We start from the raw sequence: 129,237 nt of genomic DNA, 5'->3' as shown, positions 1-129,237 counted from the left end.
CTGCTGAGAGCTGGAGTCTAATCCACATGTGTCTAGCCTCCTGGTCACGTGCTACCTTCCAAGCTAATTCCGCCATTGTTTTTGGTCGACAGAAAACTCACCTCAGCTGTACAGTTCACCCAAGGAAGATGCGAGAGATCTTTAAAAGTCAGTTTTGCCATAACTCCTTCCTCAAATGCTGATGGTGTGTCTCCTTCCAGCGTGTTCCAACAGGTTTGACATGCCAGATAAGTATTTGCGCCGGCATCCCCAACAGCCAGGAATGGCCACTGGTCACACCCGCATCCTTGTGTGAAAGAGCTTAGTCCCAAGGGAGTTCATCTGAGACTGAATGCAAATGCTCGATTTCCACTGTTTGAGAGAGGTCTTGCAGTCTTCCCCATTGGAACTTGATATATCCTCAGTTGTATGCTAGTCTAATTGGCGTGAATAGTCATGGCGGCACATGCACCTAAGGCTTGATGCATGTGAATCCCCTTTTAACAGGAGGCTGGGGTGTCGACTTTGCCACTCCCTCCAGGTCGTGATCATCCATGTCTCAATCAAGTCCGTCTTCAAGTTGAAGTGGAACGAATCTGTCTGCTAGGTTTAACAATCTTTGCTATTCTTGCTACTTCAAGAAACTTCTCAATCTTTACAACTGCTGTTTTTGCCATTTCAAGAAGCTTTTGAGCATCTGCAATGACAGCTGATGGTGTATCCACCTTTGGAGCTGAGGAAAGTTTTCTAAATTGGTCATTAAAATTGTATATAGTTACTGCCCTCCCCCCCTCCCCCCCCCCCCCCCCTCTCTCCTCTTGAGTAATCCTTTTGTAGCGGCAACTGTGAGGGCAAAAGGACGAAAGGACTAGATGTACGAGAGATTAGAGCAAAACAACACAACATGGAATGGGTGATTGAGTGTATATATGATGGTGAGTGAAAATATGTACAAGAGGTCCTTTGATGAGAGGTGACTCTAAGTAGAAGACCGGTGTAGAAGCAATGATAATGTCAGAGCTAAAGCACGGTCGATGACGAAGGCTCGCGTCAATGTGAGGCAAAGGCACTCCAAGGTGGTCGGTGTTCAAGGCTCGTGTCGGTGGATGCAGAGGCACTCCGAGGTGGTAGTGGGCAACGGAAGGTGAAGTGATGCAGACTATGGTGACAAGGGTGCTGCTGTAACTGAAGGGTGATGAAGAGCAGAGAGGGCTACCGTCCCAAGTGGTGCAGGCTCTGGTGTGACGAGGATGCTGCAAAACCTGAGTGGTGGAGAGGAGCAGAGAGGGCTGCTGTCCCGAGTGGTGCAAGCTCTGGTGACAAGGGTACTGCGATACCTAAGTGGTGGAGAGGAGCAGAGAGGGCTGTCGTCCCGAGTGGTGTCAATGGTGAAGATAAGGAGAGAGGGTTGCTGTCCTAATGATGTGAGATGGTGGGCAGGAGAGGGCTGTTGTCCTGAGGTGAACTCTAGAAAAATGATGATGTACTTTAGCAGAGAGTGGGCTGCTGTCCCAAGGTAAACTACAGAAGAAAAACGATGATGTACTGTATTGTGGCTGAGAGTGGGCTGTTGTCCCAAGGTGTGAACTGAAGAGAAAACACTGATGTGCTCTATGTAGCAGAGAGGGTTGCTGTCCCATGATCTGATGTAAAACGCAGGTGTGCTCTATGTAGGAGAGAGGGCTGCTGTCCCATGAGCAGATGTAAAACGCTGGTGTGCTCTGTGTAGCAGAGAGGGCTGCTGTCCCATAAGCAGATGTAAAATGCTAGAGTGCTTTGTGTAGCAGAGAGGGCTGCTGTCCCATGAACTGATGTAAAATGCTGATGTGCTAGAGCTGATAGGCACATATGATGAAGCAGATGGAGTGTAGGCACCGGCAGCAGCAACAACAGCACGTATGGTACCTGTAGGGTCAATGAAGTGATGCGAATGCTGAATGATGAGAATATGCTATATATAGTGGGGGGGCTGTTGGTCGCCCCAGTAAAGGGGCAGTCGGCCAGCATCAAGACCTAAAAAACATGAATAAAAACTAATAAATCCAGACTAATCCCCTTTTTAGGGCTGGACAAAATGCCATTTTCACATAGCAACTAGGTGGCCAGGTCACTCGCCCGAAGGCAATACAATTATGGATGTAAATGGTCTGAATGCCGCAGGGGAGCTTGTGGGGATTTGAACTCGGGACCTCCCCATTCCTAGGCACAACCCTCACCACTAGGCTTCACACCGATTGGCAAAATTGTATATAGTCTTACATCGATCTGGGTCACAAAGCACAAAGCAAACTGTGAAAAAAAAAAACTTAGACAACAGACTGAACTCAACCTAAGGTGAATTGAGTGGAATGGTGGAGGGGAAAAATGTCTTTTCTTGTCATGTGCACACCCGTGCCATGGCCCAAACCTCAGCATGAACACCATAATCCTTGTTTAGGACAACATTTAAGGCTTAGCATGGGCAACTACAGAAGTGGTAGCAGGCCAACAGCAGTGTATGCACATATGGGCTGCGCATCAAGACCTGAGGACTTGGCTGACCAGCATATAACAAATTTCATATATTTTGTTTGTCCAAAACTAGTCTGACAGCTGTTCATATGGCCGACCTGCAGCCTATGAGCATATATAAGCATCAATGAATCATTTGCATTCATCATTCACCTTGTGAAGAAGTCAAGCAGAAGCATGTAGAAGGCCAGAGGTCACCCCTACGGGGTAGACCAAGGGCCTTCAAGATATACAAGCGTTCATGTCACCTTTTTGTACCATAATACAAGAAAACCTTGACACCGACTCTCTCTCTCTCTCTCTCTCTCTCTCTTCTCCTCTATCTTAATCATGTTCATTTAGCATGTTGTTCTTAATTAGGCTTAGGGTTGTGGATTTAGCAGTGAAGCTACCGCGCATGCAACATTAGTATTAGAGCATTAGGCTCAGCCACCAAGCACATTATCCGAAGAAGGTGTACAGATCCATCCAGAGAATGCAGGTAGGGTAGCAAACGGGGTGGTCTACAACATGCGAAGCTAGAGGAAAGCATTCTCTGGGAGTGTGTACACAGAACCAGTACATCATTAGCTCTCAGATCAGTTCCAAAGGCCTAGCAACAAGCATGATCAGTTCCGGTAGGTGACCCGCTGCTATGTTAAGGAAAAGGGATAGCAGGCATGGGGACAACAATGGAACAAATGCTCAATTCTTTAGCAAGACTTGGAAGTGGAGATCAAGAGTGGAAGGTGTTCAGATAAAGTGTCAAAGTGAGAGTCAAAGTGCTTGGATGGTCCCCGTATCACAGGATTTTGAGCTAGAGCAATAGCACTCTGAGAATCCGAGAAGATTGTAACCGGGGAAGTATCGGCACAGCACAAATGCTTCAGAATGTGATGAATCCAAAGTGCCTCGACAAAGGAGAGAAGGTAGGATTCAGGCCTAGAAGGCCCTAGGGTAGAATTTGGAGAAGGAACAACTGTAGAGAAATCTTTGGAAGCCATGTCTGCTGACAGATAATCCTCCTCTGATTCAGGTACTCCGCTGCTAACTTGCTAAGCACCACTACTGCAGTGCATAAGAGTGTGGAGAAGAAACAGCAACAAAGAAATCTCTGAGAGCCCTGTCCTCTGACAATAAACCTCCTCTGAATCAAGAGGGCTGTAAAAAAAACAGCAAATAGTCTCCTCTCAAGCTGTGCACAACAAGAGGAGGAAAGAAGAAAGGGAGGGAGGGAGGGTGCGAAAAGAGAAATAGAGAAAGCAAATCTCTCAAGAACCCTGTCCTCAGCACCTAGAAGAGAGCTTCAGTCTCCAACAACAAAACGCAACAGTCCTGGCTACAGATGCAGAAAACGCAGCTAATTGATGAAGCATCTGCTCCAATCAGAAAAATGCAGCACTCCTTACCTGTAGATCAGTGTTTGGCTCTGATACAATGAAAGAAAGAGCATCACAAGTTGTCGGCACAAACTGTAGAAGACTGGAAACAGTTGATTATTGCTGAAAATGAGCACGAGGGAAGCCCGTAGGTGCTTACAAGCATAAGAGACTGTTGCTACAGCCAATGACCTCCAGCAGATATGCAAGAATGAGATGAAAAGTGAGGGGGAATGGTGAGAACACTTATATATATATCCCTCTTGAGAGCTGGTCGGCCAGCTGTAGCAGGCCGACAACTAATATGTAGCATAAACATGCTATAAAATGCCTTTAAAAGTGGTAAAAAAATGCCTAAATAATATTTGCTAAATATGCCAATGCAGGGTCTCATAAAATGACCAGTACAAGCATGAAAAAAGGTGATGTAGACCCTTTGGAGATATATATTCCAACAGAATGTTCTAAGCTATAGATGCTTGAAGAGCTTCATGGCTATGAGACTGTGAGTAGCAACATGGAGAGAGAAGAGACAAGCTCGAGAGAGTGTACTACACGACTCAATGATGTGATTGTTATATTTCTTTAATGTAGTACATGCACCTTTATAGGTTGCAAAGGTTGCCCCAATGACATCATTGCTTATGTCATAACACACACAAATATCTAGATATTATTATAACCCCTTTAAGAGGTGGTTCACACAAACACTACCACACTCATAAGAGTGGGTTCACACATAGGTAAGACCTTGATTCCTAACAAGGGGCTAGAACTTGTCTTCTCCCCCTCACCTACTCTATGGGTGGCAATTTCTCCCTGTTGGTGTATCCCGTTGACTTTCACAACTACCTATCACCTCTGGTCTTGACTCTTCACTCTGGTCACATAGGGTAGGGCCAGGCTAGTAGCAATGGCAAGACCACTTTGATGGACCTTGTCACCCCAGCTATTTTTTAGATTACTCTCCAAGGCTAGGCATCCGGTCCAATTTTGAGAGCTTGGCTACAGCTTCATCATGTAGGCCCATTGGATGGCATAGGCTGTGGCCAGACAAAATCTCGCAGGTTTTCACCACCCTGATCCAAAGTGCTTAAAAGTGTTTCCACCTTCTCACAGAAACAGAGTGCACCCACATCATACCCTAGTTGATAAAGGGGCAAGGTCATCTAGTGATGATCTGCACACAGTTAGAGCAGGATGTGCCTCTGATAGGAATATTGAGTGCTTGGAGGCATATAACTTTCATATAGTGGTGCTCAAAGCTCTATTGCTACTCAATCACATGCTTAGCAAAACGCTAGCAAGCAAGGGCAGTGTGGGCAGCAAGTGCGAGCTCTAATCCGTGTTTTCTCCCCTAGGGAGAAATCCCAGGCTGGTCAGCGCACCTTTGTACTGATTGTAAATCTGAAGCAATAAAAGAAAACACAACATCCGTGGTGGGAGCGCATCGGGTTATCAGGACCCAATCTGGTGCACTGTGCAGTATCTCTAACTCTCTCCTTTTCTTGCACCAAAGTGATTAATTACTCTTGGCATTGCATATTGCAGCAAAATAAGGGATGGCATAAGCTTTTTCTTGTGCTTCAGAGGAGTTCCAACTCATTGGTAAAAGCTTTTTCTGATTGGTAAAGGTGGTAAGAATACTTCCACATATCTACACAAATATTCATTTAGTGCCCATCTATTTCTTTGCAACACATTAACATGTGTGAGCATCTTATCTTTTCCTTTATTATGTGTTTGTCCAATTTATTTTTCTCATTTTCTTTATTTATACATACCCACTAGTGGGGTTTGAGCACGTACTTGATTGTGGACTTGCAACTAAAGCTAGTGCTACAATGTAGAGCCTATTGCGGCTAAAATCAAAGCCTTCTCCTTGGTTCCTTGCATCTTGGGCTTCTAGAGTTAAAATGGTTGCCGAGACTTGAGCTCCAAGGATGAAGACTCACCATCTTGCCTGCGTTATTCTTTCCCTTCAGTTGCATCACCCTTCAAGTTGCCTGATTTCTAATCCTAAAATTCATTCCCTGGTTTCCTTTTGCTTGCTGAAGCGGTCCCTAGCTTGTGTGGAATGTCGCTTTGCCTGTGCACCTATCAGAGTTTTCTTCAATCTTTCTTTTTGATCCTTTAATCTTTGCCCGTTCATGTGTTTATTGCCTGTGTTGAGATCTTTGTCTTCTTGTTGAGCTGTGCCCGTTGAACATTCTCTTCCTCCTTCAGCTAATGCAGCCTAAGATGATTCGCTTGTTTGGCGAACTTGCATTTGGTCTTTAATCATTCCAACCTTTACCTTTGCAACCCACGCTTGGTACTGCCGATTGTGATGTAGCTTCTTTCCCAAAGTAGGAGTTCCATCACGCTTTACTGATGATGCAGACAATTGATGCACTTTCTCTACCATTTATTGGTTGCTCTTCCCTCGTGGTCTTGAATGGCATCTTTTGCAATCTCTCTTCCCTCGAGGAAGATTTGCTTTGACAGAATTCTTATGATCATCTTGAGACTAATGCTTTGGATTTTTCTTATTGCTTTGGATTTTCCTACCGTATCAACAAACCTTACAATAGGAATTCGAACATTGTAAGATCATCAAGTAGAGGATCATATTCCGGGATCATCATGGAGTTCAACGCAAGTCTAGCTGCTGGTTCCAAACTCCTAAGACTCTAAATAGTGCATGGCTGCACTATCCCACTGTGGCTAACACGTGAATCCATTAATCATATTGTCATCACTTGCTAAGGATTTTGAGTCGTCCTTAATTTTGACTTGGTATCTAATGCTCGATTCAAGCCACATTCAACACAAGTGTCCCTATTGCTAAATCCACCTAGATGGCTTGCGCTCTATTACGCAGCGGTACTTTGTTTTTATCGTAGTTGTGGCTAAAATGAAATTGTGTTTGTCATAGTGAATGCCCAAAGTTGAACCCCCAACACATCCTAAATGTCAAAATAATGAATGTTAAACACACAAATTGACTCAACACATTCTAAATGTCAAAATAATGAATGTTAAACACACAAATTGACTTTTAGGGTCAAGGGAGGTGAAACCTCAAATTAAGACTAAAGCTGTTGAACGTAGGAAGAACCATTGGACTTTGTGTTCATGCTTTTTGAATTTGAGTGGTATGTGCTGTTTTGCATTGTTAATAATATTACTTTAGACGCTTTTGATTACCATGATGGCATTTGCATATGAATATACTAAGCAAACTCTAGTCCCTTACTGCTAGCTAAATGAAGCATATCATCCAAGTCTATCGTACATAGTTTCAACTGGGCAATGCACAACACCCGTGCAAGTTAATGCAGGGCTCGACTATGGAGTGCTTGTATGCTGTACTTCCATAGTGGGTATATATGATCCATCTTTGCTCATCATGTTTTGATTGTATTTTTCTTATTTTTATTTTATTGCATCATAGTTTATTTTCGATCCAATCTTCGCCAAAGTAGTAAGACACGAGTAGTAGCTTTGGAGCAAAATCTGTAACAGATGATACTTGCTGATTCACATTAAACATCCCGCTTACAAATATGATTCGTAACTTCAGCTTCAAAGAATTATGAAACCTCTCATGTTGAACCCAAATATTGGAGTCCACAGATAAGAGTTGACACTTAGCTCAACTAGTCGGATTGCAAACCATGCAAAGTTTAGAGAAACCATTTAGCAAGCAACCAACGTGTCGATGCAGACTTACCAGAGTTTGAGGAGCCTGACACTCTCAACACGTGATCAAGCAAATACTAAGGTAAAGAGACCAATTCATATTATGACAGGAAAAAACAAATAAAGACACCCTCGAAAGAAAGAAATTGCTGCAGATACCTTGATTGCAAAATTCCATAATTGAATGGCTGGACAGATGGCTAACAAAAATTACAAATACCAACAGGTGCCCTCCCTGCACCTTGACAGTCCAAATATTGCCTCTTGGTTTGATATCAGCCATAATGATGCAAAGTTTTTCTTGATGAAACCCATCAGCAAGGTGAAAATTTAATGAGATTTTAGCCTCTTCCCCAACATAAGCTTGCTCTGCATCTTGCGGTCAACTGGCCAACCAATCCTGTGTCATAACCTGGTACGAAGTAAGGTGTTGAAAGACACTTCACCCATGGCATGAAATGATTCTTGCATGGCTGTCGTGTGATTTCAATGGGCTTGAATCATCCATCTTTGAATGTCACATGTAAAGGATCATAAATATGTGCCTATCTAAAATGCATCTTTGATTTTGCTTAAGGCATAAAGCTCTGAAATTATTATATATGCATATAATGTTTAAGGTGCATCAAATCATGCTTTATACAGGGTCAACCTCAATAATTTTGAGGCAGTAAACTCTTTAAATCAAAGCTGACAATTTAGCAATGCTAATCCTTCTACCTGCTTTCATGTCTCAACAAAATACAAGGGGAATGTTCAAGCCCTGAATGCTGCGGACTTCACAGGTGATTTCAATTACCTCACGAATTAATTAAAAAAACCATCTTTTAAACATCAAGGACTCTCATAATCTTATTACATTCAATTTTGTACCACACTAAAGAGAATGTTTATGACTACCATAATCCACCTTCACCTTCTCAATGAGAAAAAGGAGGACAATTACTCTAGCTATCGTACAACAATAGGACAGGCATAGGGCCTGGAAAATTCCTACTTCTTGTACAAGGGGAATCTTTTCAGATACCCGAAGAAGTCAAGATATATTGGCAAATGCGTAGACGTAGAGTAAGATAGGTCAATGCAAAAACTGAGCTGAGTCTGGAAAGTTCTCCAAAAACCCTTCTACCAATTCATGGGGCAGCCATGACTCACTCATCAGCCTTTTCCCATGGTTTTCAAGGAAAGAATATACTGATAACATCTGATCAGTAATCCCCAAAATACCTTCACAAAACAAGAAGAACAAGACACACACATCAAACTTGCAGCTCAACCGCAGTCAAAACAGTTAGAGCAGCAATGCTAAATGGGCGTGTAAAGAGGAACAGGCTTACCAATTTCAAGCTCATGTCCATCTTCTTCCTCTCCACCCTCAGCTTCATCTAGAGCCTCCTTCTCCAACTCTTGAGCTTTTTGTGCATACCTCTCTAGGAACTGGTCTTCAGTTTCTTCAAGCTTCTCATCATCTTCTGAGTCCTGCACATTTCCAGCCATCCTTTCAAAAACTTGACACTTAAAAGTTATATGAAGAAAATTTCAACAGTGCCGTCATACTTACATCATCTTCTTCATCTGTGTCATCACCATCTTCATCCTCCTCACTATCATCATTGCCTTCGTCATCTTTGCTTTCCTCTTCAGCATCTTGCAGCTCTTTGAGCTGTATAGACGCTGTCAGTAAAGACTTGAAACACTTGTGTTTGAGCTCACGCATTCTTTGATCATGAGTAAGACTTGTATTGCAGAGCTCTTCCAGCATCCTCAGCAAAGCAGCCACTGTGAAACATGCAGTAAAATGTGAGAAAATGAGCACAGTACAAGTCCTTACAATAAGATTGGAAAAAGCATGGAGATTTCAGTACCAGTGAGTTTGAATTCAGATTCCAAAGCTAGTCCTGAATCGTCTGCCGATTGTGGTAGGTCTGCCAGGGCTTCACCCCAAGTCAGTAATGGTGACCTAGTCTCACTGTTTTCAGACAGAGCTTTTGCAGCAGCATTTGGAGAGCAAACATAGCACATGGCAATCAGAAGCACTAAAGGTTTTGCCAGTGGAACTTTAGAGCTGCTAAGTTGCATGAGCCGCCGTGTGGCAGCTTGAGTAAAGCGGATAGCCAGCAAAGGTGTTATCTCCTCACTTTCAAATGAGATCCCACACACATGCAAAAGAGCATGACCCAGCCTACAAGCCCGCCATGTTGCAGCAGAATAAGCTATCTCTATTCCTGAGCTGATGAACATGGTCATGCCTTCCAGAATGGAGCGAGGTTGTACAGGCAAAGCTGGAGGAGGAGGAATGGCAGAAACCGCAAAATGTGGCAAAGGAAACCTTCCCTGAAAGGTTTTGAAGGATTATCAACAATTAAGACATTTAGTTCCAACACTAAGGCAATGAAACTATGAACAAAAGAAAAGAGAAGGCATAGTCAATCTAAATCACAGCACAGTGCTGCTTTACTTGTAAAGAGATTATCTCCTTTATAGCATCAAACACAGCAAGGTCCTCCTCCTCTTCCCAGGCACTCCAGTCGGCGATCAGATCTGACCAAGCATGCAGAAGCTCCTCGATTCTCCACTTCACAACCAAATCTGCTTCTGTGACATACTTGAGCATCACCACAAGCAGTACTGATGCATCATTTAAGCATGATGAAGGTGGAGATAGCTCAGCATCTGTCTCATCCTGCCAGCAGATAACTTGTAAAAATTAGCGCTTTTCCTCTTTGAAATGGTAGCAGATCTGTGTTGCTGAAAAACTGCTATCCATTAAGCTTGCTGCAGGTAATCACCTCGGGATGCATGAGCCACACTTGCTGCAAAAGCTCCGAAATTGTACTGGCTATGGCAATGCAACCATCTTTCCAATTGGGTATATCTATAACATCCCCATCTTCTTCAGGGCCAGCATTATCCCATGTCTGGGCCAGCGCTGCAATAGCAGAAAACCCTGACTCTACCACCTGGAAATTTTCAAGAAAGAAAACGAGGAAGAGAACCTCCTGAGGCCTGTATTGCTAGTTTTCTAGCAACCTTGTAAGGTAGCAAATTGAACCAACAAACCTGAGGCCAGGGTTCCGGTATAGATGGAATACGTTTGTAAAGCTCAGCTCTTATTGCTGATATAATGGCTGGTAGATGGGGCACAATGTCCTCTTCACCTGCATCTGCAGCAGTGGCCAGGACCTGTAGTGCAACACTGGCTTCATCATTGTCGTCTGACCTTGCCCCTGTTACAGCAGCTTGCAGTAAAGAAATCCATTCCGTGGGCTTGAACTCCTCCTGCAGCAAAGTCAGAATTCAGGTTTATGCGCGTACCAAAAGTCCTCAAATGAACAAGTAGCATCCACTCCTTTGACCTCCTTAGACTAGAGGTGGGAACTCATGGCCATGCACCATGCATCAAGGTCATTGAAGGCACAGCCCCATCAGATTCATCTGGACAGGCCTCATGCATACTAATCATGATCATTGGGGTGGCTCACAGGGCATGCAGGAGCGGCATGCAGCTTTTCTCTGCATCTGCAACCTTCTTTAGAGGCTTTTCCCGCCTCTTGCCTCCAAGAATGGCCAGCCATGGAGAGATCATCCCCCTCTTTTCATGCATTGTCTCCCCTCTATAGAGGATTGGTGTCTGCCCTAATGCAGATGTATATTTTTTTCTACCAATAAAAGGATCTTTCTCTTTTTATTTGTTGGTCAAGGAGGCACCGTGCACAGCGGGGGGGTGGGGGTGGGGGAGGGACAAGTGGCACCTGCAAAAGTGCAGAGAGAGCAGCTGCTGCAGAGGTCCGAACTGGCCTCCAGGTTAAGTCCCCTACATCCGGAGCCAGGAAAGCCTTAAGCAGTGAGTCATATATCTCCTTGTTCATCCCCTGAACATCACAATTCACCAACATAAGAGAAAATTTGATGTGTTAAAAATTATAAAGTGAGACATGAAGCAAGAATGTAATGGCATTATAAGGTGTGAAGTACCTCAGGCAAGTAAGACGCAAACTCTCCTAGCACCCAGTTTGCATTAGCAAGTAGAAATGGAGAAGGTGAGGCCATGGAATACAAAGACAACACACGGCTGTGAAGCAGCGTACGCAGGTGATCCGGTCTTTGTGCTTTTAGAAACTGCAAGAAAAGGACTCAGTCATGTATGGTAACTTTGAAAGAACAGGCACAGCATTAATTCTTAGAGTTGCTTCAACTGTGTGCAGATTTGTAAACTCCTGAAGCTCACCTGCTGAAGACTGCCATATGCCAAGAGAACTCCATAGTAGCTGCAGATGGGCACATTTTTATCAACATACAATCATCACTCATGTTTGTATCTGATCATGTTTTTATGCAAACATGGAATAAATATCAAACACAAGAATGCTCCTGATGGAGACTGGCCCCACCTCCCACTCCAAGGAGGATGGCAGCAGTTTGGCACCTCATCTGTCCTACCAAAGCCATGGTGGCCAGTCATGCACCCATGACAGTGGGCTACATCCACGGGTCTTGATTCCAGCAGGGAGATGATCTATAGTCTGGCCACATGGCATTTCTGGCCAGCCCACTGGCTTGAGATAGTAGAGGGATGTCTGCAACGCATCCAGCAAAGTCTATACCTTTCATCTGGACAGATCTCAACCATACCCTTCACCACCACTCGGAGGTATCAAAGGCAGCTTCAGTGCTACGTAGAAACAATGGGCAGTGTTTCTATGCATCTGGAGCCCCAGACCTTCCTTGGCTGGTGACAAGGATGGGATCACTAGGCATTACATGTCTCCACCCCTGGATATCCCTCAGACGAAACCGCCATATCTTTCTTGCCAGAATGTAAAGGATACTACTGCTGCTGCTGTAATTTTGACTGCTAAAAGTTCACTTAAAAATGAATTAAAATTGCTGAGGCCAATAATGAACATGGCTGGGTATAATCTTAGTGCCTATGGACCTGCAAAGCATTAAAGCTGAGAGACATTACTCACTTGATGACTGGCTCTGAAGTCGAAGAGCAACCGTCTGGCGGAAGAGGGAATCGGGATAGGAATGGTACTATTAGCAGCTCTCCAGCAGTCCCCTGAGCTTCTTTGTACTTCCCATTCCTCCCTGCTTTCTTCCTCTTTGTAGCAGACACATTTTTGGCCATTGCAGGTGTTGGAGGCCCCTATGTCATCATGCCCAGATTTAAGAGCCCCACACAGCAAGAAAACCTAAAACCCCACATTTAAGAAAGAAAGAACACACTAATAGAAACCTTTGATGTGGAGATCAGCCCCAAAAGATTGAGAGCGCTTCTCCTTGGAGTGTAAAGGTCATCCCTCCAGCCAGTTGTATTATCCTATCGACATCATTTTATTAATATTTTAGCTTTTAAGTGCCAACAGACAGTAACAAGTATTAGATTATAAACCATGAATAGTACAAACAAGGAAGTCAGCACAGAAGAAGTACCATGTCTGATGGAAGATTTTTTCTCAGGTACTCTTCTTGATCTTCTTTCCACTCAGTTATATCCTGCAACAAGCAGGAGAAATAAACAGCTTTTCACAAACGTGTAGATTGACAATATCAGCCCCTTCTCTGTCTTTTAACAATCCGCCAAAATGGAGCTATCGGTTTTACAGTCAAACCCTATAGCACTAGGGAGCAAGATCACAAGTACTGCAGGGTAAGAGGAGACCTTGGGGGTTCCAGGCATTAGAAAGGATACTTATCAACACTGCATTTCAACCACAACCTGAAGGATACCTTTTCTTTCAATATAAGGGCAGGAAAAATAGCCCCCTCCAATAAGGAAGAAAAATGTGAGGAAATGAGACGCCAACCCTGCAAAATATGTCACCAATTAGTGAAAAAGGCTTTCCAGTGTGCAGATCCGTGTTCACATATTATGTAGAAGGCAAGCTTAAATAAAACACAACGTACACATTTAAATAACACAACCCATATGAACATGGTGCATGGTTGAATGCTACGCATGATTTCTCAGAAGTGTATGCAATGCCATGGGTGTTCGATACTCTCCGTTAAGGACAGAATTAAAAAAGGGAGTTCAGAAAGGCTCCTTCCCTGACCGGATGGATGTACCACCAGAGCCAAAGATCCACCATCAAGCCTTTATTTGATAGTCACCGCTTATCCATGAAGACTCCATTCTCTTACCTGCAGGACTCTTACCATCAGAGGTTCTCCAACGTGTAGTCCCAGAAGTCAGAGCTTCAGTCTATGTTGTTAGGAACACAGACTGGAGATCTCAGCCAATTGTTCCTACTGCTTTAGGTTTTCTGATCAGGCCAGTCTTTCAAGAGAACAAGGTCCCTCTACCCACCCACCACCCCTCCCCCCCAAAACCAGGAGATAGGGCTACCTTTCCTCAGTGAAAGGGGGCAGAAGAGCACAGGTGTTCAAGGAGATAGGGCTACCCTTCCTCGGTGAAAGGGGGCATAATTGCACCGGCTAAGCATATACAATCTCAATAGTCCCAACAAGAGACTGGCAGACAAATGACCATAGACAGAAACACTAGTGCTTTTGGCACTCACTCCACAAAGACCCTGCACGTCAATTCCCATGCAAAATATGACAATGAACCTGCAAAGCTATTACGTATACACCTTAATCCAGTGCCACGTAGACATAATTATTCCTTGCCGTATATGGGCAGTTTGGAGCAGACTCTGCACCTCAATTCTCATGCAAAATATGCCAATGAACCTGCAAAGCTATTATGTGTACACCTTAATCCGGTGCCATGTAGACATAATTATTCCTTGCAACCGCCTAAAAGGTAAAGTTAGATGCCGTATATGGGCAGTTTGGAGCAGTTTCAACAGCCCTGTAGGTGCCCAAATGTGCCCAGGCCATGCACCAACAGTTTGGACAAGTACTGGTGGGCACAATACGAGCATTTTATGATATTTTTTACGACTTCTTGAGACTGAAAATGGCTGGCCAATCTGAATCCAACTTGCCATCAGATTCCTATATACAAGCAAGTCGAGAATCATTCGTGAGCATTCACAGACAAAGGATGCAGAGCCAAAACCAAGGGCATAAAGTCAAAACATCTTGACCGATAGAGCACAACTTCATCTCAGTGTTTTCCATTAACATACAAAGGAGAGCAATACGCATTAGTTTATGCATAGCATAAGTTCATACACATCATTCAAGGTGGAATCGTTGTAAATACTCATTTACACAATAATACACGTAGGAGTAGGTCAAGTAAAGAGTCTCTTTTCTTCTTTTCTCCACTTCTATGTATCATCATTGCACATAAGATTGGCATTGATCTTTGTTGCTAAGTGTTAATCTTCATTAATTAGCTTCCGCATAGTTAGCATGTTGCATTGGTATTATTAGAGCAACTAAGTTCTTCCTATGTGGCGTTTCGTGAACAAGGCTTTGCAAGAAGCGTATGCAACAAATTAGGGTTTGCATTCTTGCATTAGAAGCTAAATTAGGGTTTTCATTTTAGCATATGCAACCAATTTTAAGCATGTGCATTAGGGTTCCTTGCATAGGTCTTACATGTCGCATTTTGCATTCAGATTGCATCAAGTTTAGGTCTTAGTAGGCACTGGGCAGTTAACTCTCATGAAAGAAGGTCTCATCAAGGCTTGACCCATGAAACAATTGGTGCTTTGAGAGCAGTTTCTCAAGGAACAAATCCATTGGACACAAGAAGTTGTCAAGCAAGGATTCCATTGAAAGGAGATATCTTGGCAGGAGAGTCTTACAGAGTGTCAAACAAAGATCCAAGCATGAGGTTAAGTTGACAACCATAGAAACCAAGGACAAAGGCATGACGTGGAGAATTCACCAAACGTTGAAACTCAGCAGGAGGGAGTTTCCAAGGATATCAAAGACCTTCCAAGACCAAAAGTAGATCAAGAGATAGTTTCCCCAAGGAGTGTAGACTGGTCACTGGTGGAAGCTTCTCAAGGAGTGAAGATGTTGATGGCGAAAGAGTCAAAGAAAGTATTGGATTTCATCTCAGGTGACCAATGAATTCCAGAGGCAGTAATAACACCAACCAATTTATTAGGTATGTCTCTATAAATCCAGTACGGAGGAGGTTGAGACCAGTGTCCCAACTCATCATCAAGAGGTGGAACACAAGCTAGCCCATCACCCTTCTCAGCACCGTACACAAGATCCTGGCCAAAGACATCATTCTTTACTTCCAACCTTTCCTCCAAGGTATCATTCACACGAAGATCGATCCTCCTCACCCACCTCTGTGGATGGTAACATCCCTTGATGTATCCTTGGACTGATTAAAGCATAGTCACAGGGGACGGAGGGGACGGACCCTTGGAACGGGGGGACGCCGTCCCGGGAACACTGTGGGACGGGGACGGACAGGGACGGACGGACATCCCCAGCTGGGCGTCCCTCACAAGGGACGGCGTTCCGGGGACGGATCCAGGAGGGGACGGTTGTGGGGGACGGCTGCATGGGAACGCCACAGGTTACTGTTTGGGCAATGGTCACATTTTTTACCCTTTTTTGGCTGTTTGGGAGGGGTTTTTCATGGGCCTTTAGCCTTGGCCCATAGGCCTTGAGCCTTTGAGGCTTTGGGCCTTGGCCTCTCTCTTGCCTCCCTCCCTATAAGAAGACACACACACACACACACACTCCCTCTCACACTTCAAGCTTTAGCCTCACACACACACACACACTCTCTCTCTCCCTCAAGCGGCAAGCCTCGAGCCAAGGTCTCAAGTTTCAAGCTCTCACACAAGCAAGCTGTAGCCTCTCAAGACACACTCTCTCCCCCTCACACACACACTCTCTCAAGCTTCACACACACACACACACACACCCACCCTCACACTCAACTTCTCAAGTTCTCCCTCAACTTTCAAGGCTCAAGCCTCACTCCCTCTCTCTCTCTCTCTCAAGCTATCAAGTGACAAGGAGGCATCCATCATCCATGGCATCCTCCTTGTGGTAGTGGCTCTTCAAGTTCCAACTACCCGTAGAAGGACGATGGGATGGACATGGTGGGATGAGGTCAATCACACCCCATCCCCTCATGGAGGCGGTGCACAGCCATGGGCATGCAAGCTTTGCCCGTATAGGCAAGTGGGTGGTACTGACAAAGTAATTTTTAAGTGCCGTTCCGACCCCGGTCCCCGTTCCCTACATATGGCCGTCCCCCGTCCCGTTCCCGTCCCTGTCCCCCGTTACCGTCCCCCGTCCCTTGTGACTATGGATTAAAGACCTTCTCCCATTGGTCTTTTTGATAGGGCACACGGGCTTTCTTAGGATGCCAACAACAAGGATCTTTGGGGCCCCTTTTCTGCGAGAGTTGAACTGAAATTGCTTGCCACTATGGTAGATTCCCATTGTGAGAAGTATGGGCAGTACTGCTGGGCTATAGCCCAGCAAGCTTTTTGGGCCCCCATACAGCATGTCCGAGAAGTCATCTTTCATGGCCACTCTTGGCACCCCAATAGTGTAGTAGGCAGCCGGCCCCTTTTTGGTGACTCTGGATTCGGAGAACCAACACCTAGCCCAACAGAATTGCAACCCAACAGAGTCAAATTCACATCGGGTTGCATCCAGGCAGTCTTTTATGTATAGAGGTAATGCAAATGAGCTTGTATCTTCACTGACCCGCTTTTCTCCATGCCGCTGGCTGCCCTGGCCCGCCAGTGAGAGGTTTTTCCGCTTTGGCCCGGTTTTGGGTGAGCTAGAATGGAGGAGGATAAGAGATTGCAGATAATGATGTTTTCCCGCATGACCATCAGTGCCACGTAAGTTTATGCTTCCTGAGTTTGCCCCCTCAGCCCCCCAGCAGCCGCGCACAGGTCGTTGATGCTCTTTTCCAAACCATCCCTTACATATAACATGTATAAACACTGTATAGAGACCGTCTCCTCCTGCAGTTGGCACTTGAGTCTTCTAGGCAACTAGCACAGGAGGACATCATACATGTTACTATTTTCACATCACTAGCAAGTTCAATCCACAGTCTCCAAATTGATGGCCTCCCCCTGTTTGAGTACAGCTTACATGCACCTTCCGTAGATCTCTCTTGGCAGGAGATCAACCGCATCATCCGTCTACACCTAGCTCGCCTTCACACGTACCGCTAGAATGGAGGAGGATAAGAGATTGCAGATAATGATGTTTTCCCGCGTGACTAGGAATAAGCCATCAGTGCCACATAAGTTTATGCTTCCTGAGTTTGCCCCCTCACCCCCCCCCCTCCCAGCAGCCGCGCACAGGTCGTTGATGCTCTTTTCCAAACCATCCCTTACATATAACATGTATAAACACTGTATAGAGACCATCTCCTCCTGCAGTTGGCACTTGAGTCTTCTAGGCAACTAGCACAGGAGGACAACATACATGTTACTCTTTTCACATCACTAGCAAGTTCAATCCACAGTGTCTCCAAATTGATGGCCTCCCCCTGTTTGAGTACAGCTTACATGCACCTTCCGTAGATCTCTCTTGGCAGGAGATCAACCGCATCATCTGTCTACACCTAGCTCGCCTTCACACGTGCCGAACATGGCTACCTCCACGAAAGCTTCCCATGAAGTTTTACTTTTACATAGTATTTCTTGAAAGTTACAAAGGATGGTTTTATTGAGAAACCTGGCTATCTATACAGGTATGTGTCCCGTGCTATGAGGATTGCCGTTCGTTAGGTAAGGGTGTCTTCCCATCGTCCCCAGACAGAGATTGGGAGAGCAAAGGGCATACCACAAGAGGCGTGGCTATGCAGGCTATGCATGACCAGAGAGGTAGAGACTGAGGAGCACTACCTTTTTAGATGCCCTCTATACTATGAGATACAAGGGAGATTTCACTGTCTATTCAAGGAAGGGTATGACCCTCTCATGCGAGTGATGCGTTACAAGGATAAGATATGTTTGGACTTTTACCTTTCACATCTCTATCGTCACAAAGAGGCCTTATTGAGGCCACAAACAAGGGAGACAAGATCAACAATGTTGGAAACAATACACCAAATCATCCATGTGACATTGGGAATTAGGGCATATGGTTCATATGGTGACTTAACCTTAGGAGTTTTTGGTAGACTATGGTTTATGACATACATTAGAATATATGGGGCATATTCTAGGCACCTAGAGCAAGTGGGAGGAGATCTCCTTTGCACTCCAATCTAGGTTTTTAGGCGCTCTCTCCTAGATATAATTAGGGTTTTGCTTAGGGATTAATCACACCCTAATCCATTGTACTCCAGCCTATATAAGAGGCTCTCATCTAATGCAAGAAAACACAACCTCCATTATTCCATCTCTTGTGTCATTATGCTGCCCATTTAGTTAATGATGTGATTAGCATTAATCTTCATCTTATCTAGTTTGTCTTATGCAATTATCATGAGTATGATCATGGTGTCTCTCCATCCATCCTAATTTCTACATGGTATCAGAGCTAGGTTATCATCCTAATCTTACATTAGCTACTCCTAGTCACCTTCTTCCAAAGTAGGATTAGTCATCACTAATCTAGCCATGGCAACATTGTTGTGGAAATCACCTCCCCAGCCACTTGCTAGTGGAGGGTAGAATCCACTCCACACACTCAACCAAAGTCCACATTGCCTCTTCTGGTTTCTTCCCAACTCAGAGGCAAAGAGGCAGATGTCTTCAATGGCTGCAATGGAGCTCGCGACTACCAGCAAACTGCAGCGAAACCGACACCAAAAACTTTGGAAAAAAAGAGAAATTCGACATTCCCAAGCCGGCATTGCGTAAATCCTTTCACCCCTGGAGGTTTTTGATCATTGTGAATCGACTGGCGGGCTAAGATTTTAGAATCATCCACTCCAGGCCGCGGCCCGGCTCTGTGCACCCTCCAAAAGTCTCTTCTCTTAAGCAGAGATTAATCTCTGTTTATTATAGCTAATCCAAAGTTTTTATGGCTAAAACTCTCTTAATGCATTGCTAATGCATGTGGTTTAACCCCTTGGCCTCATGGTTTGTGAAAACACATCAATTTTATCCACCAATATTCTGCATATTGGTTGTCCCAAAACAGTGAATTTATTCACTAAATCCCAAATGATTGCCCTTGATTAACCTTATTAATCATGCCCTCATCACATGAATCCTCCAATGTAAAACATTCGAAGCCAAAGAAGAAAGGGAAGAAGTCAAAAACAACAAAACCCTTAGCAAAAAGGACATGGTACTATCATCTTGCAAGAGGTCAGGGATTTTCAAGGTTTTTGTCCTCCAATATGCATCTCTATGGTGATGGGGATCTTTAGTTTCTAGCCTCTTACATCTCAACTTTGTATAAAGGGTTTATACACTGTCTTTTGGTCTCTAGTGCCAAGAGGTAAGACCTACCCAATCATAATGACTAGTGCATATAAAGTAGATAAGTTTGAAGGGTATAGCTTTCATACATGGTAGACAACGATTAAATTTACTCTCTTGAGAAAAGAGCTATGGGATATAACAAATGGAAAAGAAAAAATGCCAAACACCACGGACAAGAAAACTCTATGGATTGGCAAGAATGAGAAGGCTTTGGCCATCATAGCCTTGGAACTAAGTGATACCTATATCCATCACATAGATGGAAAGGACTCATCCAATGAGACTTGGAATACCCTAGATTCTCTTTTTGGAGCACAGTCAAAGAACTCTAAAATCAACCTCCTAATCAAATTTTTCAAGCTGAAATTGAGTTCAGGGGAGTCACTCCCGACCCATCTGAACTACATGAAAAGTATATTCACATAGCTAGCTGGGATCAAGAAGACTATTGAAGAAGAAATAATCACAATTATCCTCCTCAACAGTTTACCTCAAGAGGAGTATGGTAACATAGTTACCACTCTCACTAACTTGCCCTCACCAAAGCTTCTGGATGTGGAAGCATCTCTCCTAGAAGAAGATGTAAAAATTAAGCAAAGGCAAGGTAATACAGATAGTGCTTTCTTCAACAAAGGCAGCTACAAGAAGAACAGGAGAGGATTTGGATCAAATCCAAAGAAAGAGTTTCCCAAGAAGTCATGCAACTTTTGTGGAAAACCAGGACACGAAAAAAAAGACTGTTTCTATAGAAACAAATCTCAGAAAACTCTACTTGCAGAAACAACTTGACCGCTCAAGCGAAGACATAAACGACAACAAAAAGAAAGGAGCCTCAATGGAGGCTAACTTCATCGAAGATGATTGGACTTTTTGGGCCATTTAGGATCTGCCCACTTGTGGTATCCTAAGCGAAATGTAAACATAACTAGTATCCTAGCATCTGTCATCAACTTCTAGCATTGTAAACCACCATGAGTAAGACCTACGGGCACTTAGATGGTCATCATAACTAGAGTTGTAAATAGTAACTAGATCTAGCATTGTCATCTTAGTAGCCATGGATATTTTGTTGAGGGAGGGTGTTGGAAACAATACACCAAATCATCCATGTGACATTGGGAATGAGGACATATGGTTCATATGATCACTTAATCTTAGGACTTTTTGGTAGACTATGGTTTACCACATACATTAGAATATTTGGAGCATATTCTAGGCACCTAGAGCAAGTGAGAGGTTGCACTCCAATCTAGGTTTTTGGGTGCTCTCTTCTAGATATAATTAGGGTTTTGCTTAGGGATTAATCACATCCTAATCCATTGTACTCCAGCCTATATAAGAGGCTCTCATCTAATGCAAGAAAACACAACCTCCATTATCCCATCTCTTGTGTCATTATGCTGTCCATTTAGTTAATGATGTGATTAGCATTAATCTTCATCTTATCTAGTTTGTCTTATGCAATTATCATGAGTATGATCATGGTGTCTCTCCATCCACCCTAATTTCTACAAACAAGACACCACTCTAACACCATTACAAATTTCTTTAGGCATCACTATGGTTAGAGTGGCGGATACCGAACAAAGGCAGAGAGACCATGCATGGAGTAGACACCCAAGATTGCCCATGGAACTCTGGATCCACTAGCACCTTGCAAACATGGAGTCATTAGAGATTGGGCACGGACCCTTTAGAGAGCCAAAAGCCCTCACGCCCCAAGATCCAGACCATCTACCCATCAGCTCCTAATCAGGAACTATCTCCGGCAGCATAGAGCAACACCACCCTAGCCAATGGACATAGACTCCATGTATACTGTTATACAGGTGGAAATACAAGTGGATGACGCATGATGAGCCTCATTCATTCATTGAACATGTGAGGCCCACGTAAGGAAGAAAGCATAGGTTCGTGCAAGGACTTGCAATATACCAAAAAGAATATCCATGCACCATCTGAATGGGTGGAGGTAGTGAAGAAACAAAAGCTACACCATTCCCAAAACGAAATCATGGTAGCCACATTTGAGGAGGACAAGCGTCAGCAATCAAACACCCTTCATGTGAGAGTTAGAGAACTCTTCGCAGAGGGTTCGACCAAGAAGGATGGGGTGAAATTCTGCAAGCACGTGGGGGAAGACCTTTCATTGATCCACGGAAATCCAGGAAAGACCAAACTAAGGAGAGACCTCTCCTTCTTAATGTCAAGAATGCTCAGTCAACACGAATCCCTCCTGTGCCATACTAGGTACCCAAATAAACGTCGGAGATGATCTCAAGTGGAACAATGCAAGATTGGGATGATGAAAGCCCTACCCAAGCCCGCCTCTGGTGAGAGGCTATGCCACCCTGGCACAGCTTGAGAGAGAGTTCTTCCAATCCCACTTACAGGAGCCAAGCACTAAGAGCTGGCTATTTGACACACTGACAAGGCCAGCTATGATGTATGCTGCCTCATTTCGGGGACCGATGTATCCAACCTTACTAATTAAAAGAATACTTGCACTTTTTTAATAAAGAAACAAACACAAACAAGGGAACACCAGAAATAAAATTGAATACAAGGACATAAAGGTGAAAAAAATTTGGAAAGTCAAAGTTCAATTGAGAAGAGTAACTACTAAAATAAAAAACTTAGCCAGTTGTAATTTAAATCAAGATGACTACTCTATAAAAAACTACTACTAAAATAAAAACTTAGCAAATTATAATTTAAATCAAGATCACTAGTCTATAAAAAGCGACTACTGATAATGTAAAATTTGTAGCCTCATAACCCAATTTGGGCCCCAACATATAATTCTAAATACAGTTAGGGGCACATGTTCTTTTGGTTAATATATCAAGGAGACCCTTCTGCCTCCAAAACCAGGGTCGTAATGTTTTGCCTTAAAAAGTACAAAGCAAGACAAAATATAAGTAGGCATACTCACAGGACCTGTTTCGAGGATGTTTGATATAGCATCGAAAGCTGAAGAGATTACTCGCTCCTGCATAGGATGCACATCCTGCAAAACAGTCCAAAGTTCAAATTGACATAATGCCTTTTATTTTATCAACTCTAACACACAACACCGATGCCAACGGGCCCGTAGCCTAGCAGTGAGGGCTTGTGACTCCCCTTGGTATTGTAGCCGCTTTGCAAACACAAGTTGTAATGCCTTCGGGCCAGACGAACAAGATGCCTTCGAGCAGGTACCACTCAAGGGGGGGAAAAATACACGAAACCGATACATTCAGTAAAAGGAAGAGTAAACAGTGAAACAAAGTCATACATGCATGCATGCATGTATGAGTGTATCTATGTATGCATGTACGCAAGTATGTATGTATGCATGCACGCATGCATGTGCATACGCAGCTTTGTATCTATGTACACACCATGATTTGTGCACACAGCACGTGATGTGTAATCATTCTTACACATTTGTACTTATTGAATAGGTCCCATAGACCATATCTTTCTCCAGAGAAGGGGGTTGAGATCTATCTATCTGTCCCACTTATCAGTCGTATCATTGCTTGGTTCATAGTGGTATAGTAAAAAAATCTCTCTATCCCACTTATCACACATATCATTGCTTATCTCATAATGGTGTGGAAGAAGGAGGTGTATGTTATTTGAAGTCTGCTGGTGAATTACCATTCCCTTCCACTACCCACTTTCAAGTGCATTGAGGAAAGCTTGTATCCTTCACACCCCTGCCAATGTGCATTTGCAGGGCACTTGGCGAACACACACAAATACAGAAGTCACTTCCATCATATAAATCCTTCCAAGCAAAGTATCAAGACCGCATCAGTGATGCATAGTCATGGGGGTCTCCAAGCCAAAACACCAGACACATTTTAGCTGTTTCCCTGTGACGGTTCCCCAAACTGCATCCAGCTTGGCACTAAGCACATACAGATCTTGTTAAACTAAAACCTATGTTACATCTATAATACACAGAGCGCTTGACGTAAAGGTTACCTTTGCAATGGCAGCCCTTGCGACTAAGTCCAGCAGCACACTTGACAAATTTGGTAGAACTCTGAGCATAAAGGCAACCTAAGATTGTCACTGCCCAAACAAACAATTACTCCATAACATGTATGATCCCTACAGCCCAGTATTACTCATGTACATACTTGTCTACATGTTTTCTGTGTCGGGTAACCAAGGTGCAGAAGATTTGTAGTGCTCTTTTCCATGTTTTCATCCTCGGGAGATGTCCCACTGCTTCCAGTTTATACTGCACCTGGACAGTTTCCAGCACTGTTAAGAAATCTTGACACCATTTCCCAAGATGAGGTTGTAAAGAGGATGGCATATGTGATCTGACCTGCAAAGCAGGAAATTTAGAAAAAGCTTAACAAGATGACTTTAGAAAGCTCAAGTCTTCACAATAACGACAAGGTAAAGCATGCAAATGAAGGTAAGAAGCTTGTATCTTTAAGAAAACATGGTTTTTAAATGGCAGTATATGCTTAGCAGATAAAATAACTGATAGGAACAGAAAATTTAGCTATCAATGGTAATTTTAGTGGCTTTTCTTGTCTCCCAAAAAGGGCTTCATGCAGAAGGTTAAGAATATTGGAATAACTAAAAGAAGAACAATTTACCCTTCTTCATACAATCTAGATCTAGAAGTCAAACTTCTCACTACAAATTCCTGTAAATTGTATACTTTTATTACATGTGATGCTTCAGAAGTTTCCTATTTTGAATTATATTGCATGTGTTGCTTGTACTGTGACCACCTGTCACCATTTGGTCCCTTCACCAGTCTTTCACACACTGGGCGGAACCAAGGTGTGAACGGGGATTTTCCATTGAAGAAAGCTAGAGCATTTTACTAGCATGGTTTCGCTTGAAAGATGGCCATATGACATGAGCAGCATGGGATTTTATTCATCAAAGTGACTTATAATATTTATAAGTTGGTGTGTTCACATATCATTAATGATGGGCTGGACATATTATTATTTTTGGGCTTGGACAGGTGGACAAAAGGAGGCACCTAGATGAAACTTGGGCATCAAGCCAAGAAAAGCATAAAGTTTATATTTTAGGGCCAAAACTTAGAGTACAAGCCAAAGAAGGCATAAAGTGGATATTTTGGGCTGGTTCACCACTTTCAGCAAGCACTTCAAAAATAGAGCTAGTCGACTCTATTAAAGCAGGTTTGGGCTGTTTTATCATCATGCGCATCCCTCCTGGAGTTTTTCTCGTCTCCTCTGCTGGCCGACTGCAGATTTTCTCTCTCTTCTCTCTTGCACTGGCCATACAACAACTCCTGGTGATGATCTCTTGCGCTGGCCATACAGCAGGCAGTTCTCTCTCTCTTCTCAAGAAGTTCCTATGGGGGGCCGGCCGTTCAAGCTGTGTTTCCATGCTCTGTCTGGTATTTGAAGTGTTGGTCTATTATTGTTCTGGGTCCCTCTACCTACCTATTTGTGACACCACCCTTGTTGCTGAAGTGCTAGTCGGCCAGCTACAAGAGTTGTCGGCTTGTTCAGGACAAACAATAATCATGAGATGTTTCCTTTAATACTGCGCTTACTTGATTGGCTTGCCCAAACCATGCTGATAATGATGTTGATGGTACTGAAGCTGATGATCATGCTGATGGTTCTGATGCTAATGCTAATGTTGATCATGCTACTGCTTATGACACTCATGATGGTCATGATGATGATGCTACAGTCAATTGATGTTAATGATGCTCTAAATGCTTACTTAATCAAGGATTCCAGTGTTCATGCTGAGGATTAGCCATGTCACGTCACATCCCCTCTTCCTAAATTTGATGACGGGCTGGGGACACTCTATCATCCTTCCTCCCTGGACTTCTAACGTTAAATTGCTAGTTCTGACTCTGACCTTGACTTTAATTTTTTTGTCTGAACACCTTCCACTTCTGATCTTCACTTCCAAGTCTTGCTAAAGAACTGAGAATCTGTTCCACTGTTGTCCCCATGCCTGCTAGCCCTTTCCCTTAACACAACGACAGGTCACTTGCCGAAACTGATCATGCCAATTGCTAGGTCTTTGAAACTAATCTGAGAGCTTAATGATGTACTTGTTCTGAGTACATACCCTCAATGAATGCTTTTCTCTAGCTTCGTTTGATGTAGACCCCTCCTTCTACTACCCTGTTGTTCTAATGGTTCTTCTAATGGATCCGTTCACCTCCTTGGGCCTTATGCTTAGTGGCTAAGCTTGAATGCTCTGATACCAATGTTGCATGCGAGGAAGCCTTGCTATACTGATTCACAGCCCTAAGCCTCATTAAGAACAGGATGCTGATTTAAACATGATTAAGATTGAGGAGAGAGAAGAAGAGAGAGATAGGTGTCATGGTTTTTCTGTATTTAATATGGTACAAAAAGGTGACATGATTGTCTGAACATGGTTAGGCCCTCGGTCAACCCCAGGGGTTGACCTCTGACATATCCTTTGGGGTGAAATGTGCAATCGGCCAAATCCACACCTCGTCCCAGGGGTTGACCTCTGAACATGGTTAGGCCCCAGGGGTTGACCTCTGACATATCCTTTGGGGTGAAATGTGCAATCGGCCAAATCCACACCTCGTCCCACCAACTGAGAGTGGGACTGCCAGATATGGGCCTAGGGCGGCCGCACCAGAGGACAGGATATGCCAGCTCTGTCACACAAAGCCCGAGAAAGAGGATCATTACATATGTCAATGCCTTGTATACTATGAGATTCGGCGGAGGTTCCACTGCCTCTTCCGAGCTAGGTTCGGACCACTTTCCAGGATCATGGACTTCCCGGATTAGAGATGCCTTGGACTTTTTCTTTTAGAGCTCCGTAGACACAGGGAGTCCTTAGTGAGATCCAAATCAGCTGTACTTGCTCGAGGACCAACACAGAGAGCTCTCACGGACTTCTTCCATACCAGCACTCTAAGGGCCGATCCACCCATCATACCCAGACCACAAGCTAGTGCAAGAGCTCAGCCGAGAGGTGTGACACTCGACAAAGCCGTTGAGTTATGCAAAGCTCGACTCCCCAGACCCCATGGCCCTCACCCACGGCCACGTCACCACAAGAGGATCCGGGCCATCATCTTCCATCATCGCAGGACCTTCTCGCGCCAGCTCAGTTTTACCACCTTGAGCACCACCATGTCATAGCGGCCCATGAGGGATGTATTAGGGTGACATGAGAGCTCTCTGCTCATGTACCTAGATTAGATTTTATAGTTCTAGATTTTTGTTATTTTTCTTTATTACTATTTTGTACCCAGGATGATGTACCTCATGGATATGATGTAACCTTTTCGTCTCATAGCCTTTTGAAGACGTTAATACAACTCTCTCTCTCTCTCTCTCTCTCTCTCTCTCTCTCTCTCTCTCTCTCTCTCTCCTCAATTTGGGGGCCCAACATACATCACAGATCTCAGAGAGGGATGGATGAGGGATGGAGGCAAATGGAGAGACCACTGATTATGATGATTGCCCGCATGATTCGGAGCAAATAATCAGTACCACATGAGATTGTTCACGCTGAGCTGGGTGCCACACCAGTAGTGACCGAGGCCCTAATCCAAGCAGTTACCTTTTTACAGCGGCTATGGGAGCCCAGATAGAGGCACTGCCACCCTTTCAGTACAGCCTTGATTGTCCATTTTTGGATCTCACCCGCTCAGAGCAAAACCGTGCGATCAGGACGGATATCATCAAAGTGGACACAGAGAGGACATGGACTAGCCCCCTTGAGCCCTTGGGCACGAAAATGGCTCATTACAAGAGCCATTTACTACACCTCTCACCAGATGATTTTATCACCCGCCCGGCGTACATGGATGTACACCTATCACATGGGATACGTTGTGCCATTGGACATTTCTGGACCTCATCACACCAGCTGCGGATTGACAGGGTGATATGTGCATCAGATCTCAGATGACCGCATTTGTCAACTATGCTACCAAGAGGCAGAGACAGAGGAGCACTACATTTGTGTACAATCTATTATGAGATCTGAGGGAGATATCACTGCCTCTTCCGAGAGGGTTTTGGGCTGTTATGCAGGGTCATGGAGTTCGAGGATCAAAGATGCCTGGGATTAGACACAGAGAGACCCTCTTGGCAAATAGGAGACCGAGCCATGATGTACCTGACAGATTTCTTCGGCACCAACACCAACACTAGCAACCCAACCCACACACCTCCTGAAACCTCCTCCATTGGGCCATCAGGGCACCGACCACGCTTCCAAGGAGTCACCACCACTGATAGAGCAATCATCTTATGTTGTGCTCATCGACCACGCCCACCAAGATCTCGACCACGGCATCCTCACCATCGCCAGATCAGAGCCATTATTGCTCGGCATCGGAGGCACCTACCTCGCTTCTACGACCTCTCCATTCTAGACAGTCCCATGGCAGAGATATTTGATCTAAGGAGAGGGCAACACTTCAACTGATCAGCATACATGGATCTACCTGATATACATTTTCTAGTATTTTCCAATATTTTCTACTCAGTATCATCTCGGACTCTTACAATTATGTTCTTATAACTGTAAGACAATCAGTTTAATCTTAGCTCGGATGGAGAGAGACATGTATCAGCTGTTTTTGATTCAGGATACTAGGGAGGCCTGGAGATTGCTTAGAGAGCACCCTCCGCCTCCGCCATTACCTCTCCAGATACATGGGGGGAGTATGCAGCCTCCCTCTACACAGTACCAGAGTAGCCACCACTACCGAACCCTCCAGAGCCTGTCCACCCACTTCTACCTTCTTCACAGCAGAGATGGTGAGGAGGGCCATCAACAAATTGCATACAGGGAGGGCACAAGATCATGAGGGCATTGTAGCCGAGCATTTCATACATGCTAGAGATATGATTGCAGACTTGCTAGCTCTCATGTTTAATAGAGCCATGTGTGAGGGGGTTTCCTGGGACTTGGAGTACTTCCACAATTGTGCTGGTACTCAAGTCTGGAGATCCGAGCCTGCCGACTAACTACCGCACCATTATGATTGGTCACTCACTGGCCAAGCTATATGCCTCTATTCTTGAGCAAGAGTTGAGCAGATGGGCAGAGAGACAAGGGGTCCGAGCTCAGGGACAGCAAGCCAGTTTCAGGAGGAGATTCTCTACTTTGGATCATATCTTTACCCTCAAGGCTATCATTGAGGAGGGCAAAGCACATGGGAGGAGGATCTACTCCGCAAGGCCTTTGACACAGTGCCCAGAGCTAGACTGATGCGCAGGCTGCAAGACTTGGGGGTTCCATGTGAGCTCATTTGGGGTATTATGGCACTTTATGAGACAGTAGTTGGGCAGGTGCGGACTTCAAAGGGTCTCTCCCAGCCAGTACACTCCACTATAGGGGTGAAACAGGGTTGCCCGCTCTCTCCGACTCTATTTGGGCTATACATTGATGAGATCTCTGATTATATTGGGACACGAGGGGACAGAGGAGCCCAGTTGGCTGACACTTGGATACCTCTGCTCTTATATGCTGATGATATTGTGCTTATAGCAGACTCACTAGAGGGTATGCAGAGGCACTTGGATACTTTACATGCTTATGCACAGGACAGTGGGCTCTCAGTTAACCTTGGTAAGACCAAGGTTATGGTGTTTAATACTACAGCGCAGTGGGTCTGGAGATCAGCGCCTATTTTCACATATGGGCAAGAGACAGTGGAGTATGTTGACTCATACACATATCTTGGAGTGGTGTTCACTGGGCCCACATTTTCCATGAGGGGGGCAGCAGAGGCCAGACTGACTAGAGGATATGCAGCACTAGCATGTCTAGGGAGAATGTGCTCACAAGTACAGTTTCAGGAGCCATGCACTAAGCTGTGGCTTTTTGACACGCTGGTCACATCGGCGATGCTATATGGAGTACAGATCTAGGGGCCTAGCCTAGATCGTCACAGTCGATCAAGACGCACATACGATGGATGGAGATTGATGGAGAGACCACTTGTGTCCATGATCTCTAGGATGATTCGGGCTAAGGCCTCCGTACCCCATGAGATTATCAGAGCCGAGATGGGAACACCACCGATCGTAGTCGAGGCTCTTGCCAGATCAGTGTCCTTCATTCATAGCACCTGGAAGCTTCCCCGACACCAGTATGCACGACTTGCTTTAGAGTCCTCTCATCAGCTAGCCATGGAGGGAGACGCTTCATGTTGGTATGTGCAGCTAGCCATGGAGGGAGACACTTCATGTTGGTATGTGCAGATAGCATCCTGGTTTGAGCTCCATGGGTTCAGTTTAGACAGACTTCCACCCTTCCAGTACTCTCTGGAGGCACCCTCTCTCACCTTGACACATTCTGAGATTAGTAGAGTCATCAGACAAGACCTCATTCAGTTGGACACTAGGAGGACATGGCTAGAGCCCTCACAGGAGTTGGGGACGAAGATGGCTCTCTATAGAGACCATCTTCTCCGCACCACCGAGGATGGCTTTATACTTAGACCAAGCTACATGGATACCCATCTGTCTCATGGATTGAGGTGCGCCATTGGGCAGATCCGCACCTCTTCACATCAGTTAGAGATAGAGACAGGCAAATTTAGAGGCATACCTCCAGGGGACAGGATTTGTCAGATTTGTTGGATAGAGCCAGAGACGGAGGAGCACTACATCTGTCGCTGCACAGCATATTATGAGATTCGAGGGCGCTACCATTGCCTTTTCAGAGAGGGATTTGGACCACTGGCTAGAGTCATGGACTATTGTGATTAGAGATGCTTGGGTTTTTATCTCCTGGAGATCCGCAGGCTCAGAGAGTCCATTATCAGGAGCAGACGCCCGACTAGCAGGGAGTCCACACACAGAGAGATTACTGACTTCTTTAGAGGGACTACCTGGGAGGACACACAGCCGGACTACCTGGGAGGACACACAGCCAACAGGCCAGCAACAAGCACCCCATGGGACTCTAGTTGAGAGAGCTATCCAATTGGGCATATCCAGACGCTCGAGGGTTCACGGATCCTCACATCGGAGACGAAGCCTACACCAAAGGATTCAGAGCATCATTGCGAGGCATCGGGCTCTTCCGACCAGGCATCTCACTATGGCAGATATCTAGGCCATCCGACAGAGACCCATGCTAGAGCTCCTAGGATGATTACCACTCCAGCCATATACTGTTGTACTCACTGTCACTTTTGTACTCCCCCATTTTCATGTATTCATGTATCCATGTATCATGTACCTCATTTTGACTAGTAGCATTAGCTTCCCACTCTCCCTAGTTGCTGCTTCCAGATGCTCCCTACTTATGTATTGTAGGGCTAGATACTTACCTTCAGTTCTTTCTTTTCTTTTCCAGACAGTGTATCAGATGTCACATGGTTGTAACTTTGGTCTCATAGGTCACTTTGGCCTTTTGAAGACATTAATATAACATTTCATCTCTCTCTCTCTCTCTCTCTCTCTCCCTCTCTCTCTCTCTCTCTCTCTCTCTCTCTCTCTCTCTCTCTCTCTCGCGCTTCGCTGTTCGCCGCCCGCTCCCTCTTCGCTATTCGCTGCCCGCTCCTGCTCCCTATTCGCTTCGCGCCTTTGTGTGTAGCCGCCTTCTCTGTTCGCTACTGTAATATGCGGAAGCTTCGGAGAAGGATCGGTACTTCAAAACTCAGAAAACAGCACTCTTTTCGCGACGGAATTAACGCACAAACTGTAAGACGATGTGCAGAAAATCGAGAGAGAAGGGGAAGATGGAGAAGGACACAGTATTGGGTCCCAATTACCCTCTGTAGGGCCCCCACCACGGATGGTGTATTTGCTTTATTAGAATGATGTAAATCTGAAACAAATACAAAGTACTTGACCTTTTCTTGGCTGGAAAACCTGCCCTTGACCTTCAGTCCTTCACCCCTTAGCTTTAGCAATGTTCTTGGCTGTCCTGGCCCTTGGTTGCTTGGAGCACTTGGTGAATTGTGAGATGGATGAAATGATTTATGACTTGGGTATTTATACCCCTCCCTTCATGCAGTCGGCTGGCTTCAGGACAGCCCACGACTGAGTATTTTAATAAAATACTCATACACTTAATAAAGTGTTTTCACACTTGTTTAATGGCTGTCCAGCCTGCGCACATGTTCTGGGCAGCACCCTGGCTGCTGGGCATGCTGCGCATGGGTGTGGGACTGCCCCCCCACACCTGGCCGCCTGCTGTTTAAGGTTTTAACCTCTGTCGGCTGCCTGTCCAGAAGCTCTGGAGCTGGCCGACAGCCCCTCCAGCCCTTGCCTTGGCTGGTGGGCAATATCTTGGGCCCTCCTGGCCCCTTGGGGGTGGTTCTATACCTCCCCCATGCCCATACTAAATATGCCAATGCAAAACCTTGCCCTGGGGTAGCCCTATGGGCTGGCCCCATCTCTACATGCAAACTACATGCCTACAGAGGCCTGGCATCCAGTTGCAAACCAGATACACAGCACATCTGACATCATTCCAGAGGGAGACTCATAGCGCGGACTGGCACTGCTTCTTGTGCAGGACATTGCACACCTGACCTTGGACTCATGTGCAGGACAATGCACACCTGACCTCGGACGACTGAGATGGATCCCTGGCTGACTCGTCCCGGACTGGGCTCACATGGGACCAGTTCACCATCCCAGGTCCTGCACCTACTGTACAGAATGTCTACGTGGCATCCAAGTGCGGGATGCACGTGACATCCCCTTCTGCTTAACTTGACGGAAGCTGCATAGCCTCCAAATAATCCGTCAATAAAGCCGGATAGTCTTCAAAAAATTCTTTGTCGAGCCATACCGCTTCATGAGTTCCTCGGTCCTGAAACTTCGTGAGAAACTGTCATAGTCTTCGGCCTGAGCCATGCTTGAAACGGTGCAGAAGGATCTGTTCTGGAACCATTACTTCTGCTTCATCAATGATGTCTGGTTCCGCTTCGTCTTTGACCTCTGAAGGGGGTGGACCTGCATATGGCTTCAACCAACTGACATGAAATACATCGTGCATAGTCCAACTCGGAGGTAGCTTTAACTGCATAGACACCTCATTAATCTTTTTCCGGATGGGGAATGGTCCGAAGCTCCTGAAAGACAACTTTGGGCATCGCTTGCCCACCTGCTTCAATCTTTGCTTCATAATCCGAAGATATACCCAATCTCCTTCCGAAAACTTCACGTCCCTTCGGTCGTTATTGGCCTGTCGAGTGTAGGCCTCTTGCGCTTTAGCCAATCTGTCTTTGACGGACTCTAGGATCTCCTGGTAAGACTCCGTCACTCTGTTCGCCTCCGGTACTGAAGACGAAGTCCTGGTTAACAACGACTGGAAAGGCCTTCCAAACGCTGCCTCATATGGAGTCCTGCCAATAGCTGAAGAAAAAGAGTCATTCAAAACAGCTTGAACTAAAGGCAAAAACGATTCCCACTTACCTTGCTGATCGTGGACATAACACTTCAGCACATCAAAGGCCAACTGGTTGTATATCTCTGTCTGGCCATCTGTCTGTGGGTGGAATGCACTGGAAAAATTCAACTTAGTACCAAAATTATCAAACAATGCCCTCCAAAAATGACTGGTAAACTTGGCATCTCGGTCTGACACTATGGTCCTAGGAATCCCACCAATCGGGTACCAATGCCGAATGAATAGCAGGGCAACATCCTCGGCGGTCACATTGGCCCTGCAAGGAATAAGCATCACAAATTTGCTGAACCTGTCAACAATAGTCAAACACTGTGTATTACGCTTACTCGGACTGGGAGGCAGATTTGTGACAAAGTCCATCGAAATGTCTTGGAAAGGACCCTCAGGAATTGGCAAAGGCTGTAACAACCCTATCTTCTTTCCACGAGGAGCTTTCACCTTTTGACAAATGTCACAGCGTTGTACATATGTAAACACATCACGCCTCATCTTTGGCCAATAGTATTGCCATTCTAATTTCTCCAGAGTCGAATTCATGCCCCTATGACCACCTGTAATGGCGTCATGGGCATCATGGAGAAGAGCTGCCCGGAATGATTTCATGACACACAGTCGGCCTTTGTAGTAAAGCCAACCATCGCGTATCAGAAAATGGCATGGTCCTGTGGCATCCAATGCCTGTTCCCACTGTGTACCGAATTCCTCGGAATCCGTGTACATGTGCTTCATGTCTTCTAGTCCTGTACCAACAAGGTCCAGTCTAGTGGTCTGAATCCCAGATACTTGTCCCTTCCTGCTCAAAGCATCGGCCACTAGATTGGCCTTTCCTGGAAGGTACTCAATCATGCCACCGAATTGCTGGAATATCTGACTCCAGCGGTGTTGTCGATCACTCCACTGTGCACTGGGCATCGTCTGAATCCAGCGCAATGCCTGATGGTCAGTGCGAACCTCGAAGTCACGGCCATACAGGAAATGTTTCCAATGTTTCAAGGCCTGTATAACTGCTAGGAGTTCACGATCGTAGACTGAGTAGTTCTTTTCGGCGGGCAGTAACTTACGAGACACGTAAGCTACCGGATGACCATTCTGTTGTAATACACCTCCAATTGCGATGTTACTCGCATCGGTGATCACCTGAAATGGTTCGTCCCACGAGGCAAGGGCTAAACAAGGCGCTTCAGACAAAGCCACCTTGAGGTTCTGGAATGCCTCCAACGCTCGTGGAGTCATTCGAATCTTTTGCCTCCTTGTTTTCACCCCCTTTAGCAGATCGGTGAGGTCTGCCGAGAGGTCAGAAAACTTGTCAATGTGGGTGGAATATGCCTGGCATATACCCACAAATGATCTAATATCATAAGCAGTCTGAGGTACTTCCCAGTTAACAATCTCGCCCACTTTAGCCGAATCAAGTCGAATGCCTTCGGCACTGATTATATATCCCAAGTAATGTACCTGGAACAGATAAAATTCTGACTTCTTTTCATTGACATAGAGCTCGTTGCTTTCCAGCAACTTAATGACTTTACGCATCATCATGCGGTTAAATGTAGCTGGGGCGTTCGTCAAACCAAATGGCATGACCACAAAGTCATAGTGGGCCCGTTCTGTACGGAAAGCTGTCTTGGGGATGTCCCCCTCAACAATCCGAACCTGGTGGTACCCACTCTTTAAATCCAATTTAGAGAACACCTTAGCTCCATTCAGCCTCTCGAGAATATAGTCAATTCGAGGCATCGGGAATCTGCTCTTGATAGTCAGCTTGTTGAGTGCACGATAATCGACACACAACCGAGAAGACCCATCTTTCTTCTTGACAAATAAGATCGGAGCTGCAAATGGCGACACGCTGGGGCGGATGAAGCCAGCTTGCAACAATTCTTGGAGTTGGCGGTCCAACTCCGATTCCATTGCCTTAGAAAGGCGATACGGAAACTTGCTCGGGGGTTCCGAGCCTGGGAGGAGGTCAATCTTGTGATCCTCCGGTCTGGACGGGGGAAGCTGGGGAGGGAGACTGTCCCGAAGAAAAATCTTCTGGAACTTTTCATGGAGAACCGAGTACTTCTCGGAAGCACTGGCCACCGTCTGGGCTGTCTGGACGTAAATCATCGCACACTGTGCGCCTTTCCTGACTGCTCGCTTAGCCTGCAAGTGGCTTATGAGCGGAAAGTTTGGAATACCTGGCTCACACTTAATGGTCACCGGGGTGTTTGACACATTCCGATCAATCTGGAACGTGTGCTTGTCCCACTTGACATCAGGAAGAAACTTGTGAAACCACTGGATACCCAAAATTATGTCTGCTCCTACAAGGGGGGCAACCATAAAGTCACGCACAAACTCTGTGCCCTGAATGACTAACTTAGCACCTAGAGCTTCATACTTGACGCTCGTTGTCATACCTGTGCTAAAACCCTCAACTTGTTTGTCCACCGGAGTTAGCTCGAAGCGGGCACGCCTAGCGGCCTCTTCCGTGATCACATCCTCCGTGCTGCCGCTGTCAAACAAGACAACGACTCTCTGGCCACCTATGTAGCCAAAGGACTTGAGCAATTCGTTGCGCTCATACTCCTGGTCATGGGCGCCCTTCTGCTTATCTTCGAGCTCCCGGCTAATAATTGCTCCAACTGAAGCACCGGGGGTGGAAGAACTAGGGGTAGCCACTGGGGTCTGTGTGGGAGCTGTGCTCACCACGGAAGCTGTGGAGGCGGCGGCGGCGGCCTTTGGAGGCTTCTTCGGACAATCCCGAGAAGTATGTCCTTTTGTGTGACAAAAGTAACATCTACCCTCCTTCCTGTACTGAGCAAGCTCCTCAGCACTCAACTTGCCACCTGTCTTGCCTGCCTCCGCTTTCTGGTCTGGAGTAAGCTTAGACGCATTGTTCCAGTTCTTGGAGCCAGAGGCTCCCGGGCTCTGTCCTGGGGAAGACCCCGTCTGGTTCTGGCTTTTGCCCCCCGAGGCGTTAGCCTTGGGAGAAGCCGACTGGGAAGTCTTGGGCTTGCCACCATTGTGTTTCATTTCTGCACTCTGCGCAAGCGAGAGTGCGTCCTCAGAGGTGGCTGGTCTAAACATACGCACCTCCCATTGGATGTGCGTGTCCAGGGCATACAAAAACTGCCCCTTCTTGTCCGCATCAGATAAGCCTAATTGTAGACACAAGGTCGAAATTCTATTGGCAAACTGAAGGACTGGTTGCGCATTCTGACGCGCACCCCTGAACTCGTCTTCGAGTCGCTCAAGGTAGTGGGGCGGTAAAAACCGCTGCTTAAGGTCACGGACGAACTCGTCCCACCCATAAGCTGCCATACCTGATCTGGTGTGGGCATGAGAGTCCACCAAGGAATGGCCTCACCTTCCAAATACCAACTGGCTAAGATCACTTTGTCAATATCTGATTTCCTAACTGCGGCAAAGTAAGCTTCAAATTGATGTAACCATGAATACAGAGTAGTGGGATCGAGTTTACCATTATACTTACTAAAGTTCATTTTCTCGGGAAAATGATTCGAGGGCGCCGCCGGTGTCAATCTGGCGTCCAAAGCTTGGAGGTAACGCTCGTGTTCCACTCGTCGCATGGCTTCGTCTTCTCGTTGTCGAATCTCCAATGCACGCATCTGCATCTCAAGCAAGGAGCTTGGCTGCAGCTGTGACCCCTCGAGAGGGTCCCTGTATCTGGTATCTGGGGTACGGAAGGAGAGGGAGGAGGAGATGGAAAACGCGACGCTGGAGAGCGAGAACGCTCCTCCAGAGCCAAAATCCGCGCCTTCTGCTCATCCAGCTTGGTTGTCTGGTCTGCGATTGCTCGCATCATCTGCTGGAACATGTCTTGTACACTCAAGCCGGGTGCCCTAGCTGGGCTGCCTGGTGCACTCTGGTCCCATGGTTCTGGTTCTCTCTCGTCGCCAAAGCTCGCCATAGCGGGAAAATGCAGTTCCTTTCCGGAACGCAATCTGACCATCCACTATCTGTGTGGGAGACTTCCGGAGGCTTCCGGAGGCTAAAAACCAACCGTCCTTCGAGGGACAGGAGTCACTCCGAAAGGGGTAGTCCACCGGTGTCTAAAAACCAACCACACGAGCGAAAAAAATTTCTGGTTTTCTTGCTGAATCTTTGTCCTTGAAGTGAGCTCTGATACCACTGTAATATGCGGAAGCTTCGGAGAAGGATCGGTACTTCAAAACTCAGAAAACAGCACTCTTTTCGCGACGGAATTAACGCACAAACTGTAAGACGATGTGCAGAAAATAGAGAGAGAAGGGGAAGATGGAGAAGGACACAGTATTGGGTCCCAATTACCCTCTGTAGGGCCCCCACCACGGATGGTGTATTTGCTTTATTAGAATGATGTAAATCTGAAACAAATACAAAGTACTTGACCTTTTCTTGGCTGGAAAACCTGCCCTTGACCTTCAGTCCTTCACCCCTTAGCTTTAGCAATGTTCTTGGCTGTCCTGGCCCTTGGTTGCTTGGAGCACTTGGTGAATTGTGAGATGGATGAAATGATTTATGACTTGGGTATTTATACCCCTCCCTTCATGCAGTCGGCTGGCTTCAGGACAGCCCACGACTGAGTATTTTAATAAAATACTCATACACTTAATAAAGTGTTTTCACACTTGTTTAATGGCTGTCCAGCATGCGCACATGTTCTGGGCAGCACCCTGGCTGCTGGGCATGCTGCGCATGGGTGTGGGACTGCCCCCCCACACCTGGCCGCCTGCTGTTTAAGGTTTTAACCTCTGTCGGCTGCCTGTCCAGAAGCTCTGGAGCTGGCCGACAGCCCCTCCAGCCCTTTCCTGGGCTGGTGGGCAATATCTTGGGCCCTCCTGGCCCCTTGGGGGTGGTTCTATACCTCCCCCATGCCCATACTAAATATGCCAATGCAAAACCTTGCCCTGGGGGCTGGCCCCATCTCTACATGCAAACTACATGCCTACAGAGGCCTGGCATCCAGTTGCAAACCAGATACACAGCACATCTGACATCATTCCAGAGGGAGACTCACAACGCGGACTGGCACTGCTTCTTGTGCAGGACATTGCACACCTGACCTTGGACTCATGTGCAGGACAATGCACACCTGACCTCGGACGACTGAGATGGATCCCTGGCTGACTCGTCCCGAACTGGGCTCACATGGGACCAGTTCACCATCCCAGGTCCTGCACCTACTGTACAGAATGTCTACGTGGCATCCAAGTGCGGGATGCACGTGACAGCTACTGCCGTCCACTAGCCCTTCCGCCTCGCTGCCCCGCTAGCGCTATGCTGGCCCGCCTGCCTGTCCGCTAGGCCCTGCGCCCCCCTTTCCCCACCCTTATGCTCCCTGTTCGCTTCGCGCCTCTGTGCGTAGCCGCCCTCTTTGTTCGCTACTGCCGCCTACTAGCCCTTCCGCCTCGCTGCCCCACTGGCGCTATGCTGGCCCGCCTGCCTAAAGTGCCCGGCCGGCCATAGTTTAAGTGAGTGTGAACACTTATGGCCATGTATATAAGTGAATTTCTCTCATAATACAACACACTCTCCCATTGTGCAATTGAGTCTTGCTCTTGCTAATCCTCTTGCTAATCTCCCTCTCTAATGCATGCTAGTGAGTGTGTGTGAGTGAAGTGAGGTGAGAGGAGGAACGAGGATCTGTAGTGCAACGCGGCGGTGTGACAACGCTCGTGGGAGACGCGGTGGAATTGCTTCTCAAAGAGTTGTAGAGCTTGGAGACCTCGAGGGTTACGAGCTCAACCATTGGAAAGATCCACACGACAATTGCAGTTCACCAGGTAATCTCTTTTTGGATGTGTTTCAAGGAAGATTAGGGTGAGCCTTAACAACATTGCAGGTCGGGACTTCAATCTTTATTTTCAGATTTTCATCATTCTAATAAAGCAAATGCACCATTCGTGGTGGAGGCCCTACAGAGGGTATTTGGGTAGCTCTCTCTCTCTCTCTCTCTCTCTCTCTCTCTCTCTCTCTCTATTTTCTGCACATCTACTTCAATTTTGTGCTTTATATTCATCGTGAAAGATTGCTGAATTCTCCACATTGAAGTTACTAATTCAACCACGAAGCTTCCGCGTGTTACAATAGGAGCCTTGGAATGGGCACTCTGCTTGGAATTGCCGGTCAGCGGGCCTCCTTTGGCCGGTGTGGCGAATACTTGGGATTGCTAGTGGCACTGCCTTAAGGATTGCCCCAAGGCACAACAAATTTGGTGGTGGATCTTGCACCACCTCACTTTAGCTCCAAGTACCTTCCGAACTATCACTTAAAGTGACCAACGCATGGGCTGCAAAGGAGACCGGCATTCCTCTATGAGGAGAGGGGCAAGGGCCTTGCACTTGAGCTCACTCATCTTCAAATCACCACCACTACCCTGCCACATCCCTTGTAGCACCTTAGACCCCCTAGATTGTAGGGTCCGTCCCAAGATCTGCACTAATCACAACTAGAAACACAGTAATACCAAACCAAGTCATGAGGTAGCAAGCTAGCTCACCTCCCAATCACGACCAATATCCACCGATCTCCCTCGAGCCAAGCTAGGGCTCCTGCACAATCCATAGGCCCATGTCTAACTCCGGCGTCCCATATCACCAAAGCTTTCCCACCAAAGGCCTTTGACATGCCAGCCTATGTACTCACCATGTGCACGGCATGAGCATGAATGCTCTCCTGGTCCAAGCCAAACCTTCAATGGTGCATCCACACAACTGTGTCTCATAATAACCAAGGACCTCACTTATACAGTGATAACTAAATAGCTAGCCTACTATAAACAACTACTAAGCATGTCTTATCAATCTAGGAAACCTAACCAAGTATCTCCTTGCTAATCCCTAGTCTCAAGGCCCCTAACCCCATTGGATTAGGTCCCTAATCCGTAGATTAGTGTCTAGGTACATGACAGTCCCACACATACCAACAATGGGATCTCATCAGCACCATCACAGCCTAACTCTTACAGCGTGCCCGTTGCAACCAAGCCATGGAGGGCACAATCGCCCCACCACCAGAGATCATTCGCTCAATTTGGATGGAGCTCATCTCAGGGGTCACCTAGAGCAACTGGCAAATGACTTGGAGCATAAGCAGAAGTGCCAGGCCGCCTTCCTATGCATATGAAGCCTGGGTCCCTTCCTCTCATGGGGGGATGCCAGCATAGTTTGGCATTACAAGCCCTATGTGCGGCTTCTCTCTGCCTCTTTCTCTCTCTCTCTCTCTCCCCCCCCCCCAAAAAAAAAACTCTTTTCAATACATTGTACACTTCACCTCTTAAGAGAGTTGTTGTCCACCAGCATGTAGATGTCCTTTTTCTACTAATTGAGGGATCTTTCCTTGGGGGGTAAAAACACCAGCTGGAGGACTGATTCCATTTAGGTGATTGTCCATCGTCTAACTAAACTCACCAGGCTTAACCCAACCAAGGCTAGGGTGGGCTTGACAAGTAACAGTCATTATGTTACCTATTTGTGCAGACTGCAGCAAACATTCACTTTTTATGGCAATGTTGTGATGTATGCATATGACTGCAAAGCATGTAGCCATGAATTTGGTCCATTTACTATTGTGTATTGATAACAACCTAAAGATTCATGGAGCCATGAATTTGGCCCATTTACTACTGTGTATTGATACCAACGTAAAGATCCATGGACCAATCAAATGGCACAACATTGAGCTGCAATCAGCCTGTGACTTTTTGCTAGAAAAAGAGATGTTGTACCTTGCTAGAGAGAGTCTTTGCACAGCTCTGAAAAGAAGCTACGCTTTATGCCAATCAGAAGCTTTCACCTAGGGTGTCAAGTGGGGCAAGTGGTTTACCTTAGAATCCATAACGATTCATAGGTAGCGAAAAACCTATAGACGAATTTAATTCGATTTTGTAGGTCATGCTCATAAGGGTTGATGCTACAAACCACAAACAATCTGAATGTGACAACCCTTTGATATGATGACTGGCCACTATGGTTGTCACCAAAAGTTGAAAAAAAACCATTTGCATTAACAGGTTCATAAGTTCATAGGTATCAAAAAACCAGACGAATTTAATTCAACTGTAGGCCATGCTCATAAGGGTTGATGCTACAAACAACAAACAATCTGAATGTGACAACCCTTTGATATGATGACTGGCCACTATGATTGTCACCAAAAGTTGAAAAAAAACATTTGCATTAACAGGTTGATAAGTTCATGGATTTATGTTCCGTTTAAACCTCTCCTCGAGCTAGAGAGTGTATCCAATGGACTCAGCTGTCATTCCACATGTATGTTAACTTTTTCCCTAAAAGTAATTTTGGCTGAAGCTCCATCGAGCTCTCTCCTTGCAACGTGCTTAAAAAGTGCCAAGTCAAACTTGTGGTCAGCCCAGAAATTTGCAAAAAAAAAAACGAAGAAGAATTTATCAACCACCCTAGCTCCAAGAGTGCTTCTCAGCAGCACGAAGACCTGTGTGGTGGTCTTTAACAGCAACTCTTGGCCCATTCAGAGCTCAACATCAGCCCATATTCATGGGATCAACATGTAGAAAGATTGTTGTGTTTGCAACAACCAAAGTGTGCAATCAAGCCACATGCTGGCCTAAATAGGGGGTTTACTAGCACATTCCAGCATGCAATCAGAGAGGTGCTAGCATGTTCTAGAGCCTTGAGCAGCTTAGCTACTCCAACTAGAGCATGAAACCTGAGGTCATGGAGAATTGCCACATGTCAACTAGTCCCATGCCGCACCACATCCATGCACTATTATCACAAGGATGAAAAGGTCTTTGAGCACATATACCCATGTTTCTTGCTTAACACACATAAAATGGTTTCCTCAGCCCACCACTGCTTTATCAACGTTCCGAAACATAATACACAAACGCTAGAAACTTCTACAATCCTTTCTACGAACAACCCGTTGACACTGCAATGCTGACTAATAATACGTCAAAAGTTTAATACAACCATAAATACAAAATCAAATTGTTGCTACACAAAACTCACTGCTAAATGAAAGCATTTGCAGGTGACCAGCAAAGCACCATCATTGGCAGAAGCACCAACTTCCTTTGACAATTTGGCCTGTCAACACACAAAAATTTGTGGATAAACTACTATGGATAAGCTAGCTTGATCAGGAACAAAGTAGCATAAGTTACATATGAGTGCAAGTCCAGCTCATGACTCATTTTTTTCTAAGAAAAGCTCCTTCTATTGAAAAAGACAAAAAGTGTGTGCTTGACGGCGATTACGTCTAGCTCACGGCTTCGAGCTTTACACACAAAATTATATTTAATTGTTGGGAGATCCTATTACAAGCAGACTAACCAAAATTATATTTAATTGTTGGGAGATCCTATTACAAGCAGACTAACCAAAATTTCCCAGCTTAACAAAAACAAAAGTTCAATCTTGATTCAATGAGATCATCAACTCCATCATGCATGGCATAGACTAAGTGCTACGACACCCCCATTCACGTCATGAGGGCCCAAGAGTAGCTACAGGTTCATGCATAAAGATATGTAACTGTAGGAAACAAATCTTCATGGATAAACCATTGAACTGAGTTTCTTTCACTTTTCCAGATGTGAAGGACAGACTCAGCCATGATGAAGGCCAGCTACTTCAATGAATTACATGAGACTTTTTATATCCATGGCCATCCAATCTATCCCTACCATTCAGGCACCTCAGTGTGCATTTGGAAAATGTTCATGCTCACAATCCAAGTTTTCAAATGCTTGAAAAGAAGTATGTTACGGAAAAGACCTGTAAAATAGAGCCTAGTCCAGAAACCACTGAAATTGGTCTACTTCAATCCAAAAAAGGCATATTCCAAACCTGCAAAATGGGTCAGTTTGTCTCCTATTGTAGTTGACAAAGGATGGTTATGATCAAGTTCTTGAGCTACTGCCCTCTTCCCAGAAATAAGCCCCTGCCTGTCTGGAAATGTCAAGACCAAGTGAAGGGCAATACAGTGGTCAAGATACCCAGCATCCTAATCACCAATTGTTGTTTACCTGCTTAAATGCTTTAATTTGGTGGCAAAGCGAGGAATGCTTGCCTGTTTGTCTTAAACACCAGCTTGTATTACTCGTAATACAAGATACCCTACCGAGTATTGTTTTGGGGGAGGGGGAGGAGGAGAAGGAAGGGAGGACTGAGTTCCCTTAAATCTGACACAGCTTTGAATTGAGCTCTAAGATGGACTAGGAGAGACTATCACTGAAACCCTTTATTAAGGTGGATGACTTATCCCACCTTTTCAGGTCTTGCCTGTTTCTGTCGAGATTTGGTAGCTTGGTCATGGCTCTCTAGACCATGAGCCAGATAAACTTAAACAATCCTGCTTACTGAATGCTTGCATATTGTAAATGGAAAAGAAGATAATTGTAGAGTAGCAACATATGTGATGCCAATGGGACACATTGTTTGAGAAAATCATATGCTTCACATTAACTGTGCAAAGAGCAACAAGAAAGAGATGTAGCACATAAACACTAGCAAAATACTACCTCTTCAACAAGCAAATGAAACAGATGGTGTAAAGGAACAAGCAGTTCTGCTGATAGCAATTCGAGCTGTTCTGGGACTGGTTCTCTTGCAAGTGTTGGATTCATGAAATACTACAGCAAAACATCAGAAGTATGCCTCCACTCAGTCTAGTAAAAGCAAATAACTTTATACAAGTGTTCCAAAGCATGTGAATCTTCACTGTGCAAGTGTGTGCGTGCGCATGCATGTGTTTGTGTGTAAGACATTTAAGAACAATCCAAACAAAGGCTTTCATGAATTACCCGAAAAGGCTTGATCATTGCTTGCACAGCAACAAGCACATTGAATGCCCTTATTTCTAAGGATCCTGTCCCATTCAACAAATTGCTTTTGTGAAGTGCTATCTTCATAGCAGGAACTAATTCTGGCCATGTGTTCCCACGAACAAAGTCATTGTCCATGACAAGACGGAACTGTAAACAAAAGACTATCATCAGCCTGATCTTCAATAGGTGTCAAAGTTCAGTAGCCAAGGCAAAGTCTAAATCATTGTACACAATTGATTGAGACAAGGCAATTAAAAAACAAATGTAGAAAGGCCAAGAAACTAAAGAGAAAGTTGTTGCAGTTACATGTAACATTCCAAGAGACAGCCTCATAGCAAGCAAAGGGATGGCACGCAAGTGGGCATAAAAGCTACTCAAGAATGCATATGTACATGCACATGACCACCCCAAAGACGCCAATGATCACTGCAACCTTTTAAAAAAGCTGTTGTTTCTGCTCAACCTTTGGGGTTTGTTGGGAATTCAAATGTTCTTAACTAGCCATATTAATTTGACTAACGGTGCTAGCATGCATGCATTAGTCTAAGGTTTGAATAACTAGGTCAACTGGCAAGATTGCCATGTTATTAGATAAGGGCTTAAGAAGAGTCCAAAAGAATATGCAGAGTCTTAGTTGGCAGAAGCGCAAGCCCTTTCACTTATTGAAAGGAGGTGAAACGAGGTGAGCAAGCTCTTTCTGAACATTATGATATGGCATTCTTCAAAGTCCCAAGTGAAAATTGGTTCAAATGTCTTTCTATGTGAAAACTGTGTCTAAATTTTTAGTCCTCTTCCATGTCTTTGTGCAAGCCTTCCTTTTATGACTTTGAACATCCTATGCATGGTCGAAGCTACTCCAACCATAGTTACAGGCAACGGCTGAAATGGCACCCCCGCATGGTGGAAACTGCATGTCCCCTTTGCTTGGGCCCCAAAACGCGTTTCCATTGGAGACGTGCTTCCAAGGGGGGATACAGCAAGGGAAACGGGGAAATTTTCCTCGGTAACAAGTGGCGTTTCCCTCCAAAAACCCCAAATTTCCTCACCAAACTCCTTTCCCCCAGTATTTAATCGTATACTCTCCTAATTTCTTGCATCTCCATGTGTTTCTTCTCTCCGTCTTCTTCTCCCTCCTCCCATTTTTGCATCTCCCTCGTGCATGTTACACCTACCTCCCATCTGAATCCAAAATGACTCCTATCATCTATGCCAACGAAACTATGCATGCTGCTCAAAAGGAGTCCGGCAACTCAAGCCTTATGATGCATAATGCATTTGAGATCCACGGGAATCATGGTGTTTCTAAAGTTCTCCAAAGCACACAATCTATGCCTCATGACTCTCTCTATCTAAGATCTCTTGCCTCCTAGCTAGGGCCACACTGTGATAAATATAACTGACACTCTCTATGGCAATTTGCCTAGAGTCAAGAGCATCACAAGCTCTCCAAACATCCATGACCTGCCTTGATAACTCTGCTGGTATGCATACTCGGGGAGGAGAGTTGTGGCTTCCTAGATCTTTAATGTCACATGCACCCATGCACAGAGCTGCTATGGGACACATTGGCTCATCGTCCATGCTACATTTGTAACACTTGTACATCCGTAAAACCTTTTAAGGATTTACTTGTCGTACGCCGCAACCCCTTTGTGAGTCCTAGTCTAGGGAAATGTCACGCATGAGCTACATAGGTCACATTTGAAGCCTTAGGTGTCGATATGAGTCACTTAACCCACTTGGATAACAAAGCATTTAGGTCACCTTAGGATAGATACATTGCAGAAGCATTAGGGATCATAGGCTTTGGCTAGCCTTGGGCAACCACCTTCTTATGGTTTGTCCTAAGGGCCACAAAAGGGACTAGCATAAGCCCATAGCCCAATTGGCACCTTATACAAGATCACCTACTACTACAAGTTGGTTTGCTACTCTGTTGTCGGCCTGTCTTAATCATGCCCACGACATGCTGAAAATAGCTTTTATGCAGGTGCCTTTTCACACGTGTGGTCTGTGGTCTTTGACTATTGGCCCTTCAGCCCATGCACAGATAATCTCCGTCTTTCATCCTTCAGCAGTGAAACAAAGCAGTTTTCCATGTGTGCTTGAGTCCTAGGACTTGTGTATCCATCTGTTCAGCATAGCACTTCATTGTGCTATAGTCCAAGGCAGCAAAAGAAATTATCTTCAGCATTCAGCCATCAGTCCTGCATCCCCCCAGCAGATCTGGGTGTGCACATTGGCTCCCGAAGTGGCTTCGAAGTTGTCTACAAATCGTTTGATGGTTCAACGGACGTTTGGTTTACCTCGACCTTGCGTCTGGCATTCCACAGTCAATCATTATCAAGTAAGTTTCTTGGTAAAGTCTTAATGGTAAAGAACTTCTCCAGAGTAATAAAGCAAATACTCCTTCTACTTCAAGAGGGGCCCCTTAAGTGGGTAGTTGTGGGTAGTTGGGACCAATCTGAGGTTGACTCTCCATCTCTACACCTCTTAACTCCTCTATACAAAGATTAAAGTGGATTGCTTAAATGAAATGAAATGATATGATATGATATGATATATTAACGTCTCTAAGAGGCCATAATGGCCTATGAGACCAAAACTAAGAGTACATCTGAAGTTGGTGTCTCATCAAAGAGAACAACTATATGAGACTAAAAAGTACAATAAACTGATTGTCCTACAGTTATAAGAACAGAACTGTAAGACTCCGAGATGATACTGAGTAGAAAATATTGGAAAATACTGAAAAATGTATATCAGGTACATCTGTGTATGCTGATCAGTTGAAGTGTTGCCCTCTCCTTAGATCAAGTATCTCCGCCATGGGGCTGTCTAGAATGGAGAGGTCGTAGAAGCAAGCTAGGCGCCTCCAATGCCGAGCAATAATGGCTCTGATCAGGCGATGGTGAGGATGCCGTGATCAGGATCCTGGTGGACATGGCCGACGAGCACGACATAAGATAACTGCTCTATTAGTGGTGACTCCCTGGGAGCATGGTTGGTTCCCTGATGGCCCAATGGAGGATCTCAGTACCTAGGTAGATGAGTGGCTGGCCCATCTCTCGAGGATCTACCCACTAGTGTGAAACTCAAGTATGCATGATCAGCTGCTATGCCAATGGGCCTACTGCAAATCGTGAAACCCCGCACATCAGGTATCAATGAAGGAGATCCCATCAAGTAGTCCATTGTGCTCGCTCCCCTTTAGAGTTCCAATGTGTGAGAGCATCTGATCCTTGCCATCTCGATAAGCCATTGTATATGACCAACCCATGTGCACTCCCTAGTGTGAGAAAATGCCTGCCATAATCTGTAATCTCCCCCTCATCTTGTGCTGATCTCTGCAACCCTACATCCCCTACCGTGATCTCCCGGTACATAGCCTCTTGAGTATCATACAGCTCTGTCTGCTCTATGCCTGTACATGCATTAAAGTCTCCCAATAGTAATATGTCTCCCATGCTAGCAAACCTCATGATATCATTATATAGTCCAAGTCACCAAACCTCATGATCAATATCTTCACCCTAGTTTCATCTCTGCCTACTCGCCATGCTCCGGTAATGGATACATCAGTGGCTCCAATTTTTGTTGCAAGAGCTTTTGCATCCTCTTGGGGATTTCCCTTATCTTCCCACCCAACTACACGTACATGTAAGGCACGTGCCCGTCTCTTGGCTTCCTCTTCCAATGTAGCATTCATCACCTCTACTTAAGAAAAGGTATAAAGAAGGCCTTACTATGTGTTACACGATCATACCGGTTGCATGCTACATCTGATGCACAAAATCACAAGACAATGGTTTTACTTTGAGGTGCCTCGAGCAATGAAGATAGTGCCACCTCTGTCAAGTGTCCAATCATCAACATAAAATCCTCCTCTAAGGTTAGGAGCATACACATTCAACACACCAATTTTCAATCCCACCTACATAAGCATAATCCATTGTCCTCTAGTAGGGATAGTAACTCCATGACCAATCAGCATATAAGGAATAAATACAGCTATCACAAGAGTACTTTTGACTCAATGTAAGCATCAAGCTTAAGCTCCAGCACGAGCAGAATATCCATGGGGCCATCCATAACTGCATGGTGAAGCTAGTTCTTGATGACTTGCTTTCAATGGCAAGGAAGGATGCCACCAAGGCCCTGCACATTCCTTGAGACAACTCTCATGATAAGAGGCAGAAAACATGGCGCAATTCAATTTGACACCTCATAGGTCTCACTGCCCCTATGAGGGGCGGAAAGTTCTCAAGTGTGATGGGAAGAGGAGCATACATCATCATCGTCAACATTGGTGTGCTTCGGGCGGGGCTATAAAGGCAAGTTCGCCCGAAGCCATCAATGGCACTAGTCCGGTCTACTAGTTATCTCCATCAGTTGTTTGAATAAAGAGCCATCTAGTCCTAGTAAGCATCACATGATCATCTGTACAACAAGGGTCACTGACGACTATCGTGACACATGGTACCTCTCAACAGTGACTGTCACAGCTGCCCCAGCCATGGAAGATGTCTCTAGAAGGCTAGGAACTTCTAGAACCTGTCCAAAAGCTCACCCTACGGAAAGGTTTTTATATTCACTTTTGACTTCCTACAAAATTCACTTCAATTTCACCAAATTGAGGTGAAATTGCAAAAAATATCCAAATCCAATTCTAGGGTTTTTGGTCGGGGGTTTTGCAACTTTGCTTCAATTTTGAAGAGAATTTTGGAGAGATATGAGATGGAAAATCCCTGAAATTAGAGAAAACTGAAGGGAAAAAAGAAAGGCTCAAACAGCTTGAGAAAAAGTTGGTGCAAACAAGTTGGAGCAAACGGGCTGGGCTGAAAGTAAATGCGCAAAATCTGGTTGCAAATCAAGAATGAAAATCAAGCGACAATAGCTGCAGGAGAAAAGCGAAACACTAGGCAGAATTTTTTGAAATTATGAACTCAATAAAATTTGGGCTATATTTTTTTGGAATGGCTTTATTGCTTTTTGCACCTTTCTAACCCTTGAAGCACACTTTCAGTCTCCATGGCAATCACAATAAACCCCCATATTTATGGCATCACAAGGCGGTAACATGGCCCATGGAGAAGGTCACAAGATAGTCACAACTCCTAATGCATTGTTCCTAAGCTGGAGAAAGAGAGGCTTACACCGAGATTGGTAGAAAAGAATTTCAGAGTCAACAATTCAACATTCCTTTCTTGAGTGAAAGTATGATGCAAAGCTCTACAAGATGGAGATTCGGTTTTCATAATAACGTGTTATTTATCTTGCAATGGGACAAGAACATGTGCAAGTGACTTCTTTTTAGACATGGACACTACATGGATTTATTTGCATGTTAATGTTTGGGTTTTGTGGACGTGCAAAAATCCCAAAAACATACAGTGGCTAATGGGATATTTTATTATATGCACTTATAATTTGATTTATGGGTTTAGCAAGGGGTACATAACAACTTCTAAGCCTATTTCATTATTAATGATTATGTTTTTCCTAACCTTTGTTTAGTAGATACATTATTGAGTGAGTTTTAATGTGGAAAAACAGACAGGAATGTCTATAAAGGCAAAAACGTGAAGAAGCCATCATCAGTCCTTGGTTTAGCACTATCTTGCCAGGTGAAACGCTGATTTTAACGCAGAGGGCAAACTGTAGATTGCTGCTGTATGGACAGAACCAGCCACATCTGTACCTCAAGTGTAAAACTAGCAGAAGGTACAGGCTGCTGCAGGACATCAACTGTGCCGCTTGCAGCAGGGGCTTCCATAACACTGGACAATACAGCTCAGGTGCTATACTGACAGCAGGATTGCAGACAGCTATACAAGAGGCATGGGACAGAGTTGGTCGCATTTGTGTTGCTTCCAGGCAGAGTTCTACCAACGCCTTGAAGATCTTTGCTAAGTGGTTGGGGCTATGAGGGAAGGCACCGCTCAGGCTCTAGAAAACAGCAAAATTACAAAGAGCTCTACAAAGTCTCTTGGGTTGCGAGTAGGAGACACCAGTTATAGCTGTGGGATGAGCAGTGTTACAAAGGTCCTAGCACAATACTTTTGCATGCACAGAAGCCTTGTTGTACTTGATCCAGCCCTAAGCCTACTGATTAGGAACATTAATGCAAGCACACTGAATAGACAGCAGAGACAAGAGAGAGATGAACTGTATTTTCAGTACACTGATAGTAGGGTACAAAAAGATGTCTTTATCTGTACAATTGTTGTGACCTTTGGCCTTCCAAAAGAGGACTGAATTATGACTTACTAGACTATCTATTGACTGACTTTGACCTGCCCTGCGTCTTATGCTGGCCTAGCCTTATATAGGCTCCAATTATTCCATGTAACCTGGCCAACTGCTGTTGGTGGCCAGTTCCACTTTGTCCACCACTGGTATAAAATGCTAAAAAAACCTGAATGCTCCCATGTCCACCGGCCTTGATGGTACCCATATCTGGGAACCTGCTGTTGGCCAGCTTGCTGAAGCTTGATACTGGTGGATTTGATGCTTCTCCCTGCCTCAACCTGCTAGTGCCCTAAATCTGCCCTAAAACTACTACCTAAATTAGGGATTAGATCTGAGGTTAGCCATGCCCATTGTTGTGCATGTGACATTCCCTCCTAGTAAACTTGATGATGGGTTGGAAACCTATCATCCTTCCTCCCTCGACTACCGACTCTATACTTTGACTAACTTTTGACACTTTGATTTCAAAATCCTATCATTCCTCTGATTCTGCTAGCAGTCATCTCATGTCTATATATTTACACCAGGGCCTCTGTTGTGGGTGTGCCCGCCCGATTTAGGTGTTTTCTCATTTTTCCCCACTCTCCATATTTTTCCCTATTTTTCCTCAGGTGTGGGAGGCTGTCTTGTGGCACTTGGCTCATCTAGATGGTGGCCGATTGATTCTGCTGCCCCCAAGAGGTCCTCTGTAGCTGGCCGACTGACAGAAGCTGGCCGACTGGAGGGCTGAGCAAGTCGTGAGCCTTATTCTGTTGTCATGTGCATGAAGATGCCATGGACATTCTCAGAGACTCTCCAGCAGAGGTAACCAGAAAAAGACCATTAGAGCTAGGGATTTGGAGCACAAGATACAGAAGTGGAAAATGTGGACTTGGAGCAAGGCCTAGAGGGCAGGAAGAGGATGTCCTATCAGTACGTTAGAAGAGAAGAAGGTTGTCGGCTGCTCACAGAGGTGGTCGGCTGAACCAGAGGACAGGGCGGCTGCAGGCGCATCATAACAAGGGAAGAGATCCAGTCGGGCAGCGCTGAAGAGCATTTAATGCATATTTGACTAGCCGACCAGCAGTCGGCCAGTATACCAAGTGTCCAAGAACCCTATAGATAGCAAAGTGTGCTCATAGTTTGATTCATTCATTCCTTTATGGGGTGGATCATTAGGGTCCAAGTAGGGACTAGACTTTTGGGTGTTTATCACCTTTTCTTCAAGGCAGCCTAGGGCTGTGGACTGAGTACCTTTTTGTACCATATTAATATAGTGAATTTCCAGCATATCTCTCTCTCTCTCTCTACTCTCTCTTCATGTCTGCGTTTTGCATCAGCATGTTCTCAATAGTGATTAGGGCTGAAAGAAGACCCCCAGAGCTTCCACGTGTTACATTGGTATCAGAGCATCAGGCTCAGCAAAGCCAAACACTGATTCGGTCCCATATGATGGTGTACAGGTCCAAGGTACAGGAAAGTACACAGATACGAAGCCCAAGGCAAAGAACATAGAATCGGGAAGAGCTCCCAAGAGGTTTGTTGGTGGTGTTCCACAGAGCTAGTGGGAATGGCAATCCTGTGAGCCAGATAAGTTATCGGGCAACGGTCCCAAGGGAGGATTATACTCCAAGGGGTGATGTGAGAGTGCCAAACTCATTTCTCAAGAATGAAGACCAAGACAGTGTTCAGAGTCAGGGCAAGAATGGATTGGGGACTGGAGGGAACAGATGCATGAATATTATTCAAAGTCAGAGTGGTTTTTGAGACCAGGCCGGGTTTTCAGTGACAGAGTTGGATGGATGACAAAGGGACTCCAGGAATAGAGTGGGATGATGACAGTCATCCAAGAACAGGTTGGAATCCCGTCATCAAGTTTAGCAGAGGGGGATGTCATGTGCATGAAGATGCCATGGACATTCTAAGAGACTCTCGAGCAGAGGTAACTAGAAAAAGACCATTAGAGCTAGGGATTTGGAGCACAAGATACAAAAGTGGACAATGTGGACTTGGAGCAAGGCCTGGAGGCCATGAAGAGGATGTCCTATCAGTGCGTTAGAAGAGAAGAAGGCTATCGGCTACTCACAGAGGTGGTCGGCTGAACCAGAGGACAGGGCGGCTGCAGGCGCATCATAACAAGGGAAGAGATCCAGTCGGGCAACGCTGAAGAGTATTTAATGCATATTTGACTGGCCGACCAGCAGTCAGCCAGTATACCAAGTGTCCAAGAACCCTATAAATAGCAAAGTGTGCTCATAGTTTGATTCATTCATTCCTTTATGGGGTGGATCATTAGGGTCCAAGTAGGGACTAGACTTTTGGGTGTTTATCACCTTTTCTTCAAGGCAGCCTAGGGCTGTGGACTGAGTACCTTTTTGTAACATACTAATATACTGAATTTCCAGCATCTCTCTCTCTCTCTACTCTCTTCATGTCTGCGTTTTGCATCAGCATGTTCTCAGTGGTGTTTAGGGCTGAAAGAAGACCCCAGAGCTTCCGCGTGTTACATCTGTTGTCAGCTATATTGTGTGCTGGCGTACTGGCTCATAGGGGCCATATAAAATGGCCCTTGGCCCGCCACAGTTTATATTTGATATTCGGGATTTTCTTGTGTATATAGCAGAGTTATACGCTTCTCTCTCTCTCTCTCTCTCTCTCTCTCTCTCTCTCTCTCTCTCATCCCCACTCCCACCATCATCAACATGACCCTTGAAGAGGAGCAAAGGAGGAAGACCCGGGCCTTACATGTACGAGTGTCCGGTCTAAAAGACCGTGATGATGGGAAAGGGGAAACCAAGGAGCTCTTCTCTATGATGGGCATTGAAGCCACGCACACAAAGGCATGGAGAGTGGGAAAGAAGAGAGAAGATAGTGGTGAATCTTCTAAGGAGAGAGCACTTATCATTCATTTCCCCTCCATGGAAGCAAAGAAGGACTTCTTGAAGAGACGTCCTACACTCAAGAAGACGGGAATATTTCTTGGAGATGACCTCACACTCTCGCAACTTGCCCACATGAAAGAAGTTATGCCCGAGATAAGGGCAGCCCGAGAGAAAGGGAAAGTGGCCTTCTATAGAGATGGTAGAGTGGTGATTATGGAGAGGCGCTCTTCATGACGGCGCGAGACCTATGGGACTACACTCAAAGTTGCTACTTGGAATTGTAATGGATCTCTACACCTTGATGTAGGGGCTTTTGAGGATAGTTTCACTGGGAGGGACATCATCTTCTACTGTGAGACGCATCAAGCTCCTGGACAGTCCATGCCACATGTTAGTGGATACCGATGGGAGACAGCTTGTGTCACCAGCCTGGACATTTCCCAGTCTGAAAGGGGTCTGGTGGACTCCAGGATGCCTTAATATTTGGAAAGTACAAGCTTTGGGAATGGGGGATTATCCTAGAATACAAAGGACCACACTCCTAAAATTTAGGAGAGTTGCTATTTTTGGCCCGACTCCGATGGAAATTCTGTTCACGTCATTACATCTGGAATTGAGCAGATACCAAGAGTTGGCAAAGTGCCTATGACAGAATGTCTACCAGTTGAGATATTTTTAGAGGTAAAGATTATGAAAGGACCCATCTCTTAGATTGGGACATGTGGCAAGAAAGTGGACCAAAGTGAGACGAGTGGCCTGACACTTGTTAGAAAAAGGATCAAAGTGAGACGAGTGGCCTCACACTTGTCACTTCAGCTATTGTGTGGCTCTCCACTTGTCATCGTAACCTTCTCTTGCCATTTTAGCTCATGGGAGGCCCAAATCTATAAATTGGAGCCCTCTCTCTTCATTCATGGAGGCTCTCTTGCTCCACACTAGCCTCTACCACCGTTACAGGTTGCGCTAATGATGGCTACTCTCTTTCTCTCTCACTTGAAGGCTGCCCATGAAGAATACCGGCTGTTGGGGACTGTTTTGGAGGCTTCCATCGCGAAGAAATACTGAAGGCAAGGGTATTCAATCATTTATTATGATTTCTAGCCATTGTATGTGTTGTACCAACATTTGTACTTGCTGTACCTGCTGTACCAGCCACCATACCGACTGTACCAACCACTGTACTTGCTGTACCAGCTTCTGTACTTGCTGTGCCTGCTGTACCAGCCACCGTACCTGCTGTACCAACCACTGTACCGGCTGTACCAGCCATTGTACTTGCTATACCGGCTGAATGGAGAGTTGTACTTGCTGTACCCTTTCTATTGCATGAAGACCCGTGGTTTTTGGGGAAGAATCAGTACCCACACGGAGGTATATGGATTATATTGTTGGCTCGGCATTTCTACAGCCTATGTTCCGGCTCAGTTGCCTTGTGTTGGGCTGTGTTATGGCATTTGTATATGGATAATCCGGCATCTCCCGTGGGGAGAGTAAGGCCCTCACAGCTTGTACATGATATTATTCTCCTTGGGTAATAAAATACTCCAAGGGGGGGGTTGGCCCATTCCGGCCTCTATGCGGTGTCACACGTGCAAGCTCCATTTTCAGCATTTGTGGATGTTTTGTCCAGCTTTATGTTTTATGCAAAGTGATGATGGATATGTGTTAAGGCTGTGGCCATGTTTAAATGTTTAAATGTTTTAATATGCATTGATGGTATCAACAAGTGTGTCAAAGGCCCTAGTCCCCCGGGCACCGCCGCTGCGAGTTACATTGGTATCAGAGCATAGGCTTTCTTGGAAGCGGAGGCTTCCTTCTATCAATAAGGAAGAGAAAAGATCTCAAGTGGGGACCACACTTACCATCATTGCTGTTAAGCATGGCCAGCCGCTTCATAGCTTATGAAGCAAGAGCATGAGCAGTAGACAGCTTGTTGATCTAAGGATTTATGAATTCACAGAATTTTATCATGGAAGTGTGAAGTTGGCTTTATGTGCACACGTTTCGCACTCTTTCCATATGGATATTGTGGATTATATTATCAAGCTTACAGGCAAGCTATATGGAGATATATCTCAGGATATCTTAAGGATATGGTGACGAGATATTTCTTTTGGCTTCATGACCAACCTGGCAAAGAAAAGCTAAGTATACTTTCAGTTTGCAAAGTTAGTGCTTTTGCTATGAAGTGTTTTTGATGTTCACTAACCCTTGTATAGCTATGCAAGGAGAAAGGTGTTGTTGTTTGCCTTGAAATGGTTTCAGGGAAACATTGTTTATGGCTCCCTTTAATGGGATGAATTCTTTTCATGGCTCCCTTTATTGGGATAGATTATATCTATGGAGATTTCTTTCTTGGACGAGATTTATATAGATATTGGGCTTCACAAGCAATTTCTATGGACGAATCTGTCCGAGTTTATAGAGAAGCAATCTTTGGATATCTCATGGATATGATGCTTTTATGGATAAAGTCCACCTCTACTCCAAGGTGTGTGGTTAGCACGGAGTATGTGGTAAGAGTTATGGTATACAAAGATTATGGTATACACGTCTATGGATTCCTGGACTTCTTTTCTAGGGATTTGGATCCATCCTCAGGTTTATGGATTATGTTTATGGCTCCCTTTTACTGGGATGGATTATTCTTTTTGGCTCCCTTTATTTGGGATGAATTGGACTTATGAAACTCATGATTCACATACCCTGTGTAGTGTTCTCTTGTCCTACGTGCTCTCTTGAAGATTGTTTCTACCATGTGAGGGTGGAACAATAGAGAGCAGATGGAAGGGAACATGGGCACTTCAAAGGGTAGTGTGGAGCACAACATACCCTGTGTAGTGTTCTCTTGTCCTACGTGCTCTCTTGAAGATTGTTTCTACCATGTGTGGGTGGAACAATAGAGAGCAGATGGAAGGGAACATGGGCACTTGAGAGGGTAGTGTGAGTTGGTAGCCGAAATGCCTACACACTATTGGTGGCCGAAATGCCTATAAACTATGTGTAGCAGAAATGCGTATGGAACACCAGGTTATCTATGCTTGCGAGTGATTGTTTTCAGGACTCCTTGTTTAGCCGCCCTGTGTAGTATTTCTCTTGTCCTAAGTGCTCTTCAAGATGTTGCTACCTTGCTTGGTAGAACATAGAGCCAATGGTAGAGAACATGGGCACTGAAGTCGGGCCGGGCGTCAAGGCAGCTCCTTGGTGATCTACATGGATTATGATATCTGGACTCATGGGACTGTTTTGTCTCGCCCATTTACTTGGGACATGGATTATGATATCTGGACTTATGGGACTGATTTGTCTCGCCCATTATTGGTATTATGGAGACTTATTTAGTCTCACCCATTTCTTTGGGACATGGATTCTTCAGTTATATTGGATTTTTGAGACTGTCTCGTCTCGCCCAATCGATGGGACATGATTATATCTTGAATATATGGCTTGAAGCTTAAAGTTGCGCACAACTTTTAAGAAGCTGGGGAGGATGTCACCAGCCTGGACATTTCCCAGTCTGAAAGGGGTCTGGTGGACTCCAAGATGCTTAAATATTTGGAAAGTACAAGCTTTGGGAATGGGGGATTATCCTAGAATACAAAGGACCGCACTCCTAAAATTTAGGAGAGTTGCTATTTTTGGCCCGACTCCGATGGAAATTCTGTTCGCGTCATTACATCTGGAATTGAGCAGATACCAAGAGTTGGCAAAGTGCCTATGACAGAATGTCTACCAGTTGGGATATTTTTAGAGGTAAAGATTATGAAAGGACCCATCTCTTAGATTGGGACATGTGGCAAGAAAGTGGACCAAAGTGAGACAAGTGGCCTGACACTTGTTAGAAAAAGGATCAAAGTGAGACAAGTGGCCTCACACTTGTCACTTCAGCTATTGTGTGGCTCTCCACTTGTCATCGTAACCTTCTCTTGCCATTTTAGCTCATGGGAGGCCCAAATCTATAAATTGGAGCCCTCTCTCTTCATTCATGGAGGCTCTCTTGCTCCACACTAGCCTCTACCACCGTTACAGGTTGCCCTAATGATGGCTACTCTCTTTCTCTCACTTGAAGGCTGCCCATGAAGAATACCGGCTGTTGGGGACTGTTTTGGAGGCTTCCATCGCGAAGAAATACTGAAGGCAAGGGTATTCAATCATTTATTATGATTTCTAGCCATTGTATGTGTTGTACCAGCATTTGTACTTGCTGTACCTGCTGTACCAGCCACCATACCGGCTGTACCAGCCACTGTACTTGCTGTACCAGCTTCTGTACTTGCTGTGCCTGCTGTACCAACCACCGTACCTGCTGTACCAGCCACTGTACCGGCTGTACCGGCTGAATGGAGAGTTGTACTTGCTGTACCCTTTCTATTGCATGAAGACCCGTGGTTTTTGGGGAAGAATCAGTACCCACACGGAGGTATATGGATTATATTGTTGGCTCGGCATTTCTACAGCCTATGTTCCGGCTCAGTTGCCTTGTGTTGGGCTGTGTTATGGCATTTGTATATGGATAATCCGGCATCTCCCGTGGGGAGAGTAAGGCCCTCAAAGCTTGTACATGATATAATTCTCCTTGGGTAATAAAATACTCCAAGGGGGGGGGTCGGCCCATTCCGGCCTCTATGCGGTGTCACACGTGCAAGCTCCATTTTCAGCATTTGTGGATGTTTTGTATAGCTTTATGTTTTATGCAAAGTGATGATGGATATGTGTTAAGGCTGTGGCCATGTTTAAATGTTTAAATGTTTTAATATGCATTGATGGTATCAACAAGTGTGTCAAAGGCCCTAGTCCCCCGGGCACCGCCGCTGCGAGTTACAGCTTGTAGACAGGAGACTCGTTCAGAGCATAGAGGACGGGGCTCAGGAGGAGTGGCAGTATTGTTTAGAGAGGAGCTGCAGCCACTGATACATATAGTCCGCAGAGACGAGCAAGCTAGGTACATGTGGATATGATACCTCAGAGGAGATGTTGAGGGAGCTTGATGTTAGGGATATGGGCCTATCTAGACTCTCACAGGATGAGAAGCATACTGTGTATGGGCGGTATTTGATAGACATGGGGACTGCACATGGATTGGCCATCCTGAATGGCCTACAGAGATTCCCGATAGCAGGCGGTTCCACTAGCTTTCCACATCGGCATGGTGCTAGTACAATGGACTATGTTATGGCTCAGCCCAGTCTCATTCCCTCTTTTCAAGATTTTATGGTAGGCACTAGGCCGGTTGGAGTAGCAGTGGATCATGCTATCTTGTCCTTCACTGTCACATTTCAGTTCAACACAGCTCCATTGGGATAGTTCTCCACACACACTCGTTATACCTTTACGAGAGAGACTGACACCGTGTACACGGATAAGATATACAGACGCTTATGTGCCGAGGAGCCGGGACGGCCATTAGATGAGCTCACTCAGATATTGATAGAGACGCTTCATGCTCTAGCATCAGAGGCATATCCCCATAGTCAGCCTACACGGAGACGATCTGGGAACATGCCCCAGAACAGTGGTATGATGAGGAGTGCAGAGAGATGAGGATCAGATTACAAAGAGAGATGCTCATGGGTGTTACCACTCACAGACAATCACAGATTACCTTCCGGCACCTAGTGCGACAAAAGAAGAGGGCTTATCTTGCTCAGTTAGAGAGGGATTTGTATCAGTTATTTATGAGTCAAGACTCAGGCGAGGCATGGAGACTATTCCATGAGCATTCACCATCACCAGCCACTACCTCCACAGAGATTTGGGGTGAGTATGCAGCATCCCTGTACACAGCACCAGGACAGCCGCCCCTGCCAGACCCATCGGAGCCATGCCCAAAGACATGTGCTTTCTTTATTGCTAAGATGGTAAGGAAAGCTATTGACAGGATGAGAACTAGGAGAGCATATGATCATGATGGTTTGGTAGCAGAGCACTTTATTCATGCCAGAGATATGCTTGCAGAGCTTATTGCTATGATGTTTAACCGAGCCATGTGTGAGGGTTTTCCTGAGACTTGGAATATGTCCACGATTGTGACTATCTTCAAGTCAGGGGATCCCATGCTTCCTGGGAATTATCGTACCATCATGATTGGTCACACATTGGCTAGATTATATGCATCTATTCTTGAGCAGGAGTTGAGTAGATGGGCAGAGAGAGAGAGGGCATACGTGCATCAGGGCAGGCAGGGTTCAGGAGAGGTTTCTCCACTCTTGACCATATCTTGACCCTCAGAGCTATTATTGAGGAGGGCAGATTATATGGGAGGAGGATTTATTGTTGCTTTGTGGATTTCCACAAAGCTTTTGACACACTACCGAGAGCTAGACTGATGCGCAAACTACAAGAGATGGGAGTGCCCACAGAGCTGATTTGGGGAATCATGGCTTTATACAGGACAGTTGTGGGGCAGGTACGTACTACTCAGGGTATAATTGATATGGTTCACTCCACTATTGGGGTGAAACAAGGATGCCCCCTTTCTCCCACCTTATTTGGGATGTATGTGGATGAGGTTTCGGACTATGTAGAGCGGGAGGGTGACAGAGGAGCACAGCTAGCAGGGACATGGATTCCGCTGTTATTGTATGCTGATGATATTGTATTGATCTCAAATTCTCCAGAGGGGATGCAACGTCATTTGGATGCATTGCACACGTTTGCACAGGACAGTGGATTGTCTATTAACCTTGGTAAAACCAAGGTGATGGTGTTTAACACCACAGCACAGTGGGTTAGGAGGTCAGTACCCACCTTTACATATGGTCAGGAGACAGTGGAGTATACATATGCATATATACTTACCTTGGTGTGGTTTTTAGTGGCCCACTATTTTCCTTGAGGAGAGCAACGAAAACCAGATTGACCAGAGCTTATGCTCCAAGACTTTCAAGGGCAAGCTAGAATAGCAATCAGTTCTCAAACATTTGAAACCTGTTCCTCATGGACGCATTTTCACAGTCACCATAGACTACCAAGCACTTAAGTGGCTCCCGACGATGCCAAGTGCCCAGTGGAGTAATCAACACACTAGACAAGGTCAGCACTTCCACCAGGTTAGGAGGAATGATCAAGTACATCCCTGGTCAAGCATAATCCAGAAGCAGATGTTCTTAGTAGAAAGACCAACATCCAAACCATTCAAGAGTCTACCATTCTCAACATCTCTGGAAAAGACTTAAAAAGCATAGAAAATCAGTATGTCGATTCCGCAAAGTTTGGTACTCATTGCTCAGCCCAGTTTGGCCCTCAATTTTGAGCCTGGCCATTATTCAGTTCACAAACAAGCAAGTAAGTTTAGACGAGATATCCACTTCAAGGAAGGGGATTGGGTCTATCTACGCATCATGAAACAAAGATTGAAACAAGTGGACAAACGTTGTCCCAAGCTTTCATTCCGTAATTTTGGCCCTTTTCCAATAGTTAAGAAGTTAAGTGATGTCTCCATGAAGTTAAAGTTGCCTACCGGTTAGACAATGCATGATGTTTTCCATGTTTCTTGGCTAAAACCATATGTTGATCTAGAAGTGTTTGATGTTTCAGATGAACAGCAACCAAACGTGTGGTAGACGAAGCAGAAGTCATCGAGCCCGAGCAGATCCTTCTTCATCGTTGGAAGCATGGTTCCGGTCAACGGATTCGTCAATTCTATACGAAATTCCAAGATCGAGGTACCTACGAAGCCGTATGGCTAGACGAGGAGTTCTTCCAAGAGTACTCCCAGTTGTTGGTGGACTACTTGGAAGCCATGAACCTGCCGCCAAGCTAAGCAAGAGGGAATGTCACATGCACTCTGCACTCGATGCATGGTGACAAGATGGCTCATCATCAACAGTGCAACATCTGTACATTATTAGAACCCAATAGGATGATATTTGTCGTATGCCATGACCCCATTGTATATCCTCAATCCAAGATAAGTCAGGCACGAGCTACGTAGGTCATTCCTCAGCCTTAGCAGGTCAGTCAGTCAGTCAAGTCCCTTAACCCACTTGGAGAGAATCATTCATGCATGTAGAGTCAGTAAAAGCCTTAGGGTTTGCATCAAAAAGCACTCTGCATTTTACATAACATGCATTCATATGCCTGTGCATCACTTAGAACATCACAGAAGCCTTAGGAAATCAACTAGGATTTATCTAGTATTTTTTCAATATTTTATAGTATTCTATTAGCATTTAATGCCATTTTTATAACATAAAGTTTAATAACTTTATGACCAGTCAACCAACTTTGACCAGCTCCCAACTAGTATAAATACGCAAGCATTGTGCTTAGTTCTCCATTCAGCCATCAGAATCCAGGCGCCTCATATCCTCAGCCCTAGGAGCATACCCGCCTATAGCCAGTAGTTCATCCATCCCTCTTAGCATCTGCGTTTGCTTCTCTAGCCCTTTGAGCATTTGCGTTTTTGCTTCAGTCATCCACAGTCTCAAGCGCAATAGTTCAGCAGTCCCAACGCAGTAGTCCAACAGTCCTAATGCAGCAATACAGTAGGACAGCCTTCAGGCGCAGCCGTACAGTCCTCCACAAGCCCTAATCAAGCATATCTGCATTTTTTGCACATCCCGCAACCGGCCTGTGCACAGTACCCCTACAAATCTGCGTTTCATTCCTACGGCAGTTCTCAGCCTTCTATGCATCATCCACACCTACCCCAACCATCTGGTGAAGGTAACACAACATTCATAAGCATTTTCAGCATATTTTCATAGCTTAGAACAATCCGCTACAGTCCCTTCTCAGCCTCAAGTGTGCAGCCCTTCCTCATACCCTTGGGAAAAGTGCATAGGCTCGAGATCAGTTCATTGTGGTGTTTCTACAGCCGTGTACAGTTCAGCCAGGCTTCCGATCCTCCGAGATCTTGCATTTGGCTTATCTACGGTCCACAGTCATTCTCTATAAAGTAATAAAGCAAATACTATCTCGGTAACGAGTTAAGGGACCCTTCAGTGGGTAATTTGGGACCCAATTTGGTGTACAGTTCTCATCTGTCTCTCTCATATCTCTCTAAAGTTTGAAGTATTAAAGTGGATTGCTAAACTCGTGAAACTCAAGATACAGAAGACGGTGTGAGCATTTGTGTGACAGGATCCTCCAATACGAAGACTTCCGCTGCCTATTACATTGAAGAGGATCACCTACCGATCTCGGTGGCGTCTTGGGTGTGGAAGGATTCAATCACCCTAGAGCGGGTCGATGCTTTCTCCTCCCAACGACTTAAAGAACCTCCTTGACATCGACCCTCGCATCGGCACGCACAAGATATGGTCATTACTTGCTATTCAAACCCTTGGCAAAAGTCCCACATGTTAGCAGTGATGCAAGCAAAATAGAATTTGAGCAAATGGATCATTTTTCAAGAGGACATAAAGAGGGTACAATACCATCACGGCTTGGCATGTTTGGCAAGTTCAGGAAGACTAGAAGGATTATCCCTAAACTGACAATTCGAGTTAGAAGCAAAGCTCTAATTTCACTCGGGGCCTCCCTCCTCGGTTTCTCCCGGATTTCTAGAAGAGGTTGTGGAACAGTTTTCGGTCACGGAAGTGGCAACTGGCACATCGGAGCTTGGCGATTGGCAGTTGGCTGGCCATAGGAGGTAGGCCAATAGTTTGTATTTTAAGGGGTTCGACTCCACATAAATTGTGCATTTAAAAGATCCTAGACATGGCATGCCTTGAGTGTCGGGAAAAGGATTCTCCACATTTTCGTTATGGATCGGGCCCTCTCGTGGGGCACAATTGCTTGGGCCACTGAGGCCAAGGCCATCATCATGGCATATGAGGAGGGTGGGGACTTGCCCTTCAGGTCTCTCACCTTCGTATTTTTGTAGTGCCAATCCTAGCTCCATCCTTGATCATTGGACTCCAGGTTCTAGCCAAAGATGGGAGATTTGTAGCAATATTGCTACGTGGCATATTTAGAGAGCTCGATGCAACGAGGCCACGGATATCATTCATACCCTCCGTAGACAGTGGGGGAGGCTTCATGGTGGCTAACCGCATGCGGAAGCGCCACGAGGATTCTACATCACCGTCCCTTTCTCACTAAGAGTGGTGGTGAGCCCACTTGGCACTATAGACCACTTGTGTGGTTGTTTCCCCCTCCCCTCGTATGAGATAGCCTTCTCCTCCTAGAGGAGCGAACCGGAGGAGGAGGAGCATCCTTCCCCTTGTGGAGCTGAGTTTGTACTTAGCCATCATGGCTGTTTTGCTTGGTAATTAATAGAAGAACCTCTTTCCCGGGAAAAAAAAATGTGAATCTCTAACTATGTCACATAGGGCAGACAGAAACAAATATGCTGACATGCTCAAAGTTAAGCAAGATCCAGATTTAAAACTCAGAGTGACACAGCATTACATGGTGGTCTTTGAGAAAATCTGAAAAGCCTACTCAGATGACCAGTTAAAGGAGTAAGGACAAACCGCTTCAGCCAAAGTCTTCAGCACCACAAAGTCTGCCTGTAAGAGTGCATCAACAAGCTGATTCCTAAAGGCAAGTCGTTCATTTGGAGACAAAAACTCCGGTTTGTGCCATTGAGTCTTTAGAAGATTTTTTAGATAAGTAGCAGCTGCGAGTCTTCTCCCTTCCTCCAAAGCTCCTAATAAGGTTAAAGTTCATGTATTAATGTAATCCACATCAAAATAGCATAAAGCCAACTTGTCAACCCTGTAAGCTAACCCTAACCGGATGCCAAGACTTTGACATTTTGCATTTAGTCAAGAAAAAGAAACTGTTCTTTAAGGATTTGTACCTGAAGAGAGGGCCAGGAGGATGAAGGGGAAGCCGGCGATGGACTGTGCAGACTCCAGAGATGCGGTTGCGGACCTGATGGCAGCCTCTTGGGAGCCTATGGTGGAGGCCAGCCATAGCTCTACCTGCTCTAGAGAAATCGACATGGTCTTCTGGTAAAGACAAATTTGCAAGCAGCAGCCAGGAAATGCAGGCGGAACAATCACCTGAAGCCGATTAGGGTAAACTTGCCCTCTGAAAGAACCTGCCCTCTGAAAGTTCACATCGATTGGCTACAACTGCAGAAATCGGAAAACGCAGGGGAGGTTACGCTTAACGCGGCAAACCTCGTGACAACTAAAACCTTGCGAAGAAAGAGAGGGAAAGCTCTCGCACAGGCTTTTCTGTTCCCGCCAAACTTACACTGCTGCATCTCTGATAAAAAAATTGCATATGGTTTCACATTCACTTTAGTGTGAATAAGACGCGAACATGCTACTTTGCCCCTCGATATTTAAATAATGATCTGGCTGGGGTTCTAGCCTTCTTTCTACCCACCTAAAAATGCAGAGCGCGCCCATCCTCTCTCTCTCTCTCTCTCTCTCCTGGGTCCGCTCCTCTTCCTTGAGTAGTGTTTGCTCGCGCCCATCCTCTCTCTCTCTCTCTCCCCTGGGTCCACTCCTTCTCTTCCTTGAGTAGTGTTTGCTCCATGCTGTGGAGGGCTCTGGATGTTAGATATGAGTGCAGAGACTTTGAGTAATGACATAGTTGCTTGTAGATCTGTTTGCTAAGGTTTTAAAAACCTTAGTATTAAGGTTGGGCCCTATCCCTGGACATTAATTAATAATTGAGATTTTAAAAACCCTATATATATGTATATACATCCCAAACGTTTTTTTTACATTAATTAGTTTAGGAATGGGTTGTGGGTCGAAGGTCGGACCTTTGAGATGGAAAAAAAATTTGAGCCTTAGACTTGCGCCAAGTGGTTGGTGAATGTTCACGAGGGCTTCTAGTTTCTACTTTGCCAAAAAAATGGATTCTTCACAATTTCACGATGGAAGGAAATCATATCTAGATGCTTCGTGTCTATATTGTTCACTTGGCAGATCAATATGGGGAGAGGAGCTCGTGTCTAGAGTTTGCTTGGCAGATTCATGTGAGGAGAGGAGCTTTCTTATTAGCGTAGCAAGCTAGGCAAAGGACAGGAGAGAGAGGACGATGACCTAGGGAAGAGGATCACGACAACTTGGGGGTGAGAAAGAGAGAGCTCTAAGGTTAGAGCTTGGGTTTAACCTACCCTAAGGTCTAACCTTACCTCTCCATTAATTAATTAGGGCCCATGAGGACTCTAATTAATTAATGGGGTACTTGAAAACCTAACAATTAAAAAGAGTTGCTTACAAACCTTTTTTTTAATGCAATATAAAATTGCTAATAATGTTATAGCTACATCTCCCATACCTATAAGGGTCACAAGAGAGCTGGAAACATTTCAAAAATGTCTAAAGTTAACCATGAGTTTATGGTCGGCCTATTATTTTGGAACCCTACTAAACCTTTAAGAAATGGTGGTTCTAGTGGGGGCAACAAAATTATGAAATAGTAAACATGTTTTTCTTTAAAAACGAGTGGCCTAGACCTGCCTTCCAGGCGGCAGGTTAGTTGCCTCTCTCTCTCTCTCTCTCTCTCTCTCTCTCTCTCTCTCTCTCTCTCTCTCTCTCTCTCTCTCTCAAACCCCTACCCATTCAATAAGTCAACCTTAAGCATCTCTCTCTCTCTCTCTCTCTCTCTCTCTCTCTCTCTCTCTCTCTCTCTCTCTCTCACACACACACACACAAACCCCTATCCATTCAATAAGTCGACGTTAAGCAGCTCTCTCTCTCTCTCTCTCTCTCTCTCTCTCTCTCTCTCTCTCTCTCTCTCTCTCTCTCTCTCTCTCTCTCTCTCTCTCTCTCTCTCTCAAACCCCTACCCATTCAATAACTCTATAAAACTATAGTAGCCGAAATACCAAAATATTAATCCAAGGATAGAGTATCCCACTCGAGGCCTCATGTATCAATATCCTGACGTATAGCTAAACTAGAATAATCATTAGGCAAGGAATTGAACATGATTCCTCCAAGTAAGTATTTCCTTCATAATTCTCACAAGTAGGAGGTCGCTTTATATGTTCCAGTGCCTTACAAAAGGTAATTGTGTGTTCAAGTGGGTAAGATGGTGAAGCGCTTTATGGTAGGTCAGGGAGATAAAACCATGTTAACCCATATAGTGGTTAACATACCCACCTTTCTAATGGTGCCATGCCCTTGCATCACCCAAGTTGGTGCAGCTATGGTGGAAAGGTGTGGAAGGTCCAAGATACGCTATAAAGTTGGCAGCCGAGAGTAAGTGGTATAGGTTGGGACTTATCCACCAGATGCAGGGCAAAGCGGTATAGGTTGGGACTTATCCACCAGATGCAGGGCAAAGCGGTGGGCTTTGGCTACCTTGACGGTAGCAGCTTGGTGAGGTGGCATGGAAATTGACAAGCAATATAGAGGTCTCTTCATGCTAGGTTCTTGTTGGTTATAGAAGTGGCATGAACCCTTCAACATGAGGTAGAAGAGGTATGCACCCTTTGATTGGTGGAATAAGTGCCATGACCACCATGGAATGATTTCCATGGGTAGATAGTGGTCAGGATCTTCTTGGCACAACATGATAGGATGTCTCGATCTCACAGTGTGTGATGCCTAGAGAGTAGGCATCACACATCATGTTATGATGCCTAGATAGTAGGCTTCTTCGTGGACAATACATCAGCCCCAAAAGGATGAGGTTGTGTTGGAGTGAATTAGAGTCAAAGCAAAGGTTACATGCATTGATGCTCTTTAAAGGTACATGCAAGTTTGAGGGCGATGGGTCGTACAGCCGCCATGGTCCCCCCATCTAAAGATATACTTGGAGGGCTGGCATTGACGAGGTTAGTTGAATGTACATGTGTTTTTGTATGCTATGAGATGCGAGAAGTGAAAATTTTATGATAGGAAAATATGTAGGTGACGTGCATGAGAAATAAGCCGAATGTGTGCCTGTATGTGTGCACTTCTCTAACACAAAGACTTCTCCAACTCAATTGCATTCATCAACTCTCTTTTTTCTTTATTTGACGTTTACTTGACATCCCTTTGCTTGGGGAGTCAATATTATTACATTGCTTAAGGTATGGCAATAGACTTTAGCTATAATGGAGCTAGGCGGCCTCTATGGCGGCTCAAGCGATTTGGCATTGTCGAGCACTTGGGATAGAGGCAGTGTGTGGATCAAATGGGTTGCAAGAGCTTTGGAGCTTCAGTAGAGGCTTCGACCCAATTTATTGTTTATTGGCTTAGCGAGGATGGTGAGGGACACCCTATTATGATGGTCGTGGAACTTCTGGTGAGTGAGGAAGGTGAGCACACGAGCTGATGGCACCCATTTTGAGATGATTATGTCATCAAATTTAGCCCCATTGGAATTGAGGTTGTTCATTGGTGATTAGGTGCCAAAGCTTGGCCATGGCTCCCTTCCCACTATGGAATTTGGATGCATGGGGGGCCAAGAGGTGTAGGGCTATATGCATGAGATCCTCAATGTGATTAGAATCTGACAAAGTGTCCCATTTAGAATCTCAACCTGCCATGACGTGTTTGTATTATGTATGGATTCAGAAGATCAAGAGGCCGCTTTTTCTAGGCTACCTATGCAAGTTACACAAGGGTGACAATGTGGATGTGGCATCGCCTACCATGATGTGTGCAAGAAGGTCACTTGTGCAATAGATTCTTAGCTTTTAGTGTCTGCATTATGTATGGACAATGTGGATGTGGCATCGCCTGCCATGATGTGTGCAAGAAGGTCTCTTGTGCAATAGTTTCTTAGTTTTTAGTATCTGTATTATGTATGGATTCAGAAGATCAAGAGGCCGCCTTTTCTAGGCTGCCTATGCAAGGTACACAAGGGTGACGATGTGGATGTGGCATCGCCTGCCCATGATGTGTGCAGGAAGGTCTCTTGTGCAATAGATTCTTAGTTTTTAGTATGTGCATGGTCGTTATGTGGGCAGTGTCATGGTAGTGCCAAGTGGGTGTGATGTGCATGGGATTGTCCGAGTGAAAGCTTTTGGACTTTTTGAGGGTGATTTTTGGACTATCTAGGAAGTACCTTTAAAAATTTCCATTTGAGTAGTTGTACCTTGCATAGGGAGTGCTTCAATAGGGAGGTGAGAAGTGTTTTACCTTTACTTACTGGGATGTCACGAACGTAGCACCACCACTACAAAACCTAAAGCTAAAGCTAATACCTTTGCGAAAATGACTTGGACTAACTTCTCAAAAGCTCTTTAAGAGAGGAAATCAAGACTCAAAAATCTCATAACAATGTGCATATGTACCCAAGAAGAGAGCTTCATTAGTGTTCCTTGTCTTCCAAACAACCTGAATCCTGTAAAATGATCATACGGTGTCCTTCATGAGAGAGGCAAAGATGGTGCATGACTGGTCTAAGAACCATATCTATCTCCAATTCAATGATTCCATCATCAGGGTTGATCTTGTAACCAGCCATGTACATTCTATGGGTAGTGGAGGACTTTTTGAAAATCATTCAGACACCACCACTCATTCAGCCCCGTTGCAATACTACTATACTTGCAGAGAAGAAACCATTGTAGGGAAGGACCCACCCTACAAGTATGCTAAAAAACAAGCTATTAAGCTTGAAGATGATTTAAACTGGATACATATGATGTCTACAATTGGCAGTTAGGGAACTAGAGGATTTACATGGGTTACACTTGATAGTGAGGAGCTCTCCAAGGTTGTGTCCTTATGAATGATTTGTGCTTTGCCTTCTGATGTTAAGGGAATTGGTTATAGTGAACTTGAGTCCACATGGAATGACTCTAACACAAGCACCAATGGTGGTGAGGAGTTGACTAGAAGCGACACGAACTCCTCAAATACTATGAGCAAGACAAAGCTGACAACCTCAAGAGAAATTGTGGGAAGTGAAACAAAAATTGTAGGGAGTAGCTTTGAATCTGATACTGAGTCCCAATCTGAAGAAAGAGATAAAGTTCTTTAAAACACCAAGGAGTATCTTCAAAAATGGCGAAGAAAAAAATGATATGTGGCCAATTATCATAAAAGGTTGCAAGAGAGGACAACTATTGCCCAATGGCTACAATATGTCAGTGCAGATGCACATCACAAGTTTATTAACAATTGGGGAGAGGAATTACAAAAATTTATGTATTGCAACCCTCCTCCTGCTGAGTTGATAGCCAAAATCGGTCACTGATGAACCAAAGCTAAATCGTTCCGCTAGGCAAAAGAAGAACAAAGAGTTGGCCCAAAAAAAAGGAAGCAGAAGTTGCATGCAGGCAGTTGAAGAAAATCAAGAGCTAACACCTAGCTTGTGCCCTACCCCAAAGCACTATAAATCTTTTATAATTAGGGAGTGCAAGTTAGTGTTTGATAATGCCACACAAAAACTAACCAGTGAGGCAGAAGGAGTCTATGATGGTCCAACTAAAGTAAAGGAAGTAGACATGGCAGACCCTAAGCCAGTCTTTATAACAGATTATTGGAGAAGCACTCATGTAGAGCACAACGAGAGTTCAAATGCTTCAGACAACTAATAAAATCTCTCACAAACTCATCTTCTTCTCTCTCATCTTTGTGTAACTGTATAGCCATACTCCACAAAGTTCCCTCACGCATAAATTGCTTTAGGAATAATCGTCGAAGATCAGTAAAGTTTAGACATTCTTCAACTCTCAGGGTCCGTTTACCAATCACTAGCCTGCCATCTAAAGGCGTTGGTCTTTGCAAGCTCGTTCCTCTCACCTAAGGCCTCGCAAACTTAATCGAAGGCCTCTAGGATCTCCCTCTTCATTGAACTTGTGTGTGAGCTTTGCAATTTGTGCATCCTTTCTAGAGCTACTTTTCTAGAGCTACTCTATCCATTATCTCCCATGACTAGCCCTATACTTTCAGCCACAACTCTCCACAATGCTTGTGCAAAGGCTACTGGATCAGTTGGGAGGGCTGTTGTTGCTACTGGAAGTATTGGTACATCAGGCGTATCATGTGGTACAAAGGGCACATCCTATGGGCATAATGGCATGAATCCCATAGGAGTAACACGAGTCCAATAGGTGGGGGGTCATATAGAAATTCCCATAGGTACCGATGACATATGAGCCAAGGGAGCCATTGGTTTAGTCATTTGTGAGGATTTCCCCTTTGCTCTAGGTTTTATTGGTGGCAAAGTAGAGGGAGACACAAGGAGTCGAGAATATTGGGTGAAGGTTCCTCCTTTTGTGGCACTAGCACATGATATGGATGTGTTAACTAGGCTTGAAGCCAATTTTGTAGGGGCTGCCTGCAATCGGGGGTTGCCACAGTTATGACTCAAGGCACGAAACTAATGGGCAATGTTGCATGTTTAGTAACCGGTGGTGCCGTTATGAGTGGTGTAGTACCCAATATTGTAGAGTTTGGAATTGTGCGAACAAAATCTTGAGTGGTTACCTCTCTACAGTCTCAGAATGTGAACCCCATGCTAGTAGATTGTTGGAATCATGTGTAACCTTGAGGAACAATAGCAACAATCAGGGCTTGGTCCATCGTGTAGCCAGGCGTCACCACATATGTGGGATCATTAGGGTTTATTGATGGTGTCTCCATATCACTCAAGGTAGGGCCTCGTGCATTGCTTATCCTAACATGTGTCATGGGAAGCCGCATGGGCATGGTGATTCCCTGTCTATGCCTCTCTTGCTCTGTAATAGCCTGAATACATTCCACGACCATCCAATGTCGCTCTTCCTTGTATGTGGAAGTAGAGACAACGTGCTTAATTTCCTCCCAGCTCACATCATAAATAAGGTCCGTAGCCACGTTCATCAAGGTTTCCTAGGTTACATCGAATTCCCAGATCTGGGTTTGTAGTAATGTGTCTAAGAATCTTACACCTAGATCCACATTGGGTACAAATTCATGTGGTCTGGCGCCCTATAGGCTGTTAGTCACCTGGGCAATTGGTGAAGCTTGGGTGGCTTGCAATTGGTACAGTTTAGGCTGTTAATCGCTGTTAGGCTTGACATAAGGTCTCTTTGTCTTTCACCATAGTAGCTTTGATTAGGGTTTCTACTTCTTGCACCTCCTCCTTAGTCCTGCCATCTGGTAGCAAAGTTTGGGCGAGCTTTTGGTCTATAGGCATTAGGTTGCCGATCAATATTGGTCCCATGTAGACAAGGATTTCCACATGCATGGGGCTCGTGCGTAAGGCGACACTAGGTGTGACCTTGGAGCTAACCTCAACTCCCTCATCCCCAAATTGATATGCTACTTGGTTGCAGAGGTTGTAGTCACAGTCGAACCCCTGAAGTAATCGGTCATGCAGCCTATCAAGCTAGTGGCGAGTCTAGCGTTTATTGTTTGAGTGGGGTTTTCTCCCATGGTCCACTATCCCTTTCATTGATTCCAGATCGGAGAAAGTGTCACTACTTTTTGTTGAGAGTCTCAACCCCTATATCGCACTGAATCTTATTCTTTAAAAGGGTCCCGAGACAAAGGTGGGTTGATAAAAAGCCTAATTGGGTCGACGTGATTTCCTCTAAATCTATCTCTAAGATGTGCCCAAATAGCAACTGCATATTATTGCATGTTATTTTAGGGAAACGTTTTAGACAATTTTATGTGTTTTTAAAGTTAAGTTAATTAATTAATTTCTTTTTTTGGCCAAAGTCTATCCAAAGTGGGTTTTAAAAGCACTACCGGTCATTACTATGAAGATAAATGATGCACTTTTTTTCTCGTCAGACCAAAGGTGGTTAGTTGTGGGTCCTTTAACTATGAAAAAATGCTAATTTTTGGGTCTTGTATAGGTTGCGCCAAAATGACCGCAATGACATAAAACCTATAAATAGGCAAGTTTATGCGTGTACTTTTTCATATATATTTGATTTTTTTCTTTTTGTAGTTTTGGTTTTCGATTTCACAGTTACCTGAAAAGGGGTGGTCAGCGTTTTTTTATTTTTCCAAGATTCCCTTTTTGACTTAGGGTCTAGTACCCATTAAATGCGGCCAGCTAAAAGAGTAATAGCTAATGGCCAAAATTACATGAGGATTAAGCTGGGTTCATATCTGTAATTAGCACCACTAATGCAAAAATGCAGAAAACATGCTAGATTCTCCTCATACAAAGGTAACCATTGACCTTGCTAGCCCTCCCAATCACTTCTCAACAGGCATAAGCTCTATTGCCTACCTATTAAAACCCTTATCGTGCGACGTGTATAGACTGCCCCAATTACCATATTCACCTTCGAAATACTACCACCCCAACCGATTCCTCTAAGAATTTCATGAGTACAATAGTACTCGGTCACTTTACTCGCAAAAACAAAAAACCAAAAATAAGAAGAACTATGAGTCTTATGACCCGTATGACCTCACTACTACGATACTACCGTAAATATTTAACAAATCCCTTGTAGTACAAATGTGAGCTTTATATAGATTGCTGATTAGCCTTTGAAATATGGAATCGTGTGAAGGTACCCCATAGGTTTATGGATTAGCATGTGGGTGCCATCTACAAGGTGCATCACATGAAGGCCGTTGTACAAGGCCTTGACACCCCTTGGTCTCGCGAATGTGGGTGTGCCGATTGGTGTAATGAATGGGAATTATCTTTGAAATGAAATGGGTAAGGTAGTGCTTGGTGACTAAGTAAGCATGTTGGTACTAGACATACGTGGCCCTTGATGCTGATAACTGGAGTGTCTATACTTTTGGGATAGGTGACAACTAATAGAAGTGACTCCTAGGATTATTTGGAACTTATGTTGAGGTGGATTTGAGACATGTAGGGCTCCTCTAGTCATCAGGGAGTTGAATTGTGGCTCAAAGGCAAGACCCAATGACACATGATTTGGCAAGGCTAAGGTAAGCTCTTCACTTGAACATATTTGGTGTTGCCGATGGGGACTAGCCTAGGGCTTAGCTCCATTCTTCTATCAAGGCTATTAGGATTACCCAATATTTTCCAATGTTGATTAGGAGGTTACACTAAAAAACATACAATTTTGGAGCTTTGGATATTCTTAGTTTGTTATTTTTTATTTTAATTGGAATCTTGTTATAGTTTGAAAGGTGAAAACCATGGTTTCTTAGTGATTTGCATGATTTTGGAGCTCAAAAGGCTTAGATTTCATTACATTGAATCAAGAAATAGCTTAGTAATTACGATTAGGATACACTCCAAAAACATAAGCATTAAGCTTCATTAGGTGTGGATTAAAGTGGAATAGTTAATTTTTGTTCATACATTTCATATTTTTTCATGTATTTTTTAAATTGGTAGCTTAGAAGCATGCAAAATAACTAAAAAACAAAAAAAAAACTTAATCACTTGTATAACGACAATTACTAGGACCCCTTTTCACCCCCATTAATAAACACCATGAACTAGGTTCCTTTTTCACTCTCATCAATCCCAAAAAACCTTTAAAAACTCAAAAAACTAGGCCAAACACATGAGCCTAAAGACATGAGCCACGAGTCAACTCACGTAAGTCTAAAGACGCGAGAAGTTGTGAGTTTGGACACATGAGTCACGAGTGAACATACGTGAGTCAACCAGATGTGAGTCTTGTAGCATTACATGGTAGTGATGTGTGTGGATACACTTAGGACCGTCGGGGCACTTTTTCCCTCACTAGGAGGTTTTTTCCCCGTGTGTATGTACATTTTGGGGTGTGTACTTATTTTTTGTATCTGGCACATATTTGTTCATTCTAATCTAGTGAGTTTGTGTGCTCTCAAGCTTCTCTATCTTGAGTGTGTGCATTGTTGCAACCCTAATCCTAATCCCAACAATAAGTATCAGAGCTAACTTCCTTGACACTTGATCTAGTAGTCTGTCTCCCTCCTCACGACCCTATTTTTCTATCTCCGGTTGAAATACCCTCTTAGGATAAGAAGGTATATACTCTAGTGTATTATATACTATGTATATAATGTTTTCAGGGTCCGTGGGTGGTGCGTTTGGGGCACCGTAACATTTCTGCAGACGTTCTAGAGAGGCGTCATTTTGGATTGGTTCTACTCAATTTTGAGTGTTTGTGTTGTGTAGCGGCAAAGATTTGGTGAGTAGCAGCATCTACAGTGTTTTCAACAACATCAACCATCATACTTTCGCTAGTAACACTCTATTCTCTACTATGTGTTATTTTTCATACACTTTGTAGGTGATTCAGTCAGTTGACAGCCATCCAGGGTTGCATTCAATGAATACTTGCAATGTGTTGAAAGTATTCTACAGTGTTTTCAACAACATCGACCATCATACTTTCGCTAGTAACACTCTATTCTCTACTATGTGTTATTTTTCATACACTTTGTAGGTGATTCAGTCAGTTGGCAGCCATCCAGGGTTACATTCAATGAATACTAATATTGCAATGTGTTGAAAGATTTTGCATTTGCATGGCTGGCAGTAGTGATGTATTCAACATGTTGTCTCTACTGAGGACAAACTTGATGGGACTAACTACCCATTGTGGTCTGATATGATGAGGCATGTACTGGTTGCTAAAGGCCTTTGGAATGTGGTCAGTGATAGTGAAGCTCGTCCTGTTTCACAACTACCAGTGCAACCAAGTGCTGCAAGTACATCTGAAGTAGAATCTGATACAGATGTGGCTCCTTTACATACACCACCAGTACCTTCCACTGCTGCTCAAACGAGATGGGATAGAAGAGATGCACATGCACATGCATTGCTTGCACTTTCTGTGAAGCAAAGCATTATTTCTCATATTCAGTCATATAAGACTTCAAAACAAGCATGGGATGCACTTGCTACATTATACCAAGTGCACAATAAAGCACTTGTTGCATATTTACGCAAATAGTTAGAGTCTGAGCATATAAATGAGGAAGACTCAATGAACAGCTTCTTGACTAAGATCAAAGATTTTAAGGAGCAGCTTGCTAGTGTGGATGAGATATATCCCGATAGTACATTGGTGCCCACAGTTCTGAATGCATTGCCGAATTCTTCTCAGAGTTTTGCCTCTACCCTTAGACTCGTGAATGAAGGGAAATCCAAATGCCCTTACATTTGATGAGCTGGTTTTTGTACTCTTGTAAGAAGAACAGTCTAGGCAAAATAAATCTGTTATGCAAGTTGGTGACCAAGCTTTTGTTGCCAATCAGAAAGGCAAAGATAAAGCTTCTTCACATGGTGACTATAAGCCAAAATCAAAATCCTTAGGTAAGGATGTAGAGAAAGAAGGTGAAAAGCCTAAAAAGAAGGGCAAGTGTCACTATTGCAAGAAACCAGGGCACTACAACCCCTACTAGACATGTATGTGAGGGGTGTATTCTTGGTAAAATGCATCAGGCATCATTTCCAAAGGATGGATCTGTGAGAGCTATAAAGAGCTATTAAGAAATTATAGCTTATACATAGTGATGTATGTGGTTCTATGAGGACACCATCTATTGGGGGGGATATCTCTACTTCGTCACTTCTATTGATGATTACTCCATATATAACTGTGTGTATCCATTAAAGCAAAAGTCATAGGTTTTTATATGCTTTAAGCACTTCGTATCCATGGCTGAAAATGCATGTGAATGTAAAGTTGGCACCCTTCGTTCAGATCAAGGGTGGGAGTATATGTCCAAGGAATTTCAAGTGTATATGACTGAGAAAGGCATAAGGCATCAATGTACAGTGCCATACACACCTCAGCAAAATGGTGTGGTTGAGAGGAAGAACAGGTTTCTTATGGAGATGGCACAATGTATGGTGAAAGTCCAAGATTTACCTTGTGGTTTTTGGTTAGAGGCAACTATGTGCGTAAACTATGTGTGTTGAACACACGTGTCCTACCAAGGCCTTGCAGTCTAAAACTCCTTATGAAGCTTGGCATGGCAAGAAGCCTTATGTGGCTCATTTGCATGTTTTTGGTTGTCTTTCTTATGCTCTTGTGCCTGAGTAACAACGCAATAAGCTTGATGATAAGGCAATTAAATGCATATTTGTGGGATACAGTTCAGAGAAAGCAAGGGATATAGACTCTACCATTCGGTCTCAAAGCTTATTTTGGTAAGTAGAGATGTTGTTTTTGTCGAAACGTAATTCAGCCCATGCTCTCATGCAAAAAAACAACAGAATGTATGCTCACAAGACATATTTGATTCGCTCTTACCTTTGTTTGATGGAGGGCAACCATATGTAGGGCAATTGAATGCTCAACCAAGTGCTGAAATTCAGCATTTGTATGTATAGAATCAACCTGCAAATCAACCTTTTGATGAGGCAATTATTGAGGATGTAGTGAATGAGGAGAGAGCAGCCATAGAAAAATCTAGGTGTATGCCAAAGTGGCTTGTGCAGACATTGAGGGATAGTAAGTTGGCAGCTCCTTTACCTAGAAGAACTCGTGCAGGTTCTCCATCATGTAGATTATTCTCATATGGATCATGTTCTCATTTCTACTTTATGTAATGAGAAGGAACCTATTTCCTTTGAGGAAGCATAGGATGATGATCATTGGATGCATGTTATGCAGGATGAGTATAACTCTATACTCAAGAATGACACATGGTATTTGATAGATCTACCTCATGTGGTAAGAAGGCCATTGGTACTAAGTGGGTTTACAAGTTAAAACGCAAAGCAGATGGTGGCATTGATCGCTACAAGGCTAGACTTGTTGCAAAGGAGTATGGCCAGTAAAAGGGCATTGATTATGATGAGACCTTTGCACCCACATCTCATATGACTACCATTAGGTGTCTCATTGCTTTGGTAGCACATCATGGGTGGAATGTACATCAATTGGACATTAAGGCTTCATTGTTGAATGGTGATTTACATGAGGAGGTGTATATGTCGCAGCCTCTTGGTTTTGCTCTGTGAAAGGAGAAGAGTCTAAAGTATGCAGGTTAAAAAAGGATCTTTATGGCCTTAAGCAGGCTCTTAGAACATGGTATGAGAAGATTCATGCATACTTAGTTGCAAACGATTTTTGCAACAGTCCAACAGAGAGTACCCTCGATGTGAAGAGGAGTAAGGACACATTTTTGGTCATCATTCTATACTTTGATGACATGCTACTCATGGGACCTGTAAATCAGATTTCAGCCTTTAAAGCTGATTTGCAATCATCGTTTGAGATGTCAAATTTGGGACCCTTGCATTACTATTTGGGGATTTAGTTTATGTAGCGCAATGATTGCATTATTATGCTGTAGTCTAAATATATACAGAAGCTATTGAAGAGGTTTAATCTTGAAAACTGTAAACCTGTGGTGGCTACACCTATGGAGACAGGTACTCGACTTAGTCTTCAAGATGCAGGAGACTCTTTTGATGCAAGTTTGTATCAGCAGACTGTTGAATCCCGTCTTTATGTGTGCAACATGAGGCCAGATATACAATATGCAGTCTCACAGTTGAGTAGATTTATGCATAGCCCAAGTACGAAGCATTGGTAGGCTATTAATATTTGTTGGAAATAATAATACAATTGACTATATAGTGCATCATGCCACACTTCCTCTTACCCACCCAGTCTCCTTCACTCCCAGTAAATAACCAACACTTAAAAGAGCTCTTCCTTGCTAAGAAGGCAAAAATCCTTTAGATCCACCTCTAGCCAAGGAGCTTTAGGACAAAATGAGCAAACTAAACATATACGTGAGTGGAGGAACAACATAACACACCTAGAAACATGCGCCGTATCATGGCCTCTAAGCCCTAAATTCACCAGTTATCGCCATGGCCTTTGAGCTCGAAATCCACTATATGGCTTTGTAAACTGCTAAATAAACGTCATGAAAAGAGAACTAAACTACCTTATCTTTGGGTGAAGTTTTAATAGAGCGAGAGTAGCACCAAAAAATTTGAAGGTTCACTCCCTCATTGGAAGTGGTCAAACCATGTTCGATACAACAATGTTTCAAAAATTTGGTGTCTATCCTAAGCTGGGTTTATCCCAAGTAGACTATGGTCAATAAATAGAAGAATAACTACAACTATGGTAATCAAGACATGTCTCCTTTGTTGTACCATTAGGGACAAGTGTTTCATAAAACACACAATACTAAACATAGAAAGTGTAGGTAGGAGTCCCACCTTCTCTCAAAGAGGCCTACTATAGAGCTTCTTATCCATGGAATTAAGTTCCAGTTCTTCTTTGTTTAGATGAGGAACATGGAACACATGGAAGGGTACAGAGTCAATGTCAGGGACTACCTCAAACCAAAGGGATCCATAAAAGCATTCACACAATGTATCCTTAACTATAGAGTCTACAACCTCAAAGCCACGATGATATTGGACGAGTGCCATTAGAAACTGCATATAAGAATCCCAAACCATGAAATAGAGAATTTTGTTACATTTCAACACGTGCCATAAACATAGCACCTAGAGGCTCAGAGTTGGGAAAAACAAAGCCAATCCAAATCACAAGGATGATGACCAAATTTGATGGAACTGGAGATCCCATTCAGTATCTAGAGAAGTTTGATCAAATTTGCAAGGCCATGAGAAGCATTGATGATCCCACCAAGGTCTGTTCATTTACACTTTACTTTGAAGGTAAAATATGCTAGTGGTTGTCTCAAAACCCACTTGAAAAGGCCAACTTTGAGGTGCTCACCCAGTGGGGCTAGATGGAGCCCCATTGGATAAATCTATAACCTCGAGGAAGAGGAGTGAAGACAATGTGGGACAACATTGCTAGAACCAAGTATCTCCACATGAGACGTAACTCCCACAAGAGACTAGATGTGAATTATGGCTCATCGATTGATTTATGATTGGTCTTAAGAGTAAGAGGCTTCATGACCATATGTACCAGTCTAGAGACTGCATCTTGAATGAGTGCTGCCCGCCGTGCAGTGAGGCAATAGACTTGGTAGACAACCTATGAGACAAGGATGTAAAAGTCATCTACCCAAACCAAGAGATAAGGGATGCATCATGTAAAGCCTTGACATTTAAGGGTGCCTAACCAACACTATCTAGATTCCTAGTCGAGAAAGAAAATGTGATGAACCATTTAGGCTATAGTAGTAGGCTAGTCTCCCAAGGCTACTAGCCCCAACCAGTTCCTCAAGTGAGACACCCACATTTATTCCCATGGAGAGATATGGTTTAGTGTGCACTTCTTTACCAAAACCATAAGACAACAATAGTATTGTGCCCATTGCTAGTGCCATGGGAGCCACGATATAACTCATTGTTAGTACCAAGGAAACACGAAACCACAACCTATGATCTCGGTGCCAAATCAAAACTATCCATACAAAATTCTCCTCGATCAATAGATATTCTATTGCCCATTTATCAAAACCCTTTACCAAGAGGAATGTACAAACTACCACCACCAACACCATACCCTCTTCCAAGATTACCACCCCAATCCATGGTGCAGTTCCTCCTAGAACCACACCAATATACTAACAATACTTAATGAATGTTTTTGCTAACTCCAAGAGTCCAAAACATGAGAGCTATGAGCCATATGAGAAATACAATTCATATGGACATCTAAAACCGCCCCCATCCATTAATTGTACCTCCTTGTTAGTGAGACATAGCGTGCCGCCTCATAGCCTTCTTATCCTTGGAAGTATAAGTCTCTTGACTAACGAGACTTGTGCCCTATGAGTGGTGGGATTTCCCATATCTCTTTGATTATGTTGACACCACCAGCACTACCATTTTAAGGTTTTAGAGATTGTTGTTCCTTTATGACATAAGGTAACACGTCATTCATTTCATCACTTTTAGAGATTGTTGTTCCTTTATAACATAAGGTAACACGTCATTCATTTCATCACTTTTAAAATAGTGCCCCAACTTGTTCATTGCTGTCCTTTTATATTATGTATGGAGGAAGGGTTCTCAATGTTGCATGGCTCATCCTCCTCCTCTTTAGGTTCAGGTGTATGCTCTTAGGTTCCCATTCATCTAGTCAGATAAGTCTCTCCAAAGTTTAAGAATTTATTGTAAAAGAGAAGTTATCGAGACTTGTACTTTTGAGAACAAGAAGGCATGTTATGTCCTTGTAAAAGAGAAATTATTACAAGAACACAACTAAACCTTTGGGAATCCTTTAGGATGCAAAGATTAAGACCATTTGGCCAAGCTTCCACCACACATTCATGGTGATGGATTTTTAGAGAAGAGCTTCATATACCATGATTCTTGTTGAAAGGATAAGAGATGTAAGGCTAGTTCATGATTAGGAAACCAATCACATTTATCTATGTAATAGTCCTTGAAAATAAACTTAAAAAATGACTTGAATCATCCCATGGGTTGAGGTGTTCTTACAAGGGTCTGACACATACGCTCGGACCGCTCTATCTATAGAGTAATGTAGAAGCTCTAACCACATCAAATGATATCAGTAAAGCTTGTAACTTTTTATTGGATAGTGAAGATGAGGACTAAGAATATGAGCTCCTCCTGGAGCCTATCAAATCTGAGCATTGGGTTCACATTCTACCAAACCATAGACATTCTTCCACCATAGAAGCTTGTGACAAGGTTTGCATGGTTAGATGGTGCCAAAATCACATTAATGTTGGTGCTCATGCATTTGAAATAGAACTAGTAATGGGAGCCAATTCCCCTTGAGTTAAAGTTTCCCCAAAAAGACCACTTATTAGCAGTGGAGAAAACTCACCTTGAGTTAGAGTTTTACCAAAAAGGAAAGACCTCATGTCCTCCTATACATGTAGGGCCACTGTTGTAGCCTACCTGAAATCATTGTGAGTAAAGGTGGAAACCTAGTGTGGCAAGGAGATTTTAGGCCATCTTTGAATGTTTCTTTTCAAGAATGATTGTTTGGATTAGATTTGAGTCATGTTTATAACTAATGTGATAGACTTACGAGATCAATGATCGTGGATTATAGTGGATTAATTGGCCTCTTACAGCGAGAACATTCCATATGATTAGATGAGCCAAGATATAACTACGACTTGTCTATCTACTATTACAGGCCATCGACCAAGAGGGACATGATAGCCTTTGCTTTTGATTATCAAACTGTAGATAGCGTGAAATAATTACCTTAGTGCAACACTTCAAATGCCTGTACTTTTCTACTCGTGTTAAGCAGAGACAACGTTGGTTTTATGAGTGTACCATTATCAATAATGCCTATTATAGCCATGATGGTATGCCTATGGAAAGTTTATATGTGACAATGATCTTGTTAAGGATCATAGTAGCACCCGAGCTTGTATAGGCCTCTACACCGAGACAAGCCTTAGATCGATGAATCTCCTTGTACATAAATAAACATTAGATAGTGAAATAAAAACCGTTGTTTCCTTTTTTGTCTTAAAGAGCATAAGATTTTATAAATTAATTTGAGTAGTTTTCAAATTATTATTCGATTCGTGAACGAGAATTTTATGAAGATTGTATAGTCCCAACGTTCTTGAAATTCTTAGGCAATGGATTTAGTCCCTAAACTTAAATGAATCATTTATGTTTACCATTTTCCATATTTCCATGAGAAAGTAATATTTTTTAGTTGGTAGGATTCTCGACAAAGATGAAATTGGATGTAGGAAATATGTGTACATGGTTGTCAAATCTTGTGGGGATTTTTGTATACCAAGATAAAATATTATTCATTTATAAGAGATCATCCTCTAGTTCTCGTCTAGCCAGAGCACAAAGAACGAGTTATGAAGGGCATATGGGATAATCTTTTCCATTCTAAATGATGCTTTCTATGAAGAGCTAGAAGGGATAGAGCATCAAACAAATTTGTCCTTCATGTAAGCTTAAGCTATTAAGCTTATATTCGAGAGAACTTTGTTCTTGTCTAACACTGATTATGGAAAAGCTGAGGTTAGTGAAGAAGTGTATCATACACCCCTACCTTTAGGAGAGTTTATTACAAGAAGATGAACCCCTACCCCCTAGGAGAGTTCATTACAACACTAAATTCCTTGAGCTTGTACCTCTCACATCTTAAGTTCATATACAATGATTGTGGAAGTCAGCTTGCAATGTTTAGAAGTCATGCTAAAGATTAATAAGGTAAAAATATCAAAAACTAAGAAGTATTTAAGATAGGATAGCAAATACAAGAATCATGTTAGTAAGTGAATTATGAATGGATGGAGGCTCGTACTATCGCTTAGAACCGGACCATAACCCATACTCTAGGAAGTGGTGAGCATGGCTTTTTGTGCATATGGCCTTGGATAGAGATATGGTAGAGCGACGTTATCTGGAGTTCAATGAACATTACTTTGGTCAACCCTACCAACATCTTTTCTTATGGTTGCGACAATGGTTGTAAACCAAGATGAAATTTATGGTTGAAATATGTTTGGATTATGTGTGGTTGAAATAAGTTTGGATCATCGATCCTTCTATGCATTGAACCTTAGCTTATCAATAATGGAGAAAATAGAATTAGTAAAAGAGTATAGAACTTCTGGTAGCACGTCATTACCCTTGGATGAGTACATTGCTAGACTATGTCATCTATTATGAGGTGTGGAGATATTCTGGGAAGAGGTGGAGAGAATCAAGCAAAAGAGGTGGAGTGAATCAAGGAGAAATCAGTGGGATTGGATGCTTGGATGTGAACTCTATAAATTGAGGCATTGGCCTAATGAGAATTTGTTGGTTTTTTATTATCCATGCCTACAATAAGCTATCAGTTAATTGTTGATTCTAGCATTTGATCCACCATAGCTCATCACATTGCTGCAAATTTAACATGGTATCAGAGCTTGGGGGCTATTGTTAAGCATGGAGGGAGATCAAGCCCCTCCACTAGCTGGGGTTACATGAGCTACTTGAAAAAGAGGTAAAAATCTTAATTATCTACTAATCTCTTTTCTAATGATGTTGATTCTAGTATTTGATCTTGTAAAAGGCTAGACACTGCCCTTGAATCTTGAAATTGGATCAAGAGGTAAGACCCCCTTCACATCATCATGAATACGGCACAAGAGATAGCCAAATTTAATGGGGAGCAGTTCTACACATGGCATACAAAAACCATGTATCTGCTCATGAGGAAAAATCTGTGGGGGCTAGTTGAGGGAAGAGATGAATGCCCAGAGGTGAGAGGGGAAAATGAGTGGAAGAGCAGGAATGAGAAAGCATTGGGACTTATCGCACTTAGTTTAAATGATGAAATCATTCATCACATCACAAGGGTACAGTGGGCAAAAGTTGCATGGGATGAAAATAAATTATTTGGCACACAAGCAAAAAAGTCAAAGATAAATCTGTTAATGCAATTCTACAAATTGGATATGAAGGAAAATGAACCTTTAATCACACACTTGAACAAATATAAAGGCATAAAGCAACAACTCGTAGCCATTGGCAAAAAGGTAGAAGATGATGAGGCACTAGCAGTGCTTCTGAAGAGTGTGGACAAAGGTGAATATAAAAACATTATAGTAATATTAAAGAATGTGCCTGAATTGAAGCTGCACGAGATAGAAGGAGCTCTACTAGAGCAAGAGACCAGAGGCAAAGAGAAGAAATGGCTGGACTCAACAGCAGGAGAAGAAAAAGCATTCTTCACCCTAGGAGGATTCTCTCGAGGACGAGGGAAAGAGGAAGAGGTAGAGTAGGAGGAAGGACCTTCACTTGCCACAACTGTGGAAAGCCAGGACACATGGCAAGAGTCTGCCTACAGCAAACCCAGTGGAGAAGGAATGACATCGGCAAACTTTATGGAGACACCTAAGGAAGTGGAGTCACATCATCTTTTCTGAGAGAGAGAGAGAGAGAGAGAGAGAGAGAGAGAGAGAGAGAGAGAGAGAGAGAGAGAGACCAACAACCCAATGTAACCTGCCCCAACAAAGTAAAACCACCTCTGAGCCAGCGATGATGTAGGCCATGTGGTAGATGTATGTGTGAGCACTTTAGTCAAGGTCGCGGGCACTTGTAGTAGCCTTGGACACATAGAGAGAGAGAGAGAGTGTGTCAAGGACTATGAGTTTAGGGATTTGAGACACTGGTCACGGACTATCAAGTAAGAAGGAAACTTGGTATAGGGTCCAGATGTGCTAGGATCATTCACTTGAGGGGAGGTGTGCTAGAGGCACTGATCACAGACTATCAAGTAAGTGGGAAACTTGGTATAGGGTCCAGGTGTGCTAGGAGTATTCACTTGAGGGGAGGTGTTGAAATATACAAGTGAATAGGGTGTGTGCGGGAACAAGCCCTTGGCAAGAGGTTGTAAAAGAGAATCTGTAAATGTGAGAGAACTTGTGAAAAGGTGAGAAGTATCTACTGGGGGAGAATAAAGGGTAGCATGAGGAGATTTAGGAGGTGTGCAGATATTTTGGGAAGAGGTGGAGAGAATCAAGCAAAAGAGGTGGAGTGAATCAAGGAGAAATCAGCGAGATTGGATTCTTGGATGTAAACTCTATAAATTGAGGCATTGGCCTAATGAGAATTTGCTGGTTTTTGATTATCCATGCCTACATTAAGCTATCAATTAATTGCTCACATCTTAATTATCATCTAATCTCTTTTCTAATGATGTTGATTCTAGCATTTGATCCACCATAGCTCATCACATTGCTGCAAATTTAACAGGGATGATATGAGACATTATCTTTGCGATCGATTCTATCCACTAGTTTCCAAGATCATAAGATGACAAATTCCTAGAAGTAGACCAGAAGGGCAAGACTATAGAGGAGTATCACCAAGCATTTGCTAATCTCTTTTGCTTTGCTCCTTAAATGTATGAGGCAACTCTTCTATATCAATTCAAAACTGAATCTTCCACTAGAGAGACTAGTTAAGAATGCTAAGCCAGTGTCTTTCTAAAGTCGTCAAGATGGCAAAAGATTTTTCTAAAGCAGTCTATGTCTAAAGCCATCAAGATGGCAAAAGGTTTTGCTGAAGCAATCTCTTTCTCAAGCCGTCGATATGGCAAAAGATTTTGCGAAAGCCTTCCCATGTGAAGATTTTTAAAAACCAACACCACCACACCCATCAAAGGAGAACTTACCCCAGAGACTTGTAGCAAATCCTTCAAACCCTAAGAGTCGTGGATCAAATGGAAGCCAAGGGCCAAGGTTCAATGGTCCTAGAAGTGAGGGGAGTTATCAACCCTAATTGTCTACACCAAGTGTTTCTTTTTGACCTAAAGATCATAGGAATACTTTACACCAATACATGTTTTGAGTGTAAGCAATCGGGACACATAGCTTTTGAATGTCTTAAAATTAGATAATATACATGATGCCTACCCTGAATAATGAGAGACCTCTTGCTATTCAGCACCTACTCACCTACTCCTTCTATTTAGAGTAACTAGGGACCCCCTCCTTAAAATTGGGGAAATTCTTGTGGGATTTTCAATACTCAAATGATCGCATCATCCAAGGCTATGAACGATTGCCGAGGAGGAAGGAAAAGAAGAAAAATGCTGAATTCATATAGCCATAGAGCACCAAGGGTAGAATAGATAATTTTCAATGATTTAGGCGGTAACAAACTACCAAAGTAAGAAATTAAGCTTTTGATAGATTCTGGAAGCACTCGTTCTTTCATTTCACCTAGATGCATGGGTAGACGAGTCTTAAAACAAAGGCATGGGAAACCGATGCAAGTGTAGTTGGCTACTAGAAAACTTCTCACTAGTGGCCATGAGATTGACTCAATTAAACATAAACCACTTTCTAACAGAACCCTTTGGGAATGCTTAATCAAGCGGAACTACTATATCTATTTGAAGATGTGACTTGGGGAAAAGAAGGACTTTTGAAGGACTATCTCGAGATTATGAGATGAGGATACATAAGATCCTTCCTTACTACTCCCAATATGTAAAAGTTATCAATATAAGAGGAGTAAGATCCTTCCTTACTACTCCCAATATGTAAATGCAATAGTTATCAATATAAGAGGAGTGGTTTATATGAAAAGAGCTAAAAATATGTGGAGTCATGCACTTCTAAGCTAATTTAATGAGAACATGATAAAAGCATGCTCAAAAGAGTGGTATGTGTGTTTATTTACCAAAAATTAAGGAGAAAAATAATAGATGTGGATTAATATGGAAAAGGGCTATTGTGAACCTTCCAACCGTTCCAAGCATCACTTTCCAAGAAAAAAAAGGACGGGAGAGGATGATTTTTTCCCACACCTACTTCTACACACTTTTGGAGGTCAAATTGACATTGTTTTCATAGTCGTTCTTGAGGATTAAACATATCTAACCTTACCTAGTACTTGCATAAGTCCAATTTTGTCATAGAGGAAGTATTATCAGTACTTTGTAGCCTTGGGGGATGAGCTTTTAGTAGGCATTTTTTTAAAGCAAGAAGGAGACCTTGTAGTACTCTATTTCAACACTTATCCACAAATTCAAATTTATCAAAGGTATCTATGCCTTCTTGCAATTTACTCACCTTCAAATTTAAATTGATCAAAGGTATTTATGCCTTCTTTTATTTACTTACCTCCAAATTCAAATTGATAAAAAGGTATTTATGTCCTTGCAATTTTATTAATTCTTGACTTCCAATGCTTTGAAAACTTATTTTTTATGTGATATTTCAAACCTTAGTGAATCATTAGTTAAGTTCCATTTTTTGCATCGTTTTCCAAAACAAAGTGTAACCTTAGACTTTAGCTTATTTTTTTATAAATCATTCATAGATAAATCATACCTAGTCTTCTTTAGATGATTTTAAAGTCCTTGATGAAGTAAGATGAACTGAAACCTAAAACAGGAAGATAATTCATGTTTTAAATAATTAAATGATTTTGGAATTAGAGAGGATCATATTAATTAACTAGAATGTATGGATTTGTATGATTTAAATTAGGATTTGATCTTGGTAGGCCTAGAGTAAATTAGATTTATAATTATTATTTACATGACTAAGTTACGAAATAGGGTAGATAAGATTTTAGAGAGAGAAGTTAGCTTAGGCCCAGATTTCTAGAGAGAGAATCTAGCTAAATGACCAATTTGGGTTTCCTAAATTAGTTTAACTAAATTCTCAATTTTAATGTTGGTGGTTATTTGCTTATTGAGCCTTGGGGAGCTGCCAAGTAACTAGTGTTCATAGAGATTGTAGAGGAAAGTCCTAGGATTGGTCTTAATGTGGAGGAATCTCCAGGCTCTTTTCTTAGACAAGGGTATTCTAAGTCATTGCCTAAGAGATTTTAGGGAGGGGCATCGAGTGAGTTTCTCTACCTGAATAAGAATAGCTTTTGCCAAATTTTGTAATATTTGTGTACTCATATCTCTCCCAACCTAAGAGATAGTTATGCCAGGTTTTTGGGGGTTTTTTTTAGATTTTTGGACTTGATAAGGGGTGATTAAGGTTTTTAGTTGTTAGGAGAAACCTTGCCAGAGATATCATAGAGGGAGAGGCCCCGAGTGAGTTTCTCTACTCGAATAAGAATATCTTCCACTGAATTTTGTAATATAAATACGGGATAGAGTCCTCTTATATGGTATTAGAGCCTAGGGTTAATTTAAAAAAAAGGTTATCTAAAATTGTCATACTTAGGTGTTTCATGATCTTAGATTACTCATGATGATCCCAGGTATTATTATAAGGACTAATTATGAAGGAAGGTTAAGTTTGGAGGTATCCCTCATTTTATTGTTTCCCTCTAAAAGAAATTACCTTTCGTTTTAGTAGTAGTGAGCATGTGGAAAGACCTCGTGTCCTCCTATGCATGTAGGGTCACTGTTGTACCCTACCAAAAATCATTGAGAGTAAAGGTGGAAACCTAGTGTGGCAAGGGGATTTTAGGCCATGTTTGAATGTTTCTTTTCAAGAATTAGTATTTGGATTAGATTTGAGTCGTGTTTATAACTAATGTGATAGACTTATGAGATCAGTTTGTGGATTATAGTGGATTAATTGGCCTTACGGCGAGAACATTCCTTATGTTTAGATGAGCCAAGATATGACTATGACTTGTTTATCTAGTATTACAGACCATCGACCAAGAGGGACATGATATCATTTTCTTTTGATTATCAAACTATGGATGGCGTGAAATAATTACCTTAGTGCGACACTTCGAGCGCCTTTACTTTTCTACTTGTCTTCTTAAGTAGAGGCAACGTTGGTTTTACGAGTGTACCATTATCAATAATGCCTATTATAGCCATGATGGGATGACTAGGGAAAGTTTATATGTGACCATGATCTTGTTTAGGATCATAGTAGCATCTGAGCTTTGCTTGTATAGGCCTCTACACCGAGACAAGCCTTAGATCGATAAATCTCCTTATACATAAATAAACATTAGATAGTGATATAAAAACTTTTGTTTCCTTGTTTGTCTTAAAGATCATAAGATTTTATGAATTAATTTGAGTAGGTTTTCAAATTATTATTCGATTCGTGAAAACGAGAATTTTATGAAGATTGTATAGTCCCAACGTTCTTGAACTAAAATGAATCATTTATGTTTTACCATTTTCCATATTTCCATGAGAGAGTAATACTTTTTAATCAGTAGGATTCTCGACAAAGATGAAATTGGATGTAGGAAATATGTCTACATGGTTGTCAGATCTTGTGGGGATTGATGAATACCAAGATAGAATAGTATTCATTTATAAGAGATCATCCTCTAGTTCTCGTCTGGCCAGAGCACAAAGAACGAGTTATGAAGGGCATACGGGATAACCTTTTCCATTCTAAATGATGCTTTCTATGGAGAACCAGAAGGGATAGAGCATATAAAAAAATTGTCCTTTATGTAAGCTTAAGCTATCAAGCTTATATCTGAGATAACTTTGTTCTTGTCTACCAATGATTATGGAAAAGCTGCGGTTAGTGAAGAAGTATATCATACACCCTTACCTTTAGGAGAGTTCATTATTCATTACAAGAAGATAAACCCCTACCTTAGGAGAGTTTATTACAACACTAAAGTCCTTGAGCTTGTACCTCTTACATATCAAGTTCATATAATTTTTTCAGCACGTAGTACCATCAAATGATGGGTCAGAATTCTTGGCATTCTGCCTCAATCTTCCTAACTAAGGTTTAACAATAGACCCACTAATAGAGGGCTCTCCCGGTCCACTAAGCACATGTAATTGTTGCTCTACATTCGCCACATTGTTATTTACATTAGCCTCTATGGAATCCTTCACTTACGACTACTCATTTCATAAAACATAATATCCCTACTCACCTACTTCTCACACCTATTGTGGCTATAGCATTTATAACCTTTTTGCTCAATACAGATACATTTTTTTATGTTGGGATCTGATTTGCTTCTCACTTCATCTAGTACATGTATATATGTAATAAACCCAAAAACTTTGAAGTGTGCTAAATCTCATTTTTTGCTAGTAAATTTATGTTCATACATCTTTCCATAAACTATTGCAATGGGAGTTCTATTCATAATGTAAATTGTAGTTGCTACTACTTTAGCCTAGAAGTAATGATGCATTCCTTTCTAATTTGTTAATGCATGGGCAGCTTCTACAATATGCATGTTCTTCCTTTCTACAACCCCATTTTATTGCAGGGTGTACCTACATGTAAATTTCCTCTTTATCCCATACTTACTTAGATAATCACTGAACTCATTAGAGAAATATTATTCCCCACCATCTAATCTTAGGCATTTTATGTGCATGCCTTTGTCTTTCTTAACCATAGCCTTGAAGCTCTGAAAGTGAACATAAACTTCAATTTTCTCTTTCATGCAGTATACTGGCACCGTCCTAGTGAAAGATCCTTTGATTGATGCCATTTTTGTTGGTCGCCAAACATCAGAATGCACCACATCTAGTGGCCTTTGACTTACATTCTTGTCATGTGAAAATGTATGCCTAGATTGTTTTCTCAATTGGCATATCTCACAAACTTTGTGAATTCCATCCACCTTGAACTTCAACAAACCTATAACAATACTTTGGGCTTGTATATTTTTCTGTTTTGTTGAACATTAATATGACCAATACGTTTATGCTAAATGTTAATGTCTACAATCACACATGTAGCTTTCACTCCAGGCATGCTTACATCTAATGTAAACATTGTTCTAATTACATTCTCCTTTTTGCAACCACACAACACTGGTTATTGAAATCTTCTAGATAACATCCATGAGGATTAAACCTTACTTGTAGACCTTACTCTACCATTTGTCCAACAGAAACTAGGTTCTGTGTATGTTTGGAACATGAACTACATTAGCCATGTACTTCATTTTGCCATCCAACATAGACAATGGCGCTATACTAACATGTGTAATAGGATGCATAGTATCATCACCTATTTCCACACATCCTAGTTTTTCCAATTTTTATATATCTCTAAACCATTCTCCATGACTCGTCATGTGGTTAGAAACACCCGAATCAACATTTTATACATCTCCAGGGTTCCGTGCATCTAAGCCATGGAACTAAGCATACGATGCATAAAAAAAAAACGACTCACTTCTATCTGCTTACTTGAAGATGCATAGTTCGCACAGGAAGACAATGATTATAAGTCTTATTGGAGAACTTAACAAACCATTGGAAATAACTAGTTTTTAGAGAAACTCTTACATTAATAATTTGATTCTGATTCCAAAAGGAGAAACAAATTGTATTAACCTACCCAAAGGCTCAACAAACCTTTGAAATGAGAAAACAATAAATCTTTCACACTTTGTTATGCCAACAAAAAAATGTTTTAATGGCTTATTTGTGTGCCTGTTCACCTATTTTGTGATGAGCATTGATTAATAAGCCCATGTTAATCAATGCCCATGCCTTAGGTTTGCCTTAGGTTAAGCTAAGGTTTATTTACCTTAGTAAATATGCCCAAGATTAGGGCCATGTTAATAAGCCCATGTTAATCAATGCCCATGCCTTCGGTTTGCCTTAGGTTAAGCTAAGGTTTATTTACCTTAGCTTAAGCTAAGGTTTATTTACCTTAGTAAATATGCCCAAGATTAGGGCCAAGGTCGAAAATAGGAACAACCAGCTTTATCATTGGAGTGGCCTCATGCTACCTTCTAGGCACGTGCCACAGTCCCCACCTTCCCACTACACACCCTCGAACCTCCCTAGGTCCTCCTAGCCAGCACAGACAAGAACTGCCACGTAGAGGTAGTGCTTCTTATCTGCCCCAACTTGAGAGACATGTCGCCCCTCCAAGCTTCTATCCACAAAAATGACTGCCTCTTGCCTACACTAGTGAATGTATGAGGAATGTTTAGAATTGTGGTACCAAAGTGCACTAGACAAGAAGTATGGAGTGAGAAATGTCATATGGCAAGTAGACATTTATCCCATATGCAAGGGAAGTCCCATGAAATTTGCACCTCCACCCTATAAAAGGGGTCATTTTTCAAGCAATGAATCATCTCATGCACTTTGCACATCTCAAGTCTCTCTATAAGTCCAAGCTAATGTATCTTGAAACCTAATTGATTTGAGTCTATTGCACATACACATCATAATGTGTATAATCAGACACCATCCACCTTAGGTCATTTTAATCATGTGTAATTAGTAGGTGATTAGTGTAAGATTAGCATCATTGCCATGCAGAGCTTGGGTCTCCCAAAATCTCAACATGTTATCAGAGCCTCCCCATAGCTCTCCTACCTATCTTCCCTCTTCTCATTAGTCTTACCACAGCTCAATTAGCACTAATCATATCACTAATCACATCTTATGCATTTCTCCCACTTGTGGCCCAAATTTGGCGTGCTCTATTTTCTCAATTCTTTGCACCATTGCCTAAACCCTCTTAGCCACACATTCCTCAACCTATTGCTAAGCTACACATCCAAGGGTTTGGCCAATTTTATCCTCTACCTCCCGATTTTTGTGTTGTAAATCGGTGGGCTGTTATCCATGTTTTTTTATTTATTCTTTCTCTCTACTCACAATTGGGATAATTCCTCTTAGGTTAAGTTTAGAAATGTTATGAGCTATCCACAACCCAAATCTCATGCCATTTGGTCCATTGGGGGAGTTGGAGTAAGCAAAAAAAACCAAATGCCAACAAGGAGGTTGCAGTTGTTTGCTGGTCGCCTAAAATTTGGACTTTAGTAAAGTGCACCCTAGTAGCATTTGAGAGATGATTTTGAAATTCCCAACGGTAAAAGTGTAGATCATGAGGTACAAACAACTTTTATTTTTACATGAAGTCAATCCAACGGTTGGATCTTCTTAGATCTTCTCTGCAATGTAGGCATGTCAAAATTGTCCAGTTTTTCTGTTGAGGTTTTCAATATTTTCAAGTTTTTGCAAAGCTTGCATTAACCTTGAATTGACACTAAAAGCACTCATATTGTATCGCGGCTTTTCTCAAGAGCTCTGAAAGAAAAAATCAAAAGTGGGAAGTGAAAATTTCTTATTTGTATTACATCAACTCTTTGCATTAATCTTGCTTGTATTGCTTTACATGCCCAACTTGTAATCAAGAGGTAGACACTGCTGAGTAGTACTCAGTAAGACCCCTCAAACATGGAACAAGAGATTAATAAATTCAATGGTGATGGGTTTTATACATGGCAAATGAAGACCATGTACATGCTTATGCGGAAGGGTCTTTGGGAGCTCATTGACATTGAAGAAGAAGCAACCTCTACATCAGCAATCCTCAAAACAATCACAAGGCCTTGGGTATAATCGCTTAAAATCTTGGCGATGAAGTGATTCATCACATTGCAAGCATCAAAGAAGCAAAGGCGGCATGGGAGGAGCGGAACAAGATCTTCGGCACTGAATCAAAGCACTCCAAAATCAACTTGCTCATGCAATTTTAAAGGCTCGACAAAGCAAACAATGAAAGCATGGCCTCACACATCAACAAATTCAAGGCGGTAAAACAACTCCTCCATGCAATTAAGAAGAAAATTGATGAAGATGAAGCTATTGCTGTATTGTTTAATAGTGTGGATAAAAAGCCATATGACACCATTGTTTCAACACTTCAAAATGTGGATAGAACTCTATCAGAAGTAGAGTCTTCTTTGTTAGAGTATGAATAGAGACTGCACTCTTCAACAAAGGAGGAAGATTCAAGAACAACAAAGCAACTACCTCAGGCACAAAGTTACCAAGGTGTTTTCATTGTGGAAAACTTGGTCATGTTATCAATGAGTGTTGTAACAGGGACAAGCCTAAACTTGTATGTGATCATTGTGGTAAAATTGGCCACCTAGAAGAAAACTGCAATGGAAAAAAGAATCAAGCCAACTTCACCGAAGCCATAGATGCTTTAGAAACACTCTTTTAAAGAAAAAGGAAAACATGTATGCTTCACCCCTTCTCTCTACAAAAAGTGCTTAAGATTTTGTAAACCAGCCTCTGAGACCGATGATATACTCATGCTGAGAAATGGCCAAAGTAGCTTGTCACCCCTGCCTGTGATTTGCCATGTCGGCATCAAGGGGGGGTTAGTGCCAAAGTAACACATTTGTATCTTGGGTCAAAGCAACCCTAGCACATAGAGGGAGTTAGGAAGAGTGAAAGTGTTATATGCACATCATGTGTGCATATACTAGGCTTGTGAGCATGGGAGCATGGGTTAGGACTAACCTTAAGGGTTAAGGTTAGGGTCAGGCATCCAAGGGTCACACATGGGAAATGGAGAGTTAAGAGTCACTTGAGGGCCCTCCTATATAATAGGGGCATGGGGCACACTCAAGGGAAGACTTGGGGCTTTGGAGGCCAAGGCTAGTTATCTTGAAGGCTTAGGTTATGTTATGTTCTCTTGTGTAGAGGATCATAACTACTCACCTACCATTTCACACTATAGCTACATGCTATTGGATTGGAGTTATACCTCTTGATGGTATGGGACATCAAGGTAGAGGTATAATGTATTTCATTATATTTCATGTGTGCATCCCTTGGGCTCGGGGATGGTCGGGTGGATGAGTTTTTGCCTGATTTATGCATAACAATTATCTAGTGAGATCTTAGGGTTTTAACAGAGATTTTTTTTCCTCGAATGTTAAATTTTCTCTATTTTAAGGCTTTTTTTCAAGCTTTTTTTGAAAAAAATTCAAAAGCTTTTTTGTAAATAACAAAAAACTCATTTAAAAAAATTAAAAACCAACTTTAATAAGCTTAATTAAAAGCTTATAATTTTTTTAAGGGTATGTATGGGTGATATCATGGTGGTATGGGACACTAGTGATCCCTCACATATATTATCTTATAGGATAATTTGGGCTCAAGATTGTTGCTTTGCTTACATCACTTAGCATGTTGACCTCAACATTCAAAGACAATCTCATTTTCTAAATTCACTAGAAGTTATAGTGTGGGCATTCTCTAGATAAACTTCTTTTATCTATAGCCTGCATGTATTGATGAGTGTAATCTCACCGACATTTTCACTTGTTGAAATCTCTTTCTTTAGAGTTCAATGAGTTTATCTTCTTGTGTTCGGATTAAGGAAATTTGGATTTTTCCTTTGTTGGCATTTCTTTCTCTAGTTCCGTACTTTAGGTGATTTATACAGTCAACTTGATGGTTTACGGATGGACATATGTGACTCATCGAGACGCTGATGACTCTCTATGTTGATATGGGTAACTCGGGACGTCGATTATTCTGTGTGCAAATGTTGGTACGTCGTGGCGCCGATGAATCCCTCGTTCCTGCTGTTATAATGCCATGTTTTCCTACTTTATTCCGAATGGTTTACAATGAGGAAAATACTTTGAGTATGAATTGCTCTGATCATCCGCAGTCTGATGGGCAAACAAAGCATATGAATCACATTGTAGAGGATATGCTTCGTGCATATGTCTCTGGAAAAGCATCAAATTGGAAAAAATATCTTCCAATGATGGAATTTGCCTATAACAGTTTTAAACATACGGCTATTAGTTTTAGTCCGTTCATGCTTATGTATGGGTATCAACCCAGGGCACCTATTGATGTCGGTCTTAAGGACATCGAGCTTGATGTATCGAGGGATTTCTTGCATGATATGCAGGAAATGCTGACCGAAGCTCGGGATTCTATCAGGAGTGCTCAGGATAGGGTAGAGTTCTATGCTAATAGAGCATGCTCAACTTGGTCTTTTGAACCAGGAGCATTGGTTTATTTTAATGTTCCTAAAGATTCTCAGACTGTGTTAATAGGAAAATGCTCGAATTTATCTCCTAGATATTGTGGTCAATTTTGAGTTATACATCGGATTGGCACGGTTGCATATGAACTTAAACTACCTCCACATGTTAGAGTTCATCCAGTCTTTCATATCAATAGATTGAAAGGAAAACTGGGAGGTGAGAATAACATAGTTACTCCTCAAGAACTTGTTGAAGTCGAAGAATTATTCTATGTTCCACATGAACCTCATAAGGTACTTGGATTCAGGGAAAGGAAACTTTGTAGTTGACTAATCCCTGAGGTTAAAATTAGAAAAATAGAGAATTCGACTTGGGAGGTATGCACATTATGTGTGCATATACTAGGAGGCTAACCCACATTAGGCTTGTGAGCATGGGAGCATGGGTTAGGACTAACCTTAAGGGTTAAGGTTAGGGTCAGGTATCCAAGGGTCACACATGGGAAATGGAGAGTCAAGAGTCACTTGAGGGCCCTCTCCTATATAATAGGGGCATGGGGCACACTCAAGGGAAGACTTGGGGCTTTGGTGGAGGCCAAGGCTATGTTATCTTGAAGGCTTAGGTTATGTTATGTTCTCTTGTGTAGAGGATCATAACTACTTACCTACCATTTCACACTATAGCTACATGCTATTGGATTGGAGTTACACCTCTTAAAGGTATGGGACATCAAGGTAGAGGTATGATGTATTTCATTATATTTCATGTGTGCATCCCTTGGGCTCGGGGATGGTCGGGTGGATGAGTTTATGCGTGATTTATGCATGTTTATGCATAACAATTATCTAGAGAGATCTTAGGGTTTTAACAGAAAGCTTATTTGTATGACTCGCATCCACCACCTTGAAGTAGCCCAAAGATTTGTATGACTCGCATCCAACCACCTTGAAGTAGCCCAAAGATTTGGCACCAAGGGGGGGTGTTGAGAATTGTGGTGCCAAAGTGCACTAGACAAGAGGTATGGAGTGAGAAATGCCATATGGCAAGTAGACATTTATCCCATATGCAAGGTAAGCCCCATGAAATTTGTACCTCCACCCTATAAAAGGGGTCATTTTTCAAGCAATGAATCATCTCATGCACTTTGCACATCTCAAGTCTCTCTCTTAGTCCAAGCTAATCTATCTTGGAACCTAATTGATTTGAGTCTATTGCACATACACATCATCATGTGTATAATTAGACACCATCCACCTTAGGTCATTTTAATCATGTGTAATTAGTAGGTGATTAGTGTGGAATTAGCATCATTGCCATGGAGAGCTTGGATCTTCCAAAATCTCAACAAGAAAGACATACACATAATTTTCCATCTTCCTCTAAGCTAGTCAGACATGCATAACACAGGTCATCTCCACAAAGCGACCCCGACCCCAATTTGTGAGCATGCAGTGAGGGAGAGAGGGGGAGAGGAGATTGCCTAACTCCCTCTAGCCCTAGAGAAACCTCCTATAGGAGATATCACACTTTCAGTCCTATAAAACTCTCCTAGTGTAAAGAATCATAAGTACAACAGCCTCCCAACCGTGTTGCGATATCATCCTTCGAGTCCTATAAAACTCTCCTAGTGTAAAGAATCGTAAGGACAACAACCTCCCAATCCTATAGAACCCTGCTAGTCTACAATTGGAGATATCACCCTACAAGTTGTATAGAACTCTCCTAGTGTAAAGAAGCGTAAGGACAACAACCTCCCAATCCTATAAAACCCTTCTAGTCTAGAGAGAGAGAGAGAGAGAGAGAGAGAGAGAGAGAGAGAGAGAGAGAGAGAGATGTCACTTTAAACATGGACCAAGGAGAGAGACATAGAGAAGGGGGCAACCTGCTCGTCTGTGCTTGTTGGCAAGATAGGGATGACGTGGAGAAGGGAGGGGCCTTGCACAAATATCAAAACCTTCTTTTTTGGAGGAAGATTTTAGAAGATTTTTTCTTATAAAAACTTTACCATAAGGCTCTTGACTAAGGTAAATAAAATAATAATTAATTAATTCAATCTAAAAATACATTTTGGGTACTTAATTATATTAGTTAAATGCCACTAATGTGGCATTTAATAAATACAACCTTAGTACATGACCCCCCTTCTACTCGTAGATCGAGGCCTTTTATAGAGAATTGTGAACCCTAAATAGAAAGAACATGGATGAATGCATACAAATAGAAAGGGCAAGGAGGGTCATCGTTTCTTTGACTTTTTCATGCGTCAATCATTACATTCTAAAATAAAACCTTACAAAAACACTCTTATTCTTGAAATAAATTCACGAAATATATTTAATGGAAATGCAAAACAACATTTTGGTGAAAATGCGTAGGATCCGCTACCAAACCTGCTGATCCTTCAGACAATCCCAAAGACAATGATACTAAGACTCTTGGGGATGGCCACACCTCAGACATAATGCTGGTCTACCCCCAATGGCCAACCGAGTGCCAACACCAAGCTCCTATGTGCCAACTGCCATATGAAGAGAGTGATTTTCCACAGCCGAGAACTATCCCATAGCCTCTTCCAAAAATCTGAGAGAAAGTGTGGTGGGAGGCCCTGGGACTTCTAGTCTCTGCTGGAGTGCCCTCAACCTCTAGCATTGTTACGCAGGGCACATTTGCTTGGGCCACTGAGGCCGCGATCGTCATGCCATATGAGGAGGGTGGTGGGAGACAAGGCCTTCAGGTCTCTCACCTTCGTATTTCTGCAGTGCCAGTTCCAGCTCTACCTGTAGGTCACTGGAGTCTAGATTCTAGCCAGAGATGGGAGATTTGCAACAATATTGATGCGTGTCACATTTGGAGAGCTCGATGCGGCGAAGCCATAGAAGGCATCCTCCCTCCCCCAACGGAGTCCATTCGGAGCATATGGCTCGATATCATTCATATCCTACATGGTCAGTGGGTGGGAGAAGCTTAAGGGTGGCTCAACTTGCATGCGAAAGTGCTTGGAGGCTTTCTTGAGGATCTGGCATCAAGGTTGACGAACCCACTTGGCACTACAGACCACCTATGTAGTTTTTTCCCCCTCCCCCATTGTATGAGATAGCCTTTTCCTCCTAGAACTGGAGGAGAAGAGCATCCTCCTAGAAGCCCTTTTATGCTTCTCGACTCTCGCTTTCCATTTGGTGTTTTTCTCTTTTTCCGTCACAAAAAACATTTTGGTGCCCTACCCTTCATTTTTTTTTTCACACCCCCCGGTGTAGCCGTTGCTCTTCATTCTGAAATTTTAAAAAATTCGCCTTCGCAGTGGGTTCGTCTTTTCACGCCATAGCTGGAGCTCACGAGGGCGCGCGGCCTTCCCAGGTAATTCTCTCCTTTAGCGGCAGTTTTCCACAAAGAACTCAGTCTACGAATTTAAACTTCTTCTCGTCTCTGTCTGAGTCAGGGCTGCAGGGATTGTCGATTTAGGGTTTCAGAAACCCGTGTTTACTGTGTAGACTCACAGTTTGCAGGAAAACCGAGGGCGTTCTTTTTCCGACTTAGGGTTCGCGAAATCCCTAAGATTTTCTCTGCAGGGATTCCATGTTATTAAGACATTGCACTCATTCCCTCTGTCAATTTAGGGCTTGCAGGAAACCTCAGGGAGTTATCAGTCGGCTTAGAGTTTGCAAAAATCACTCTGTGGTTTTTGGGTTTAGGATACACTTTGGAAAGTGCATGATTTTAGATTCTGAAGAAGTATTAAGGCTTTCTCTGTTCGGATTTAGGGGTTGCAGAGACCCATGGGGAATGAGAATACGGGGCGAAAGATGCCCAGAGTGGCAGGGCATAGGAGGCGGCTTTCAGACATTACCAACACGCCGGTGCTTACGAAAGCCAGGACTCAGGACGAAAATCTTCAGCTCTCAAAGGGATCTGTAGCTCAGCTGCAGAAGGTATTGCCATCCCTCTTAGTGACTCAAATTAGTGAATCTTAGCCGAGATTAAACTTCATGTTTATTCACTCCAGGCTAGGGCATTGTTTTTGCCCTCTTGATGACACAAGTTATTATTATTTTTTTGCTAGACTAACCCTCATTACTCTGTGTTTATCCACTTCAGGAACTAGCTGCTTTGAAGAAGATACTGGAGGAGAAAGAGTATCCTTATTTATGTGGGTACTATTATATATCAATGCCAGTTGGGCATTTTTTGAAAGATGAATTAGTTTATTTAGGTGCCAGGGTTTGAATTCTGTACCTGCTCAGCCGAAGCCAGGGACCACTTGGGCTAGGGCCTATATTCAGGACCCATAGCTGGAATCCCTCTTTTTCTCTGTTTTTGCCCACTTTTTTCTCTTTACTCGGAATCAAACAGAGGAATTATCGAGGAAAATAAGCGCTACATGGAGAAGCTGTGGATCAACTACTGCCGCAAGACCAAGCAGAATGATGAAATCATTCTACATAATGCACAACTCTACAAAGTCGGTATTCTACATAATTAATTACATGCATGCCAAACACACATGCGATTCAAGTGCCCACATTGCCTGTTTGACATTAAGTATCAAAGGTTATTATATCTTAAGCATGACAAAGCTGTGTTGTGGTGCATGTGTCTCCTTGTCTTCGAGCAGGACCTGATGCAAGCACGCGATAAAGTAAATATCTGCTTTGATGGGTTAATCTTGCAAATGATCGTTTTCCCCTACACATTGGGTTTTTTATCATTGAGTCAGCTTGCTATTATCTGCAGCTCAAGGTTCTCCAACATGAGAATGCGCAGATGTCAGCACTCCACAAGGTCTGCAAGTCAGAAATGCAGGTATATGCAATAGCATATTTTAAACTTTTCTTGGTCTATACAGATTATGAAGCGGTTGCTCATGCCCTTTGTTATGTCCCCACTAAGGCCATAATGGAACTGACAACATTTGAGGCCAGATTAACAAAACCTTGGATCAGGATGCTTTATCTGGGGTTAGATGCATCCTTCTGGGCTTTTCACATGCCCATCCATGACCTGGCACCATGTTCTCAATGTACTGACCTTGGATCAGGATGCTTTATTTGGGGTTAGATGCACCTGCTGGCACCATGTTTTCAGTATATTGGCTGGGCCCTAGAAGCCTGCATTGTTCAGAGGAAGTGTTCTTTCTTTGCAAGTGAGGAGGAATAGGAAGAACACGCTGATTGGCTGTTAAAACAAACTTTATAAGGTTGTCCACGGGGTGTCCGAATTTGAGACGGCAGACGAAAGCTCCTTATCAGTGTCCTGTTGACTGGCATTCCAACTCAGCAGAAACTGCAGTCATCCACAAGCAGTCGTGTCTACAAGAAGAAAATCAAATGGCCAAGATTTGCAGTTTGTTCCCCAGATGCGCCTGACAGAAGTGTTGAGTGCCACCTTACAATGGAACCAATGTGTGGTGGCTTCATTTGAAGGACAGGAAGGAACTGGAGTCTACATAAGTGAGCATATGCTTCATTGTTGAGAGTCTATATTTTCTGCTAGGGTCCAAATAGACTTGGATGTTTCATTTTGGTGGTATCAGCTTTAAGAATTGTGGGCCCTGTCTCTGACTTGCTGTTTAAAGATAAGCAAGAGGGGATGTCACATGCAGCAGGCTTCAGATGCATCTGCCATGACTCCCAAGGCCATGTACTGGGTAGATTATGTGACAGACTGGCCATTGTGACCACTAATCTATAAAGTGTCAGGGACATCGAGTTATGTGACAGGCAGGGATGCACTAGGATAGAGTTGGTGCACACCTCTGCGATGGGAGCCTCCTGAGCCCAGAGACAGCAAGTGCAGGCCGAGAACAGAGAGAGAAAAATGGGCACTAAGAGCAACAGAATAGAATATGTGGGGGCGATAGCCCATGGGCACAGCCCAGAATCAGCTCATGCCAGGTGCCCATAGTTTTGGCCAAGGACTAGGATTATTTGAAGACCCAGTACGAACACTTTTGGGAACGTTACTTATGAAAATTGTACACTTAACTCAATTGAATGATTTGATTTAATCATGTGCTGTTTTTGGCATTCTGTGTAGCAAAAACTCAATGAAGCCTTGGAACAGGTTGACCGTCTCAGAGGATTAGTGGAGGTGTCAACCCTTGAAAAGGTAGTGAATTTGTTTTGAACGTTTTAAGTGTGCATGAATTTGTTTTGTAAAAGAGGGGCACATGATCCTTGTGTATTTTGTACTGAAACAGGCCTCATATGGTAAACATTCCAATGCTCCAAGTGTGCTTGCTCAAGCAGCCAATTCAACAGTTCATAAAACCCTTGGTCCTCCTTGTAAGTTCAACACTTGATTTATTGATATATTTGCACAAGATTTGACTGCCTTCTCCATTGTAACAAAGCCTTCACTGGCGTAAACGCTTTGATTTCTCATTTCTAGTTTATGCACAGGTGAGGCTTCTGGTGAGGAGTCTTTGGCGAGCATTTGCAGGTCTACTCTAAGAAACAGAGAGAGAAAAAGCTACAAGGAGCCTTCATTAAAGGTGAAGATGAGGCAGCCAGACAGAGGCAGTATGAGTCCAAGGGAGCCTGCCACCACTCAACATGATGATAATGCAGCAGCTCAAGGACTGCACAAAGTTGAAGACCAAGAGGTTGGCCTTGATACCTCCTTGGTGGAAGTGGTGGTTTCTCCACTCTCTAGTTTGGCTGCAGAGACAGATGGGAATCCTCTCTCCTCATCCGCGATCTGTGTAGGTAAAGATGAATCTCACACCATGGCTCCACAGCCTAGTACAGGACAATTTGAAGAGAAATCAAATGTGGGTAAAGATCAATCTGTGCACATGCCTGACTCTGCCCATGTTACAACCAGAAACTCATTTGGAAGGCCTCATAGGAGAGCTGTAAGCTCCATTGGTTCATACAAGGAAGCTCCATTGAATACTAAGATGAGAAGAGCTGCATAAGGAAACACTTGGTGCGACATCTCCTTTGATGTTGCTGTTGCGGACATGTGTATCTTGCAGATCTGATCAAGGCCAAAATGGTTGCAATGAACGTTGCATAGCAATTGCGTGATTGCTAGCACAGATTTTTAAGAGACCTTGCCAGGTTTGAGTGAAGGGGGTTATCTTATTGATGACAGCATCACTCACTTCCAGTAGTAGCAAGCATCGTGAGCATGTGGTTACTACTTAGATAACATAGCTGTGATCAGACTCTTTGTAGTTCTTTTGTAGATCATGAGGTATAGGTATGGTTTTAAAGTAATCCATTTTTATATATATACACTTGCTTATCCTCCACATCTTTTGATTTAACATTTCTTGAGTTTGAAACTACATTTCTGGGTCATGCCACCTACATTTCTTGAGATCTAAACTACATTTCTCGGACCCTTTTGTGGGAAGCAGCATGACATGCCTCTGATGTGCAATTTTTCTAAAGAAAACATTTTTTCTTTTACAATTTACTGGTTGATCTTTAAAAATTGCAAATTTTTGGCCTTAAAATAATGCCTTGAAAATTTTTGTCAATTTTTTAAAAATAGATAATCTCCTTTTAAACAAGAGCATTGCTTTCCAAACGGTTCGTGCAAACTTTTTTTTTGTTTTTTTTGAGGGGGGGGTGTTAGAAGTCATCTCCTGTCTATATTTATACACCAGGGCCTCTGTTGTGGGTGTGCCTGCCTTGTATAAGGTGTTTTATCATTTTTCCTCACTCCCCGTATTTTCTCCTATTTTTTCCCATTTTTTCTAGTGGTGTGGAGGGATGCTAGAGGTTGGCAGGAGCACTTAGTGGCTGTTCGACTGTCCCATCTGTAGTCCTATGGCTGGCCGACTGCCCACACATCATTCGTGGGCTTCTGGATTGCTGGTCGACTCGATGTATGCAGTCGTGGACCTTTTCATTGCTGGCCGACTGCTTATGCAGTCGTGGAGGCCCTTCAGTGCTGGCCGACTGCTCGCATGGGGCATATAAATAGGCCCCATGTCCCCACCACTTCCTCATTCAGTTTTCTGCGGGATCTTGTGTATAGAGAAGAGTTTACACACCTCTCTCTGTGTGTTTCTTGTGCTGTCTATTTTCTGCATTCTACTTGCTCTTGTCTACCCAAGTTTGGTTATCATTTCCGTTGCATATTTTGACATGGTATCAAAGCCCTAGGCTCGTGATAGATCTTGGGAGTTTTTCTGAGCAAGAGGGAGAGCATTAGGTTGCTGATTGGTGGACTGTTTTGGACTTTACGGGAAGAGAAGGTGCAAGAGAAAGGCGGGCCAAAGGTGCTGGACAGCCACTTGCACGTTTTACAGATTTTTTTTCCCACCCATCCATCCTTTCAATTTTCTCCCCGTGATGGCAGATTTACTAGAGATGGCTGAGAAGCACGTGAAGATTCCGACTCTCCCCACGTTCCCAGTGGATCATCAGTTGGACGGGTCCAATTACAGTATCTAGAAGGTCATGATGGAGTTGGTGCTGGAGTCATATGACCTTGCTGATTTTATCATCATTGGGGTTCCACGGCCGGAAGCAGAGGAAGGGGAGTTACTGTCGACGAGGAAGGACCGAGAGGCACAGGCACACATGTGGGATCATGTCAACGCCAAGGTCCGGTCATTTATTTTCCTCAACTGCACACCACAAGTGATCAATCATGTGAAGCACATGACACTGGCGAGAGGCATATGGGAGCACTTGGCTTCTTTGTATAACAGGGTATCACCCATGAAACGGATCTCCTTGGAAGTGCAGATGCGGGTTATGAACCTTGCAAAGTCTTCGACGATGCGGGAACACATTAACAAGCTGCAGGCCCTTCAGTAGGAAGTCCTACAAGCTGGGAAAGAGATATCATCTGAAGACATGGCCATCACTTTGCTGTCCCACCTGCTCAGTATTCTGCTTTCTATTCCTCGTTGATTACGAGTGGCAGGCTCAGCACCATTACCTGAGAGGAGCTTGTGCTAATGGTCTTGGACCAGGAGGAACGTTTCACGAACCCTCCTCACAGCGGAGGTTTGGAGGCCTTAACTGGCCAACGGTCGAAAGGCCGGAATAACAACAAGGGAAAAGGGAAGGCTTCACCGGAGAAGTCTTCTGAGAAGAAGCCTGATTTAGAACGAGAGAAGCTGAAGGCCGAAAGATCCTGTAATGATTGTGGCGAGAAAGGCCACTATTGGAGGAAGTGCCCTAAGCGGACAGGGAAGAGTGCTGATTCCTCAGTCTCAGCTGCAAAGACTCTGGCATTTGTGCACTTAGAGGTGGTGGACTCCGATGCTTCATCATCTTCGAGCGAGGAGGCAGTTGGCTTCACCACCGCAAAGGATACCCGGGAATGGATTCTTTACAGTGGTGCTTCTAGGCACATGACTCCATCCCGTGACTTCTTTCTGGATCTGAAACGGCAGTCAAGTCGCATCTTTATTGGCGATAACTCCACTATTCTGATACATAGTGAGGGCCGGCGGATGGAGATTATTCCCGACGGCAAGGGGGGCAAACATGCTTCCCGTGTTCTTTATGTCCCTGCTCTAGGTTTTCATCTTCTGTCAGTGCATGTAGTATGCAAGATTGGCTTTCGGGTGGAATTTGAGGAGCATTCAGTTGCACTACGGGACCGAGAGACTGGCCAGGTTGTTTGGGAAGGCGGTGTGGAGAATGGTATCTACAAGCTCTCTGCACTCTCCTCATTGACAGGTTCTCAGATCGGCGATTTGTGGCACTTTCGTTTTGGCCACTTAAATGTGGATGCATTGAGGCGAGCTTTCCGAGACTAGATGGTGGTTGGCTTGCCAGATGTTGGTAGTAGGCAAGGGCGTTGCAGTTCTTGCATACGTGGTGTTAGATATCCGTAACGCTGCTACAGGCGTTACCACAGGAGGGGACGGCCTCTGAGTGTTAGATATCTGTAACGCCGCTACGGGCATTACCATAGGAGGGGACGGCCTCTAAGTGTTAGATATCCATCACGCCGCTACTACGGGCGTTACCACAGGAGGGGACGGCCTCTGGCTCACCACCCAGCCATAGAGGAAGAATGAGGATTGCCCCTCATCTCCCAGGCTATATAGTGTGTGGCCTGCCGTCCACACTAGCCTGGCCGCCCATGACTCCGCATGGGCATCCTCTCCCACTGAACCCCGGACATGGCCATCCGGTCTGCCGTTGGTCACAGGCGTTACTGCCTACGTGACATTACCCCCTCTTAAGAAGAGTTTTCGTCCTCGAAAACAAACTGGGGAAACCTTTTGGAAATTACACTACGGCGTTCCCAGGTAGCTACCTCCTCATCCCTATCTGTCCATTTAACAAGTACCTCCTGGTACACTTTATGTCGGGTTTGTCTGTCACGATATTGTAGAATCTTTTCAGGTTCATGTGGTATCTTTGGTGGCTCTATCAAGTCCACCAAAATCTCTGGAGAAACTGCGTTCTCTAACCCGTGAACTGATTTCTTCAGTTTACTGACATGGAAGACAGGATGGACTTGAGAACTCTCCGGTAACTCAAGTTTATATGCTACGTCCCCAATCTTCTTAAGGATTTTAAAAGGACCACAATATCTCGGAGAAAGTTTATCACACTTTCCCGTTTTCATGGTTTCTGACTGCGCAGGAACCTTGAGGAATACAAAGTCACCTTCTGCAAAGGTCACCTTTCTACGTCCTTTATCCGCATAAGTTTTAGCGCGATCCTGAGCGCTACGGATGCTCTCACGTGCGGCTCTGAGCATATCATTCATATCTTCAAGGAAATCCTTGACAGATTGAATCTTCTCCTTTTCTAGGCCTACCGCCATCGGAGATCTCGGCTGGAATCCATACATTAACATGAATGGTGTAAATCCAGTCGTCGCTGAGTGTTTGGAGCTGTTATAGGCAAACTCCAATAAGGGCAAGTACTCTTCCTAATTAGATTGCTTCTTACTAACATAAGAACACAACATATCCTCTAGAATTTGGTTAACTCTTTCGGTTTGACCATCAGACTCCGGATGATCTGCCGTACTCATACTCAGAGTAGTATCCAACTTTTTGAAGACTTTCCTCCAAAAATAACTGTTGAACTTTCTATCTCTATCCGACACTATATCTGCGGGCAGGCCATATAGCTTGTAGAGATGTTCAATAAAGAGTTTTGCCAACTCTGGCATTTTAACAGTTTTCTTTGTGGCGATAAACTTTGCCGTTTTAGTTAACCTGTCCACTACCACCCACACCGAGTCATTCCCTCGACTAACCAGTAATGAAATCCATGGAAATGCTTTCCCATTTCCCTTGAGGAATCTCCAGCGGCGGCGGATGGAGTAGTCCTCCAACCTTAAGACGTTCATGTTTATTGACCTAGCACTTACTACATTTCAACACATAAGTCTGGACGTCCTTAAACAAACTAGGCCAATAAAACTGTCTTTTTACTAGTGCATAGGTCTTTTGAATCCCAGGATGACCCGCACTTGGACTATCATGACTTTCTTTAAGAATGTGGGCTCGAAAGTCACCAATAGTTGGTACACATACTCTACCCTTGTAGAGTAAGTACCCGTTGTCAATGGAGTAATTAGCATATTTCTCCCCCCGACGAAGTTTATCACTCCCCTTTGAAGCTATGGCAATCAAAGGTGATGAAGGGCCTACGTCAGAACTCTCCGGCTCCAAACTATACCCAGAAGACACGGCTAGTCTCTCCGGACTAACTCTCGCTTCCCTTCTCGTTGCACCTCCGGTCAGTCTCTCCGGACTAGCTATCCGTGCCAACAAGGGAGGTGGTCGTGTCTGTGAAGAAGTGCGTACGCGTACAGCGCGCCAGATCTTTGTAAAAGATGGATCATGCTCACATAAACCATGTAGTGACTCTAAGAAATCATTCTTGAAGACTGTGAAACTAAGTTCATTAATCTGTGGCATGCGACTAAGTGCATCTGCCACCACGTTATACTTACCTTTCTGGTAACGTATCTGAAGGTCAAACTCCTGTAGAATCTCCGCTCACCATCGAGCTTTTCTACCCTTCAGTTCATTTTGACTTGAAAGCCATTTCAGACTTTCATGGTCCGTCCGGACCTCAAAAGTAGCACTATATAAATAGTGTCTCCACTTTTTCAATGCATGAACTATCACTAGTAACTCTCGCTCGTAAGCCGAGTAGTTACGCTGCGCACGATCTAACTTTTTACTCTCAAATGCAATTGGGCGTCCCCTTTGCATAAGTACGGCCCCAATGGCCTCGTTACTAGCGTCTGTTTCCAAAACAAACGGCTCATTTGGATCGACGATAGTCAAAATAGGTGCAGCTGCTACGGTCACCTTGAGCTTATCAAAGCTATGCTGTTGGGCTTCCCCCCAACTAATGTTTTTTGTTTTGGACCGTAACTGGTCAGTCAACGGGACTGCGATCTTCGCGTAGTCCTTCACATACTGTCGGTAGAACCCCGACATGCCAAGAAAAATATGCAGTTCCTCGAGATTCTTCGACGCTGGCCATTAAAGAATAGCTTCTACTTTTTCTGGTTCCATCCGCGTACCATCGGCGGATATAATATTGCCAAGGTAGTGAATTTCTGTTTCAAAAAATTCACATTTGCTCTTCTTTGCAAATAGTTTGTGCTCTCGCAACAACTCGAACACTAGATGCAAATGCTCTATGTGTTCTTTCTGTGTCTTACTGTACACAAGAAGATCATCTAGGAAAACTACTACGAATTTTCCCAGATATGGACGTAAAATACTGTCCATCAGCATCATAAATGTCACTGGAGCATTGGTTAGCCCAAATGGCATAACCAAAAACTCAAAATGCCCGAAACGGGTCCTAAATGCTGTCTTCGTCGCGCAACATCTTCTTGTTTAATTTTAACCTGATGATACCTCTGATTAAGAGCCCTATAGTCTATGCACATCCGCATAGATCCATCTTTCTTCTTTACCAGAAGAATAGGCGATGCCCATGGACTTGAACTAGGCCGAATAAAGCCTTTGTTCAAATATTCCGTTAATTGTTTTTCCACCTCTTGTGCCTTGGAGTGGCTTAATCTATAAGCAGGTTTGCTTATAGGTTTTGATCCTGGCATAACTTCGATGTCATGGTCTACTTCTCTAGATGGTGGTAAACCATCTGGCAAATCATCAGGAAAAACATCTTGAAATTCCTGTAATAAATTCATTAAAGTATCTACGTACTTTTTCTTTAATGTCTCATTCACCTTGGATTTTTTCTTGTTTGAATCACATGCATGCCAAATAGGGTTTTCAAACAGTGGGTCTCGTCCAAGGCTATCTTGTTTTCCTTGTTTGTCTTCGCAAACATCATTTATCGTTTCATCTACGGAAACAGAATTCAAAAGAGGGTAACAAGCATATACCTCTGCTATCTGGTCTCTGCGGACCGCTGTACACAGCTCCATGGAGGAAATAACTGGTGTGGCAGGGACAGTATGGTCGCCCTGCAGGGTAATGACTCTACCTCTGTGCTCAAAACATAGCGTATTATGTAAGTAATTCTGAGCTAGACTAGGGCCCAAGCCATACAGCCACTCCCTGCCTAGATATACGTCTGCTCTGGCTAAGTGCATGACCTGAAAGTCAAGCGGAGCCTCGTAGTCCTGCATAGATAATGGGCCCCCAATACTACGGTATTTCATACCATTTTGTCATATCCGTTGGCTAGGCCAACAGTATATTCATGATCACTCCGGGTCTCAGTCAATTTCAACTTCTTGACTAACGAGTAGTTCAAGAAGTTGTGGCTAGCTTCATCATCAATAAAAACTGTGACTCTACGGCCACCTATGGTGCCATACATGCGCACCATGTCATGCGGACCTACAGTAGGCTGCCACATCGTTGGTGTCACTGAACAAGCGTGATGCTCATCACAATGACACACTGTCACCTCTCTGAACTCTGCGGAACTGAGAGGGAGTCTCTGCACTGTATGCAACTGCCTAGAAGATTTACCATCTTTTTTGGGCTCGTTGCCACTCGTGCTGGCTTTAGGTTTTGGAGACACAGCCTTCGTGTGCCCTACTTCATTGCAATTAAAGCAGCGATTTTCCTTTCGCGCTTTAATATACTACTCTTTCTTGTGGATTTCGCTGTCTCTTTTCTTCTTGGATGGTTGTGGTTTTTTAGACCAATGACCACCCTGTCCTTCCTGGTCCGTCCTATCACCTTGTTTATCACTGCGGAACCCTTTTCTTTTGAGACCTGACCTCCTCTTGGATGGTTGTGGTTTTTTAGACCAATGACCACCCTATCCTTCCTGGTCTGTCCTATCCCCTTGTTTATCACTGCGGAACCCTTTTCCTTTGAGACCTGACCTCCTCTTTTCACTACCCTCGGCCCTGCTAGAACCACCACGCGCACTATGGTGCTTGATGTCATCAAATATTTGCGCATATTTAATTGCCTCTGCCAGGTCTTAAGGCTGTAAGGGCTCTACGTACTCAAGGTAATCATCTTTGAGGCCTCTCTTTAAGCCTCGCAATGTCTGGAATGCATTGATTCCCTTTAGCTTGAGTACTATCTCCCTATAGTCTGAGATGTACTGAGTTAGGGATATGTTCTCCATCGAGCACTTGTCCCATAACTCCCAGCTTCTCTCTGCCTCATTAACAGGCAAAAATTCTTTTTGAAACATCCGGTCTGCCGTCGGTCACAGGCGTTACAGCCTACGTGACACGTGGTAAGCAGCACAGGGAATCCTTTCCGAAGCAAGCTTCCAGGCGGGCTTCGAAACCATTGGAGTTGATTCACACTGACTTGTGTGGACCTCAGCAGACACCATCTTTGGGAGGATCTCTCTACTTTATGCTGCTGCTTGATGATTGTACCAGATTCACGTGGGTCGACTTTCTTTCTCAGAAGGACCAAGCTTTTGTTCAAGGATTGGCACATGATGGTGGAGAAAGAGTCTGGATTTCAGGTCAAGACTCTCAGGGCTGATAAAGGAGGTGAATTCTCCTCGACTGTATTTCTCAGATTTTGTGCAGATCATGGCATCAAAAGGGAACTGGCCAATACAGGATCGCCTTCGGAGAATGGAGTTGTTGAACGCAAGAACAGGACTGTGGTGGAGATGGCGAGGACCATGCTGGAGCATCGTGATCTTCCTCGTCCACTTTGGGGAGAGGCTGTGGCAACGACTGTCCATACCCTCAACCGATCTCCGACGACTTCAGTACCTAACATGACTCCGTTTGAGGCATACTTTGGTAGGAAACCTGATGTCTCGCACTTCCGTGTTTTTGGGAGTGATGCGTAAGTACATATTCCGAAGAAGCAGAGGGGGAAGCTTGACTCCAAATCCCGCAAGCTTATATTTGTGGGTTATAATTCTCTTTCCAAGGGATACAGATTGTATGATCCAGACATGAACGAGAATGTTGTCAGCCAGGATGTGGTCTTTGATGAGCATGTTCCAGTATCCACTATCGAGGAGCCTCCACTTCTTGGAGATCCAGAGGAGTCTGATGATGATTCCCAGACCATCATTCCAGTTGATCAACCTCAGTCAGCACAGGAGGTTGAGCCCGCAGATGGAGTAGAGCCCTCGCGACCACAGAAGGCTCCACGATCGGTTCGAGTACCTAGGTGGTTGTTAGACACCCTTCGGGAGTCAAGTGTCACGGAGCTACCCTCCCAGTGGACCACAGAGGACGGCCCTCGAAGATCACATAGAGTCCGAGATAAAAGCAATACAGCAGAGCTTCTTCAGGTGAACTATGCTTTGATGTCTCGAATCATGCGGGATAAAGAGCCCACTTCCGTAAAGGAAGCCCTTTCACAGGATACTTGGAGGAAAGCCATGCAGGTGGAACGTGATGCCATCGAGAAGAACAACACTTGGGAGTTGGTACCGAGGCCGTCGAAGCGATCAATCATTGGTGTCAAATGGGTCTTTAAGACCAAATATGCGTCTGATGGGTCGGTGGAAAAACACAAAGCTAGACTTGTGGCTAAAGGTTATGCTCAGCGGCCAGGCATCGACTACGAGGATACCTTTGCACCGACAGCACGGCTGTCCACGATTCAAACTGTTCTTGCCCTTGCTGCTTCTTAGAGGTGGCCCGTGCATCAAATGGATGTAAAATCTGCGTTCCTTAATGGTGACCTGCAGGAGGAGGTGTATGTTGAACAGCCTCCAGGCTTTATTGTTCCAGGATCTGAAGGGATGGTTTATAGGTTACGTAAGGCCTTGTATGATCTTAAGCAGGCTCCCAGGGCTTGGAATCAGAAGATTGATTCCTTCTTTATTCGGACTGGATTTCAGAGATCGGTTGCAGATCCAAACCTGTATCTCTTTCGGGAACACGGCATGATCACGCTTATCATCCTTTATGTAGATGATCTCATTCTCACTGGCGGTCATGTGGAGCACATTAGAGTGACGAAGGCTGCCTTGTCAAAGGAGTTTGAGATGACCGACTTAGGCTTACTCCACTTCTTTTTGGGATTAGAGATCTGGTAGACCCAGAGGGGGTTTTTCGTCTCTCAGCACAGCGGTATGTTCATGAGTTGCTTGAGGCCTTTGGGATGGAGAACTGCAAGCCTATTACTTCGCCGATGGACCCGAACACAAAGTTAACCGTTTTACTGATCCTTGTGAGCCAGTTGATGCCTCGTAGTATCGAAAGTTGGTTGGTTCATTGATCTGGTTGCTGAACATCAGATTGGACTTGAGCTTCTCCGTGGGGCTGTTGAGCTCTTTTATGCAGACGCCATTGAAGACTCATTGGGATGCAAGATTACGGATCTTGCGGTATCTGCAGAGTACGAAGGATCTGGGACTCTTTTACACAGGAGGGAATCCAAGGTTGGAGTGACTTAGATTGGGGAGGAGATTCAGACACGAGGAGATCTACTTTAGGATACAGTTTTACCCTCGGCTCAGGAGAAGTTTCTTGGAGCAGCAAGAGGCAGCCAACTATTGCCCTTTCTTCGACAGAGGCAGAGTATCGGGCTGCTTGTGGTGCTGCTTGTGAGGTTGTGTGGCTGCGGAGGCTGCTAGGCGAGATTGGGTTTCCACAGAAGGAGCCCACAATCATCTAGTGCGATAACCAGAGTTGTATAGCTATTGCTTGGAACCCGGTCTTCCATGCTCGGACCAAGCATATAGAGATACAGTATCACTTTGTACGTGAGAAGATCTTGGTTGGTGACATCTTGCTACTTTATTGTTCGACGGAGGACAATGCGGCGAACCTCTTCACGAAGTCTCTACCTCAGGCTACGCTCAGGTGGCACTCTAGCTCCCTTGCGTTGGTTTCATAGCCAGGAGGTGAGAGGGGGTGCTAGAAGTCATCTCTTGTCTATATTTATACACCAGGGCCTCTGTTGTGGGTGTGCCCACCCTGTATAAGGTGTTTTATCATTTTTCCTCACTCCTCGTATTTTTTTCTATTTTTTTTCCATTTTTTCCAGTGGTGTGGCGGGATGCCAGAGGTTGGCAAGAGCACTTAGTGGCTATCCGATTGTCCCATCTGCAGTCCTGTGGTGGCTGGCCGACTGCCCACACATCATTCGTGGGCTTCTGGATTGCTGGCCGACTAGATGTATGCAGTCGTGGACCTTTTCATTGCTGGCCGACTGCTTATGTAGTCGTGGAGGCCCTTCAGTGCTGGCCGACTGCTCACATGGGGCATATAAATAGGCCCCATGCCCCCACCACTTCCTCATTCAGCTTTCTGCGGGATCTTGTGTATAGAGAAGAGTTTACACACCTATCTCTCTGTGTTTCTTGTGCTGTCTATTTTCTGCATTCTACTTGCTCTTGTCTACCCAAGTTTGGTTATCATTTCCGCTGCATATTCTGATAGGAGGGAACAATAATATATTATTGATTTCATAAATGGTATAAAAGAAGAGATGGTTTATTGCCATGGATATCTTGTTACTTGGTACCAAAGGTGGTGACTTTCTTGTTTTGCCGCCTTAACATCTTCTAGAGCTTTCCACATGTTGGCAACATTTAGGCTCTCTTTATCCAACATGCAATTCTTATTCTGAACCATAATCAAAAAAAAATTTGTTGTTTGTATGCTCACAATTGAAGTACATGCAACCTTGGACAACATACGTGTGTAATTCTATCATAATACCTCACCTTATGAGCATGGACATCTCTTCTTCTAGAAGCTCTTAATCAAGCTACCCAGAAGATCAAGCAAGATACATTGTTACAAGGGAGAGAAATTGAGAGCATGTGTTGCCCATGATAACAATACTATTGGGTGTGTTGTGTCTAGTTCAAGTGTTTCAAGAGTGTAGGGATATACTCATAAGCATGTACCTATGAAAGGTTAAGTTATTATTAAATCCAATGAAGTACAATGTGGAATGGTGAGGGAGAACTGCTTGATCTCAAACCTAAACTACTCTAACTAGCAATCATTTCAATACCATGTTCTCATTTCTTACATGTCACATATCATCATGCTTATATAGCATGTTCAATTGTTGTTCAAGTCAAGAGCTTACCTTAGCCTTGCTGAATCAAGCATCGTGAAGTCTTGCCTTTGAGCCACAATGTAAGCTTGTTTGTCGCATCCTCACTGAGGGTGAAGGAAGAGCTCTCTATGCCTAGATGGAGGCAAGAAGAGGTAACCTTCACGATGGTTCTCTTTCACCAAACATGGATAGAGAAGAAGCTACTGATGAAAGAGATAACTTTCTGAACAAAAGACCAAATCTCGTATGTAAGGTCCATCTGACCTTGGGTACTCGCACTGGGCATCGAATGTTTAGGTTGTTTCTTTCGGGACTTCGGCCTGTCAGACCCGGTCCCACAACATGCTTGGCCAGAAGCCTATAATCAAACCTATATAGCATGCATTTATCAAAAGCAAACAAAATTCAATAGCATACAAACAAGCAAGAATAGAGAAGACGAGAACTCACAAGTATTCGATTTCAAGGGAAAGAATGTCCATCGCTTATAGTCAAAATTGACTTATATGCAAATGACTAGTTTTCACACTAGTTCGACCAAAACTAAAAAATGGTTTGGCCATATTTAGTCTTGGGCAAGCATGTATATAAAGTTCTTAGACTTTCCTATTTGGCATTAAGCTCACAATAAGACCACTTTATATGCTCCAGCGTCGTCTTACCAAAGAGAGGTGCCCATTCGAGCGGATAAGATGGCAAAGCACTTTATGGTAGAATGGTTAAAAGGAAAGCATGTTAACTAGCAATGTGGTTAACATACCCCCCTTGCTAATGGTGACCACATCCTCACATCACCTAGGGCAGGTGGGTCAGAGAAGTGGGATGGTCCAGGATACATTGTGAAGTTGGCATGCGAGGTTAAGTGGTAGATTTGGGACTAACTTGTATCTGGATGCAAGGCATGTTGGTGCTAATCTTTAGGTAGCCTTAGTAATTAATGCATAAGGTAGTAGGCGCCTAAGATAGCAAATAGGCAAGATAGCAACTAAACCTTTTTTATAAGTTTCAAATTAAATAGGATGGGATATTCGAGAAAAATTTACATGCTTTAAAGTTTAAAATTTAGTAAGTAATATTTTGTGAGCTAGTAAAAGATGTTTATGAGGCAGCACATTGAGGCACTATGGAGAGAACTCCTCTCTCTCTCTCTCTCTCTCTCCATGGCCATACGTATGCTAGAGGGGAACAAGAACATGCCTCTTCAATAGGGGAGGTCCCATGAACATAATTTTTTTATCTAGCCTTAAGCACTCTCTCTCTCTCTCTCTCTCTCTCTCTCTATAGGCATAGAGAGCTCTTCCTTCACCCCCCATCACCATGGGGCATTTTGGTGTGGCAACGGAGTGAGGATGCGACAAACAAGCTAGCACACCCACACCGGCGGTGGGAAGTTGCATTGTGGCTCAAAGGCAAGACTTAACAACGCTTGATTCAGTACGGCTAAGGTAAACTCTTGACTTGAACAACAGTTGTGAACATGCTATATAAGCATTATGATATGTGAAATGTAAGAGGTGAGAACATGGTATTGAAATGGTAGCTAGTTATAATAGTTTAGGTTTAAGATCAAGCAATTCTCCCTCACCATCCCACATTATTTAGTTTATTATAACATTGTAAGCATTTTACTTCATTGGATTTAATATAACTTAACCTTTGATACATGCTTATGAGTATATCCCTACGCTCGCGTTAAGCACTTGAACTAGACACACCCAATATAACTTAACCTTTGATAGATACATGCTTATGAGTATGTTCCTAAACTCTTTAAACACTTGAACTAGACACACCCAATATAACTTAGCCTTTGATAGTGATGAGTATATCTGTACACTCTTGAAACACTTGAACTAGACACAACACACCCAATAGTAGTAGTCTATTATCATCATGGCAACACCTTGCTCTCCCTTTATCTCCCTTGTAAAAAACAATGTATCTTGCTTGATCTTCTAGATAGCTTGATTAAGAGCTTCTATATTAGAAGAGATGTCCATGCTCATAAGGTGAGGCAATTTAAGTGTGGTTATGATGGTTATATTATGAGAAAGAATTACACACGTATGTTGTTCAAGGTTGCGTGTACATCAATTGTGAGCATACAAACAACAAACAAATTTCAATTATGGTTCCTAATGAGAATTGCATGTTGGATAAAGAGAGCCTCAATGTTGCCCACATGTGGAAAGCTCTAGCAAAGGCATAAAGATTTTCAAGCAAAACAAGAAAGACACCACCTTTGCCACAAGTAACAAGGAAGAAGATAAAAACTTATACTTAGAAATACCCATAACATACCATCCCTCCTTTTATACCATTTTGGAAATCAATGCTTCACCTATCACCAGTGAATGAACACACCTTCCACCTTGGAAAAATGGCCATTTGTCCCTTCTACATCTAGCCTGGGTCTCAAATCAAACTGAGTGATGCCATAGTGATTCCCATCATTAAGCTTGTGTAAAATGACTAAGGCCATAGTGAGGACCATCATCAAGCTTGTGCAAAATAGGGGTGTGCAATTTACTATGGATAGAAAAAGAAAATTTAGATCATTATTATTTTTAAATCTTTTAAAGCAATCCATAAGTAGGCTCATGTTGAAGTAGCAAGCTCAGTAAATGTTTTGTTTTGAGAGTCATGGGCCTCATTGGGCCATGCACCCCTCGTACCATCCACAACTACCACCATCACCACGGTAAAGAATTGCCAATCCATGACCATCTATTGTTTTAAGGCTGAATTTTATATTGCAACTAAACTCACATCTTGCAAGTTTTATGTGACTCCTATAGGTACAATGAAAGACATCATGATTCTTGGGAGGGGATGGATTGTAGCCATTGAATGTGTAATCACTTAGCAGATATCCCAAGCTAGATCCAGAAACAATAGAGTTTTACCCACACCTTGAGCTCGTTTGATCCTCGTCATCATCAAGATATTAGAAGCTCAAGGCTTCTACGACAGAAACCCTTATGTTTGGGTCACATAATGCACCCCAATCTCTAAAGCCAAAGAGAGCCAGGTGCCTTAAACCCCAGTTTAAGTCCAACAGTCAACATTTTTCTAGGTTCCAAAACAAAGAAGTGCCAGGCTTCTACTAAGGAAACCCTTGCATTTGGGTTTTGAAGTCAAGAAAACCCACACCACAAGCCTCAGAGTCTACAACCACACCATCAAAAGATAAACCAAAGATGGAACAGAGACTAAAATCTATGCATCTAATACCAACCCCAAAGCTTAAGCGAGAATGGAGATCAGTCGGTTCCTCATCGATTCATATGCTAATACCACCTTCAAAGAAGTTAGAGGAGTCCATGGATGCCAAGCAATAAGAGGCAATACCTTACCCATGTGCATTAGCCCCATCTAACCAAAGAAGGGCCATCTATGGTGCCAAACCCTAAAGAAAGCCATGCACACACTTTTGTGGCACCGCTACCGAGTAACCCGAAGGTCCAAAAGGATCTCGTGACCACCAAAGAAGGGCCATCTATGGTGCCAAACCCTAAAGAAAGCCATGCACACACTTTTGTGGCACCGCTACCGAGTAACCCGAAGGTCCAAAAGGATCTCGTGACCTCATAGCACCCTTGTGTGTGCCACACTACAACACAAACTTGCCATCTGGAACTGGAAAGATAAAGCTCAATCAAATGCACTAGAGAAAAATAGCAACAATGGCATTAAGGTGATTCTCTGTCTTTACTCAGTGAGGCCACACGGTAAGCCTAAACCTTAAAACCCTGTTTTGTACATATGTAATGTAGCACTTCCTATTAATTGTACATAAAAATGTACTCAAGAATTTGGAAGGCAAAACAATACTCAAAAACCACAAGAATATAAAAATATGCATATGCACATACATATGTAGCACATCATATACACATCTCCATGCCTACACATGCATGTGCACCTTCATGTGCACACTCTCGACACACATATGTGCACCCATAATCACCCACACATATGCACACTACTCTCCATAGACACACATGCACCCACAATCACTGTCATGAAATATTTATTGCTTGGGCAATGGAGCTATACCTAGACAAGAAACACTTAGCAAAGGAGAGATACACACAAAACACTATACTAGAGCTACAAGAAGGAACCAAATGCTATAGTGTGCGACTAATCCTTCACCTAGGAATATGGAATGTAGTCAAACTCAACCCCCAAACCCTTCCATAAATGCTATGTGATAAATATTCTTACAGTACGTATAATGTAACATGCAATGATAACAAATCAAGTTTGAGTAGGAATATTGAGAGTACACTCACAATCAAGTTTGAGTAGGAATATTGAGAGTACACTCACAATCAAGTTTGAGTAGGAATATTGAGAGTACACTCACAATGACAATGTTGACAAGTGTCCAAAGATGTGTATCACAAGAATTTGGCAAAAAAATTTAATATGTGTGGTGATGATATTTTTAAATATGGTTGTGTATCAATGTTTATAAAAAAATATACTTTGATTCAAATGAAGAGGGAAAAGGAAGAGAGCTTATCTCCTTTCACTGAGTTTTGGTGAATTTGCCTTTGTGTTGTCATCAATGTTGTTGCCGTTCTTGGGTGTGTGTGAATCCTGTCACTCTCAAGATACAAAATCAATGTAATTATACAATTTTTATTAAGGCTTGTGTGTGTGTGTGATATCTCTACAGAGTATGTGAATGTGTGTCTTTTTTTTAAAAGGCTTCTCACAAGAAACCTCGAGAATGTAGATATAAATCCCACATAGCATAGTCAAGCTTTGGATTTTAGGGTTTCTATATAACTTTGAACCTTCAATACTTTCAAGGAGTAAAAGAGAGAGAGAGAGAGAGAGAGAGAGAGAGAGAGAGAGAGAGAGAGAGAGAGAGAGAGAGAGAGAGAGAGTGCTCTTGACATATTGCTTCGCTCCACTGTATGTGGATCATACCTGTGTGTGTTGCTTCTATGGTAGTTATGATGTGGCACTGATGCACATTGTTGTCCTCTCCATGTTGGTTGTGGTGCTATGCATGGCGATGATGTATGCGCTATCTTGGTGCTATTGTCCGCGCTTCTTCAAATATTTTTTTGGCACCTCTTTGAAAAGGAAAAAGGAGAAACCTGTGTGCCCATTCATGCATAGGGCCACACACCCTTCTTTTACTTTGAACAAGGCTCTTTGTTTGTTTTAAATTTTGAAGGACCAAGGCTCTCGACACACACGACAATTAGTAAAATCATTCTGCCTTGTTTTTCTACCTCTTACTTTGCTCTTTCGCTTGTCCCAGGGATCACTGAAGCATGACTTCCGGGCTGTACTTGGGCGGCCTGTTGAGATCAAAAAGGGCAAGGGCGTCATTTGCTTGCAAAGCGTACCTTTAACATTACCAAACAGCCTCGAGTTCACAAACCCACACAAGCTTGTCTCCTATCTTTCCTGAGATACATCCCTGAGCACCTGTACACGCAGCCAAGCCTCCATGCATACAACAGTAAACACAGCCCGCAAGCTCGTCCTCCAAAACAACCCCAAAGCTTTCCTGCAGTTGGCACTTCTCTACTATCTTCGGCTTGCAGTCGACACCAACTTCCTCTTCCACTGCCTTGCATCGACTCTCTCTCTCTTCAGAGGGCGCCCCACCAGCAACCCTCTCTCTCTTGTGCATTCAGCTGTGCCGTCTTCGCTACTACCAGCTGTCCTCTTTGTTTGTCGCCAGCCCATAGCCAGTCCCTCCAATCGCCGCGAACCTCTCGCCTGCGGCTCTATCCGCTCATCAGCCCCTCCACCTTTGTACAGATAGCCCCTCTCTCTCTCCTCAGGCGGTCACACACACACCGAGTCCACCAGCTCGTATCCCCAGAGAAGCCTCTCTATCGCTACTAGCCTCCAGCCACGCTGTCCTAGGCGGCTCCCAGTAACTCTCATGCACTACTCTGCGGCCCTCTCCTCACATCCCTTGTGTGTCGGCGTCTCCCAGTCGGTCGTTAGCTTCTCGCAGCCAATTCGCTTGCCCATCCTTCCACGCTAAACAGCCCCTCGTAGGCGACCACACACAAAACAATCCAGCTCTCCACACCTTCTCTCCGTTAGCTCTATCCGCTCCCAAGAGAGCCTCCACGTACATCACAAGGCGGCAACCACCTTCTAGCCCCCTTTTCGTCTGTCTCTGCAGAATCACCAGAGCAGCCTCTCTCTCTCTCTCTCTCTCTCTCTCTCTCTCTCTCTCTCTCTCTCTCTCTCTCTCTCTCTCTCTCTCTCTCTTTTACTCCTTGAAAACACTGAAGGTTCAAAGTTGCATATAAACCCTAAAATCCAAAGCTTGGCTATGCTATGTGGGATTTATCTCTAGAGTGTGGCAGTTTCTTGTGAGAAGCCCTTAAAAAAACACACACATTCACATACTATTAGTGATATCACACACACATAAGCCTTAATAAAAATTGTATGATTACATTGATTTTATATCTTAAGAGTGAGAGGATTCACACACACCCAAGAATGGCAACAACATTGATGACAACGCAGAGGCGAATTCACTAAAACTCAGTGAAAGGAGATAAGCTCTCTTCCTTTTCCCTCTTCATTTGAGTCAAAGTATATTTTTTTTGTGATGGGCCAAATTAAGTTTTATCGTGATGATGGACGCCCTCGCCAATGCCCACTAAGCGTGACGAGTGGTGATCAATGCAAGGATGCAACACAAAGATGGAAGCAGGAAAACAAGAGACCTGACATTCTTATTTAGGGCTCTTGTAGAGAGTTCCAATGTAAGATTCCTCTCCCAACCCCCTTTTTGATGTCTAGTATCTTCCCCTGTAATCAATCCCTCTTCAGAAAAGACCTTGTTTCTAACTGTTTTAACCTAGAGAGAGAGAATGTTCTAGAGAGAGAATATTCAGATTTTTAATATTTTTGGATAAAAAATTATCTCATCTTATTAAAATAAGTTCCCCTGAAACAGAAATTCAAAAAGAACTTCCAATGTGCAATTAGAATTTATTGGAAATGGGTATAAAGGACCTTAGTCTAAGGGTCTAGATTTTTAAAAATTTTTGGATTATGGTCCAATTAAGGTTCCTATGGGCCAATAGCATCAATCCATGTGTAGGGAGGGGATAAATCCAATTTGTAAAAGAAGATACCCAAAAATGAGTAAATGCTCACATAAGATGAAGAGTTGAAAAATGTACAAGGTTTATTAGTAAAAAACTATGAGCAATATTAAAAATATGAGATATTTTGGGTATCCAAAAATGAGTAAATGCTCACATAAGACGAAGAGTTGAAAATGTACAAGGTTTACTAGTAAAAAACTATGAGCAATATTAAAATGATTCCATTATGACACATATGTAAGGAAGGGGAGTTCTTTAAAGGAGGTGCATATTTCACATAAGATGAAGAGTTGAAAATGTACAAGGTTTATTAGTAAAAAACTATGAGCAATATTAAAATGATTCCATTATGACACATATGTAAGGAAGGGGAGTTCTTTAAAGGAGGTGCATATTTCACATAAGATGAAGAGTTGAAAATGTACAAGGTTTATTAGTAAAAAAAACTATGAGCAATATTAAAATGATTCCATTATGACACATATGTAAGGAAGGGGAGTTCTTTAAAGGAGGTGCATATTTCACATGCTTGAATGAGTTTTAAACTCATAAAAATTGAGATATTTCATCTCTCCTCTCTCCTCATTCAAGTCTAGTTCCAAAAAGTTAGCTTAACTGACCTAAAAATGGTCAAAAATTGACCAAACTGATTTGGAAAATTCTAGAATCAGTTTGTTTGGTTAGGAGCTCAATTTTTCCTATAAATAGAAGCCTCCCCCTTGTTGAAAAATATATAGTATTTATGCATCGTTACTCTACTCCACCTAAGCCAAGAACTGTGAATTCATTTAATAATTCACTAGTTTTTGGAGCTTCCCTCTTTCTTCAATCCCCATTAGTGGCTCCATCAACATACTTAACCAATTGATTGGTTGGGGGCCTCTACCGTGAACAAAGAATCAAGCAATTTGTAAGGTAATTAGTGAATATTGATCTTTCTATAATTTCCCAATGTTTCTCTCTTCTCAACCCCTCTCAAGCTTGAGAAGCTTAATTGGTATGGTTTTTTAAATGCTATTAAAGTTAATTGGTGAATAGTAGTGAAGAGTTACATAATTTAATAAATGCTATTGAAGTTAATTTTTCTTTATGTTTAAATTCTAATGGTTTTTATGTAATTTCTCTCTCTCACTCAAGAAATGGTCATACTCATGACCCATTCTCAATCCACATGAAGCTTTTCATAAAGCTTTTCCTTAATCCAAGATTAAGCTATGCTTGAGGCCAAATTAATGGCTTTTTTCTATGCTTTTAGTTTATGCATATTGATGATTCAATCCATTATAGATTAATGATCCAATTAGAGATCATTTTAATTATTTCCTTAATGATAAGCTTTATCCCTTAGAAAAAATTGAGATTTATCAGTCATAGCAGCGGAGCTATGGCAAAATTTTTATAAAAATTATGCATAAAATAATTTCATTCAAAGCATAAAAAGAGGACTTCCTACCATATTCTAGGAATTATCATCCTAGATTAATTGAAAGAATTTCATTATAATCATGGAGAAATTGAATTTTAATATCATGCATAAAGGATAAATTTTTTTTATATTAAAAGTGTTATTTTTATCATTTTTAATTTTCATACATAGAAGTATGCATAAAGGAAAATTTTTTATATCAAAAGTGTTACTTTTATCATTTTTAATTTTCATGCATAGAAGTATACATAAAGGATAATTTTTATATATTAAAAGTGTTACTTTTATCATTTTTAATTTTCATGCATAGAAGTATGCATAAAGGAAAATTTTTTATATCAAAAGTGTTACTTTTATCATTTTTAATTTTCATGCATAGAAGTATGCATAAAGGATAATTTTTTATATTAAAAGTGTTACTTTTATCATTTTTAATTTTCATGCATAGAAGTATGCATAAAGGAAAAAATTTTATATCAAAAGTGTTACTTTTATCATTTTTAATTTTCATGCATAGAAGTATGCATAAAGGATAATTTTTTTATATCAAAAGTGTTACTTTTATCATATTGGATTTCATGCATAGAGGTATGCATAAAAGTTGAATATTTTATTATAAAAGTGTTACTTTTAGCATAATTGAATTTCATGCATAGAGGTATGCATAAAAGATATGGGAAGTGATAAGATATGATAAGATGCATGGGGATGTGGATATGGATGTGTATGTATGAATGTGGATATGGGATGTGGATGTATAAATGAGGATGTGAAAATGGAGATAAGCATGTAGATGTGGATGTATGGATGTGAATGTGGATGTGGATGTGGATATATGAATGTGGATGTATGGATGTATGAATGTGGATGTATGGATGTGAATGAGAATGTAGATGTGGATGCATGGATGTAAATGTGGATGTGGATGTATGGATGAATGCATGTAGATGTGGATGCATGAATGTGGATGTATGGATGTGAATGAGCATATAGATGTGGATGTATGGATGTGAATGTGCATGTAGATATGGATGTATATATGTGAATGGAAATGTGGATGTGGATGTATGTATGCATGTGGATGTGGATATGGATGTGTATGTATGAATGTGGATATGGGATGTGGATGTATAAATGAGGATGTGAAAATGGAGATAAGCATGTAGATGTGGATGCATGAATGTGGATGTATGGATGTGAATGTGCATGTAGATATGGATGTATATATGTGAATGGGAATGTGGATGTGGATGTATGTATGCATGTGGATGTGGATATGGATGTGTATGTATGAATGTGGATATGGGATGTGGATGTATAAATGAGGATGTGAAAATGGAGATAAGCATGTAGATGTGGATAAATGGATGTGAATGTGGATGTGGATGTGGATGTATGAATGTGGATGTATGGATGTGAATGAGGATGTGGATGTGGATGCATGGATGTAAATGTGGATGTGTATGTATGGATGTATGCATGTAGATGTGGATGCATGAATGTGGATGTATGGATGTGAATGAGGATATAGATGTGGATGTATGGATGTGAATGTGCATATAGATATAGATGTATAGAAGTGAATGGAATGTGGATGTGGATGTATGTATGTATGTGGATGTGGATGTATGAATGAGGACGTGATAATGAATGTATGCATGTGGATGTGGATATGGATGTGTATGTATGAATGCGGATATGGATGTGGATATGGATGTGTATGTATGAATGTGGATATGGGATGTGGATGTATAAATGAGGATGTGAAAATGGAGGTAAGCATGTAGATGTGGATGTATGGATGTGAATGTGGATGTGGATGTGGATGTATGGATGTAGATATGGATGTGAATATATGATATGTGATGTGAAGGAATCTGAAGTAAAGAGATGGAAAATGATATGATTGGATGAGTACACATATAAATGGAATGCGGAATAAGTAATGTGGATTAATGAGGGATAATGTGGAAAAATGAGAGTTAATATAGAAATTGTATGTGTAAACTGTTTATAAATGCTGTTTGTAAATGGCTGTTTTATGTCAAGAATGCTGGGGAAGCATTTTGACCGTCTTGTGATTAAGGTCGTGGAGACCTAACTGATAAAGTTGCAACTGCTGACGGAGAGTCAATGGAGGACGTCTCGCGTAGCAAGGTCGGCCGAGGTCTTGACCAGCCTCGGTTCGATTAAAATGGTGAGCTTCCGGTACGGTGGATGAGGGACCAAGGAAGCGGCCTATGAGTGAAGCGCTAGGTCACCTGCGAAGGATCCTAGAGGGTGCTGACCATACGGTGCTCGGGCTCTGGGTCGCCTAGGATACCCACGCGTGCGTCGAGGAAGATATTGGAACAAGGAGTAAGAGTTGTTTTGTGAAAACGGGCATGGATCTGGTTGATTGACCTTGCTGGTCTTCAATGGATGAGTCCATGGCTCTTTATATGGATCTGTTGGTTGATCTTGCTGATCTTCAACGAGAGTCCATCTTGATTTTTATAAGTGATTATATTACCGAGTATTATGGGCTAGGAACTATTGAAAAGGCCCCTGTGTGGACAGGTGGTGAGCGTTCTAGTTGCCAATGATGCCATAGATACTCTGATGAAGGAATGATGGAAAATTATGAATCAACTGGATAAATTGGAAGATTGTGATCAGTGGTACTATGGTTTCATTAAAGGATTGTTTTAAAGTTAGCTGATGCTAAGAAAAAGGCAATTTTCATATTGGGTGTGTAAGTGGTGTGACTAGTTTTATGTTTGCATGAACTTCCGGCTAGGGGGCCTTGGAACTCTTTTCCTTGGTACCCGGGACAAAACCTAACCAAATTCCAAATTGGATCCCATCACTACAGTGGTTGGGCGGTTGGCTAACCCATGGGATCGGATGGGGTTAGGCTGGACTGATGGATCCGTAAATCGAGATTTAATTTCTATTATTACGATAGATGAAGTAAATCCCGGACAGAAATTGTTCTATGGATAGGAATCAACGGCTGTGCCTCTTGATGGGGAAAAAAGCGTTGATCCCAATGATCCAAGTGCAAGTTTCTTCCTTGATTTGACCAAGTACCGTTAAAGGTGCAGTCAGATCAGTTGATCTGTAATGATCTTGACTGCGTTAGAGTAAAGAGTTATCCTGGTGGAATCGCCCATGCTTTCCGGGTAAGGGAAGTTTTTTTTGGGTTCGGTTTTGGAAAAACCGACGGATTAGTCTCTTGTCCGGATATCTGTGGACGAGGCCCCGAGTGTGGGTCCCTGCCCTGCGCATGAAGTGCTACTTCCGCTGCTAGTACCCCGAATCTGTTGCACGATGGGAACAGGGATCTCACAGTTGGTATCAGAGCATTTGGTTAATAAAGATCAACTGAGAAGACAAATATGTCAAAAATTTATCAAGAAACACAAAAAGGTTGTAATTGTGTGATATAAGTCATACAATTTGATATTCAAACTAAAATTCGTAAATTGGTAATTTGGGTCTTCAGATGGAAGTACCGCAATTATATAGAATCCCTGACTTGCTTGAGGCCTAGACATGATGGTATTTACCTTATAATTCCAAGGGCCGTGACTACCCGTATATACCGAGAGTATACTGCAGCTCTTTACTGACAGTATATACGAGTAAATCTAAGACTTGAAATTTTAAGCGTTAATGCTATCCAGATGATGAATTCGAATGTGGTTGATATGATTTTTAATTCTGTTTGAGAATTGATGAAATTGATTTGGATTCTGATTGAAAAATGATGATTTTCGAAATTTAGTTGAAATGTAATAAGCTGAGCGAAACCACATGAGGATGAATGGGACGAGTCCCTGTGATGATATTCATAACTGGAATGATGATAATGATTTCAGCAAATCACTATGAGATTAGTGGATTGTGCTGTCAAAGTGCTACTGTTAACACTTGACTCGGTATATCAAGTTAAGGGATGACAAATTGAAAACTTGCTTGACTGAAATTCCCGTGGAGGAATGTTCAGAAAGAAAAAAATTTCGATCTGATGGACCATTATCGTGTTAAAGATATGAATGATATGATCTAAAATGAATTGTTATTTAATGATGAGTTCTATATAAGGGATATTTATTCCCGTATTCTGTTGGGTTGACCAGAATATAAGGAACCCTAGAATAAATTGGATCTTAAGAAAAAGAGTTGTCCTCTACTTGGCGAGATGAGGACATCTCGCACTTTTTTAAGTGGGGTAGAATGTAAGATTCCTCCCCAGTCTTTGAGGTATACAGGAGTAAGAATCTCCCTTTTTGATCTCTAAAATAAAAGAACGATTCTGTTTAAGAAAGAAAGACCCTTTCCCTAGAATACTTCTCAGGAGTTCCACCTGTTTTAAGAATTCAGAACAATGAGTTCAGAAGTAAAAATCGGTGTTTTGGATACCAAGGTTTTGGTCTTCATTCGAGTACGGCCCAAAAGAATTTCTTTATCTATTGGGGAGTTTAAGAAGTTATCCCCCAGATATTGTGAGCCTTATCTGAATTCAAAGAAAGTAAGCGACTTAGCTTACGAGCTTCTTTTATCTCCTCATCTCAAAGTTCTTAATGTATTTCATAGAAATATATGCCAAACCCAAATCATGGAAAGACGGTAAAACTTCAGTGGCAAGATACCGTTGGCTTCTAAGTTACGCTAGCTCCTTCCTTTATATAAGTCGTAACTTTTACTTGTCGCTCACAGTAATCTTACTTCCATCGATCTCCCTTCTTCTTAATCTCCTTCATGGCTTGGCAACAGGAATTAGTTTTATCCATGATGATTTCTCATCTTCAAGACGCAAGAGAGTCTGTGAAGAAAGACTTTATAGAACAGTATGAGCGCTCACTTTTTCCTCACCTAGGAACTTCTGTAGCGCAGACCAAATGGCGGACCTATCAAGACATAACTAGGGTAACACCCTGGGGTCAGCAGCACTTTCGTAACAATGTCCGCTTGGCCATGGTTATCGAAGCCTTGGGTTTGGGTCCCCGATACTACTGTGTCATGAGATCAAGACATCTTGGGTTTTCTGAGCGGGTCTTCCTACTGGCGTGTTTTCTTCCTCATGAGAAGATATGCCTTTACCCCGTTTTTGGCTTACCTCTCAGAGGTCCTTTTGTTAGATCACCTCATACCACTGAGATAGGTGCAGCAATAACCAACAGAATTATTCCCATAGATGAGTTACCTTATACATGCGCAGCTTGTGAGTGCTGCTTTTGTGATCATATGATGGACGGGCTTATGGAAGTGTAAAGAGTTCTTCTATCTTTACTGTATAAGTTCCGAGAATGAATAAAGTTCAAATCTTGTTCTTATCTTGAATCTTGCTCTCTTTGAGACTTTTTCTTGGTGGTTAATCCTGATTTAAATTTTTCTCTAAGTCTCATAATTCGTGCATCTTGCGAAATTATCCCAGTTTACGAGATGAGGACATCTCGCGTTTTTTAAGTGGGATAGAATGTAAGATTCCTCTCCCAACCCCCTTTTTGATGTCTAGTATCTTCCCCTGTAATCAATCCCTCTTCAGAAAAGACCTTGTTTCTAACTGTTTTAACCTAGAGAGAGAGAATGTTCTAGAGAGAGAATATTCAGATTTTTAATATTTTTGGATAAAAAATTATCTCATCTTATTAAAATAAGTTCCCCTGAAACAGAAATTCAAAAAGAACTTCCAATGTGCAATTAGAATTTATTGGAAATGGGTATAAAGGACCTTAGTCTAAGGGTCTAGATTTTTAAAAATTTTTGGATTATGGTCCAATTAAGGTTCCTATGGGCCAATAGCATCAATCCATGTGTAGGGAGGGGATAAATCCAATTTGTAAAAGAAGATACCCAAAAATGAGTAAATGCTCACATAAGATGAAGAGTTGAAAAATGTACAAGGTTTATTAGTAAAAAACTATGAGCAATATTAAAAATATGAGATATTTTGGGTATCCAAAAATGAGTAAATGCTCACATAAGACGAAGAGTTGAAAATGTACAAGGTTTACTAGTAAAAAACTATGAGCAATATTAAAATGATTCCATTATGACACATATGTAAGGAAGGGGAGTTCTTTAAAGGAGGTGCATATTTCACATAAGATGAAGAGTTGAAAATGTACAAGGTTTATTAGTAAAAAACTATGAGCAATATTAAAATGATTCCATTATGACACATATGTAAGGAAGGGGAGTTCTTTAAAGGAGGTGCATATTTCACATAAGATGAAGAGTTGAAAATGTACAAGGTTTATTAGTAAAAAAAACTATGAGCAATATTAAAATGATTCCATTATGACACATATGTAAGGAAGGGGAGTTCTTTAAAGGAGGTGCATATTTCACATGCTTGAATGAGTTTTAAACTCATAAAAATTGAGATATTTCATCTCTCCTCTCTCCTCATTCAAGTCTAGTTCCAAAAAGTTAGCTTAACTGACCTAAAAATGGTCAAAAATTGACCAAACTGATTTGGAAAATTCTAGAATCAGTTTGTTTGGTTAGGAGCTCAATTTTTCCTATAAATAGAAGCCTCCCCCTTGTTGAAAAATATATAGTATTTATGCATCGTTACTCTACTCCACCTAAGCCAAGAACTGTGAATTCATTTAATAATTCACTAGTTTTTGGAGCTTCCCTCTTTCTTCAATCCCCATTAGTGGCTCCATCAACATACTTAACCAATTGATTGGTTGGGGGCCTCTACCGTGAACAAAGAATCAAGCAATTTGTAAGGTAATTAGTGAATATTGATCTTTCTATAATTTCCCAATGTTTCTCTCTTCTCAACCCCTCTCAAGCTTGAGAAGCTTAATTGGTATGGTTTTTTAAATGCTATTAAAGTTAATTGGTGAATAGTAGTGAAGAGTTACATAATTTAATAAATGCTATTGAAGTTAATTTTTCTTTATGTTTAAATTCTAATGGTTTTTATGTAATTTCTCTCTCTCACTCAAGAAATGGTCATACTCATGACCCATTCTCAATCCACATGAAGCTTTTCATAAAGCTTTTCCTTAATCCAAGATTAAGCTATGCTTGAGGCCAAATTAATGGCTTTTTTCTATGCTTTTAGTTTATGCATATTGATGATTCAATCCATTATAGATTAATGATCCAATTAGAGATCATTTTAATTATTTCCTTAATGATAAGCTTTATCCCTTAGAAAAAATTGAGATTTATCAGTCATAGCAGCGGAGCTATGGCAAAATTTTTATAAAAATTATGCATAAAATAATTTCATTCAAAGCATAAAAAGAGGACTTCCTACCATATTCTAGGAATTATCATCCTAGATTAATTGAAAGAATTTCATTATAATCATG

General features: G+C 43.0%; 2 protein-coding genes across 4 annotated transcripts; one reads left to right on the top strand and one right to left on the bottom strand.

Annotated features, from left to right (window-relative positions):
• Positions 1–8,318: 8,318 nt before the first annotated feature.
• Positions 8,319–64,470, bottom strand: LOC147634148 (ARM repeat superfamily protein). The gene is made up of 22 exons (XM_086805275.1): positions 63,894–64,470; positions 63,565–63,740; positions 44,007–44,177; positions 43,725–43,835; positions 42,211–42,288; positions 23,971–24,164; positions 23,813–23,873; positions 22,773–22,847; positions 13,266–13,343; positions 12,969–13,031; positions 12,772–12,855; positions 12,503–12,681; positions 11,761–11,800; positions 11,508–11,651; positions 11,285–11,404; positions 10,593–10,811; positions 10,322–10,492; positions 9,991–10,215; positions 9,398–9,866; positions 9,094–9,311; positions 8,870–9,011; positions 8,319–8,759 (listed from the first exon to the last, which is right to left on the bottom strand). Exons 1-22 carry the CDS (start codon positions 64,036–64,038, stop codon positions 8,611–8,613), a joined length of 3,312 nt encoding a protein of 1,103 aa, XP_086661401.1. The 5' UTR covers positions 64,039–64,470; the 3' UTR covers positions 8,319–8,610.
• Positions 64,471–98,165: 33,695 nt separating this feature from the next.
• On the top strand, positions 98,166–102,197 carry LOC147634147 (uncharacterized). 3 transcript variants are annotated; one of them, XM_086805274.1, is made up of 9 exons: positions 98,166–98,334; positions 98,739–98,906; positions 99,073–99,110; positions 99,328–99,436; positions 99,590–99,613; positions 99,709–99,777; positions 101,038–101,082; positions 101,174–101,258; positions 101,376–102,197. In XM_086805274.1, exons 2-9 carry the CDS (start codon positions 98,754–98,756, stop codon positions 101,891–101,893), a joined length of 1,041 nt encoding a protein of 346 aa, XP_086661400.1. In that variant the 5' UTR covers positions 98,166–98,334; positions 98,739–98,753; the 3' UTR covers positions 101,894–102,197. The 3 variants fall into 3 exon arrangements, with proteins under 3 accessions (XP_086661400.1, XP_086661399.1, XP_086661398.1); XM_086805273.1 differs by having other exon boundaries at positions 98,167–98,334; positions 98,748–98,906; positions 101,011–101,082; XM_086805272.1 differs by having other exon boundaries at positions 98,168–98,334; positions 101,011–101,082.
• Positions 102,198–129,237: the final 27,040 nt, after the last annotated feature.

This window comes from Cibotium barometz, chromosome 11, assembly GCF_041138505.1.
Source record: "Cibotium barometz isolate CiBa-2024 chromosome 11, ASM4113850v1, whole genome shotgun sequence".
NCBI classification, from domain to species: Eukaryota; Viridiplantae; Streptophyta; class Polypodiopsida; order Cyatheales; family Cibotiaceae; genus Cibotium; species Cibotium barometz.
This window is presented reverse-complemented; position numbering and strand designations above follow the sequence as displayed.

Excerpts from the sequence above, each read along its gene's own strand:
- LOC147634148 (XM_086805275.1), bottom strand. The coding sequence starts at position 64,038 with ATGTCGATTTCTCTAGAGCAGGTAGAGCTATGGCTGGCCTCCACCATA. Across the intron at positions 11,801-12,502 it reads ACTTCAGAGCCAGTCATCAA|CTACTATGGAGTTCTCTTGG; the intron begins GTGAGTAATGTC and ends GCCCATCTGCAG. Across the intron at positions 10,493-10,592 it reads TACCGGAACCCTGGCCTCAG|GTGGTAGAGTCAGGGTTTTC; the intron begins GTTTGTTGGTTC and ends GAAAATTTCCAG.
- LOC147634147 (XM_086805273.1), top strand. The coding sequence starts at position 98,754 with ATGGGGAATGAGAATACGGGGCGAAAGATGCCCAGAGTGGCAGGGCAT. Across the intron at positions 99,614-99,708 it reads TGATGCAAGCACGCGATAAA|CTCAAGGTTCTCCAACATGA; the intron begins GTAAATATCTGC and ends TATTATCTGCAG. Across the intron at positions 101,259-101,375 it reads TAAAACCCTTGGTCCTCCTT|GTGAGGCTTCTGGTGAGGAG; the intron begins GTAAGTTCAACA and ends GTTTATGCACAG.